The following is a 144179-nucleotide window of genomic DNA, read 5'->3' as shown; positions in this document are numbered from 1 at the left end:
CTGTTCAGTCTTTGGCTGAAAGGTGAACCTCAGGAGTGACCTCATTACTGAGTTGAAAGAGTGTCTGGGGGCCATACTCTCAGGGTTTTTTCCAGTCTCTGTCAGGCTAGCAAATCTGGCCTTTCTATTTGTGTAGAATTTTGTTCTACATTTTTCTCCAGCTCTGTCTGGAACCCTCTATTGTGATCCCTGTCAGAGCAGTCAGTGGTGGTAGCCAGGCACCATCTAGTTGTACTGGACTCAGTCTGGTGGAGGCCGTGGTAGATGTGGTCCATTTGTCCTTTGGACTAATCTTCCCTTGTGTCTTTAGTTTTCTTCATTCTTCCTTCCTCCTGAAGGGGTGAGACCAGTGGAGTATCCTAGATGGCTGCTCACAGGCTTTTAAGACCCCAGGTGCTACTTACCAAAGTAGAATGTAGAACATTTTCTTTATAAATATGTTACGCCCACTGAGCTAGATGTTCCCTGAGACCATGGTCCCCACAGTCCTCAGCCCAACAATTCGGTACCTCAGAGAGTTTGGATGTGTCAGTGGTGCTACCATGACCTTGCCTTGTACAGGTTGTGCTGGCTTGCCCGGTATCATATACTGTCTTACCCTTCACCAAAGTTACCACTTATCTTTTGTCTATTAAGTTTTTTTCCATCCCCACCCCTCCCCTCCCTCGTAACCATCAAAGATTGCTTCTTTTTGTATGTAAACCTTTTCATGAATTTTTACAGCTGTGGTCTCATATATTTGTCCTTTTGTGACTGACTTATTTCACTCAGCATAGTACCCTCCAGATTCATCCACGTTATGAGATGCTTCACAGATTCATAGTTGTTCTTCATTGTTGTGTAATACTCCATTGTGTGCATGTACCACAGTTTGTTTATCCATTCATCAGTTGATGGGCATGTAGATTGTTTCCACCTTTTTGCTATTGTGAACAAAGCTGCAATGAACATGGGTTCTGATACTGTGTTCTTCTTCATATTTTTTGGCTTCTCGGATTATTTGCTCAGTAAACAGATTGAATAAGTATGGTGAAAGGATACAACCCTGATGCACACCTTTCCTGATTTTAAACCATGCGGTATTCCTTTGTTTTGTTTGAATGACTGCCTCTTGGTCTATATGCAAGTTCCTCATGAGCAAAATTAAGTGTTCTGGAATTTCCATTCTTCACATTGTTATCCATAACTTGTTATGATCCACACAGTCGAATGCCTTTGCATAGTTAATAAAACACAGGTAAAAATCTTTCTGGTATTTTGTGCTTTCAGCCAAGATCCATCTGACATCAGCAATGATATCCCTTGTTCCACATCCTCTTCTGAATCCAGCTTGAATTTATGGCAGTTCCCTGTCGATGTATTGCTACAATCATTTTTGAGTTATCTTCAGGAAAATTTTACTTGTGTATAATATTAAGGACATTGTTCGATAATTTGCACATTCTGTTGGATCACCTTTTTTGGAATGGGCACAAATACACATCTCTTCCAGTCAGCTGATCAGGTAGCTGTCTCCCAAATTTCTTGGCATGGATGAGTAAGCAGCTCCAGCACTGCATCCATTTGTTAAAACATCTCAATTGGTAGTCCATCAATTCCTGGAACCAGTGCCTCCAGTGTGCTTGGACTTCTTAGCCATTAAACAAACAAACAAAAAAACCCAAACCCATTGCCATCAAGTTGATTCTAACCCATAGCAACCCTAGAGAACACAGTAGAACTACCTCAAAGGGTTTCCAAGGAACGGTTGGTGGATTGGAACTGCTGACCTTTTGGTTGGCAGCTGTATCACTTAACCACTGTGCCACCAGGGCTCCAAAAATGTGGAATGCTTCCTGAATTTGCATGTCATCCTTGTGCAGAGGCCATGATAATGTTCTCTGTATCATTCCAATTTTAGTATACCTGTTGCCAAAGCGAGCACTCTTAGCCATTAAAAAAAAAAAAAAAATGCAAATCAAAATCACAATGAGTTATCACTTCACTTCTGCTAGGATGGCTAAGATAAAAGAAAAATAAAAACAAAGAATGGAAAACAACAAATGTTGGCCCAGTATTGAGTCAAGGCCACCAGAAACACTGGGGTACCTCATCAAGGCTTCTCCCTGCCTTCTGAGGACCATGGCAGTGAGGAGGGGCAGAGAAGAATGGGTTTCTTTGATTCCTCTGTGGGAGCTTTCCATTTCTTCCATCCTTCCTGCTGTCCTTCGTATCCTCTGTTTGTTTCCCTTTCCTCTTTCCTTTGGCTCCAAGGACCAAAGAGGTAGGAAGACTATGGTTCTTGACTGGGAGTGGAGGGAATGCAGAGACTCATTTCTGTTTGTCCATTCTCTCACCCCAAACCAGGAAGGCAAGCAGCCCCAGACTCCCCCTTGCCCAGGCCTCTCGGTAGTGACCTGGTTGCAGAAGGAAGAGCTTGGTCTCCCTGTCAAACCTGAGTGTGACAAGGACACTTCAAAGGGAAATATTATGGATTCAATTGTATCCCCCCAGAATATGTGCTAGGATCCCTGAGTGGTGCAAATCATTAAGCACTGGGCTACCAATGGAAAGGCTGGTGGTTCAAATCCACCCAGAGGTGCCTCAGAAGTGAGGCCTGGTTATCTACTCCCAAAAGGTCACAGCCTTGAAAATCTGATGGAGCAGTTCTACTCTGACACACATGGGGTCACTGTGAGTCGAAATCTACTTGATGGCAACTAACAACAACAACAACAAAATATGTGTTGGAATCCTAGCCCCTACATATATAAAAAAAAAAAAATTTTTTTTTTTTTTTATATATGTGGAGGTGATCCGGTTAGGGAACAGGATTTTCTCTGTTATGTTAATGAGGTCATACCAGCATAAGGTGTGTCCTAAACCTAATCCCTTCTGAGTTATAAAAAGAGCAGATTAGACACGGGCGTGTGCACAAACTGGGGAAGACAGACGTCATGTGAGAATCATCCACAAGCCAAGAACCAAGGAATGTCCAGGGTCACTGAAAAGAAGGAATAAACAGGCAGTGACCCTGATTTGGACTTTTAGCCCCTAGAACTGCTCTTTAAAGCCACCTGCTTGTGGTATATATAGTATAGCAGCTCGAGGTAACTAAGACAGGGACTACGGGGCCATGGATGGGTCTGAAATTATACATATTTGACTTTCATAAATTCATAGGCATGGATACCCCTGACTCTTTTGCAAAAGCAAAATTCAAACTTGTAAGCCATGCACACTCCTCCTTTCATCTGATACAAGCAAGACTTTCCTATTAAAAAGAAGACAGTTTCCTCTACAGTTATCCTTGTTAATGCCCATAAGTCATAAAGATAGAGTTTTGATAGAATCTGCTGATAACTTCTGAAATCTGAATTTAGTCCCCAAAACTATGTGCTCCTTCTACCAGATTTTTTCCATCATAATCAGTTAAGTGTTGTATTTGAGAACAAGGCTGTTAATTGTGCTTACAGTGGAACATACGAATAAATAAAATGCATTCACATTTTATTAATAAAATAATAAAAATGTGTTATCCCGTATGACACTGGTCTTATTATTCCTGCTTTAGGGGAGCTCGACATAAAAAACGTTTGTGCTTGGGAGGGCTTTTTCATGTCTTATTCTTAAAATTTTACTCTCCTTCAAAACCCAGCTCAGGTGTTACTTCTCTTCACTAGAGTGAGTCCCCACTTTTCTCTAAGAATAGAGTGCTCATATCACCCACCATACACCTCACTTTTTGCTTCTAGCTATCTGTGTGCTGTTTTACTTCACTTGCTGTACTGTAGACTCCTCAGGGGAGTGTTCATGTTTTATATAACTTTACATGCTCTGAAGCAACATAACAATGCTTAACATACTTCTTAAAAAAAGAATGAATGAATGTAACTGAATGATGGTATACATTTTGCTAGTTGTGTGACCTTGGGCAATTTCTTATCTTCTCTTTGTGCATGTTTCCTCATGTGTAAAATGGCGACACTAACAACCTCATACACAGAGGATTAAATGAGGTCATGTATGGAAAGTACTTAGCACAGAGCCTGGCACATTAAATTCTCAATAAATGTTAGCTATTTATTTTATACTTATTAACATGGGACATATTTTTCAGTAAAGTACACTGAGGTAGGGTGGTTTCTTTGCTGACCAAGGCAACAGTGGTAAATGAAGGATAGATATGATCAACAGTATCTTATAAAAGCAAAGTAACAGTAATAAAGCTAGAGTAATTTCAACTAGTAAAATGATGCTTCATGTTCTATGTACAATAATGGGCAGGTTTCCAGAAAGGCCCAATGTATTCTAAAGCATACATTCAGCCAATAAAAAATACAACTCAGCCTTATCATAAATTTGATCTACAGCCAAGATAATTGTGCCCACTCTCCAGTAAGCACATATTGTGCTGGTCTTCCTGTGATACAGAGAGCCTTTGGTGGGTACGTTGCATAGCCTGCTTTTATACAGACTCTCCAAGGAAGGTTAAATTAGTCCATTCATTTTCCTACAGTGAGCAGAGGCCTTTGCAACATTCTGTGACTTTCAGGTCAATGGCCAAAGTAGGTTTGGTCAGTATCTATTGAGGATGATGTTGAGACAACTCCTTTCACCTGACATTCTTTTTTTAACGTAAGAGCTGGATCCAGCATTTCCCCTTCATAGTCTCCAACTTTTTCAACTTCACCAAATGTGGCTCAATGGCAGAATTGTCGCCTTCCATGCCACATTGTATGGGGCTTTGTGGACTAGGACAGGAAATTGGATTTTAGTGGCAATGGAAGCCACTAAAGGACTGTAAGCAGGATGGTGACATGATCCAATTCACAGGTTCTGTCCTTTGTTTTCAGTGCACCACCAGGTTCTGCCCTGTCTACTTGTGGTCAGGGAGGGTCTTCACTGTAAGCTCTCACATGGCTGTGTGAGGCCTGTTCTTCCTGGAGAGATTGGGGCAGGTTGTTCCTCCTGAGGTCTCACCACTCTTGAGGAGTGTTCCCAAGGCTCTGGGTGTGCTTGCAGGACAGACCAGTGCTCGGAGCACACCTTGAACCAGGCTGCTGGCCCCCTTCTCACTTGATCCTCCGCTGGGCCTCATGCCTCATTCCCCAGTCAACCTAGTGTTGCACAGTCTGCTGGTTTGCCACTTGATTTCAAAAGGGAGTGAGTAAATAATTGCACAGTCAGTACACAGATATGGTGAAAACGCAAAGCCAATGACTGAGTTTGGGAACCACAGCTCCAGCTGCTGCTCTGAGATAGACTGTGGGTGCAGAGCCATAGCCAAGAGGACCCTGTCTGTGTTTTCATGCCGTATGTGTGGCTGCAGAGGTACAGAGGCCAACCCTGAGGGAGAATTTGGAAAGTGACAATGGAAATGATTTCTGGCTCCGAGGCAAAGAAACAGGTCAAACACATGAACTCCCAGCCCTGCCTTGAAATGCTGTAGTTCTAGCTTGACAAACATTAAAGAGAGCAAATGAGCGTGCACAAGCAATTTTAATGTTCTTTTGCAAACATTTGGATTTAAGCCAGTTAGGCTTGGAATCCATTCAGTTTGTGTTTTTGCCAAGAGTTTTGCGGACGAAAAGTTAAAAATTAGCTATGTTCATGTATGATGTCTGTAGGGGAATGTGGGTAAATTCTGGATTGGAAAAGGGTTCTGTGAACAAGGGCCCTCAATGTCTAGCCCCAAATGCCAGTAAAGGCCAAGAGCATTTTAGAGATCAAAGGCATAGGCCTGTCTTACACTTGGTCAAATCCAGGGTGCATCTGGGCCAGTGCGTGGTGTCGATAGATTGACTCAGAAATATGTAATGGGGAAATTGAAGGCCCAGAGAAGAATAATTAAAATGTAAAAAGAGGGGCTGGGGGAACAGAGAGAGAAAATTCCATATGGATGTCTAGAAATATCAGGTCTCTTCAGCCTGGGAATATGAAGGCAGATAGGATTAAGACCTAAAAACAAAGTCAGCAGCAGAGGTTAACATTAGGTAAACATGGACTTTTTCCAGAATGGCCTCACGAGTTTTCCTCCCTGCACACGATTTCTCCCTCTTGACCTTCCAGGACATTTGGGCTGAATAATCATGAAATGAGTAGCCTAAGCAGGGTCAGGGGACATGAGAATATAAAAATGGGAATTTATCATGAAAAAATACCACAAACTAATAAAACATTCACACATTCATTCAACAATGGATTATCTAATGTAACATCTAATATGATAACAAAGGTACAAACAGCAAAAGACAAAACAAATGGGACCTCATAACAATTAAAAATTTTTGGTCATCAAAAGGCTTTACCAAAAAAAGTGAAAAGACAAGCTACCGACTGGGAAAGAATCATCAGAAAACTACTTATCTGGTAAGACTCTAATAAACAAGAGATATATATATATATAAAGTTTTTACAGCTTAAAAACAAAAAGACAAAAAATCATAAAATGGGCAAAGGACTTGAATAGACATTTCACCAAAGAGGACATTCAAATTGCCACCTAACACATGAAAAGGTGCTCAGCTTCATTAGCCATCAGAGAGATGCAAATAAAACCACAGTGAGATACCATTTCACTCCTATTAGGATGGCCAAGATTAAAAAAAAAGAAAATAATGAACATTGGTGAGAATATGGGGAAACTAGAACACTTTTCTGTTGCTGGTGGTACAGCTGTTGTGGAAAACAGTGTGGCGTTCCTCAAAAAGATAAAAATAGAACTACCATGTGACCCAGCAATTCCGCTCCTAGATACATAGACAAAAGACTTGAAAGCAGAGACTCAAACAGATACTTGTACACTAATGTTCACTGTAGCACCATTTCCAATACCTAAAAGGCGGAAACAACTTAAATGCCCATCGACAGGTGAATGGATAAACAAAATGTGGTGCATACGTACAATGGAATACTACTCAGCTAGTAAGAGAAATGAAGTCTTGATACATGCTACAATACGGATGGAGTCTGAAGACATGATGCTGAGTTAAGTAAGTCAATCACAAAAGGACAAATATTGTATGACCTCACTTATATAAAAAGACAAGAAAAGGCAAAGGTATAGAGACCAAAGTTTATTAGTGGTTACCAGGGGTGGGAGGGCAGAGGAAGTAGGGGGGCTATTGCTTATGGAGCACTGAGTTTCACTTTATGGTGATGGAAAAATTGCATTGATTTAGGGAAGGGTTGCACAGCCAATTAATGTAATTGCTGTCAATAAGTTGTACACCTGTAAAAAGTTGAATTGGCAAAAGTTGTATAACATGTTTACCAAACAAACAAACAAAAAAGTAGGTGCTGAGGCTGCTTATGTACAACCAAACACCTCCAAACCAGCCTTGGATTGGGGGTTTAGGGTCATGGTTTCATGGGACATCTCAGTTAATTGGCTTAATAATGTGTTTAGTGCTTCTGTTTTACCTACTAGTTCATTGCATAGTTTTAAAAGCTTGCAAGCAGCCATCCAAGGTACAAAAACCAGTCTCTACTCACCTGGAGCAACAGAAGAAGGAGAGTCAGGAATAGGAGGAGGAGATGGAATGTGTGGCTAATTGCATTCATAAACAATTGTCTCTTTGGCCTTAACACCAGGAGAACTGAATACTGCCTAGCTACCGTTACTGCAAATACATTCTTTCACCAACATAAATGGCGACTATACACATGGACCTCACAGGAATCAAATCGACTACATCTGTGAAAAGAGACAATGGAAAAGCTCAATATCATCAGTCAGAACAAGGCCTGGGGCTGACTGTGGAACAGACCATCAAGGTCAAGCTGAAACTGAAGAAAATCAGAGCAAGTCCATAAGAGCCAAAATATGACCTTGAGTATATCCCACCTGAATTTAGAGACCATCTGAATAACAGATTTGACGCATTGAACACTAGCGACCAAAGACCAGATGAGTTGTGGAATGACGTCAAGGACATCATACATGAAGAAAGCAAGAGGTCATTGAAAAGACAGGAAAGAAAGAAAAGACCAAGATGGATGTCAGAGGAGACTCTCAAGCTTGCTCACAAACGTCAAGCAGCTAAAGCAAAAGGGAAGAAATGATGAAGTAAAAGAACTGAACAGAAGATTTCAAAGGGTGTCTCAAGAAGACAAAGTAGAGTATTATAATGACATGTGCAAAGAGCCGGAGATGGAAAACCAAAAGGGAAGAACATGCTCAGTGTTTCTCAAGCTGAAAGAACTGAAGAAAAAATTCAAGCCTCGAGTTGCAATAGTGAAGGATTCTATGGGGAAAATCTTAAACGATACAGGAAGCATCAAAAGAAGATGGAAGGAATACACAGAGCTATTATGCAAAAAAAGAATTAGCTGATGTTCAACCATTTCAAGAGGTAGCATATGACCAGGAACTGATGGTACTAAAGCAAGAAACCCAAGCTGCTCTGAAGGCATTGGCGAAAAACAAAGCTCCAGGAACTGACGGAACATCAATTGAGATGTTTCAACAAATGGATGCAGCGCTGGAGGTGCTCACTCATCTATGCCAAGAAATATGGAAGACAGCTTCCTGGCCAACTGATTGGAAGAGATCCATATTTATGCCTATTCCCAAGAAAGGTGGTCCAACTGAATATGGAAATTATAGAACAATATCATTAATATCACACACAAGAAAATTTTGCTGAAGATCATTCAAAGATGGCTGCAGCAGTATATTGACAGAGAACTGCCAGAAATTCTGGCTGGTTTCAGAAAAGGACGTGGAACCAGGGATATCATTGCTGATGTCAGAGGGATCCTGGCTGAAAGCAGAGAATACCAGAAGGATGTTTACCTGTGTTTTATTGACTATGCAAAGGCATTCAACTATGGGTATCATAACAAATTATGGATAACATTGTGAAGAATGGGAATTCCAGAATACCTAATTGTGCTCATGAGGAACCTTTCCATAGATCAAGAGGCAGTTGTTGGGACAGAACAAGGGGATACTGATTGGTTTAAAGTCAGGAAAGGTGTGCATCAGGGTTGAACCCTTTCACCATACCTATTCAATCTGTTTGCTGAGCAAATAATCTGACAAGCTGGACTATATGAAGAATGGGGCGTCAGGACAGAGGAAGACTCATTAACAGCCTGCGTTATGCAGACGACACAACATTCCTTGCTGAAAGTGAAGAGCACCTGAAGCACTTACTGATGAAGATTAAAGACCACAGCCTTCAGTATGGATTGCACCTCAACATAAAGAAAACAAAAATTCTCACAAACTGGACCAGAAAAAGATTGAATTTGTCAAGGATTTCATTTTACTTGGACCCACAATCAACACCCATGGAAGCAGCAGTCAAGAAATCAAAAGACACATTGCATTGGATAAATCTGCTGCAAAGGACCTCTTTAAAATGTTGAAAAGCAAAGATGTCACCTTGGAGACTAAGGTGCACCTGACCCAAGCCATGGTATTTTCAATTGCATCATATGCATGTGAAAGCTGGACAATGAATAAGGAAGACTGAAGAAGAATTGACGCCTTTGAATTGTGGTGTTGGCGAAGAATATTGAATATACCATGGACTGCCGAAAAAACGAACAAATCTGTCTTGGAAGAAGTACAACCAGAATGCTCCTTGGAAGCAATGATGTCGAGACTGCATCTTACATACTTTGGACATAGTCTCAGGCGGGATCAGTCCCTGGAGAAGGACATCATGCTTGGCAAACTACAGGGTCAGTGGAAAAGAGGAAGACCCTCAACGAGGTGGATTGACACAGTGGCAGCAACAATGAGCTAAAGCATAACAGTGATTGTAAGGATGGCACAGGACAGGGCAATGTTTTGTTCTGTTGTGCATAGGGTCACTATGAGTCAGAACTGACTTGACAGCACCTAACAAAAACAATACCATTACTGAACATTTTGATCCAAGATTTTATAGAAGAATCCTGATCAAAAGGGGGAAAATATAGAACAGAATTTCAAATTTTCATGAAATACAGACTTTCTGGAGCCATGGAGGCTGAATGAACCTCTGAAGTTATTACCCTGAGATTATCTTTAAACATTAAACCAAAAATATCCCCTGAAATCCTCTTAAACCCAAATAATAGTTTAGCTTAACTAGTAAAGAATGTCTGCCTTGAGCATCGTGCTCTTTCAAGATCTAACTATATGGGATCAAGCTGACAACAGTAATTCGAAAGATTAGATAGGAACCTTACAGGGCAGTGAGTTAATATAAATGGGGAGGAACACTTGGAAAAGGAGGGTGAGAATGGTTGCACAACTTGAAGAATGTAATCAATGTCACTAAGTTGTACATGTAGAAATTGTTGAATTGGTGTATGTTCTTCTGTGTATATTCTCAACAACAACAAAAATAAAATAAGTTGTATTAAAAAAAAAACAACAACAACCCTGTGGGGCACAGTTCTACTCTGACACACATAGGGTCGCCACGAGTCCGAACTGACTGCATGGCAACCGGTTTTTTATTGGTTATTTTTCACTAAGTACTAGTTTATAGTTTGTCTGGGTAGACAAATGCCGTGCCTAAATAACTACAATGCTAAGTAACCTGAAATTTGTCGCAAGTCGGGGACAAACCAAATACTAGTGCATCCACAGCAGCAGGAAGGATGCCTCTGGCTGTGATAACCAGGACAGGCTTCCTGGAGGAGGTGAGCAGAGAGGGTGAGTTGGGGGAATAACCTGAGCTTTGGAACAGAGGTGGGGACGCACAAGGTACATCTGGCTGGAGCATAGAACAGTAAGTGCTCAGAGGGGACAGGTGAGGCGACCAGGTGGTGAGGCCCGGGCCAGTCTAGTGAGAGGGCACTTTTGCCTCATCAGTGTATTCACTTCCTGTGTCTGCCTTAACAAGTACCACAAAGTGGGTGGTTTAAGCAACAGAAATTCATTCTCTCACAGTTCTGGAAGCTAGATGTCTGAATTGAGGGTGTTGGCAGGGCCATTTTCTCCCTGAAGGCTCCAGGACAAAGACGCTTTCTTGCCTCTCTCAGCTTCGGGCAGCTCCAGGTGTTCCTCAGCTTGTGGCAGCATCACTCCATCGTCACATGACCATCTTCCCTCTGTGTCCTCGCTGGGTCTTCTCCTCTTCTACAGAACACCACTCAGCTGGATTAGGACCACCCTGCTCCAGCATGACCTCATGTTAACTGAGAACATCTTCAAAGACCCTATTTCCAAACAAGGTCATGTTCACAGGTACAGGTGTTAGGACTTCAATACATCTTTTTTAGGGGAGGCACAATTCAATCCATAAGAGTCAGGAAGAGGGAGCCACGCAAGAGTTTTTAGCAGGAGAATGGGCAAACGACTGTTTTTAAACAATAATTGGCAGCTGTGTGTAGATGGAGAGGAGTGGGCAACTATTGGGAGTCGGAATCAACTGGACAGCAACTGTTTTTTAATGACAGTAGATATGACTCTCAGGCAACAATGTGGAGAGATTTCTTTACAGCTTGAGGCTATCGTTCTGCATGTCATTGGGATATTCCATTTTGGTCATAATTGCCCCTTCCCCCCACACCAGATAGGGACTACCCGAGTTCCTGTTGTTAATATGGAGTTGGCATTGGTGGCATGGTATGGCAGTAGATCATGTGGTAGGTGAAATGGGGAAAGGGCCCCTGGCCTATCACGGTCCTACTGCTAACATCCTTGCCGGCCAGCCTGCAGCGGTCCAGGAAGCCAGCATCTGTCCATGAAGACAGCTCCCCTGGGAGGTGGAGTGAGGTTCTGATTGTCTTCACTTTCCAGATGAGGAAACTGAGTCACAGAAAGTTAAGGGGCTTGGTCAAGGTCTCACAGCTAGTGAGGCAGGAGCCAGGACAGAGGACCCTTGCTCTAACCAGTAGTCCACACCACCTGTGTAACTGGGTGGAAGGGAAAGGAAGGAAAAAACACATTAAACCCAGAAAGGTGGAGTTAGCAGGAGCAGAGGGCCGACCTGATGTGGAGACTAAGAGAACACAAAGTTGCCTGGGCTCCTCTAGTTTTATTATCTTTATTTTTTAATTATAAAATTAATAAATGCTTATCATCGAAAAGATGTCAAGTTCAAAAATGAAAGAAAAAAATACCAGCCGTGATTCTACCACCCAGAAGCAAAAGCTATTATACTTTGTCATACGTCTTCGCGATCTGCTTTGGTCTGCATTGTTTTGTGTGGCCAAGGGTAAGTTGTATATATGGGGTTATAGCCTAATTTTTGTAGCTTTAAGTTATATCAAGCTTTCCCCTATGTCATCAAAAATGGATTGCAGCATTACCTGTCATGAGTATATAATGTTCCAGGGCATAGTTCCTTAATCTCTGCATGTTCAGGCTGCCCCCAGTGGTGAGCCTTTATAAATTGTGCTGTGACAAACAGATGCATAAGTCTTTGCCTCCATTTGGATAATTTCTTTGGAATAAAACCTGTTGACAGAGAGTCGACTCTGACTCATGGACACCCTACGTGTGTCAGAGTAGAACCGAGTTCCATAGGGTTTTCAATGGCTGATTTTTCAGAAGTAGATGCCCAGGCCTTTCTTCTGAGGCACCTCTGGGTGAACTCGAACCGCCAACCTTTCAGTTAGCAGCCAAGCACAATAACCATTTGCACCACCCAGGGACTCCTTCTTTGGGATAGTGTCTTGGGAACTGAATCAGTAGGCATAAGCATTTTTTTTTTCAGTATTTTAGAATCTGCTTTTACTCAGAAAACTTTTCATTTTATGTAATATTTATGTAAATGTTTAAAATTAAAGAGTATGTGTTGATGTCATTGTTGGGTGCCGTTAAGTTCGTTCTGACTCACAGCAGCCCTTTGTAAAACAGAACAAAATACTGCTGGGTCCTGCGCTATCCTCACAGTCGTTGTTATGCTTGAGCCCGATGTTGCAGCCGCTGCAATTACAACCCATACCATTGAGGGTCTTCGTCTTTTTTCTGGTTGAGCTCTTACTTTACCAAGCATGATGTCCTTCTCTAGGAAATGATCCCTCCTGATAACATGTCCAAAGTATGTGAAATGAAGTCTCGCCATCCTTGCTTCTAATGACCATTCTGGCTGTACTTCTTCCAAGATAGATTTGTTTATTCTTCTGGCAGTTCACGGTATATTCAATATTCTCCTTCAACACTCAAAGGCATCAATTCTTCTTTGGTCTTCCTTATTCATTGTCCAGCTCTCACATGCATATGAAGGGATTGAAAACACCGTGGCTTGGGTTAAGCACACCTTAGTCCTTTAAGTGACATCTTTGCTTTTTAACACTCCAAACAGGTCTTTTGCAGCAGATTTGCCCAATGCAATGCATCGTTTAATTTCTTGACTCCTGCTTCCATGGGTGTTGATTGTGGATCCTAGTAAAAAGAAGTCCTTGACAACTTCAGTCTTTTTCCCATTTATCATGATATTGCTTATTGGTCCACCTGTGAGGATTTTTGTTTTCTTTATGTTGAGATGTAATCCACACCGAATGCTCTGGTCTTTGATCTTCATTAGTAAGTGCTTCAAGTCCTCTTCACTTTCAGCAAGGAAGGTTGTGTCATCTGCATAAGGCAGGTTGTTAATGAGTCTTCTTTCAATCCTGATGCCCTATTCTTCTTTATATGGTCCAGCTTCTCAGATTATCCACTCAGCATGCAGATTGAATAAATATGGTGAAAGGGCATACAACCCTGACACACACCTTTCCTGACTTTAAACCACACAGTATCCCCTTGTTTTGTTTGAGTCACTGCCTTTTTTTTTTTATTAACTTTTATTGAGCTTCAAGTGAACGTTTACAAATCAAGTCAAACTGTCACATATAAGTTTATATACACCTTACTCCGTACTCCCACTTGCTCTCCCCCTAATGAGTTAGCCCTTCCAGTCTCTCCTTTCGTGACATTTTAGGTATAAGCATTTTTAAGGCTACTGTTAGATCTATTGCCACACTTCTTTCCAAAAAGGTTGTTCCTGCTAAAAGCCAATATAAGTATTATTTTAAAAATCCTTGCTAATTTGAAAAGTGGAAACGATATCTCACTGTGCCAGCCTTTGCTTCTTGGTCTCATTTATTCCACAGAACACCCCTATGAAGTAGGCCTCCTTCCTTAACATGTTATTAATCTTGAGACCTGCATTTGTGGACCCCTCTTGGGATTTATACCTGAGGTGAGGGCCTTGCTCACCTCTCCCTAGTCCTGGCCCTGATTCCTCCACTTTGCAAATAAGGAAACCAAGGCTGAGAGATAAGTAATTTGATTAGGTTCACACAGCTAGTAAGCCTTAGGGATGGGGTTCAAATCCAGGTATGTGTGACTCCAAAATCATTCTTTTCACGAGGCTATCTTGGTTCTTCACTCCCAGGTTCTGAATGTGAATGACGAGGAGAGGGGAGAAACATGAACAGAACTGAGAGATCCCAGAGGAAGAGCAGCTGGTTCTTCTCAGTGTGTAAGTGTGTATGTGGTGGTGTGGTGTGAGTTCTGTTGATTTGGGGGCACTGGTAAGCCAGATGTACACACTGTAGGGTATGTAGCAGTCGGCTGAAAACTCAGGTTCAGCCCCCAGGAAAGAGTGTGACCGAATGTCTGAGAGGCAAGGCTTAGCATATAGGACAGGAAAGGAAGGCCAGGTCACACCTAACTGAAAGCTTCAGTGAGAGCCACGGCCAGGTGAGACCTGAACAGAATCGTGACCAGGCAGAGTTCCCTGGGATGGTGTTATGGCTGAACTGTCTCCCCGCAAAAGATAGGTTGAAGTTCTAAGCCCTGCACCTGTGAATGTGACCTCGTTTGAAAAAGGGTCTTTGAAGATGTCATCCGTTAATGAGCTCACACTAGAGCAGAGTGGTGTCTTATCAGGAGAGGACACAGATAGTCTACAATGGGGGCAACAGATGCCATGCGAAGATGCATCTATGAGCCAAGGAGCGGTCTTCCCCCGGAGTGGGCAGAGAGAGCATGGCCCCACTGACACCCTGAATTCGGACTCCTAACCTCCAGAACTATAAGACAAAACATTGCGTTCTTTAAACCTGTCCACTGTGTGGCAGTTTGTTATGGCGGCGCGAGGAGATTCAGACAGACGACGACATGTGGTTGGGTCACAACCCTGAGCCCACTGCCAGGTGTCTTAGAGGGTCCACCTCCATTGCTGCAGCCAGGCCACCACTTCCAGCAATGGCGGGCTGGACAGAGGAAACTCCCCCGAGCCCCAGAGTGGTGCCCTGAGCTTTGAAACTGACCAAAAGAGCAAGGCCCACGAAGCCAGCTCAGGCAAAGAACACAGCCCCACAGCCCCTGAGCTTTATGGCCAAGGAGAATCCCCGAGCCCCTGGCACGGGACGATTTAGCTGCTTTGGGCACAGGGGGCTCATCTGGCAGGAAGCAGAACGTAGCTCACCGGAGTAGAAGTAGGACCAGTAGGCTCCAGCTGCACAAACCAATTTCCTTCCTTCTCCCAGCTTGTATTTTCAGACCCCTTCCAAGGGCAACGGGCCTGGCAGTAGATCCAGTCTGCTCATTAGTCACTTCTTGATTCTCCTTTTTTTGTTGGTTGCCATCAAGTCGGCTCCAACTCATGGTGACGCACCATGTACACCAGAACAAATCACCCAGTCCTGCGCGGTCGCTGGTGTGCTCGACTCCAACTCATGGTGACCCACCACGTACACCAGAACAAATCACCCAGCCCTGCGTGGTTGCTGGTGTGCTCGACTCCAACTCATGGTGACCCACCATGTACACCAGAACAAATCACCCAGTCCTGCGCGGTCGCTGGTGTGCTCGACTCCAACTCATGGTGACCCACCACGTACACCAGAACAAATCACCCAGCCCTGCGTGGTCGCTGGTGTGCTCGACTCCAACTCATGGTGACCCACCATGTACACCAGGACAAATCACCCAGTCCTGTGCAGTCGCTGGTGTGCTCGACTCCAATTTTATTTTGTATTTTGTGTATTTTGAGTCCCTTCCAACCTAAGAGCTCATTTTCCAGCACTCTATCGGGCAATACTCTGTTGTGATAGTGTTTTTTTAAATAATATTTTATTGAGTTTTTGGTCAAAGTTTGTATAGGAAGTTAGGTTTCTATTTGACAATTTCCACACAAATTGTTCAGTGATGTTAATTACATTTATCACAATGCATCAGCAACTTTGTTTGTGTTCAGTTTGTTCCCTTTCCAGTGCTCTAGTTTCCCTGCCCCCTTACCTTCTCATCCTTGCTTTTGAGTAACTGTTGACCTTTTGGTCTTATACTGATGGTTTTTAAGTAGAGCACCAATTGCATGGGTAATATCTTTTATTTTGTGTGTCACTCTGTTATGTCCCTAAAAGGTGATCTCAGGGGATGGGCTCAGTTCTAGGTTTAAAGAGTGTCTCACAGCAATAGTCCCAGGGGGCTCTGTTGTTTACTCTTCCAGTTTGTCTGTTTTTGTTTTCTTTTTTTTTAATAAGAATTTGAGTTCTACTCCACATTTTTCTCCCATTCTGTCCTGGATCATCTATTGTGACCCTGGTCAGAGCGGTTAATGGCGGTAGCTGAGCACCATCTAGTTCTTCTGGTTTCAGGGTAGATGAGGTTGTGGCTTGTGTAGACTTGTTTCTTCTCTGAGCTTTTGGTTACCTTCTTATTGTTTCGCTCCTGGTGAGTAGAGATCTGTAGTTGTGTCTCAGATGGCTGCTCACAAGCTTTTGGGATACCAGAAGCTACTCACTTCACTAGGATGCAGATCATGATCTTTGTGAACTATATTGTACCAGTTGTCTGAGTTGTTCCATGAGACTATTGTCCTAAGCTTTTAAACCCAGAAAACCAATCTTGAAATGCCTTTGGTTATGTCTGTGGAGGATCCGTATTTTTGTTTCCAATGAATATATGTGCCTGCACCCACATATTTGTATTTACCTGTACCTATAAAAAAAAAAAAAATTTTTTTTTATAGCCACTTCTACCTGTTCTCACCTATGTACACACCTGTACCTACCAGTATACCAATAGTTCGGTACCTATCCATATGCACTTGGACATGTGTTTTAAGTTTGGTTGTGCTGTGCTCACTACATCCACATTTGGTAGGTGCCGCCTTTCCCATCACCAAAAAACAAACAAGTTTTTATGATCTAAAGCATAATTTCCCCTTCTCCCCTCCCTGTCAGGTAACCACCAACGAACATTAGTCTCTCGCTATGTATCTATTCTTGTCTTCTTATAAAAGAGGGACCGTACAGTATCTGTCCTTACATGCTGGACTTGCTTCATTTAGCATCACGCCCTCCACGTCCATCCACGCTGTGTTTTGTGGACTCGTCATTGTTCTCTGTGGTTGCGTAGTAGTCCATTGTGTATGTACCACAGTTTGCTTAACCATTCGATCATTGATGGGCACTTTGGTTGTTTCCATTTATTTGCTATTGTGAATAAAATGGCAATGAACATAGGTGTGCATATGTCTGTTCCCGTCATTATTTTTAGGTCCCTACTTTTTTAGGGTATATACCAGAGCCCTGGTGCCACAGTGGTTAAGAGCTATGGCTTCTAACCAAAAGGTAGACAGTTTGAATCCACCAGCTGCTCCTTGGAAATGCTACGGTTCTACAGGGTCGCTGTGAATTGGAATTGACTCGACGGCAAAGGGTTTGGTTTTTTTTTTCACCTAGGTGTGGGACTGCTGGATCACAGCGTAGTTCTAGTTCTAGTTTTTTGAGAAAGAGCCATACAATTTTCCATAGTGGCTGTACCATTTTATAGTCTCACCAGCAACCTCCCCACACCCTCATCAATATTTGTTACCCGTTTTTTTAATCAGTGCCATTTAACGGTGGTAATTTTTTAATATGGTATCTCACTGTAGTTTTGATTTGCATCTCTTTTTAATGGCTAATGATCACGAGCATCATTTCATGTGTTTGCTGGCTGCTTGGATGTCCTCTTTGGTGAAGATTCTGTTCATGTCTTTTGCCCATTTTGTGATTGGGTTGTCTTTTTGTTGTTGAGTTGTTGCAGTTTTCTATAGAACTTTAGAAATTAGATCCTTACTGGATAAGTTGCTTCCAAAGATTTTTTCCCAGTCTGTAGGTTGTCTATTTACTCTTTTAATAAAGTCTTTTGATGAGTATACATTTTTAATTTTTATGAGGCCCCATTTCTTTTGTCTTCTTCTGTTCATGCATTTGTTATTTTATTTTCTCCCTACGTTTTCTTCCAGGAATTTTATAGTTTTAGATTTAACATTTAGGTCTTTGATCCATTTTGAGTTAGTTTTTGTGTATGGTAGGAAGTATGGGTCCTGCTTCATTTTTTCTGCAGGTGGATATCCAGTTTTGCCAGCACCATTTGTTGAAGAGACTGTTTCTTCCCCATTGAATGGACTTTGACCCCTTGGTCAAAGGGGTGGGTTTAATTCTGAGTTCTCAATGCTATTCCACTGGTCTATGTGCCTATTGTTGAACCAATACCAGGGTGTTTTGATTACAGTGGCTGTATAGTATGTTCTGATATCAGGAAGTGAGGCCTCCTGCTTTGTCCTTTTTCTTCAATATTGCTTTGGCTATTTGGGGTTTCTTTCTTTTCCATATGAAGCTGGTCATTAGCTTTTCCATTTCAGTAAAGAATGTTGTGATTTGTATCAGGGTTGCATTGTATCTGTAGATTGCTTTAGGTAGAATTGACGTTTTCACTATCTTAAGTCTTCCAATCCATGAGCACAGATGTCTTTCCATTTTTGTAGGCCTCTTTTAGTCTCTTGTCATAGTGTTTTATAATTTTCATTGTGTAGGTTTTTCATGTCCCTGGTTAGGTTAATCCACAGGTATTTTATTGACTTGGGGGCTATCGTAAATAGTATTGTTTTCTTGATTTTTTTTTTAGTAGTCTTTGTTAGTGTAGAGGAACCCAACTGATTTTTGTGTGTTGATCTTGTACCCTACAATGTTACTGAATTTTTCTGTTAGTTTTAGCATCTTTCTTGTGGAATCTTTAGGGTCTTCTCCGTATAGGATCATGTCATCTGTGAATAGAGATAGTTTAACATCTTCCTTTCTCATTTGGATACCTTTTATTCTCTTTCTCGTCCGATTGCTTTCATTAGAGCTTCCTGTACAATGTTGAATAAGAGTGGGGATAATGGGTATCCTTGTCTCATTTCCATTCTCAAAGGGAAGGTTTTCAGCCTTTTTCAGTTGAGTATAATGTTGGCTGTTGGGTTTGTATATATGCCCCTAATTACGGTGAGAAATTTCCCTTGTATTCCTTTTTGCTGAGAGTTTTTATCAGGAAAAGGTGTTGAATTTTATCAAATGTCCTTTCTGCATCAATTGACATGATCATAAGGTTCTTTTTTTTTTTTCTTCTAATGTTGAACCACCCTTATAATCCTGGTATAAATCCCACTTGATCATGGTGTATAGTTTCTTTCATATGTTGCTGAAGTCTGTTGGCTAGGAATTTTGTTGAAAATTTCTACAGGTATGTTCGTAAGGGATATTGGTATGTAATTTTCTATTGTTATTTTGTGTTGTCTTTGCCTGGTTTGGGTATCAGGGTTATGCTGGCTTCATAGAAAGAGTTCAGTAGTGTTCCTTCCTTTTCTATGTTTTTGAAGAGATTGAGTAGGATTGGTGTCAGCTCCCTGAATGTTTGGTAGAATTCTCCAGTGTAGCCATCTGTTTCTGGGCTTGTTGTTGTAGTTGTTGGCAGTTTTTTTAAATGACAAATTCAATCTCTTCTTTTGCAATAGATCTATTTAAATTTTCTGTCTCTGTGTTAGTTTGGGTAGGTAGTGTGTAGGAATTTGTCCATTTCATCTAGGTTTCAAATTTGTTAGAGTACAGTTTTTTATAGTAATCAGTTATGATCTTTATCTCTTTTGGATTGATTGTAACGTCACCAATTTCATTTCTTAATTTGGTTATTTGCCTCTTCTGTTTTTTTCCTTTTGTCAGTCTAGCCAGTAGTTTGTCTATTTCATTGACCCTTTCAAAGACCAACTTCTGGTTTTGTTGATTCTTTCTATTGTTTTTCTATTTTATTTATTCCTGCCCCGATCTTTATTGTAGAAACCCTGGTGGCATAGTGGTTAAGTGTTACAGCTGCTAACCAAAAGGTCGGCAGTTTGAACCCACCAGGTGCTCGTTGGAAACTCTACGGGGCAGCTCTACTCTGTCCTATACGGCTGCTATGAGTGGGAATCGACTTGATGGCAACGGGTAATGGATCTTTATTATTTCCTTTTTTTCTGGTAGCTTTTGGCTTCCTTTGTTCTTCCTTTTCTATTTGCTCAAGCTGTCAGTTTAAGTTAATGATTTTGGATCTTCTTTTTAATTTTACTGTGCTTTAGGTGAAAGTTTACAGCACAAACTAAAACAATTCAAAAATTTATATACAAATTGTTTTGTGACATAGGTTGCAATCTCAGAAATGTGTCAACCTCTCCCCCTTTCCATTCCAGGTTCTCTATGTCCATTTGTCCAGTTTTCCTGTCTCTTCCTGCCTGCTCGTCTTTCCTTTTGGGCAGGTGTTGCTCATTTGGTCTCGTATATTTGATTGAACTAAGAGGCACATTCCTCACATGGGTTATTGTTTGTTTTATAGGCCTGTCTAAATTTTGGCTGAAAGGTAGAGTTTGAGAGGGGCTTCAGTTTCAGTTAGCAGAGTGTCTGGGGACCACAGTCTCTGGGGTTCCTCTAGTCTCTGTCAGACCAGTAAATCTAGTATTTTTTTGTGAATTTGAATTTCGTTCTATATTTTTCTCCCACTCTGTCTGAAACCCTTTATTGTGATCTCTGTCACAGTGGTCGGTGTCTTTCTTTTTTTTTTTTTTAATGTAGGCATTTATTGCTGTGAATTTCCCTGAGTACCGCTTTTGCTGTGTCCCAAAGATTTTGATATGTTGTTTTCCTTTTCATTTGATCGCAGGAATTTTTAATTTCACTTTTGATTTTTTCTGTGACCCAGTAGTTTTTAAGTAGTGTATTATGTAGTTTTCCATGTATTTATTTATTTTTCCTGTTATTGATTTCTAGTTTCATACCATTATGGTCAGAACAGATGCTTTGTATGATTTTAATCTTTTAAAATTTTTTGAGACTTGTTTTATGTCCTAGTGTGTGATCTCTTCTAGAAAATGATCCACGAGAGCTGGAGAAGAATATGTATTGTTCTGATGCTGGGTGGTGGGTTCTCTACATGTCTGTTGGGTCCAGCTGGCTTAGGATTTTATTTAAGTTCTTAATGTCCTTAGTGATCTTTTTTTCCCCTGACCGGCCATTCCCCCGTCTCTTTCCCTGTCCTGGGGCCTCCCTATTCCTTGAGACATGACAATACTGAAATTAGGCCAGTTAATAACCCTACAATGGCCTCTAAGTGTTCAAGTGAAAGGAAGAGTACCACGTCTCTCACTTTAAATCAAAAGCTAGAAATGATTAAACTTAGTAAGGAAAGCATGTCAACTGAGACAGGCCAAAAGCTAGGCCTCTTACACCAAACAGCAAAGTTGTGAATGCAAATGAAAGTTCTTGAAGGAAGTTAAAAGCGCTACTCCAGTAAACACACAAATGATAAGAAAGTGAAACAGCCTTATTGCTGATATAGAGAAAGTTTTAGCAGTCTGGATAAGTGATCAAGCCAGCCACAACATTCCCGTAAGCCAAAGCCTGATGCGGAGCAAGGCCCTAACTCTCTTCAACTTTCTGAAGGCTGAGAGAGGTGAGGAAGCTGCAGAAGAAAAGTCTGAAGGTAGCAGAGGTTGGTTTACAAGGTTTAAGGAAAAAAGCTGTCTCCGTGCAAGGCAAAGCAGCAAGTGCTGATGTAGAAGCAGCAGCAAGTCATTCCAGAAGATCCAGCTAAGAGGATTGATGAAGGCGGCTGTGCTAGACAACAGATTTCCGGCCCTGTATCGGAAGAAGATGCCATCTAGGACCTTTACAGCTGGAGAGGAGTCACTGCCTGGCTTTAAAGCTTCAACAGACGGGCTGATTCTCTTGTTAGGGGCTAATGCAACTGGTGACTTTAAGTTGAAGCCAATGCTCATTTGCCATTCCAAATATCCTAGGGCCTTTAAGAATGATGCTAAACCTACTCTGTCAGTGCTCTATAAATGTAACAAAGCCTGGATGGCAGCTCATCTGTTTATAACCCAGTTTACTGAATATTTTAAGCCCACTGTTGGGACCTACTGCTCAGAAAAAAAGATTCCTTTCAAAATATTACTGCTCCTTGACAATGCACCTGGCCATCCAAGAGCTCTGGTGGACATGTACAAGGGGATTAACGTTGTTTTCATGCCTGCTAACACACCATCCATGCTGCAGCCCACGGATCAAAGAGTAATTTTGGCTTTCAAATCTTATTATTTAAGAAATGCATTTTGTAAGGCTATAACTGCCATAGAAAGTGATTCCTCTGATGGATCTGGGCAAAGCAAACTGAAAATCTTCTGGACAGGATTCAACATTCTAGATGCCACTAAGAACGTTCATTACTCATGAGAGGAATTTGGAAGAAGTTGATTCCAAGCCTCATGGATGACTTTCAGGTGTTCAAGACTTCAGTGGAGGAAGTAATTGCAGATATGGTGGGAATAGCAAGAAAGCTAGAAGTGGAGCCTGAAGATGAGACTGAATTGATGCAATCTCATGATAAAACTTTAACAGGTGAAGAGTTGCGTCTTATGGATGAGCAAAGAAAGTGGTTTCTTGAGATGAAATCTACTCCTGGTGAAGATGCTGTGAACACTGTTGAAATGACAACAAAGGGTTTAGAATAATACATAAACTTAGTTAACAAAGCAGCAGCAGGGTTTGAGAAGACTGACTCCAATTTTGAAAGAAGTTCTACTGTGGGTAAAATGCTATCAAACAACATTGCATGCTATAAAGAAATCTTTTGTGAAAGGGAGAGTCAACTGATGTGGCAAACTTAATTGTTGTCTTTGTTGTTGTTGTTGTTAGGTGCTGTCGAGTCGGCTCCGACTCATAGTGACCCTGTGCACTTTAAGAAATTACCACAGCCACCCCAACCTTCAGCAACCACCACCCTGATAAGTCAGCAGCCATCAACATCAAGGCAAGACCCTCCACTAGCAAAAAAAATTATGACTTGCTGAAGGCTCAGATAATGGTTAGCATTTTTTAGCCAGAAAGTATTTTTTTTTAAATTATGTACATTGGTTTTTTTTTTCTGGGTACATTGTTTTTTTAGACATACTGTTATTGCACTCTTTATGTCGTTATTGTTGTTAGGTTCGTTGAGTTGGTTCTGACTCATAGCGATCCTATGCATAACAGAAGGAAACACTGCCTGGCCCTGTGCCATCCTCATGACAGTTGTTATGCTGGAGCCCATTGTTGCAGCCACTGTGTCAATGCATCTCATTGAGGGTCTTCCTCTTTTTCACTGACCCTCTACTTTACCAAGCATGATGTCTCCCAGGACTGATCATTCCTGATCACGTGTCCAAAGTATGTGAGATGTAGTCTTGCCATCCTTGCTTCTAAGGAGCATTCCGGCTGTACTTCTTCCAAGACAGATTTGTTCGTTCTTCTGGCAGTCTGTGGTATAGTCAATATTCTCTGCCAACACCATAATCCAAAGGCGTCAATTTTTCTTTGGTCTACCTTATTCATTGTCCAGCTTTTGCATGCATATGAGGCGACTGAAAACACCATGGCTTGGGTCAGGTGTACCTTAGTCTTCAAGGTGACATCTTTGCTTTTTAACACTTTAAAGCGGCCTTTTGCAGCAGATTTGCGCAATGCAATGCATCTTTTGATTTCTTGACTGCTGCTTCCATGGGCGTTGACCGTGGATCCAAGTAAAAGAAAATCCTTGACAACTTCAATCTTTTCTCCGTGGATCCAAGTAAAAGAAAATCCTTGACAACTTCAATCTTTTCTCTGTTTATCGTGATGTCACTTAGTAGTCCAGTTGTGAGGATTTTTGTTTTCTTTATGTTGAGGTATAATCCATACTGAAGGCTGTGGTCTTTGATATTCATCAGTAAGTGCTTCAAGTCCTATTCACTATCAGCAAGCAAGGTTGTGTCATCTGCATATGGCAGGTTGTTAATGAGTCTTCCTCCAATCCCAATGCCCCATTCTTCTTAATGTAGTCAAGCTTCGTGGATTATTCGCTCAGCATACAGGCTGAATAAGTATGGTGAAAGAATACAACCCTGACACACACCTTTCCTGACTTTAAACCATGCAGTGTTCCCTTGTTCTGTTCAAATAACTGCCTCTTGATCTATGTACAAGTTCCTCATGAGCACAATTAAGTGTTCTGGAATTCCCATTCTTCCCAATGTTATCCATAATTTGTTATGACTGACACAGTCAAATGCCTTTGCATAGTCAATAAAACACAAGTAAACATCTTTCTGTTATTCTCTGCTTTCAGCCAGGATCCATTGATATCAGCAATGATATCCCTTGTTCCACATCCTCTTCTGAATCTAGCTTGAATTTCTGGGAGTTCCTTGACAATGTACTGCTGCAACTGCCTTTGAATGATCTTCGGCAAAATTTTACTTGTGTATGGTATTAATGATATTGTTTGATAATTTCCAAGTTTGGTTGGATCACCATTTTTTTGGAATGGGCATAAATATGGATCTCTTCCCATTGATTGGCCAGGTAGCTGTCTTCCAAATTTCTTGGCATAGACAAGTGAGTACTTCCAGCACTGCATGCATTTGTTGAAGCATCTCAATTGCTATTTTGTCAATTCCTGGAGCCTTGTTTTTCACAATGCTTTCAGGGCAACTTGGACTTCTTCCTTCAGTACCATCGGTTCTTGATCATATGCTACCTCCTGAAATGACTGAATGTCAACCAATACTTTTTGCTACACTGACTGTGTATTCCCCCCATCTTCTTTTGATTCTCCCTGCATTGTTCAGTATTTTGCCCATAGAATCCTTCACTATTGCAGCTTGAAGCTTGAATTTTTTCCTCAGTTCTTTCAGCTTGAGAAATGCAGAGCGTGGTCTTCCCTTTTGGTTTTCTATCCCCAGGTCTTTGCACATGTCATTATAATACTTCATCTTCTCAAGCTACCCTTTGAAACCTTCTGTTCAGCTCTTTTACTTCATCATTTCTTCCATTTGCTTTAGCTAATCAACCCTCAGGAGCAAGTTTCAGAGTCTCTTCTGGCATTCTTTTTGGTCTTTTCTTTCCTTCCTTTTTAATGACCTCTAGCTTTCTTCATACATGATCTCCTTGATGTCATTCTAGAATTCATCTGGTCTTTGGTCATTAGTGTTTAATGTGTCAAATATATCCTTGAGATGTTCTCCAAATTCAGGTGGGATACACTCAAGGTCGTACTTTGGCTCTCGTGGACTTGTTTTAATTTTCTTCAGCTTCAATTTGAACTTGAATAGTCGGTCTCTGGCCTTGGTCTGAGTGATGATCTTGAGCTTCTCCATCATCTCTTTCTGCAGATATAGTTGATTTAATTCCTGTGTATTTTATCCTGCGAGGTCCAGGTGTATAGTCACCGTTTATGCTGTTGAAAAGGTATTTGCAATGAAGAAGTCTTTGGTCTTGCAAAATTCAATCACGCGACCTCCGGCATCATTTCTATCACAAAGGCCATATTTTCTAACTACCAATCCTTCTTTGTTTCCAACTTTTGCATTCCAATAACCAGTAATTATCAATACATCTGATTGCATGTTCCATCAATTTCAGACTGCAGAAGGTGGTAAAAATCTGCAATTTCTCCATCTTTGCCCTTAATAGCTTGTGAGTATATTTGTATAATGTTCCTATTAACTGGTTTTCCTTGTGGGCATATGGATATTATCCTTTTACTGACATCGTTGTACTTCAGAATAGATCTCAAAATGTTCTTTTTGATGTTGATGGCAATGCCATTCCTTTTCAATTCGTCATTTCTCACATAGTAGGCCACATGATTGTCCGGTTCAAAATGGCCAATACTAGTCCATTTCAGCTCACTTATGCCTACAATATTGTTTATGTGTTTCATTTCATTTTTACGATTTCCAGTTTTCCTAGATTCATACTTTATACATTCCATGTTCCTATTATTAATGGATGTTTGCAACCATTTCTTCTCATTTTGAGTTATCACCAAATGAAGATCCCAAAAGCTTGATTCCATCTATGTCATTAAGGTCAACTGTATTTGAGGAGGTAGCCCTTCCCCAGTCCTATTTTGATTGCCTTCCAACCTGAGGGGTTCATCTTCTGGCACTATATCAGACAGTGTTCCACTGCTACCCATAAGGTTTTCACTCACTCATTCTTTTCAGAAGTAAACCTCCAGGTACTTCTTCCTAGTATGTCTTAGTCTGGAAGGTCAGCTGAAACCTGTCCACCATGGGTGGAACCTACTGGTATACGAAATACTGGTGGCATAGCTTCCAGCATCACAGCAACACACAAGCCCCAAAAGTAGGATAAACTGACAGACACATGGGGGCACACTTAATAGACTACAGTATAATGTAGACATAATTTTTATTATGCAATGGGAAACCAAAAAATCATGTGACTTGATTTACTGTGGTATTTGCTTTATTGCAGTGGTCTAGAACTGAATCTGCAATATCTCCAAGATATGCCTGTAATTGAAAGTGGTGTGTTGAAGCCCCTATTATTATGGAGTTGTCTATCTGTGCTGTCATATCAGTTAGTATTTGTTTCATGTGTTTTGGTGCATTGCTGTTAACTGCAGATATATTTATAGTTGTTATGACTTCTTGCTGGATTGACCCTTTTATTATTATGTAATGTCCTTCTTTATCTCTTGTAATAGATTTTTATTTAAAGTCTATTTTATTTAATATCAGTATGGCCACTCCTGCTCTTTTTTGCTTACTGGTTTCATGGAATATTTTTCTCCATCCTTTTGTTTTCAGTCTGTTTGTGTCCTTATGTCTAAGGCATATTTCTTGTAGACAGCAAAAGGATGGATCATGTTTTTTAAAATCTCTTCTGTCACTCTCTGGCTTTTGCATGGGCCATTTAGACTATTTAAATTTAAGGTTATTACTGAAAACAGTGTCTACCTCACTCATTTTGCTATTTGTTTTTTGAGTATTTTGTATCTTCTTTGTATTCTAATTTTTTATTTTTGTTTGTATTTGGTTGCTTTCTTGTGATGAGACTTTTTGCTTTCTTCTTTTCTTTTGAATGCTTTTTCTTGGTGATTTCTTAGTGGTTACCACATGTATTACATTACACTACTTACTACTGCAACAATGTTTAACATATGAACAACAGTTAACACGCAACGTTAACATAATAAATCTATTCCTGGTATTCTCCTCCCTCCCCCATTTCTGTTGGTGTGCCTTCATTAACGTCAATATACAACCTATAGTCATTAAGTTTACTTTGTGCTTATTTCTTATTTCTTATAAACTTGATGTCTTGTTCACAGGATTTAATTACTGAGTTTATTTCCTGAAAATACCATATACTTGGTCCATTTGATTGCGTGTGTTGTTGCATTTTTTGGAGATCTCTCTCTCATCATTTTTTTTTTCATGTATAGATAACGAGTATTTATTTAATGCTCTTGTCTTTCCATTTTGAGTACTTCCTTGAGCAATACTTGCAAAGCTGGTCTGGTAGTAGCAAATTCCCAGAGCTTTCTGTTTGTTTGGGAATGTCTTGATTTCCCCTTCATTTTTGAATGACAACTTTGCTGGGTAAAAAATTCTTGGTTGGCAATTGTTTTCATTCAGTACTTTATATATGTCACTCCATTGTCTTCTGGCCTCTAGAATTTCTGGGAAGAAATCCACACTGATTCTTATGAAAGACCCTTGGTATGTTAAATTGTATTTTTCTCTTGCTGCTTTCAGAATTCTCTCCTTGTCTTTAATTAACAAGAATTTTATTAGGATATGGTGTGGAGTTGATCTTTTCATATCTCTTCTGATTGGTGTTTGTATTGCTTCCTGTATTTGCAGGCTTGGTTCTCTGTCCAGGTCTGGGAAATTTTCTCTGAATTTCTCTTGGAAAATTGTTTCTGTGCCTTTATTGTTGCTGTGGTGCTCTGGGATTCCAATAATTATAATGTTAGATTTCTTAATTGAATCTCATATTTCTTTTGGGGGTTGTTAGATATTCTTTGTTCTATTGTTTCTCTTGAGACTTGATACATTCATTTATTTTGTCTTCTAGTTCACTTATTCTGTCTTCTTTCTGTTTGACTCTATCATTGAGTGTTTCTCTTGCTTTTTCTAATTCAGTTGCTTTATTCTTCAGTTCCAGTAGTTGTCTTTTTTTTTTTTTTTACTTTCAATTTCCTTGTTGAGTCTTTCATTTTGTTCCTCCATTTGTTTCCTGATTTCTGCTAGTTTGTTTTCTGTGAGCTTTTTGTTTTCTTTAAACATATTTAGCACCATAGTAAAATTATTATAGTCTGAAAATTATCAATTCTTTGTGTTAGTCTGGTCTCCATAGGAGAAATTTCCTCTTCTTCATGTTTTGCTTTTGATTGGCTCTTCTTTTGTGATTTTGCCATGTTTTACTATTTTTTTGTTGTTGTTGAACTTGGGCCATTTAGTTGTTGTTGTTCTTATTTTTTACTTGAAATTTTGTACTCTGTTTTTTGTGGGAAATTCTTCTGATTGGAGCCCTGGTGGTGCCCAGCTGCCAACTGAAAGGCCAGGACCTGCACCCACTAGTTGCTCTGTGGGATACAGATGTGTCAGCCCAACTCCACAAAGACTCAGCTCTGGGAACCCCATGGGGCAGCTCCACTCTCCCCCACAGAGTCTCTGAAGGGGAGAATGGGCTTTGTGAGGCTGAGCAAGGCTGCCCTCACGCTTTCTGTTAGTTCACTGCTCTTTTCTAAGCCCCTGTTATGTGACCTTGCTGAAGCAGTCTTATGTAACTCTCTTGTTTGGAGCCACCTTAGTCCTTGACCACTATAAAACCTCTACCGCCCTACCACTGGTTGCAGAGAACTGTTTTGGTGTCATGGCTGCCCGGTACCACCTGCCTTGACATGTAAGTCTCCCTAATAAAGACTCCTTTGCCGCCACACTGGAGTTGACTGCCTCTTTCTTTGGTCTCTCAGCACCCTCCAATTTTGGAGACAAATTTCAAGTTACTGATCCATGCCTGGACAGTCTCTATGAGTCAGAACTGACCCAGCAGGAGTGGGCTTGGTATCTTCTCCTGAGAACCACTAGAGGGCATTCTTATCCATAGGCTTTTTTTTCATTGCTGATTCAGGGGTCCTAGATGCTTGATCTCTGGAACTTAATACGCATGCACTGGAAGGGGGGGTTTAGCTGGCCACAGACTTTGCCCTAAGTGGTGGGGCTTGACTTTCCTGTGGCAAAGGTTGGGGGCTCTCTATGTCTTTACCTCACCGGTGCCCCTGCCCAGGCTCTCCCATGGTGAGTCAGCCATTTCCCTCTGTGTCACCTCTCGGTCTGAAGTACTCCCCTAGCCCTGCTGCCCTTGCAGTTCCTCCTGGTCCTAGTGCCTGTCGATCTTGGGCCTCACATGATTCAACAGAACTCTTTCTCACTACCACAGCCTTCCTTCACCCCCTCCCAATTCTGCAGCCCACGAACTCCCATGGCTAATTTGCACCACCTTAAAAGAAATGGGGCTACAGCTTTCTCAGATTAGCTCTCTTGCTGTGTTCCCTGTCTGGGGTGTTGCCCAGCCCTATCCCAAAATGGCTGTGATGAGTGAGGGCTACAGATGTTAGTGGGTAGATTCTCCAAGCTTCTGTGCCATCCTTGCTCCTCCTCTCCCCTGCTTCTGGACTCACCCTGACTCTCCAACAGCACAGCTGCCATCTGGAGTTCTGAGATCTCAGTCTGTGCTTGTTTTTATTCATTGTTCAGAGGGATAGATGCTAAGGGAGTAAAGAGGAGTGTCCACTTACTTCACCATCTTTCTCTGCCCCTCCACAGGGTTTTCATTAGTTAATTTTTGGAAGTAGATCACCAGGTCTTTTTTCCTAGTCTTTTTTATCTCTTACTCTCAAAGCTCCACTGAAACCTGTCCACCATGGGTGACCCTGCTGGTATTTAAAATACTGGTGGCATAGCTTCTGGTATCACAGCAACACAAGCCACTACAGTGTAACAAACTGACAGACAGGTGGTGATCTTTCTTCTTATCTCATTAGAAACAGATACATTTTATGTGAGGAGATAGTGGATAGTTCTGGCCTTAGTTGAACAGGGGGCAAAGTTAGTTGCTAAGAGTAGTGTGGCCCAAGGTGGCTTAGGGGGGGTTTTGGGAAGTTGGAACAGGTTTGGATAGTTGAAGCCTGTAAGAGTTGAAAAACGCTGGCAAAGTGGCTAGATGGAATGAATGGCAGGGACTCAGGTGAAAGCAGAGCAATCGTACAGGCCCACAGAAGGCTGAAAGGGACAAGGTGCCAGGATGAGGGCAGCAGTGTGCATTTATCCTTGGGGTCTAGCTGGGGAGGGCAGCTATGGGAATCAGGGGGAGGGAAGTGGACTGTGAGGAGCAGAGGGAGTCAGTGGGCAGGAAGATGGCGGACAGAAGGCAGAGCAGGTTTCATAGGCTTGAGGGAGTGGTAGGGGAGGTGGAAAGGGAGAAAAGGTTAGGTAAGGGGAGTTCAGAATTTGAGATTTGGGAGAATGAGCAGCTTTGAGTGGTAACAAGCACCAAGGCTGACTTTCTGGTGGGGGCTTGAAATAGAGGACAGGTAAGAGTTGTGGCTGAAGGTGTGATGGACTGGTTTGGCCATAATTGAATCCATGAGTTGCTGTTGTGTCCTGTGCTCGCTGGGGAAGGTGGAATTCTGTCCAGAGAGATGGTTGAGGCCATTGTAGAACAACTGTCTGTAAAGAGACCTTTGAAGCAAAAGCTTGTTTGCCTTCCCCTTCACCAGTGAGGCCACCAAGGGAAGACTGGGATCTGCTGGACAGAGAGCATGGCCATTATTTTAGCCTGGGGGAAGGAAAAGAGCATCGACATTTATTAAATTCCTGCCATGATCCTGGGTGGCACAAAGGGTTAAGCACTCAGCCACTAACCATAAAGGCTGGACGTTTGAATCCACCCAGACGTGCCTCAGAAGAAAGACCTGGTGATTAACTTCCAAATGGTTAGAGCTCCTGAAAAACCTATGGGTCTCAGTTCTACTCTGACACACGTGGGGTCACCACGAGTCAGAAGTAACTCAGTGGCGACTGATGTGGTTTTTTGGTTTAATGGAGCAGGCAGTATAGAGACTTTCACACAAATTACATCATTTAGTTCCTATAATGACCCTCCAAGGTAGGTATTTGTCTCAGTTATCTAGGGCTGCTTTTAACAGAAATACCACAAGTGGGTGGATTTGACAAACAGAAATTTATTTTCTCACAGTTAGGAGGCTAGAAGTCCAAATTCAGGTCATTGGCTCTAGAGGAAAGCTTTCTCTCTCTGTCAGCTCTGGGGGAAGGTCCTTGTCTCTCTTCAGCTTCTGTTACTCAGCTTCTTGGTGATCGTTAGGTGATGTGGCATTTATCTTCCCATTTGTGCTTCCTTTTGTGTCTAATGTCTTGTTATATCTCAGACGTGATTGGCTTAAAACATACCCTACACCGTAATTGCCTCATTAACCTAACAAATGTGATGGTTAAGGTTAGGTGTCAACTTGGGTAGGCCATGATTCTGTGCTTTGGCAGCTGTTATGTAATCATCCTCCATTTTGTGATCTGATGTAGGCAGCCAATCAACTGAAAGGGGAGTTTCCTTGGGGATGTGGCCTGCACCCAATAGATACGGATGTTCTGGCAAAGCTCGAGATCTCTCAATCCTGCATCCAACTCATTGTCCTATGACGTCTGGTTCTTGGGACGTGAGCCAGCAACCTGTTGCCTGACCTGCAGATTTGGGCATTTGCCAGCTCCCGCAGCCCTGTGAGCCAGGAGCCTGCCTACTGACCTGCTGATTTTGAGTTCGTTGGCCCCTGCAACCATGTGAGTCAGAAGAAACCCCCAGCCTGATGCCTGACCCACAGACTTGGGACTTACCAGCCTCCACAACTGCTGAGCCATTTCCTTGGAATAAATCTCTCTAGATATGTATTTACATACATACGCTTCACTGGTTTTGCTCCTCTAGAGAACCTAGCCTAAGACAACAAAGAAAGTTCTATTCCCAAATGGGATTACATCCACAGGTATAGAGGTTAGGATTTACAACATATTTTTTGAGGACACAGTTCAATCCATAACAGTATTCTTATCCCTATTTTACAGATTTTGAAACTGAAGCTCAGAGAAGTTACATAATTTGCCCAAGGTCCACATAGTAAGTGGAGGAGTTGGAAGCCAGGTCTATTTGATACCAAACTCTGAGACTCTGTATCTATACTGTAAAAAAAAACTGTAGCAGAGGATAATTCTATTACCTCTTTCTAGAAGGATTACAAAATCTACAGGTAAATAGGAAATAGTAATGATGATACTAGGATGTTAGCTCTATGATGGCAGAGATGACATCTACGTCATTTAATCCTATTTCCTCGGCACCGGACCCATTGTGTGAGACTTATAGTTGGGACTCTGTAAATATTCGTCTGTCAGTTTGTCATGCTGTGGTGGCCTGTGTTTTGTTGTGATGCTGGAAGCTATGCCACTGGCATTTCAAATACTAGCAGGGTCACCCATGGTGGACAGGTTTTCAGCAGAGCTTCCAGACTAAGACAGACTAGGAAGAAAGGCCTGGTGGTGTACTTCTGGAAAGAACTGGTCGGTGAAAACCTCAGGAACAGCAGCAGAACGCTGTCTGATACAGCGCTGGAAGATGAGCCCCAGGCTGGAAGGCACACAAAAGACGACTGGGGAAGAGCTGCCTCCGCAAAGAAGAGAATCTTAATGACTTGGACGGAGTCAAGCTCTCGGGACCTGCGTTCGCTGATGTGGCACAACTTAAAATGAGATGAAACAGCTACAAACATCTGTTAATAATTAGGATGTGGAATGTATGAATACAGGAAAACTGGAAGTTGTCAAAAATGAAATGGAACAGATAAGGATCAATATCCTAGGCATGAGTGAGCTGAAATTGACCAGTACTGGCCATTTTGAATTAGAAAATCATTAGGTCTACTATGCTTGGGAATGGCAAATTGAAGAGGAATGGCTTCACATTCACCATCAAAAAGAACACTTCAAGATCTATCCGAAAGTACAACACTGTCAGCGATAGGATCATATCCACACAGCTACAAGGAAGACCAGTTAATATGACTATCTGGCAAATTTACACACCAACCACTGTTGCTAAAGATGAAGCTACTGAAGATTTTTACCAACACTGCAGTCTGAAATTGATCAAACATGGAATCAAGATGCATTAATAGTTACTGGTGATAGGAATGCAGAAGTCGGAAACAAAAAAGAAGGATTGGTAGTTGGAAAATATGGACTTGGTGATAGAAATGATGCCAGAAATCACATACTAGAATTTTGCAAGACCAACACTTCTTCATTGCAAATACCTTTTTTCAACAACATAACCAGGGACTATACACATGGACATCTCTGGATGGAACACATAGGAATCAAATCAATTATATCTGTGGAAAGATGTGATGGAAAAGCTCAATATCATCAGTCAGAACAAGGCTGGGGCAGACTGTGGAACAGACCACCAATTGCTCATACGCAAGTTCAAGTTGAAGCTGAAGAAAATCAAAACAAGTCCATGAGAGCCAAAATACGACCTTGAGTATATCCCACCTGAATTTGGAGACCATCTCAAGAATAGATTTGATGCATTGAACACTAAGACCAGATGAGTTGTGGGATGACGTAAAGGAATCATACATGAAGAAAGCAAAAGGTCTTTAAAAACACAAGAAAGAAAGAAAAGGCCAAAATGGATGTTAGAAGAGGCTCTGAAACTTGCTCTTGAACATGGAGTAGCTAACGTGAATAGAAGAAATGATGAAGCAAAAGAGCTGAACAGAAGATTTCAAAGGGCAGCTTGAGAAGACAAAGTAAAGTATTATAATGAAATGTGCAAAGACCTGGAGTTAGAAAACCAAAAAGGAAGAACGCATTTGGCAGGAAGAAAAAATTAAAGCTTTGAGTTGCAATACTGAAGGATTCTATAGGTAAAATACTGAATGACACAGGAAAAATAAAAAGCAGATGGAAGGAATACACAGAGTAACTGTACCAAAAAGAACTGGTCAACGCCCAGGCATTTTGGGAGGTAGGATATGATCAAGAACTGATGGTACTGAAGGAAGGAGTCCAAGTTGCATTGAAGGCACTGGTGAAAAATGAGGCTCCAGGGATTAACGGAAAACCAGCTGAGAAGTTTCAACAAACAGATGCAATGCTGGAAGCACTAACTCGTCTATGCCAAGAAATTTGGAAGATGGCTACCTGACCAAATGACTGGAAGAGACCCATATTTATGCCTATCCCAAAGAAAGATGATTCAATAGAATGTGGGAACTATTAAACAATATAATTAATATCACATGCAAGTAAAATTTCGCTGAAGATAATTCAAAAAGCGGTTACAGCAGTACCTCGACAGGGAACTGCTGGAAATTCAACCCAGATTCAGAAGAGGATGTGGAATGACGGATATTACTGTTCATGTCAGATAGATCTTGGCTGAAAACTGCTCATGTCAGATAGATCTTGGAACACCAGAAAGATGTTTACCTGTATTTTACTGATTATGCAAAGGCACTTGACTGTGCTGATCATAACAAATTATGGATAACATTCTGTAGAATGGGAATTCCAGAACATTTAATTGTGCTCATGTGGAACCTATACACAGATCAAGAGGCAGTTTGTTAAATAAGGGGATTTACAATCAGGAAAGGTGTGCGTCAGGGTTGTATCCTTTCACTAATTCAATCTGTATACTTATTCAATCTGTATGCTGAGCAAATAATCTGAGAAGCTGGACTGTATGCAGAAGAATGTGGCATCAGGATTGGAGGAAGACTCATTAATAACCTGCCGTATGCAGATGACACAACCTTGCTTGCTGATAGTGAAGAGGACTTGAAGTACTTACTGAAGAAGGTCAAAGACCACAGCCTTCTGGATTATACTTCAACATAAAACAAAAAAGCTCACAACTGGGCCAGTAAGCAATATTATGATAAACAGAGAAAATATTGAAGTTGCCGAAGATTTCATTTTACTTGGATCCACAATCAACGCCCATTGAAGCAGCAGTAAAGAAGTCAAATGACACATTGCATCGGGCAAATGTGCTGCAAAAGACCTCTTTAAAGTATTAAACATAAAGATGTCACTTTGAGGACTCAGGTGCACCTGACCCAGGTCATGGTATTTTCAATTTCCTCATATGCATGGGAAAGCTGGACAATGAATAAGGAAGACCAGAGAAGAATCGAAGCCTTTGAATTATGGTGTTGGTGAAGAATATTGAGTATGCCACGGACTGCCAGAAGAACAAATAAACCTGCCTTGGAAGAAGTACAACCACAATGCTCCTTAAAAGCAAGGTTGGCAAGACTTTGTTTCATGTACTTTGGACGTGTTATCAAGAGGGATCAGTCCCTGGAGAAGGACATCACACTTGGTAAAGTGGAGGGTAAGTGAAAAAGAGGAAGACCCTCAATGAGATGGATTGACACAGTGGCTGCAACAATGGGCTCAAACATTTGTGAGGACGGCGCAGCAAAGGGCACGTTTCATTCTATTGTACGTAGGGTCCCTGTGAGTCGGAACCAACCTGACAGCACCTAACATCGACAAATGCTTGTTGAATGTGGCTGTGAGATTAATTACTTTATGTGTGGTCCTTTCTAGCTGAGGGCTTGTAACTCCCACCCAGGTGACTGCGTGATACAGTAATTGTGGTCTACCAAGGGGATTGGTCAGTTTTGCCTTAAAAGAGAGCCAATTCTAGAGCAGGGAGGAGCCCACCATCACCAAGGAAGGAGAGACCAGCAAGAGACCCAGCAGCAAAGACCCGTCAGAAGGAGATGGCTTGATGGGCTTCTTGGGCCATGGTGAGAGGAAGCTGAATGCCTCTGGGCAGAGACTGAGGACCAAGCAGAGGCATGCCTTTGAGCACAGCTTGGAAGAGGCTGCCTTGACGGAAGAGCTGTATCCTGAGCGTTCTTGAGCCTGAATTGTAACTGTTACTTCGCTAATAAACCTCATAATTGTGAGTATGGTCTGTGAGTTGTGTGGCCACTGCAATGATTTATTGAACCCAGCAGACAGTGCTATGGGAGGGACAGCTGGTGTCAGAATTAGTAAAGATGGCGGAGAGAGGGGACTTGGTTGGCCTCCACCTCATGGGAGTCAGCCTTGTGCTGTTGATCTTGGTTCTCCTTCCCCCCTGCTGGGTGGAGGCAGTCAGACACCTCCCGCATGCTGTTTTCACTGTTGAATGAATGATGAGGAGCAAACCCACTCAGAACAATGAAGTAAGAGGTGCCAAGACCCAAATTCTTATCAATTCTCGGGAATCTCAGTGGAGGGCAAGGAGACAGAATTCATCACTTGTCTGGACAGGCTTCAATATGTCTAAAGGCTCTTTTAACTGGGGGAGGTTAGATGAGTTGGCTTTACAGCTCCAAAGCGTGGATGAGGATGTGAAGGGGCTAGTGGCTACTCCTGCCAGAGATGAATGCTCCATCCACACAGGCTAGAATGCTGGGCAGGAGCCTCAAGATTCCCAGGAGGATGTCAGCCTCACCACCTGCTCCCTGGTTTCCAAACTCTACAGATGTGGGCTCCAGAGCTGCAGAGAAAGCCAGCCCTTTAGGCTTCCTGCCGAAGGTGCAACTTCCCCTCTTGCCTACAGTGCACCTGGAGCAGTGAGGTCCAGGGAGGCTCTTCTAACCACTCTGCTGTGGCGCTTCTGTGCCCTCCTCCAGGTGTTCCAGACTCAAACCTCCAATCCAGGAGCTACAAAGTGGGACCAAGTTAGTAACCCTACAGAGAAAATCCCTTGTGAAAATCCCCTTGTGAGAAAGTGGCTTTAAAAATCTGTACTAAGTATTCACGATAGCCAAAAGGTGGAAACAACTCAAGTGTCCATCACTGATAAATGGATAAACAAGATGTGGTACGTACATACGATGGGGTATCACTCAGCCATAAAGAGAAATGAAGTACTGATACATGCTACAACGTGGCTGAACCCTGAAAATGTTCTGCTGAGTGAAGTAAATCAATCACAGAAGGACAAATATTGTATGAGCCCACTGATATGAAGTATTTAGAACAGGCAAACGAGACCAAAGTTTATTAGCAGTTACCAGAGGTGGGAGGGAGCAGGAAAAGGGGACATTGAGCTTCTGTGAAGCCAGATGGAAACACTGGGAAATGAATAATGGTGATGGCTGCACAATGTGATGGATGTAATTAATACAACTGAACTCTACCTGTGAAAATGCTGACATGGTACAGGTTTTGTCATATATATTTGTACCATAATAAAAAAAGAAACCATTGAGAAAAGCTTGGGTTTCTTCTGAGGAACTGCATTGAAACAATTTAAATTACAATGAAATACAGCCAGAATGCTCCTTAGAAGCGAGAATGGCGACTTTGTCTCACATACTTTGGACGTGTTATCAGGAAGGAGGGACCAGTCCCTGGAGAAGGACATCATGGTTGGTAAGTAGAGGGTCAACGAGATGAACAGACACAATGGACTCAAACATAGCGATGACTGTGAGGATGGCACAGGACCAGGCGGTGTTTCGTTCTGTTGTGCGCAGGGTCGCCGCTGAGTCAGAACCATCTTGACAGCACCTAGTAACAACAAGGGCAACGTCACTAGGTCCTTTAATCATATATGAGAACCACGAAGCTACATGTGGTTCCCTTTTTCCTTTGGCTTCCAGGAAATCCAACCGCAGCGGTTACATTTTTCTTTATGGTTGGCATATTTGTAGACTTTTTTTTTTTTTTTTCCCTTTGTTTTCTGTTTCTATTTACAGTGTAATTTAAGTTGCCTCAATACTTTGTAGAAATAAAAAACCGGGGAAGTAAACTAAGATAAATGGCAAATGGAGGTGAAAAGTGAGTCCCTCTGTTCGTTCAGGCGTCTTCAAAGAAAAGGGCAGTCACTGCCCCTCCTGTGGGAGCACAGCGGCCACCAGGTGGCACCAACGGCTTTCCCACAGCCATCTTCAGCGCTGTGATTTGGCCTGAAAGTGTTTCTGTTCAGCCACATTCAGAGTGGCTCCAATCCAAATGGCCTGGGCTTAGCTGTTTTTTTTTTTTTTTAGCTGTAGGGATGGGACAAGGCTGACCTCAGGCTGTTGGGGAGGCTTCTTTCAGATGTTCAATTTATAGGGTCTGTGTTTCAAAAGGGATGGGGCAACTCCAACCAGACCAGGGCGGTCAGGGGCTGTGCCTCGCCCACTTGAAGCAGCTCCATTTGCTATGCCACCCTGGGCAGCCAGAGGAGGGACCCTCACCACAAATGGAGAGTTGAGGCAGGGCGTTAGAGGGTCATGGGGAAGGAGCCTTTTCACTAATCTTCACTAGATGTTCTAGTGACTTCTTTGTGAAAGGAATAAATTGCCCCTACGAGTGGGCACATCACTAGACAACAGTTATCACTTTCAAAATACAAATTGCATATTAAAAAGACCCAAGTGCAGACATTAGCATTCATGTTTGCCTCAGTTATTTATTTAGAGAAATTATATCTTTTAAAGCCATTTTGTAACCAGACCTCTATGCCCAAGATTTAAAAAAGCCTTCAGTAGAAGTTGGAAGAAAGTAATTTATGTATAATCTATAAACACAGGTTCTTGACCCTTTAGGAATCCATTTGTTACAGTAATTAAGTGTGACAAAAGATGTTTCCCTTGCGAATCCGTTTTGTTCATGCTGACGTCTCATGTTATTTTCTCAAGCCTCCGCAGTGCTAGATCAATTGTATTTCCAGGGAATTAAAGATAAGCGGAACCCTACAAATCATGGGGGGGCACTGATGCCAAGCCCAGGGACATGGAGGGATGGAGCCTTGGTCAGAGAAGGCAGCTATTCATCAGTTCCTGGTGCTCTCCTGGAGCAAAACCCAGAATCACTGACCGGAGCTGGTCATAGACACCGTCCTGAGGGTACCCACAGAGAGAAGCTCTGCATAGTTGGATTTATTTGAGTCTACTGGGTTTACTGTGACTCAAGTGCTCTTATCTAATGAATTGGAAAATTCACTCATCGACAGAAAGCCCAGTAGGGGGATGGAAGATTTGCATTTCTCCTGAATTACTTAGGGCTGAAGATACCAGCCACGAGCACAAGGGCCGTCCCAACAAAAGCAAACCTCTAGTCTCACCTCAGAATGTGAGAAGCCCAACAGGCTCTGTTGTGACCCCACCTTCCATCCTGGGGGGCTCCAGCACCAATACCAGATCTGTACAACCAGACAGTAACCCCCCTACCATCATAAAAGCCTATGAGGGGACTCCTCCCCACACCAGGGGTCCCTTTGATGCCCATTTTAACCAATTAGGGTCATCCAGGATGAATTCTCTAGGGGTTGTCAAGTCAGGGACACTCCTAAAAATTTGATCTTTAGAGCTGATACTAGGTGGTGCTCAGGGTGGGCCAAGGGGGAATGGTGAGAGTTACTTAGGGTCTTCTTTGGAAAAGAGACATGTAAGTGACAGGATATAAACTGGGCTAGGGCACTGATTAACATGGCTCTGGGACAGTGCTGGGGGGCAGTGCCAGGCCAAGGAAGACAAGGCTGGGGTCCATTAAGTGACCAAAACATAGGGCTAGATCTCCAACATCGCAGGGCCTATGCCAGGAGAGAAATAACTTCTGAGACAGCCTCAATGTTTTTAATTAAAAATTTATTGAGCACCTGCAGCATCAGCATCTACCACAAGAATAACACTCCAGATGAGTCAGGATTCACCAGTGACAGAGTGGGTGTCACTCCTCCCAGCTGAGGAAAACGCTAGTGAAATAGGAATCCATGGGTGGCGCAAACAGTCACGTGCCTGGCTACTAACTGAAAGCTTGGAGGTTCATGTCCACCCAGAGGCACCCTGGAAGAAAGGCCTGGCGATCTACTTCTAAAAGATCACAGCCTTGAAAGCTCTATGAAGCACAGTTCTACTCTGGCCAGAAATGGAGGTCAGAGCCTTGTCAAATGTGCTCCTCTGACTCTTTCTTCATAGTGATTGCCGTTTCCCAGCCATACCTTGGGAGGCCTGAACTTGGGCTGTCGTGGGCCTCCCTTCACTTCCCCCTTGTATTATGCATTTCCTGCTTTTGAGTGGTGTCTTTGCACATCTTTTGGGGTCACTTCAGTTTGGGAGACTGAACTATGAGGCGGTGGGTCACTGAGAAAAGGTGAGACCTGGGCGCAGGAGGGTGGCATGCAGGCATCTAAAGCATCCTAGGGGTGCATGTGAGTACGCTAGACAGGGTGCTGATAAAGGATGAAGACCAGCAGAGCCGTCATGTGGCAGCTGGTCTGCTCGTTTTTGCTTCTCTGACTTGTGCTACTGATGAGCTTGCTCCCATTCACGGAAGACTGCGGTGAATTATTTTTCTTCTCCTCTCTAGTGTTAGCAGGTTGGTTTTCATCATCAGCTACTGGTTGGGAGTCACATTTTCAGGCAGGAGGTGGACTGCTAGGACTTTCTAGGAATCAGCTTTGCAGAAAGAAGCCCCTTATTGTTCTATGCCCTGTGGTTCTATGGTCATCGGCTTGACCTGAGTAGCCCATTTTCTTGGCATTATACCCCCCAGCAGCAGCAGGGTGCAGACTTAGATTTTTTGTTGTTGATCTCTGAATAAACCTTAGACAGCAGTCTGGAGGCATCCCTGGGTGGTGCAAATAGTTAGGCTCTTGGCTGCTAACTGAAAGGTTGAAGGTTCGAATCCACCAAGGTGCCTTGGAATAAAGGCCTGATGATCTACTTCCAAAAAATCAGCCATTAAAAACTCTATGTAGCACAGTTCTACTATGACACACATGAGTTGGAATCCACTTGATGGCAACTGGTTTTGTTTGTTTTAGCAGTCTAGAGCAGGGCTGGTATGCTACATCCTTTGGGCCAAATCTGGCCCACCATCTGTCTATGTAAATAAAGTTTTATTGGAACACAGACACTCTCATTCATTTTTATATTGTTTAAGGCTTTTTTTCACATTACAATGTCAGAGTGGCGTACTTGCAACAGAATCTATAGCTGACAAAGCCTACTAAAATATTTACTATTTAGCCCTTCTTAGAAAAAAAAAAAAAACTCACTCCTGCTTTATTGCTATGAGATCATACTTTTATTTACTAAAACTGGAGCAGAATATCAAAATTAGGAGTCCTGGAGAATCCAGGGTATGGGGTAGGATGTAAGGCTCTCACTCCACAGCCGTTGAATTGACTCACAGTGACCCTATAGGACAGAGTGGAACTTCGCCATAGAGTTTCCAAGGTTGTGATCTTTACGGAAGCAGCCTGCCACATCTTTCTCCTAAGGAGTGGCTGGTGGGTTTGAACTGCCAACTTTCTGGTTGGCAGCTGAGCAGTTTAACCACTGTGCCACCAGGGCTCCTCAGGCTCTCGTTACAGGGATAGCAAAGACTTGGGGCTTCAGCTTGTCTGGTGACTGGTAACAGCTGCCTGGACAGCTGTATGGAAAGGACTCTGAGGCTGCGCCTGGGCTGGTGTGGGTACTTGCAGAAAGGTGAAAACTCGGCCAGGAGTAATTATGTAAGGAGCACCAGGCTGGGAAACCAGCAACAGCATCCAGGGAATGCTCAGCACTGCCCCTGTTGGCAGCACGTGGTATTGCCGAGGTTGGAAGTGTAAACACAATCCTACCTAGGTGACAGGGGGAGGTGAGATTTAAATACCATTCACGCCAGGTCAGAAGCAGGTGACAGGCAGAAAAGCCACATCTGGCTGAAGCTCTGGCTTTCATTAAGGCTCCTGTACTTGTGGAGGATTAGCAGTGTAACAGGGTTTGTTCAGGAGAGCAAGACCCTCATGTACAATTTCCCATTTGGGGGAGAGGGAGCATTTGTTACTTTAATCAAAATGCCAGGTGAAATGTTATGTGTTACTTAAAAATAAAAAACATAAGGTGACATGCATGTTTACCAGAGAGAGCTGTATGAGATGTGGCTCCTGAGCTCTATAGATACGTACGGCCCTTAGACTACCATTTTTAAAAATCAAGACTCTTAAGACTCCCTACCTATTACGTCCAATATGCTATCATTCTGTAACTCCAGTGAGCGATTCTTCCCCAGTGGCCCAAATACACGCAGGTGGTGAAGTTGTCTTCTGCAGACCCTCACCCATTACAGCAAATGTGCTTTGAACAAAGTGTATGCAAATCTATATTGACATCAAATCATATTTTCTCAATGCATCCAGAGTTTGTTACTTATGTTAATTCCTTGAAAAGCATATTAGCCACCCTCAGTTTAGCTGTTGTGTAAATCCAGATTCTCAGCTGTTGGAGGATTTCAAAGTGCCGTATTACCTGGTTCGTTTATCTGGTAACCAAAGACTTGGAGGTTCTAGTGCACCCAGAGGCACCGCAGAAGAAAGGCCTGGAGATCTACTTCTGAAAAAATCAGCCATTAAAAACCCTGTGGAGCACAGTTCTTCTCTCACACACAGGGGGTCTTCAGGAGTGGAACTGACTCCACAGCGACTGGTTAACACAAGGTTACTACCGTCTTTCAAGCCGGCTCTTTTTTTACCATAAGCAGTCCTGCAATGTTCTTAGGGCCACTGCTTCCTGATTATGTGAACATACATGGAGGGCCAATAAGATGGACACTACGTTATTATACACGAATCTCTCATACAAGTAACTCAGTATCTTTCCCACATTCAACATTTTGGCTTTAATTGTTTTTCTTCACAGCATGAAAAACTGCTAAATCAGCTCCAGCTGGCTAGACTTTTTCATTTCAAATAATTACATGATGGATTTAAATTGTATAAGCGCACTAAACCATATCTCAAGTGGGGTATTCAAAAAATATATTTTACGACTTAAGGTTGTTGAGATTTATTTGCATAAAAATGCCACTATCTTTCCACCCAGTCCCTAGAAATATACCACCACTCACCTCAGGTTGGGCAGTATAGCAAATGTGCTACCGAGCCTTAAGAAACAGGTAATTAAATTCTAAACAGCCGTGTGGAAGCAGAGCCCAGAGACTGAGGGGCGGAGGACCTGAGTCTGTGTCGAGAGTTTGTGTGCAAACCGGGGCGTTCAGATGTAGAATTCCTCCATTTCGCCAACACCGGGGCTAGCCAATGCTGGATGTGACGGGATGTCTCTGCCAGTCGGCTGGACTTTGGAAATGGCATGAGGGGGCTCCTGGGATGACTCTGTGAGTGAGGAGGCACCGGAAGCTGAGGAAGCTGCAACGGATGTCACTGAGGAGCTAGAAGACCCTTTGGTGAATAAAGGAGGGGAAGGCCCGGAGGCCTCAGGGGCCACCATGCTCATGGCAGGCAGTGGCCCTTCTCTGGAATCCTTGTGCCTGGGCCAGCGGCTGCTGCATGTTTCTGAGGGGAGGCATGTCTCCACGGTGCTGCAAAACCTACTGGGTGCAGAGTATGCAGACACCACAGACAGGTCTGAGGAGGACAGCCTCAGGCCTGTGTCCACATCCGTCTCCTGGGCCCCCTCTAAGTCGTCGATGGAGAGGAGCTGGCTGTGCCTCCACTCTGCTGCCCTGTGCCCTGGGGTACCTGTGCTTGAGGGCCACTGTGGTTCAGACAAGGAGGCTGGGGAGGGACCTCCTGAGGGCAAACAAAACAAGGACTTGCTTCTCTGGAAAGACCAGGGAGGGCTGGGAGCGCTGCTGGTTGGTCTGGCAAACTCCTGCTGGTCCCCGTTAGGCAGACCCACCTGGCCGAGCCCTGGGCATGGACCGTCAGGCAGGGGCTGCTGGCTGCTGCTGGGGGCACGGCTCGGTGCAGTGCTGTTTGCAGAGGGAACGGAAGGAGGTATCTTCTCTGAGGATTGGTGGGCTCTGCTGGGTTTGCATAGTTTCCTGTGCACCCTCTGTGCCTGTTAGGGAAGGAGGGCATATCGTGTTAGTGCGGGACTGGGGTCAACTGGCTAGGGGTTTTATTGTCACTGAGAAACCGTTTCAATTCTCCTGGAATCCAGATTTTCTGGGTCCATGCAGTTGGGCTGACCCACACATGCCATTTGCCCTTAGGTGTCCTTTTGAACCTTGAGCCTTTAAGGAACTGGTTTTCCTGGGGTCACCTTCAAGTCAAACTATAGCCCAGTAATAAGCAGTTTAGTTTGCCTGAGGCATTGGGCTCTTTGGGAGAATTATCTATGTGCAGCCAGTTTCCAAGAGCAGGAACCCCTGGTCTGGCTAGACGCTGCCCTGCCCATTGCTGTGAGCGGATTCTGACTCATAGTTTTAGGATACATGGCACGTCCTTAACGACTGTTTTTACAAGTGACTCACTCTGAAACCCTGCACTTGCTCTGAGAAGCCAACATGAAAGGAATTTACAATGACCCTCAGGAGACTACGCTGCCCGGAATGGACGCTGTCTGTATAACCTGCTTTCACTGGCCTCTCTTACCTCGGGTTGACGCTGCCCTATTCGATTTGTATCTACTCTCAATCAACATATTCTGTCACACCAGTTTCTGGTGTTTCTCTGCACATTTAGGTTTTTAACATTACTTATCATGAAACACATGCACAGGCAATTTCAGATCTCATCAACATGGGACTTGATTCCAGTCCAAGTGTGAATGCCAGGGCCCAACGCCAGGGGCTGCCATGGTTCAGGAGAGTCAATCTTTAACGCATGGGGAGCCGGCAGGAGATTAGTATTTATTTATGTGCCATTAGGAACTGGAGTCCCTAGGTGGTGCAAATAGTTAACTTGCTCAGCTGCTAACCAAATGAGTGGAGGTTCCAGTCCACCCAGAGGTGCCTTGGAAGAAAGGCCTGGCAATCTACTTCTGAAAAATCAGCTACTGGAAACCCTGTGGAGCACAGTTTTCCTCTGGCACACACGGGGTTGCCATGTGTCAGAGTCTGCGAGACAGCAATTAGTTTTATTAAGAACTACTGATTTCTTTCTTTTTTTCCTTTTAGAAACTCCATACAGGAAAGGGAGCCACTAACTCTGACTGACCCTTTAACATCTCATCCCAGTCCTCCTCTTCGGATGCCAGCCCTCCTTCTCCCCTCACTGCAACCCATCAGGAACCTGGGGTCCTCTCTGCTGAGGCACGTCTGCACGTGGGTCTGCTTCTCTTAGATCCTCCCCCTGGTCTGGCTCAGTGCCTGAGTTTAGGGCAACCTTACTATGCAAAGTTCTAATAAGTAAAGGGTTCAGTGACAGTGGGGGTGGCCTCATTAGTCTAGAATTGTGTGATTCATGAATCCCTGGAATAAGAAAAGGGTTCTGAGTGTGGTTCTCTGTAAGGGATATTTCCTGGAGCCCAGCAAACACCCCACTTCCCTGTTAAACAGGAGCCTGGTTTGCCCACAGCCCCTTAGGAAATTTGGTTCAACACAGTATACATTTATTGTATATCTACCGTGGGTCAAGGGAGCCCTGGTGGCAGAAAGAGTCGGGTGCTCAGCTAGTAACTGAAAGGTTGGCAGTTGGAACCCACCCAGTGGCTCCATGGGAGAAAGACCTGGTGATCTGCTTCTGTAAAGTTTACAGCCAAGAAAACCCTATGGGGCAGCTCTGTTCTGTCACATGAGGTCACCATGAATCGGGGGCAACTTGATGGCACCTAACACCACCACCACCACTGCGGATAAAGGAGGGGAAACTAAAATGGGAAAAGCTTACGTTTCACTGAGGGGAGAAATAACTCAGACAAGAGAGAACGTGGGGAAAGGCATGATAAAGGGCCAGAAGGGCGAGACCATGCCAGGCTGGCGGGGCAGAAAAGTCTTCATGGAGGTGGCCCCACAGGGGTCTTGGAGCGGCTGTGTTCCTGAAGGATGGGGTCAATTGGAGGGGGTGGACTGGGGAGAAGACCAGTACAAGCAGAGGCCTGGTGAGGCAGGTGATCGAGGGGCCTGCTTGGGGCAGTTTGGTTAGAGTCCCAGGTGCAGGGAAAGGAGTGATGAGGGGTCAAACTGGGAATGGAGGCTAGGACTATATTGCTCAAAGAGACTTCAACCACCTGGGCAAGAAATCCACACCCTTACCCTTCGGCTAGCATTCAGTCTTGGTTATGTTTCTTCTATATGATCACTTCTTTCATTGATTTCCAAGGTCTTTGTTTGCCTAATTCCAGAAATCTCCAAATCCTATTGAAGGATTGACTGCTCAACTTATTTTTTTCATCCAACATTGTTGTTCTTCTCAGCTGTCGTCAAGTCTGCTCTAACTCATGGTGACTGTCATGGATTGAATTGTGTTCCCCCCAAATATCTCTCAACTTGGCTAGGTCATGACTCCCTTGTATGGTTGTATCACCGTCTACCATTTTATCTTCCGATGTGATTTCCCCACGGGTTGTAAATCCCATCACTATGATGTAATAAGATGGATTAGTGGCAGTTACACTGACGAGGTCTACAGGATTAGATAGTGTCATAAGCCAATCTCTTTTGAGAGAGAAAAGAGAGATGTGAGCAGAGAGACATGGAACCTCATACCACCAAGAAAGCAGTGCCGGGAGCAGAGCGCATCCTTTGGACCTGAGGTTCCTGCGCTGAGATGCTCCCAGACCAAGGAAAACTGATGACAAGTACCTTCCTCCAGAGCTGACACAGAGAGAAAGCCTTCCTCTGGAGCTAATGCCCTGAATTCAGACTTTCAGCCTACTGGACTGTGAGAGAATAAACTTCCTTTGTTAAAGCCACCCACTTGTGGTATTTGTTATAGTAGCACTAGATGACTAAGACAGTGGCCTAATGTACAACAGTACAAAACGCTGTCCAGTTCTGTGCCATCCTCACAGTCGTTGGTGAGTTTCAGTCCATTGCTGTGGTTATTAAGTCAATCCATCTCATTGAGGGTTTCCCTCATTTTCACTGACCCTCTACTTTACCACACATGATGTCCTTTTCTAGCAATTGTTCTTTCCTGATAACACATCCAAAATAAGGGAGCTGAAGTCTTGCCAACCTTGCTTCTAAGGAGCATTCTAATTGCATTTCTTCTAAGGCTGATTTGTTCGTTTTTCCGGCAGTGCACAGTATATTCAGTATTCTTCAACACCACAATGTAAATGCATCAACTTTCTTTTGTCTTCCTTTTCATTGTTCAACATTAACTGAGGGTATTTTTACATAGCTTCTCAGCTGGTGTGGCTCAGCTTTGAATGGGTTATTGAAGGTGTGCCGAGATACTATCTTCACAAATAGCCTCCAAGAGCATATAAATATTATCATTACAACTCCTTATGTGCTCTTTGACAAGAAAAAGTTCTGAAGGATAGACAGAGTTAATTTTGAATAAGGCATGGTCTTTGCCCTCAAGGAGTTAGCAATGTAACATTCAAGTGAGATAAAGCGAGCCACGATGGGCATCTGTAAAGGGATGCTGGGAGCACAGAGGAGGAGTGGTCAGCTTTATGCTGGGGCAAGGCAGTGTGGGCGAACGGTCAGAAGGGCTTGCCTTGGGAAGTCATGCTTCAACAAAGAGCTGGAGGGCAGGGAGACAGGAAGGGCAGAATGGAACAGAGCAGCCTAAGCAGACACTGAGAGGCAGAAGCCAAAGCAAGACGTGGGCCTGGAAAGGTGACAGCAGTCTCGTCACTGAGGCTGGAATCATGTGCAGGTACGAGGCACCTGAAGATTTTTAAGCAAGCTGGTGGTAGGGTCGGATTTGTGGCATGTGTAAAGAAGAATGGATTGGTAGGGACAGACTGGAGGCGGGGAGGCCATTTGGAAGATACCACAGTGTCCTTTACTTTTTAAATTTTGGGACAAATGAGCCACATTTCCAGTTGCTGCATGAGTTTCTTCTCAATCAGCAACTCAGATATTCAGGATTTTCTATGAATTCTCAGTCCTACATTTCTTATTCTCTGCTTAGTCCTCAGTCTCCGCATTCAGGGTTCTGTTCTTTTCCCTTTTTTCCTTCCTCCCTCCCTCCCCCTTCCTTCCTTCACTTTTTTTCCTTTGTTCCCATGACTTGATCACATTCCCTCTCTTCAGGCTCTGGACAGCATATTGAAATTCCCAGGTCATCCTGCTAAGGGTGGCTTAAGGAGCAAAAGGTGAGGAGCAGCAAGTAAGGAGATTTCCGATACTGTGAATTATGGATCCTTAAAGATTGTGACGCACATGCTTCAGCACAGGTAGTAACTGGGCACAGCGATTCCTCTGAAGATCACACCCCACAAGGCCGTTCCCACCACGAAGCTTCAGCCCGCAGCAGCTCCAGAGTTTATGGGAACAGAGCACCTAGATGAAGATGCGAAAGGAAAGTCTTGGGCAGAGCCGATTCTTCCCGGGGCAGGATTCACACACCAGGGTTCGCTGCCGTGTGCTCGCACTGCACCTGCCCTCTGGACTGTGTACTGTAAGGCTCTGGCTAATGATCCATCTCCTCTGCAAGGATCTGGGCACCAGGAGGGAGATCCTGCTCAGCACACGCTCTGCCCAATGCCTGCCCCAAGCGTAAGAATGAATGAAGAGTCACAGCTCTGGGGTGGGGTAAGGAGAGGACTCAGACGGCCCGGGTGTGCCTGAGAGGTGTCACAGCTGGATGGCTCTTGGGTTGCCCAATTTTCTCAATTACTTGAGTTTGGGTAAATAAGAGAAAATAAGTAATGAAGCTCTCTAAAGATGGACCCTCAGGTATGGGGACAACATTTACTAATTAAAATGTTTATCTTATTCAGATGCCCTAATGCCATTTTCTTACTTGGTAAGTATGCACCGCCCTGTAACCTCCACCTTCGAGGGCTTATTCAAGGAACACGCTCTCCTCTCAGTGAGAATTTCTGCAGTCTCGAGCCTGCATTAAAAAAAGCAGCCTCTATGGGTATCAATTCATGAGAAGCAAATGGTCACAGTTCCTGTGCAAGGAACTGCTGGGAGACAGCTAACTCTTTCCACTGACAGGGGACCGGGATGCACTTAAAACCAGGCATGACGGGCAGAAAGGACTAATATCTGTGGTTCTGGAGGATTACCACTGTGCTTGTTTAACAGAAACCTACTGTAGTCTGGTTTATTTTTACCACCCCAGGAGCCCAGAGAAACCGCTATTCTGCTGCATTGAAGAAAAGGTGGCATCGGCCTCTTTCACAGGAGGGGTGCCCGCGCGCACAGCAGAGAGGCCTGCCGGGTGGCTGACTCCACCACTCCACACAGCAGCATTACCAATACAGGAGTCCTGGGGTAGGCAAAGGGATCCAGACGGGAGCCCAAAGAGGGCACCGCAGTGCTACGAGTTAGGCTGCAGGGCTGACACATGTGAGACTCCCCAGGAGCAAATCCGGGGAGGATTCTCTCACTCTGCCCACAGGCAGAGAGGTTGGCCTTTATAAGTGGGGTCTTGTCTGATCTAAACACAACTTGTGTATGCCAAAGGGTGGAGCTTCTTTATGTGCTGGTAAATGACAGATTCTGGAGTTATAAAACTCTTAATAAAGATTTTATGTGGGAGTAAACCAAGTTGCTGCAACAGGGATGCCTGGCACTCAAGAGGAGATTCCCAGGCCTTCAGTTTGTCAAAACCAGCCGTCTCTTTTCATAAGATCCTCTGGGGAAGTTAGTTGGGACGAAAGGGGACAGGTTCTGGAAAGTTGTCATTTAAACAAAGGCAGGAACTTCTGAAGTGGGGGCAAATTTGTGATTGGGCCAAATGTCCATTTTTTGTTTGTGCCAGGTGCAAGGTTCTTGGCTTTACTATGATGAAGTCTCAGAAGAACGTGGGTTTGCAAAGTTCCAGTTAAGCTAGGTTTATAATTTTCGGTGGAGGGGTCTGAGCTGGTTCGGTCATTTCTGGTGGACAGCGCCCTCCCCTGGCGGTGGCTCTGTTTCTGGCCCCTCTTGCTGCTCATCTACTTGACGGGAGTGGTAGAGGCTGAAAACAAACTGTAGATACTTCCAAGGACTCTTCCCCAGTGGGCCTTTCTGGAGGGAAGCAGTAACTTGTGCCCTCCTCACTTCAGGCCTCCCTCTGCCTTTGGCTCTTGGGAGCTGCCCCCTGAGCTGCTCTGGGTGACAGCAACAATTAACTGTGGAGTCAGCTTTCTTTCCTTCTCTTTGAAGCAATGCAGGCTAGCAGACTCGTTTGAATTACAGTATTTCATTCTTTGATATTTAAGGAGCTTTCTCTAGGGAAGAGAATAGCTTTCCATTAATTACCTTGATTAAGGCAACCAGGCCGGGAGATCTGGTCATGTCCCCAAAATCACTGAAAAGCTGGAACACTGTAATGGGCACATGAGATCTTCACGTAACTTCACGCATAAACAATTTGTAGCCGGGGAAGTAAAGAGGGCTGCAGTGGACCTCTGAGCCCAAGCACATTACCCGTGGATTCTGGCCTCAATGTCCAGGATCTAAGTGTCAATCACGGCGGCACTGGCGGTTCAGGGGTAGAATTCTCACCTTCCATGCGAGAGGCCCAGGTTAAGCTCCTGGCCAGTGCACCTCATGTGCAGCCACCACCTGTCCGTCAGCGGGGGTTTGCGTGTTGCTATGACACTGAGCAGGCTTCAGTGGAGCGTCCAGCCTAATACAGACAAGGAAGAAAGGCCTGGCAATCTATTTCTGAAAATCAGCCAATGAAATGCCAATGGATCATAGCAATCTGATCCCCAACTTGGGAAGGCACAGGACCAGGCAGCGTTTCGTTTCATTGTGCATGAGGTCACCACGGGTCCGGGACTAACTTGGTGGCAGCTAACAACAGATGTCAGTGCCAGCTAATTCCCTGACACATGGATTAAATCCTTTCTTCTTAAAATCCCCAGTAAAAGTGATTCTGCCCCTCATCAAGTGCCCTGGGCAGTATCTCTCCATCTTCATTCAGAGGTGGGGAGTCCTCTCTCGCACCTCCTCTTTCCAAGTCAAGCAATTTTCCCCTCCTTTGTCCTTGGCAGAAACGTGACCAGTGCGGCTCTCTCTTCTGTGTAATGAGCCTGTGGTGGATCTTTTAGCCCAGGGCCTAATATAAACTAGGGGCCGTCTCGTGGAAACTGACCGATGGATTCACATGAGAAATCAGATTTTTGCTCCAAAAAAAAAACACCTTACTTCGCTTCTCCTTTTACTTTCTCTTAGGTGGCTTTCATATACCTGCTCAGGGTACTGGCTACAGGCAAGGCCTGTGCTGTCTTTATCCAGTGGTCAGTGGAAAGACTGGAGGACAATTTAGATGAAAAGGTCAACCAAACCCAAACCCATTGCCATCGAGCTGATTCTGACTAGTAGTGACCCTGTAGGACAGAGGAGAACAGCTCCATAGGGTTTCCAAGGCTGTAGTCTTTACGGAAGCAGACTCTCACATCTTTCTCCCACAGAGCGGGTAGTGGGTTTGAACCACTGACCTTTCAGTTAGCAGCCAACTTATGCACTATGCCACCAGGGCCCCTTAGAATACGGCAAGGCTCACTCTAAAAGCAGGCAAAGCCTGTGAACATTTTGTAAGATCAGTGACGTTTTTAGGTAGAAAGTCTGAAAACTATTTGTCAAAGCGATTCTGCCCACCACCCCCTGCTGTTGAGGTGATTCTGACTCATAGCGACCCTTAGGATGGTGAATTAAGTCAATCTTTGCCAGACTGTCATCTGTCCACCTTCCTGTCCCCTTCGCCATTATGTGATGCAGTATTTCCTGGAGAACAAGGTTCAAACAACATCCCAATTCCACTTCTCACAGAATGGCAGGCAGTATAATTCAGGGTACGAGGAAAGTAATTTTTCTCCAGAATCAGTAAGATGGCAGTGATGTGACAATCCTCCATCTGTGCCCCTCAACCCAGACCGGCCTCCTGCCCACAGCTGCACAGCCCCCCGGCTGTACCCACACTCCTCTCTGAGGGATCTCTCTAACCTCCAAACCTGACCACGTCCTGTTGGCGGAACAGACTCCTCAGCAAGCTCCGAGGTCCCACCTACCCTCGGCCTCGTGTTTTACCGGAATCCTCACCTGTGTGCTCCAGCCATTCAGAACTACCATTTTCCCCAAACACACCAGATTGGCTCACATCTCTGAGACTCTGCACATGGCTCCCAAAGCCTGTCTGCTCAGAGATCACCTACCCATCTTCCAGAGGGTGATGGTGGTGCTAATGGCTAAAGTGCTTGGCTGCTAACCGAAAGGCTGGAAGTTCAAATGCACCCAGATACACTTCCAAAAACTCATCCACTGAAAACCCTGTGGAGCACAGTTCTACTCTGACGCATACAGATCACATGAGTTGGAATCAACTTGATGACAACTGGTACATGCATCATAAATCATAAATACCAACAGCTATATTACTTGGTTTTGATAGGAAAGCAGTCACAAGGACTCCAGTATCATGGGAGGAAGCAGTAGCAATAGCTAATGATAAACAGCAGTTTTTCAAGTCAAGAAATATTCAAGGGGTGTTTAATATCACTTGGTTTAATATCACTAGCAACTCTTGGGAAAATGTGGCAAGTATCACAGAAAAGATTAAATGGAAAGCGACTGTGATCACCAAGAACTGCTAGGTAACAACCAGGCTATTCAGCTGATACATATTACAAAGCCATCCATTTAAGGAGGAATGCTGGGTTTTAACAGAGAAAATCAAGGTCACAGATTTGAGGCCTGGGAGATGACGTCTACAGATCTAATGACAGAATCTCTAAGATGTAAAGAGACGCCTGGAGAATGGGCCAGTTCACACCAGACCCAAGGCCTTCTCGTTGCACCCGTGCGGCATCCTTTCCTGAATATTCATAGTCCATGCTATCTGGGAATTACCTCCCCACTGGCTGTAAAACCCAGGAGTAGAAGCAGACTGAGCTGATTTTTATGTTAACAAAGAATCATCCAAATTTCATCAAGTATCACTGATTTAAAGAAATTTCAAAGGGGAAACAGCCTTTGACATAGTTCAAAGACAGACCTTAGAGGTGAAGTAGCTCACTGAAATGATTAAGAACAATTGAAGCAGGAATCCCATTCGTTCTTCATTTATTTGAGCAAGAATCTAGAAAAAAGGGAATTTTTGGTCTGAATTATCAAGAAAACTGCTCCAATACTTCGTTTCAGTATTCCAGTGTATTGTGGGTATAATGGAACCTTGGTGGCACAGTGCTTAAGAGCTTGGCTGCTAACCAGGCTGCTAACCAAAAGGTTGGCAGTTCAAATCCACCAGTAACTCCTTGGAAACCCCATGGGGCAGTTCTACTCTGTCCTGTAGGGTCGCTATGAGTTGGAATTGACTCCACGGCGAATTTTTTTTTTTTACAGAGTAAGTATAATGCTAGCCTGTGGCACTAAACTTTAGACAATTACTATATTCCAGGCTGTCTTAGTTAACTAGTGCAGCTATAACAGAAATACCACAAGTGGATGGCTTTGACAAGGAGAAATTTATTCTCTCACAGTCCATTAGGTTACAAGTCCAAGTTCAGGGCCTCGGCTCCAGGGGAAAGCTTTCTCTCTCTGTTGACCTTCTCATCAATGTTCCCCCGGACAAGGAGCTTCTTTACGCAGGGACCCTGGCTCTGAACAAACCACTCTGCTCCTGGCTCTGCTTTCTTGGTGGTATGAGGTCTCCAATTCTCTGCTTGCTTCCCTTTCCTTTTATCCCTTGAGAGATAAAAGGTGGTGCAGGCCACACCCCAGGGAAACTCCTTTACCTTGGATCAGGGAGGAGACCTGAGTGAGGGTGGGGGTAAAATCCCACCCTAATCCTCTCAACATAAAATTACACTTACAAAATGGAGGACAACCATACAATACTGGAATCATGGCCTAACCAAGTTGATACACACATTTTGGGGGGACATAATTCAATCCATGACACAGGCCAAAGGATCATTCATATGTATATGGGAGACCGATTAGAGTATTAGAGATTTATTTTGACCCAAGGTTGGTTTCTCAACCACACAATTAACACTTGGGGCCAGGGAACTCTGTTAGTGGATGTCCTGTGCATTGCAGAAAGTTTAGCCGCATCCCTGGCATCTACCCACTAGACACCAGTTGCAGCCTCTCCCCGGTGTGACAGCCAGGATGTCTCTGGACACTGCCAAATGTCTGGGGCAGGGAGGAGTGCAAAATCGTCCCCAGTTGAGAACCACTGGTAACCTTTCATATTATGGCAACTTAATGTTCTTGCATAAACTTGAGGACCAAAATTCTGTGGGAATGCCACTGCTTAAATTTAATTTTTATAAAGAAATACATGTGCTTAGTTTTTAAACAAAGTAGTTCAACAAAGTTTATAGTGTAAAAAAAAAAAAAGGTTCTACCCTCACCTGAGTCGCATTCCCTTTCCCTCATCCCTGAGTCTTATTTCTTAAGGAGTGCATTGGAGAAACAGAACTTTCTTCTATGATGTGAACGTTCTATGTCTGTGCTGTCCAATGCATGGTGCAAACGGTCTGCACTCAACTACTCAGCTAAAGTTGGTGGTTCGAACCCTCCCAGTAGCACCATGGAAGAAAGGCCTGGCAATCTGCTTCAGTAAGGATTACAGCCAAAGAAGCCCTATGGAGCAGTTCTACTCTGTAATCCACGGGGTGGCCATGAGTCAGAAGGGACTCAATGGCAATGGGTTTGGTTATTTGGTTTAGCCTCTCTGCTCTCCAATCTCCCACCTGGGCTGGGTGATGTAAACTTTGCAGCCTGTGTTCTCAAAGTCAGTCAGGGAGCGGGCTAGGTTGGCTGGCAGAATCACGGTTGAAATGTAGAATTTTCTTTCCGGGTTTAGTACGGGCCTCCTACCTCAACTGTGCTTGGTGTCTTCAAGTCTAGGCTGGCCGGCTCAGCTTTCCAGAGAACAGCCTCAGTCTTCTGAAGGAATGAGGAAGAGGTAGCTGATCTTGGAGTCTAATTGCTTTTTATACAACTTTTAAACCAATTTTCCTATTTCACCACCCTCCTCACCTAGGCACAAGCACTGTGAACTCACCCTGCCTGTCTCCCTGTCAGCTTGGCCATCTCCCTCTGGCCCCCTCCTCAGAGCCTGGGCATCATGTCATGGCTGTTCAGTGGTTCAGAACTATAAAGGCAAGAGATGGCCACTGTCCCCTAACAGTGAGGGGAGGAGGCTGTATGGTTCATGTTCTCCCAGTCTTGTAGGAAGAGTCCTGATACCGTAGTGGTTAACAGCTCGGTTGCTAACCAAAAGGTTGGCAGTTCGAGCCCATCAGCTATTCCTTGGAAACCCTATGGGGCAGTTCTACTCTGTCCTACAGGGTCACTATGAGTTGGAATCAATTCAACAGCAATGGGTTTGGGTTTTTTTTGAATCTTGTAGGAAGCAAAAGTAGTGTGTTGTCCCAAAGATAACCCATTGACCCTGCATCCTCCAGCCTCTTATGTGAGGTTTGGGGTACGGGGGTGGGGGTGGGGTCGGGCCACCCAGCAAGCCTTGAAGAGGGAAAAGGCTGATCTCACAGTTGGAGGGTCTCTGAACTTAAAAGTGTGGGATACTCATCACCTATTTTTGGTTTTAGGTTTGAACTCCAATCACTAATTCAGGGAAAAATGGGCATCCCTCACCACCGTTGGACATCAGGAAAGTGAGTTATCAAAACTCAAAGACAGGGCTAGAGCAAGGCTGAGCTAGCTGATCGTATCTGAAGACTTTCTCAGAAACTGCCACTGGATTTGCAAAGTTGGCATCACAGCCCCCAACTACTGCGGTTGTCCATTCCCCTCCCCCTCCCTCAGCCTCAACCACCCACACCATCACTAGGACCAGTGAATATGTGTATTTTCCAGAAAAGATACTGGCAAAGAGTCCTAAAGGCAGAGATTATCATGAAAATATGTCAGAGGAAGAGAAAGGAGAGTGGAATTTATTACACTATAGTTGTTTGGAATCCTCACTGCACACAAAAATCACCCGGGAAGCTTTCAAAAAAACGCCCTACCCCAGGACAAACTGAAATTTTGAAGTTGCCCATCTCCTTCTTGCCCCTTCCTCTGAGCCATGGAAACACTGGGCAACTGAATTTTGAAGTCATGAAAACATACAGTCCATACCAAAAAAGAAACAAAACAGTTGCTATGGAGCTGAGTCTGACACATGGTGACTCCATGTGCGTCACAGTAGAACTGTACTCCAGAGGGTTTTCAACGGCTGATTTTTCGGAAGTAGGTGACCAGGACTTTCTTCTAAGAACCTGTGGGTGGACTCAAACCACCAATCTTTTGGTTAGCAGTGAACGTGTTAACCGTTTGCACTGCCCAAGGACTCCATCATTCAGAATATCACTTCCGGTAGCCATAAAAATGGGTACATGCCCCAGACACAAGAAAAATAAAGTTAGGCTTAGAGAAAATCTGAATGTTGGCTTAAGGCACTGGGGTGAAGACACATTTGAACATCCCTGGGTCCTAGGTGTCAATTACAAAAGCCCCCCCCGGTGATTCTGAGATGCAGCAGGGGTGGGGCCACTGCCGTAGGCCAAGGTTCTGATTTTCTCTAAGCCTAACACTACCGTTCTTGTGTCTGGGGCATGTATCTATTTTTATGGCCACTGGAAGTGACATTGTGAATGACTACGAACTATATATTTTTATGACTATATACTCTTCAAAGTTTTAAGAAACCCGTTTCTTACTCTCTGTGAAGTAAACTCTTGCAGCAACCTTCCAGCTCCAAAACCCTGTGATTCTAAAAACTGAGAAAACTGAGGCCCAGAAAATTGTGTCGTCTTAGTAATCTAGTGCTGCTGAACAGACACACCACAGTGAATGGCTTTAAAAAAGAGAAAATTTATTTCTTCACAGTAAAGTAGGCTAAAAGTCCAAATTCAAGGCATCAGCTCCAGGGGAAGGCTTTCTCCCTCTCTCTGCCTTCTCATCAATCTTCCCCTGGACTAGAAGCTTCTCTACACAGCGACCCCCTGGTCCAAAGGACATGCTCTGCTCCCAGCACTCCTTCTTTCTTGATGGTATAAGAGCCCCAACTTTCTGCGTATTTCTCTTTCCTTTTCATCTCTTGAGAGAGAAAAGGTGGTGCAGGCCACGCCCCAGGGAAACTGCCTTTACACTGGATCAGGGAGGTGACCTGAGTAAGGGTGGTGTTATAGTCCCACCCTAATCCTTTTAACCACAGGCCGAGATTATGATTTATAACACATAGGAAAATCACAAAGTGGAGGACAACCACACACGGCCTAACCAAGCTGACACACATTCTGGAGGGACACAATTCAATCCATTACATGTGCCTTGTATGGCTTGCACTCAGAGAGCTCTAGGGCCGGGGACGGGGGAAGCGGGCAGACCTAGCATACAGGACTATTGTTTTTGTGTGTCTTACCCCGCACTATGCAGTCAGGATTAACAGTCACTTGTTTCCCTTTTGATAAAACTGTTTTGACTAAAGTATAGTGGACCTATCCTCTTAATTAACCTTTTCCTGGAAAATTGATATGGACAGTGGGAATCCCAGAGACCAAGTTTCCATGGTCATGTTTCCCTCTGGATGATTTCACTTTGTTCTTATTTGCAAATCTTTTTAGTCACAAAAGTTGCTTTTCAGCATTGGGTCCTCATCTGTTCTAACATTCCTATGGCTTACAGAAGTTTGCTCCTATTGTACTATCTGTTAACTCACTTAAAACTGACAGAGAACTGTTGAATATACAGTAACACCTTTGAAAGCCGGTACCCCTGTAAGGCAGAAACCTGTCAGAGAAGGAAAACTCAAATATTCTTCACTAAAACAAGTGATAGAGAAGTGGTAAGACTATGTACCCTAACAAAGGTGGAAAACCTGCGAGCCCCTGAAAACAAGGTGGTCCTGTGGAGTTCAGGCCCTCAGGCTTCACCATTTACAACGCGTGTCCCAGAAACACAGGCTGCCTAGTCACAAGAGGTCAACTGGCCCACAGAACACAGGCCCAGATGAACAAGAGCCCCACCCAGCCGTCATCAGAGCACACAGTGCAGACTCTAACATGTAACGACAACGAAACAAAAAACCACATGCCATTAAGTAGGCTCCGACGCACAGCGACCCCACGTGTGCAGAGCAGAACTGCACTTCACAGTCTTAGAAGCAGATCACACCAGGTCTGTCTTCCGAGGTGCCTCTGGGTGGGTTCCAACTGCTGTCCCTTCTGTTAGTAGTCAAGTGTTCAGCTGTTTGTACCACTCAGAGTACTGGTAGGTCTAATCTCCTCTGTAAGTTTGCCTAACTGGGGAAAAACACGGATTGTTGAGATCAGTCTTATAATAACAATGCCTCTACTCAGCAATCAGGATTCAGGACAGCACCTCAAAGTTTCCTGGGTCAATAAGAAGCATACCAGGAAGGTGTCAGGGAGAGTTCACCATCACTGGTGCACACAGCAGTGTTCGTTAGGTTCTTAGGTGCTCTCGGGCCAGAATTCTGTGTGGGCTTTCTCTGGGGGCGAAAAGCCAGTAAGAACATAAGAACAGGCTTACTATTCAAGACACATTTGCAGAAATAGAAGGACGTGAAGATGGGACAACACAATAGATACTCAACTGTATCAATTATCTAAGTTTGTTCACTTACGACAAGATGGGGTGCAGTATCTTTGCATGTTGTGAATGGAGACGGAATGGTTTTGGGTCTGCATTTTCAGATACTGAAATAACCTGGCATGTGGTCAGTTGGTCATTTGCCTGAAGAAGTACCAGCCACCTAAACCTGCCTGTGGACATGAGGGCAGGAGGGCGAGTCTGGGCCTGGGGTCACTGCTTCGGGTTGGGCCCACCCTGGAGCTGCAGAGAACCTACAAGGAAGGGGTGGGCCAGATCCCTATTCCCCTGGGATCTGGGACAGCTGAGCGTGAACAGGACACTGAGAGTGAGAGTGAGAGTGGGACACCCAGACCCGCCACACCCACCAACCCTAAACTCGCCCAGCTCAGTAGCAGGGTCGCTTCCATTAGTTACTCAGGTGGGGTCTCTGTAATCAGTGAGAATTTTGGAGTATTAATGTAGGTTTTCTAATTTCCTTGAAGGCAGCTTTTGTACACCAAAAAAAAAAAAAGAAAAATTCAAAAGCTACTTAAAATTCAATTAAAGCTACCAACTTCAAGCCCGATTTTTCCTGAAACTCTGATTTGAGTTCAACTCATAAATCTTATTAGTCTATTAATAAACTTAGCAAATGTTAAAGGCGCTTTTGCAGTTTAATTTTCTTAAACAATTTAAACTATATTTATAAATTCCATGCATGATTTTCTTTTTAATCAGTTGTTTTTAATCAGTTGTCTGATTACTAAGCAAAATGCTTTAAGTATTTAGATAACTGTAAATCTAATCGGTTAAACACATAAACACGGTGAATACTAAATTCTCTTAAATGTTTCAATGTTACAAATTTACGAAAGCTTCCCTGTCTCTCAATTAAAAGCTGCAAATCTAAATCAGCTGGAACCGTGAGCGTGCCCTTTCACTCCAACAGGCCAAATTCTCTAAAACAGAACACATTCTTCAAACACCAAACATGAACAAGTCACTGCTGAACCTAACACAAAATTATTAATATTGTGGGTTTTGTTTACTTGATTTCTATATCCGGATCTAAATTTTTCTGTGGTTAAAACATAAGCATCCACTGTTTTAGTTGCCATCAAGTTGATTCTGACTCAGGGCTGCCCCATGTGTGCAGGGTAGAACTGCTCCATAGGGTTTTCAGGGCTGTGACCCGAGTAGCCTCTGGGTGGGTTAGAACTGCCAACCTTTTGGTTAGTAGTCCAGAGCTTAACCATCTGCACCACCCAGGGGCTCCTAAGCACCCACTAAGGCAAGGATTATGTTGCTCTAAACAATTTGGGGCTGCCTTCCTAGCTGACTAGGTTGTGTGAAGGCAGTGATTTGGGCCAGAAGGTGAGATGTGTAGTTGCAGGTAAATTTCTCACAACAAGGAGGCACAAGTAGGGTCCTCGTTCATGGCTCATTTCTCAGACTTAAGTCCAATCATTACCTAATTCTTCTCTACTGACAGACTTCTTCAATCCCCAACCAGATTCCATCACTGCTAAATTGGCTCTGCATTTCTTTGTTTCCCTTAAGACACTTAAATTTTACCCAACTGGATTTTTCATCTCTCTCAAGGCTTAGCTGCCTCTGCAGTCCCTCTGATAACCAGGCGTTCTTGGGTTTATGGGAGAGAGGGGTAGGTTGAGCCTAGAAGGCCCAGCTACTAGAAATGTCCCACGCAAATCTGAAATTAAAGGGCTAAACAAAAACAGCTGGGCTACTGAAGTGAGGCTCAGAGAAGAAAGGCTCTAAAGCTGCTTGCAACTCAGCTATCCATATCATCAGACTTAAGAGGATCTCTGAAGGCAATTTCCTTAACTGGCTTTTGGGGCCTCCAACATGGCATCCTACTGGGGCTATTCATGGCCTCACAGGCCTCCAAAGAGTCTGCCTCCTGCCTCCTGGCAAGGTCCCAGCTGCATGTGTTCATGCCACATGATTCTGCTCCTGCCACCTAAGTGATTGGACCAGGGGTAGACACCTATTATGGACTGAATTGCGTCCCTCAAAGACGTGTGCCAACTTGGCTAAGCCATGATTCCCAGTATTGTGTGACTGTCCACCATTTTGTCATCTGATGTGATTTTCCCGTGTGTAGTAAATTCTATTTCTATGATGCTAATGAGGTGGGACTAGAGGCAGTTATGTTAATGAGGTAGGACTCAATCTACAAGACTGGGTTGTGTCTTAAGTCAATCTCTTTTGAGATATAAAAGAGAGAAGCAAGTGGAGAGACGGGAATCTCATGCCACCAAGAAACAAGTGCCAGGAGAATAGCACGTCCTTTGGACCCAGGGTCCCTGTGCTGAGAAGCTCCTAGACCAGGGGAAGACTGATGACAAGCACTTTCCCCCAAAGCCAACAGAGAGAGAGAACCTTCCCCTAGACCTGGTGCCCTAAATTTGGACTTTAGCCTCCTAGACTGTGAGAGAATAAATTTCTCTTTGGTAAAGCCATCCGCTTATGGTATTTCTGTTATAGCAGCATTAATAACTAAGACTACACCTGACCTGAGGAAACCAGTTAACAGACTGGATGAGCCAACGTGATCTCCCTCCTGAACAAGGACACACAGCTGAAAGCAGTCACGCCCATGGCACCTCACAAGTCCGGAGCTGTGTCTAACAGAACAATGATTAGTTCTGATTTAAGCCCATTTCCTCTGGTGAAAAGGAGATTAAAGACCTTTTTTTTTTTTTTCTATTACATTAGGAGAAGGTTATAAAATTGTTTCTTTATAAGGTTGGCAGTTCAAATCTACCAGGTGCGCCTTGGAAACTCTATGGGGCAGTTCTACTCTGTCCTATAGGGTTGCTATGAGTTGGAATCGACTGGACAGCAACGAGTTTGTTTGTTTTGGTTTAGAAAGGTAATACCTTCCAAAAAACTCCAAAGCCACTGCTGTCCAGTCAATTCTGACTCATAGTGACCCTAGAGGACAGAGTAGAACTGTCCCATAGGGTTTCTGAGGCTGTAAATCACAGAAGCAGATTGCCACATCTTTCTCCCGCGGAGTGGCCTTTGTGTTTCAAACGGCTGACCTTTCGGGTAGCAGCTAAGCACTTAACCACTGTGCCACAAGGGCTTGTTGGTAATACCTTAGTTGTCTACAGTATGGAACTGGCTAATGCTGAGTATTAAAGAAGGACTTCTCATCTCTTATACTTCAGATCACTGCTTAAACAAACAAACCCAAACCCGTTGCTGCTGAGTTGATTTCAACTCATGGAGACCCCATGTGCTACAGAGTAGAACTGCCCCATGGGGTTTTCTTGCCTGTAATTTCTACAGAAACAGATCGCCAGGCCTTTCTTTTGAAGTGCTACTAGGTGAGCTCAAATTGCCAACCTTTGGGTTAGTAGTCGCGTGGAAGCTAGATCACTGCTTAAATGATTAAAGATCAGGCTTTCTTTTAGCAGTTAAATTACATTTCAACTTACTTGTCTTTAGAAAACCCTGGTGGTACAGTGGTTAAGTGCTACAGCTGTTAACCAAAGGTCAAAAGTTCGAATCCACGAAGCGCTCGTTGGAAACTCTATGGGGCAGTTCTACTCTGTCCTATAGGGTCACTATGAGTTAGAATCGACTCAACAGCAGCTGGTTTGGTCGGGTTTTGGCACTTGTCTTTAAATCAGAAAAATGGGACACTTAAAAAGCAAATCTTATTTATATGAAAGCTATGTGACAAAAAAGACTGAAACCTAGTTTCTCAGAAATTTGTAGGAAATGAACAGGCAGTCAATAGGCTCATGATTTAGGTGTGATTTCAGCTTTGCAGTTCTAGGTATTTGCTTCTCTATTTCAGGAAGACAGTCTTCTCTTTTGAGTTCTAAGAGAGAAAAATCTATTTACAATTTCTTACAACAAACATTTTCAGGTAAGTAATACAGTAGGATCCAATTAAAATGAGATACATTTTGGAATTTTCAAAATCCTGTACATATTTTTGTTATGTATTTTATGCAAAAGCAGAAGGGTGCATTTGAAAAAAAATATGGCTGTTTCTTCCAAAGGAGATTTATCTACATGTTTCCAGAAGTTTTTGATCTGTATTTCAAATGATCTTAGAATGTGTAAGGATTATTATCACTTGACTAAAGAACTAAAAATCCTTAGGCTCTGAAGATTTCATAAGCTGTTTAGATAAATAGAATCAGTGTTCTCATATAAAAGCTTTGCAAAGCAGCTGACTCCCCTTCCCCCAGAGCACTTCCTAACATCCTATAGATTTTACAATTATATCTATTGTTGACTGTTTGTCTCCCCCTTCTAGAACATACATTTCATAAGGGCTGGAGTTCTGTGTGCTGTTCACTGAGGTATCCTGAGCATCACAGGGCCTAGCAGGGAGCACGAACTCTAAATTGGCTGATGAACTGGTTAATTTTACACATGATATAAATTCCACGACCTAAAGATTACAGGTCTGTGTAAGGATTCATCTCTTTAGCAGATGTGGTTGCAGGACTTTTCCTATTCCCAAATGTCAGTATGAGGCATTGGCGCATGGTGGAAGCCAGAGGACCCTATATGAGCAGAATCCAAGGAACATGGCCATACAGGAGGCAGCTGTAGTCTTCCCAAGTCATTGGCCTAACTTTTAGTGTGACAATACTCAAGTTTTCTGCCCATGCCAATGCTGATCCTAATTACAGACATTTTTACAATGACTATGATTGGATGCAATGCTGGAAGTATTTACCTCTCTATGTCAAGAAATTTGGAAGACAGCTACCTGACCAACTGCCTGGAAGAGATCCACATTTGTGTCCATCCCAAAGAAAGACGATCAAATAGAATGCAGAAGCTATCAAACAGTATCATTGATATCACATGCTAGCAAAATTATGCTGAAGATAATGCAAAAACAGCTGTAGCCACACATCAATGAGAAACTGCCAGAAATTCGAGCCAGATCCAGAAGAGAATGTAGGATATCATTACTGTTGTCAGATGGATCTTGGCCGAAAGCAGAGAGCATCCAAAAGAGGTTTACCTGTGTTTTATCAACTACGTGAAGGCAATGGACTGTGTGGATCACAACAAACTATGGATAACGTTACAAAAGAATGGTTTTATGGATTGAATTGTGTGGCCCCCCCGCCCCCCTGCAAAATACATTTTGTAAATCTTAGCCCTCTATGCCTGTGATTATAATCCCATTTGGCAATGGGTTGTCTTTGTTCTGTTAATGGACAGGATTAGTGTAGCGTGTATCTTGAGTCAATCTCTTTTGACATATAAAAGAGATTCACCAAGTGAGCAAGAGAAGCAGAGAGGGGGAAGACACATGCTAAGCCAGCCACATGAAGATTGCCCAGGAGCAAAATTTCAGGAAAGACAGGGACCTTCCTCCAGAGCCGACAGAAAGAGAAAGTCTTCCCCTAGAGCTGACAACCTGAATTCTGACTTCTAGCCTCCTAAACTGTGAGAAAATAAATTTCTGTTTGTTAAAGCCATCCACTTGTGGTATTTCTGCTATAGCAACACTAGATGACTAAAACAAATTGGAATTCGAGAACACTTAATTGTACTCATTTGGGACCTGTACATGGATCAAGGAGCAGTCTTTGGAACAGAACAAGGGGATACTGCACAGTTCAATTCAAAACTGGAAAAGGCGTGCAGCAGGGTTGTACCCTTTCACCTTGCTTATGCTAAACAAATAATTGAAGAAGCTGGACTATATGAAGAAGAGCATGGCATTAGGATTGGAGGAAGACTCATTAACAAGCTTCGATATGCAGATGACACACCTTGCTTGCCAAAATTAAGACGACTTAAACCACTTACTAATGAAGGTCAGAGACTAACAGCCTTCAACTGCAGCAATAAACATCATCATGATAAATGAAGAAACTGAAGTTCTCAATGATTTCATTCTACTTGGATCTACAATCAACATCCATGGAAACAGCTGTCAAAAAATCAAATGACATATTGCATTGGGAAAATGTGCTGCAAAAGACCTCTTTAAAGTTTGAAAAAGCATAGATGTCACCTTGATCACTAAAGGTGTGCCTGACCCAAATCATGGTATTTTCAGTCTCCTCATATGCATGCAAAAGCTGGACTATGAAAAAGGAAGACTGAAGGAGAACTGATGCGTTCGAATTGTGGTATTGGTGAAGAACACTGAATATACTACGGATTTCCAGAAGAACAAACAAATCAGTCTTAGGAGAAATACAGGCAGAATGCTCCTTAGAAGTGAGAACGGTGAGATTTTGGCTCACTTACTTGGAACATGTCATCAGGAAAGACCATTCGCTAGAAAAGGACATGACATTTTATAAAGCAGAGGGTCAGCGAAAACGAGGGAACCCTCCATGAGACGGCTTGACGCGACAGCCACAACAATGGACTCAGACATACCAACGATCATGGAGAGGGCACAGGACCAGGCAGAGCTCATTCTGCTGTATGCGAGCTGGCCACTGAGTCAGAGCCTAACAACAACATAAACTACGGTACTGTAGCTGGTAAATCAATCTATGCGGCTTATAACGGGCCTTCACCCCCACTTACAAATCAAGACTGCAAAAGCAAAAGGCTGACTTGGCCAAGTGAGACCCCCACTGTGACTCATGCCAAGACGTGGCTTCATTACTTGTTAATCCTGGGAACTTCAGCCAGGGGACAGAAGGGATGCTGTCGTGTTTGGAAGGTCAGCGATGTCTTCAGGGATGCAGTGATGTCCAGGGGACAGGGAGATGGGCAAGGAGGCTAGGGACTCATTCAGGTCCTTTTTTCCGGAGCAAGACTGTCCAACCCAGCTGTTTCCTTCAAGCCCTGGTGGTGAGCACAGAGAACGTTCTTTTTGCCTGATCTCGTCTTTCATTGAACCAGGTAACCCTTGTCTCCTTGGAGCAGGGTTGGCATTCTGGCATGTGGGCCAGTGCCAGCTTTCAGCAGCAGATGGGCAGAGTGGCCTGCTGGCTGGCCCTGGAGGTTGTCCAGGCTCTGCGTCCTGCTGCTCCTGCTGACCGGAGGCCTCCTCCCACCTGTTCCGTTCAGAGCTGCCCGTTTGGCCCTTCCCATGCGCGATCCACACAGCAGAGTGAGAGCGTTCACAGCCAGAGATCTGTCAGTGGGAAGGTGACAGCTCTCACCCAAGGGCTTGTCTGACTTCAGCAGGGGCTGCTGTGGGACCAGGAACCCTGTCCCCTCCCAGAGGTATGGGTGAGTGGGTCTAAACTTTGGAGGCTAGTTGGCACAATGTGGCGCTATTTTTTTTTAAGTAGGTATTTCCTGAGAGAGCCTGCTGTGTGCCAGTCCCTGAGACGGCCGCCCTGGGGCACATTACTGGATCCTCACCAGGCCCTGCATGTGGGTACTGTCATGCCCTCTTCAGACAGCTGGAGGAAGGTGACTGCTTTGAGGTCACAGAAATCCAGAGCAGAAGAACCTAGACTTTTTGGATGGCAGAGTTATAGGTGAGCATAGAGACACAGGGATTCCCTACACATGAAGTTATGGGGGACATAGGGGCTCCTTCTCCCCACATGGGGCCAAGAATCAGGCAGAAGTGCACCTTAACATCAAAGCAGTATCTGAGCTGGCGCTTAGGTGGGTGCAAGGCTGGTGGTGGAAAGAGGGAACTAACCGGCAACTCCACACACTCTTCCTCCATTCTGTTTTTTTTTTTTTAAATAAAATTTCATATACAACCTTGCATGACAAAAAACGCCTGGAAGGAATTATACCAAAATACTCCATTACAGTGGTAGTAACAGAATGACTTAAAATCTTCTCTAATTTCTAAAAATTTCAGGGGTAATTTTTATTTCTTTCTAAGTAAAAATTATAATGAAAATGAAAACATAAATGGGAGGCTAATTGGAAGCTAACAAAGAATATTAATTTGGGCAGGAAGCTTGTGGGAATTAAAGTAGGTGTTTTGGTTTGGTGCTTTTTTAAGGTTAGGCGACCTGCGAAGCCACCAGGCCAGCAGGCAGCTAGGCTTTGGCTCTTCTGGGGGGCTCTAGGCCGCCACTCCTCACTGCCAGACTGGGCTGCCTTCCAGAATACATTCTCTAAAGTCTTCCTGTCCCCCGCCCGAGGAGGGGCCCTCTGGAGCACGCCACAACATCCCACAGCTCCTTCTGCCGCGGCTGGTGTGTGTCATGCTATGCGGAGTGATCTAGAACCTGCTGAGACCTAGGAGGACAGGACTTTCTGCTGCATCTTTAGAAAAACAGTTGTCAAGGAGCTGACTCCCACTTATGGGGACCCCATGTGTGTCAGAGCAGAACTGCACTCCACAGCATTTTCAGTGGTTGATTTTTTTGGGAGCAGATTGTCAGGACTTTCTTCTGAGGTGCCCCTAGGTGGACTCAAACCTCCGATGTAGCTGAGTGCACGAACCACTGGCACCACCTAGGTGCTCCCATTCCTCTTTACCCCCTCCATTACTGTGCTGGCTGAGGGTAGATGTTGAGTGTGCACTGAGGTTAGTGGCTCTTGGAAGTGCTGAACTGTTCAATTTTTGATACAATTCACTTGGCAGACCTGCAGCCCTGCCTTCCGGGGGTGGGTCCTACCTGCTGGGGAGCCCAGCCACATACAGACACAGCAGCACTGCCTTCCAGATCTACTGCAAACCTGACCCTTTGGAAGCAGAGCCTTGGAGAGATCAAATTAAATTAACTACGTGAGACAGGCTGGCAAAGAGAGAAAGCTGCTCTAAGACTGAGACAGAAGACGTTGCTTAAAACCCCTCACTTTCCCTCCTCTGCCTTAGAGACCTAACTTCGAGTCCTGACAAGCCCTACAGTCACAGTTCACTTCCTTTTCCCTGGAAGAAAATGACTCTTCCTCCCAGGCCTATAGCGGCTGTGATGTCACTGTGGGAATGTCAGCCCAAACTATGCTCTGGGAAATGACTTTCTGGGGGCGATTTTCAACCACCTGGGCAATACACACAGATAAAATAACCCAGGGCCCTTCTTCAGAGTCTGGCCTTGCAGCCAGCAATCCCAGGGTGGGTGTAGCCAAGCTAGCGTGCCAGCCCACTGCTGGTGCCATGCCCCGCAGGCCAGTGGCCCCTCTTGCCCCTTCCCCCATGCCCAATGGCCTTCCGTTCATAGGGTGTCTCTGCTTCCATGTGTGCATACCCTGCCCCTCAGGTCACTGCACCCTTGCCATGAGAGCACCAGAGACCAAGCGGAGGAAGAGGCAAACAACCGAGTATAGACACAGTGAGTAGGGTTCTAGAAGAGCACTCGGCCACGTCACTGGGGACCTGCTGTGTACGGGACATGAGGTGTGGGCCGGCAGCGCAACAGGAATGATTTTAGGAAGCTTTGCTCACAAACCTCTCACCACTCACACTCTTGACATTCAGCACTGATTGACTAGAATCGTAATATACAGCTGAGCCTCATTTTTTGCGAATTCTATACCTGCTAATTTGCCTAACATTTACTTGTAAACTCAACACTCATGGGCTTTCATGGTCATTCAAGACACACGTAGAAGAGCTGAAGTGTGGAGTCACCTGACACACGCGTTCCCAGCTGTGGCTGAACAAGACAACACTCCGCCTTCTTGTTTCAGCTCTCATACTGTAAACAAACATCTTTTTCTGGGTCTGTTTAGTGCCACATTTTTCTCATTTTTGTGTTTTTTGTTGGTGATTTGCTGTTTAAAATGGCCCCCAACCACAGTGCTGAAGTGCTGCCCAGTGTCACTAAGCGCAAGAAGGCTGTGATGTGCCTTATGGAGGAAACACACATGTTAGATAAGCTCCCCTCAGGCCTGAGGCATAGTGCTGTTGGCCACGAGCTCAATGCAATGATTCAACATTATATATTAAATAAGGTGTCTTCTAACAGAAACACACATAAAACAAGGTTACGCATTGATCAACTGACAAAAATGTTGTGACCAGAGGCTCACAGGAACCTAACTCTGTATTTCCCCTAGGAGAAGAGATTCAGTATTTGTGGAAACCTTACAGAATGTAGCTGCTAAGACAGGGAGCAAAGGCCCTGAGATCAGAGGGTGCCTGTCTGAGAAATAGCGAAGAGACTGCTGTGGTTAGAGGAGAAGCAAGTAAAAGAGAAACAGACTACACTACCAGGGAGGTAACAGAAGGTTGAGTGTGGAACCTAGAGACTTAGTAAGACAAGGAACAGAGGGGCCCCCAAATCTGCAAATAAAGTAACAAGAAATGCGCCAGGGCACAGAAACAAAGCCATTCCCCAGAAAGATGGGGCAGGGTATCTAAAAATAGCCTGCAAACTTCTTTAAAGTTGCCTTACAGAAGCAGCTGGAGAAGACCAGGCCCAGGTGCACGCACAGAACATCCACTTGTGGCCGCTGTGTGACCTTCCACCAGGGGCAGTGAGGGGCTACAGCCCCAGCCGGCAGACTGCGCAGGCGCAACACCCCATAATAAGTCCTGCTATGAATCCCAGAGGCCTCCAAGACAGGAGCCGTCTTGGAAAGCTACTGCGTGTGCACCTAGTTAACATATCCCCGCCTGTGTCTATGAATAAACACGAATCTTTTTCTGCCCGAGAACTTTTAAAAACTTGGGCCTGTCTTGTTCTGTGAGATGAGAGTATGCGTTGCTCTAGGCCCTCCTTGTCTCCGCTTGCAAGCCCCTTCAACAAAGCTTTGCTCGTGTGGAAACCTATGCGCCTTACTTGCTCATTCTTGACCAGTGAGAGGCAAGAACCTTATTCCGGTAACACTACCACGAATAACAAGGATTGATTGTACTTTAAAAAGTGAATGCAATTTAACAACAACAACAAAAAACATTGCCATTGAGTTGATTCCGACTCACAGCGACCCTGTAGGACAGAGTTGAATGGCCCCGTAGGGTTCCAAGGCTAGGCTGTAAATCTTCACAGAAGCAGACTGCTGTATCTTTCTCCTATGGAGCAGCTGGTGGGTTTGAACCACCAACCTTTTGCTTAGCAGCCGACTGCTTCACCACCGTGCCACCAGGGCTCTTGAACATGTCCCAGTCAGTGTTACGCAAACGTGAAGGGATACCGGGACAATCCTGCCTCAGAATGCCCTGTGCCTGGTGAAGGCATATGGAGGAGGGGTATGGACACAGGTGTACAGACTGACGGCAGCAGCGGCAACTCTGGGAACTGGTTAGAGATGCACAACCTCAGGCTCTAGATCAGAATCTCCGGGGCGTGGGGCAGGAGTCTGTGTTTTTACAAGCTCTCCGGCTGACTTTTGTGCATGCTAAAGTTTGAGAAGCATGGATCCTTGCTGGGTCACTTGAAAAAGAATGGGGAACAGTACAGCCAGTGAGGGTTCAAGAGTCAGAAAGGCCTCAGTCCACTCCCCGTTCAACGTCCGCTACTGTTAACAATAGGGGGTAGCAGGCTGTCTAACTTGAATCGCAATGTGGCCGTATGCAAGATGGCGATGAGAGTGGTTCCCAGCTGAGCGACCAGAAGTATACTTGGCCCAAAGCGTGGTACATTCTAAGCATGTGACTGATACTAGTTACCACTGTCATTATTAGTATTATTTCGTGGTGTAGGGTAATGCTATTCAGCTACATGCATCCCCTCCCTAATGGAGTCAGCTTTCCTCTTCCCCAAAGCATGCTGGGAATGAATTCGGGATGGACTTGGGCTAAGGTACGAGGCCGGGAGGGGCATGACTGTGCCAGCAACCAAGGCCGAGGAATGCCTCAGCAACAAGGAGGAAAACATCTGGGCCTGGACGTGAAGTCCCTGGGAACACTGACTGCCCAAGGACGTGGGAAAAAACAATGAGCCTTGGTCCCAGCTGGAATGGCATATAAGCTTGGGTCCCTTGCTAGGTGGTTTCTGAAAATACTCCAGCAGGCTGCCACTGGAGAGCAGCTGCTTGCCCATGTCAGTAAGTTTCCCTGAATCAACTCATGAATCTGTAAAGGGTTACATGTCAGTTCTTTGGATTATCTGCCAGGACACACAGTGAGGGTTTTTCCTTGCTTGGGCTGTCCCCGGACACGTGGGTAACTTCTTGCCAACATTAGCTCACGCCCAGGGGAGAGGCTGACCAAATGGAGTCTGCTCCATCTCCAGCAATGTGCAGAGGAGCCACACCCACGCCTGAGCCTACTTGCCCCCCAGTGTTAACAATAGTGGAACCACTGCAGTGTGATCTTCTGACCTTCTCAGAGATGCTCTCAGAGATTCTGCCCCTTACTGTCCCCTAGGAGATGGTGGGTTGGGTCTGAGAGGGTTCCTGTCAGTATACCACTGCTCTCTCTGTGGAGGGGAAGGCGGCCCATGGAGCCTCCGCCCAGACATGAAGGGCAGGGAGGGGGTGGGATGCCTTACCACCCTTACTTTGCCCACTGCCCTGCTTTCAGCTGCTGGGCTGCCCACTCACAGCCAGCCAGCCAGACACTCTGGCCCAAGGGGTCCTCCTGACACACACCCCTGTCACGGCCTCCCCACCCGCCGCCGTCTCACTGCTGTGGGCCCTCATCATTCTACACAAACCCCATAGCCACCTCCTGACCGTCTCCTTACTCCTCTACCAAGGGTTCCCACTGCGTACATCTTTGCTTCTTTCGTTCATTCCCCAAACACTTATCGAGTGTTTCATATGTGCCAGACACTGCTGAAGTAGAGAAAATACATTTTCTGTAGTGTTTTAGTATTAAAATAAGAGAGAATATATTTTCTAGTTTAGCTGTATAAGCTGTGATTAAAATCTTTAGTCTTTGAGAATGTCAATTATTTGCTCTGGAATCTGTCTCACGATTGTTCCATTGTAGAAAAACAAATTCCACTGTAGAAAAACAAGGTAATCAAGATTTTTTGTTGTTGATTAAACCATGTTTCTCTCCGAGGTGACAAAAACAATGAGCGATACCATCAACACCCAAGATAACTGAGCAAAACCCGGACCCACCTTGTGACTGAAACAAAGATGTTGTAAAGAGGCCTGCAAGATGTCAACAATAAGTCACTTTGTCATTACGTTCCCCTTAAAGAAGAATCAACATTCTTGGAAATTTCTAAACCCTGACCCTATCCCTATAAAACCCTCTTGTAGCCCTCTTGGGCCAGACAGAATCTGGGGGGAAATTTTGCCCCCTCTGTCTCTTGAACACAGTGTTCAATAAAGCCGTCTTGCTGCTTGCCTCGTCCTGTCTCACTGTTGGCTTGAGGCAGGCGGCTCGAATCCGCAATTTGTGGTAACACTGTTACAAGCATTAGGGTGACAACAGTGGGTAAAAAAACCAAGTCTTGCCCTCAGGGTGCTTACATTCTGGTAGGGGAGAAAGACGAGGCCATGACTCAGTAAATACATATTGTCACAAGGTGGTAAGTGCTATGGAGAAACATGAGGCAGGCTAAGGAGGACGGGGCTGTGTGTGAGGTGTGTGCTGGAGTAAGAGCACCTGAGGGGAGATTTTTCAGAGGGTGGCCAGGGTAGGCCGCACTAATGAGGGGACACTGAGCAGAGGCCTGAGGGCAGAGGGAGCAACCACGTGGCTCTGGAGGAAGTGCTGTGCAGAGGGAACAGAGAGGGCCAGGTGTTCTGAAGGAACAGCAATGAGGTCAGTGTGGCTGGAGTGGAGGGAAGGAGGGAGTGCGAGGTGAGGCAGCCACTGTGAGGACTGGCTTTTACTCACACAGCCACTGGCAGGTTCTGAGCAGCAGGGTCCCATGGTCTGACATATGGTTTATCCAGGGGAGAATGGACCGATGGGAGAAGAGGGCAGAAATAAGGAGACAGGTCAGGAGGAAATGCTGGTAAGAGACGCCAGTGGCTCGCTGCTTGGTGGGAGCAGTAGCGGGTGTGAGAAATAGTCAGATTCTGCGTGTATTCTGGAACAGAACAAACAGGGTAAGCAACTGAAGACTGGATTTGCTCTTTCCTGAGTTTGCTGCTCCCCAGAGGCCTCCCTGCCCTCAGGACTGTGGCTGAGAACCTGACCACTGTCCTGGGTTCTGCAGCCCAGCCCAGGCCTCTGTGCCTTCTGGACTGCCCTGGCTCCCTGGACCAACACCCGCCCTCAGCTCAGTTCAGGCATCGGGTCTTCTAGCAGTCTCCCATGGCTATCTTCCCTGTCCCCTGGTCAGCATTAACCATCTTGTGTGTGATAACAGCCACTATTCATTGGGTGCCTACCACAAGACACTTCAAAGCATTCTTTCTAAATGTCCGAGTAACTCTGCAAGGGAAGAATTAACGTCCTACATTTTCAGGCTGAGAAATGGAAGTTCAGTAACATAATTTAATGTGCCCAAGGTCACTCAACTAGTAACAAGAGTCAGGATTCAACTCAAATACACCTGGCTCCAAAGCCCATCCCACATACTGCCCTGTGTAAGTTTTAAAATCACAACACCTGGAACGCTTGGCTGGATTTTTTGGCTTGCCTGTCTGCTACCTCAATGGGCTGTGAGCTATTCAAAGGCCTGGCACAGAGGGGTTCCCAGCAAATGTTTGCCAAAGGCTTTCCCCTTGACAAAGGGTCAAAACCCAGACATAAGAGGTCAACAAGGGGCCATGGACCCCTTTGAGATTTGACCTTTTAAATGATAGCTCTTGCTGTAATTCCCCAAACTCAAATTCATTCATTCCTTTGGCAATCTAGTAATAGAAACAGACAAACCGGTACCCGTTGCTGTCGAGTTGATTCAGACTCATAGCGACCCTATAGGACAGAGTAGAACTGGCCCATAGGGTTTCCAAAGAGCACCTGGTAGATTCGAACTGCTGGCCTTTTGGTTAGCAGCCGTAGCTCTTAACCACTACGCCACCAGGGTTTCCAGAAACAGACACTATACAAGTAAACAGATAAATACACATGATCATTTTAGATAGTGTTAAGTGTGTAAAAAGAAAAACAAGATGAAGTGTGCTGGGGATAGGGAAAAGAGCTGCTCAGAAAATCTCTTTGAAACATGAATGATGAGAAGGAATCTGCAATGTGAAGATTTTGGAGGAGATCATTCCAGGCAGAGAACAGCCAGTGCACAGGTCCTAACGCAGGAATGAGCTTGATGCATCTGAGGAACAGAAAGCAGGCCAATGTGGAAGAGCAAGTGGGGAGAGCAGTAGGGGACAAGGCCAGAGAGGTAAGCACGGACAGCTGTTGCAAGGCCTTAGGGAAGGTGTGCATCAGGGTTGTATTCTTTCGCCATACATATTCAATCTGTATGCTGAACGAACAATCCAAGAAGCCAAACTATATGATGAAGAACACAGTATCAGAATTGGAGGAAGACTCATTAACAACCTGCACTATGCAGATGACACAACCTTGCTTGCTGAAAGTGAAGAAGACTTGAAGCACTTACTGATGAAGATCAAAGACTACAGCCTTCAGTATGGATTGTACCTCAACATAAAGAAAACAAAAATCCTCACAACTGGGCCAATAAGCAACATCATGATAAATGGAGAAAAGATTAAGGTTGTCAAGGATTTCATTTTACTTGGATCCACAATCAACACCCATGGAAGCAGCAGCAAAGAAATCAAAAGATGCGTTGCACTGGGCAGATCAGCTGTAAAAAACCGCTTTAAAGTGTTGAAAAGCAAAGATGTCTCCTTGAGGACTAAGGTGCGCCTGACCCAAGCCACAGTGTTTTCAACTGTCTCATATGCAAAGAAAAAAAAAATTTTTTTTTCATATGCATGTGAAAGCTGGACAATGAATAAGGAAGACCGAAGAGGAATTGACACCTTTGAATTGTGGTGTTGGTGAAGAATATTGAATATACCATGGACTGCCAAAAGAACAAACAAATCTGTCTTGGAAGAAGTAAAACCAGAATGCTCCTTAGAAGCAAGGATGGCGAGACTTCATCTCACGTATTTTGGACATGTTGTCAGGGGGGATCAGTCTCTGGAGAAAGGACATCATGCTTGGTAAAGCAGAGGGTCAGTGAAAAAGAGGAAGACCCTGGATGACATGGATTGACACAGTAGCTGCAGCAATGGGCTCAAGCATAGCAACAATTGTGAAGATGGCGCAGGATACAGCAGTGTTTCGTTCTGTTTTGCATAGGGCTGCTATGAGCTGGAACCGATTCGATGGCACCTAATGACAACAGCAGGCTGTGGTGAAGGTCTGGATGGGACTGAGAGGGCAATGGGAAGCCTTGGAGGGTCCTAATCTTGAAAGACATGATCTGATGCACCTCTTATAACAATGAGCATAAACACACACACACAACTGCTTGGGGTCCAAGGTCCACAGGTTAGGAGTTGAGCTCTGGGGTATATAGGGTAAAGTGTGACAAAACAGCCCCCCTTTGCTACTTGCTGTATTCTCTTCATTGGCATCACCTTCTTACCTCCCAGCGCCATTCTGGATCATAACCGGAAAATCATGTGCAACACCTCATAAACGAAGAGCAAGTCTTTCTCTACTTTTTTAAAAAGCAAGTCCCTGAAGCCCACATCAGCCCTCATCGCATCCCCTGGTGCCAACGTTCCCCCTGTTTCAGGATTCATTGTCCAGTCAATTTCCTCACCATTATGAAAGAGACAAGTAAACTAGCTTATGTGGATGTGACTTTAAAAGCTCTCCAGTGAAGACAGTTCCTAAGTGGCACAAATAGTCAACACGCTTGGCTGCTAACCAGAAGGTTGGAAGTTCGAGTCCACCCAGAGGTGCCTTGGAAGAAAGGTCTGATGATCTACTTCCAGAAAATCAGCCACCGAAAACCCTACAGAGCACAGTTCTATTCTGACACACACAGGGTTGCCATGAGTTAGAATCAACTCGATAGCAACTGGTTTTTTAGTGAAGACAATCGCAGGACTCTGTCTAGCAACGCATTTCAATTTGTGACAATTTTTTTTTGTATCAGGATTTCTTGCCTTTTAAGCCTACCTTAAAATCTTCCATTTAAGCTCATTTCTTCTTCTGCCTTATGAGCAAAGAAAGAACAGCTGGTGACCATCTTCTATGGAAAAATCTTCCACAAACTTAGACTCCATTATTAAATTACCTTTCTACCTTAAAGATGTGGAGCAACTTGCTTCGACACTTCCCACGCTAAAATTGCAGCCATACTGCACGTGGAATTGGGTCTTCAATGACACTTCTGTCCCTGTCACTGAGGGACCCATACTGCTTCCTCAGGAGAACTCTGGCCCTCCCCACAGCAAGCCCACGGCAGCTTTCCAGAGAAGGTGTGTGGCCTTCCATTCAGGCCTGTGTCCCTGTCAGGATCCTCAGGGTTCTTTAAAAAGATGGCAGAGTCCGTGACCTTCCAAGTTTTTCTTTTTACACACTTAACTCCCTTGGCAGAGTTGTGGGACATATGGCTCTGTGCTGTACCAGCTACTTGGAGCTGTTGTGCTCCAGAAACCCGGCTGCGAATAAAAAAGTCAAACTCACTGCCACTCACTATCTACCAAAAGCTTGGCTGAGAGAAACAAATCATGAGGGATTATGTGAAGGCTCTGGGAGCTGCAGGCCAGGACCACCTTGTTTGGCCTGTCTTCCCTCTCTGCGGTAGTTTTCTGAATTATACGTGGCTGGACACCACGGGCCTGCACTGCTGTGCAATAAGAAACACCTGTGAACCATCGCTGTAGTTACTCTAGAGGCCAGGTGAGGATGGGCTGTTGACATCTCTGTGGACTTGAGAAGGTGGGTACATCCTCCCAGGAGAGACTCCTAGAAGACCCGATGCCTGAACTGAGCTGAGGGCGGGTGTTGGTCCAGGGAGCCAGGGCAGTCCAGAAGAACTGAACTTTTAATTTCATTTAATTTTAATTAATTTAAATGTAATTATATCCAGTTGCTTTTGAGTCAATTCCAGCTCATGGTGACCCCATATGTGTCAGAATACTCTGCACTCCATAGGGTTTTCAATGGATAAGTTTTTAGAAGTAGATTGCCAGGCCTTTCTTCCCACATGTAGCTAGTAACTACCAATTGAACAGCAAAGCATCAGAAAACCTACAGGAAATGGCGTGTATTTTGGATACTGACATCACTGTTGATTTACCTTACTTTTTTTTTTTCTTATTAACTTTTATTGAGCTTCAAGTGAACGTTTACAAATCAAGTCAGACTGTCACATATAAGTTTATATACACCTTACTCCGTACTCCTTACCTTACTTTTCTATCAATATTTTCCCTCTATTTCAAATCCCTCCTGTATTTAATCGCTTTGTGTGGTATATATCTTTGTCAGCCATCTTAAACCTCCTTTGCTCTTTAATGTAAGGTCTACCTATAAATAACGCGATAATAAGAAATATAGCCTAGCTATATTCCCAACTTTGTTTGAATAGACATCTTCATTTTCCCTTTCCTGTGAGAGTAATTAATGTCCATTTAAGGGAAGGGAGTCTGGGTACAGACGATAGGCCTTCTCTTCAGGAAACGTACCTGTTTCTTGATCCGGGTACTGCTTATACACTTTTTAACTTGTTAAAATTCATTGAACTTCGTACTTATGACTGCTACGATTTTCAGTATGGATAGTATTTATATTATTCTTCAATAAAATACAAAAAATATATATATAAAGAGTACCTACAGTGTTCAAGGTACAATGTTAGTTTGGCTCTAGGGGATGAAGATAAATTCATAAAATGCAGTCCCTGACTCCAGAAAGCTGTAGTTTAGTACCAAGCAGTAATTCAAATTTCTAAGATGCATTTTCCTAAGGGGTCTCAGACACCTCCTGATGCCAGCAATCTCCCTCCTTCCCCTGCCTTGCTCCCCAAAGAAGGCCATGCCAAGAAAGGAGAGATTATTTCCATTTTATCAGATCTCCATAAAACACATCTCCAAATGCTTATGGGGGCTGAGTTGCTCCCAGAAAAATCTCAGCTTATCTCCTCCAGAGGAATTAAAAGGGAAGGAGGAGGCCCCTGAAATATGGAGTGTTAGGTCAATGGGACAGGACTAGGAAATAAAATACAGATTGTATTTTAAGAAAGCTATCCAACCAAAATTTTCTTCAATGTATAACTTCACTCATCTAAACAATATGATAAATAATAATAATAAAAGCATAGCTATATTCCCAACTTACTTTGAACAGACATTTTTATTTTCCCTTTCATGTACTACAGAGGAATTGACATATTCATTTAAGGGAAGGGAGTCCGAGGCACAGAGGGACGGGCCTTCTCTTCAGGAAACGTTCTGTTTCTGGATCAGGATGTCTTAGTCATCTATCTAGTGGTGCTATAACAGAAATACCACAAGTGGATGGCTTTAACAAAGAGAAGTTTATTCTCTCAAAGTCCAGTAGGTTATAAGTTCAAGTTCAGGGAGCCGGCTCTAGGTAAGGCTTTCTCTCTGTCAGCTCTGGAGGAAGGTCCAGTCTTCCCTTGGTCTGGGAGCATCTCAGGGCAGGAACCTCAGGTCCAAAGGATGTGCTCTGCTCCTGGTATTGCTTTCTTGGTGGTATGAGGTCCCCACTCTCTGCTTGCTTCCCTTTCTTTTTATCTCTCATAAGATAAAAGGTGGTACAGGCTATACCCCAGGGAAACTCCCTTTACACTGGATCACAGATGTGGCTTGAGCAAAGGTGTTACATTCCATCCTAATTCTCTTTAACCACAGGCAGAGAATATGATTTATAACATATAGGAAAATCACAAAATGGAGGACAACCACCTATGGCCTAACCAAGCTGACACATATTTTTAGGGGACACAATTCAATCCATTACACAGGGTGTTGCTTACACACATGTAAAAATTCTGTAAGTGGCACCTTAAAATTTATAGTTGAAAATGGAAACATATTCTGCTAAGGAGAATGCTGATAAAATAATAAAAAGGCAGTCTTTTCAACTGCACCCCTCTCCCACAATGACCTAAATATCTTAATTTTGCCAAAGACTGAAACATGAACTATTTACTTTAAAAAGTAACCTAAAAAGATGGGCAGGAAGGTAGACCCAACATGGCACCCTAGACAGATGCATCATGCCATCCCTCTGCAGCGAAGACCCGAAACACTAAGTAAAACAGATACAAATGTCAAGCCTGGAGCCCCAGGCATCAAATGAAGGAAAAAAGAACTAGATCAAAATCCAAATAGAAGAAGAAACTGAAGAAAAACAGAGAATGAGGAGAGAAACTGAGTGGAGGTCCCCTGCCAACTAACATGGCACAGTGTCACTCTCTTGGAGCACAGCTGACAATGACCCCGGACAGGCAGTACAAGACGGAAACTTCACAGTGCTCCCAACAGGAGACAGAGCGTCCAGTAACCAGAAAAACACACTTTCCCACCCCTTACTCTTCTTCCCCATATATCACCCCCTTCCTGACAGGCCATACCATGCCACTTGGCTAGAGAGCTACAGGCCTGGTGTCACCCCAGGTCTACCCTGCCCTCACCTGCCAGCTCTTGCTGCCTTTTTTTTCCCCGCTTTCTTCCATTTCTTTCTCCCTCCCACCACGGCCAGTATGCCACCCTCACCCTTTCTGCATGGGCCATGCTGTGCTGCTCAGCTAGAGAGCTACTAGCCAACCATCACCTGGGTCTGCCCTGCCTCCACCAGTTAGCTCCTGCCGTGCCATTTTTTCCCCCTTTCTTCCTTTTCTTTCTCCCTCACACCTAGCCCTATAGGCCACCTCTACCCTCTCCCGCAGGGCCATGCTGCACTGCCGTGGATAGAGAGCTTCTGGCCCACTGTAACCCCAGGTTCCCCCTGTCTCCACCTGCTAGCTCCTGCTGTGCATTTTTTTTCCCTTTCCTCCTTTTCTTTCTCCCTCCCACCTAGCCCCATACACCACATCTACCCGTTCCTGCCAGGCTGCTCCATGCTGCCATGGCCAGAGAGCCACCGGCCCACCTCCAGCTGGGTCCCCCCCATCCCCACCTGCTGGCTCCCATCATGTCATTTTTTTCCCCTTTTCTTCCTTGCTCCCACCTATCCCCATAAGCCACCTCTACCTCTCTCCACTGGGCTTTGCCAAACCACCATGAGTAGAGAGCTATCAGCCCACTGCTGTCCCAGGTCCCACTTGCCCCCACCTGCCAGCTCCCACCACACCATTTTTCCTTCTTTTTCTTTCTCCCTCTCAACCAGCTCCATATGCCACCTTTACCCCCTCCCGCTGGACCTCGCCAAACCACTGTGCGTAGACAGCTATCAGCCTGACGCCATCCCAGGTCCTACTCTCCCCTACCTGCCCCACCCACCAGCTCCTGCCACCCCATTTTTTTCCTTTCTTCCTTTTCTTTCTCCCTCCCACCTAGCTCAATACACTACCTTGACCCTTTCCCGCTGGGCCATGCCCCACTGCTGTGGCTAGACAGCCACCAGTCCACTACTTTCTTCCTCCCATATGGCTCTTCCTGCTGTCCCCCAGGCCCACTCACCCCCATCTGCCAGCTACCTTTTTTCTTTCTTTCTCTCTCTTTTAGTTTCTTTCTTCTCCTCACCTAGCCCCGTACAGCACCCCCTTCCAGCTAGCCCGGCCGATGTGCCATGGCAGCTAGTGCATCCTCAGCTCAGGCCTGGCACCGCATCTGGCCCACACTGCCCCTTCCCTCCCGCCACTCGGCCAGTTGGTGGACAGTGGGAAGAGAGCCCATACCATGCCCTGTATGACATCCTTGCCTAACTTGTGAGGGGCGGTGAATACTCCCACACTGCTGGACCAACATCAGGAGGCAGACAGCAACTGCCCAGTATACCCTCAGCCACCTGACCAAACCAGTGTGCAGCAAAGCAGGCTCACCCTGCCTGCTGCTTCCCGCCCACCTGGACAAGGTGGTGAGAGCTACTGTGCCCACAAGCAAGCAAGCAAGCAGCAAAGCACGCCTTGCCCACCCAACGTGACACACCAAAACAAAAAAGGGACGAAACAAACTAATGTACAATCAATAAATAACATAATACCTTAATGTCTCAGACACAGCAGGCAATATCAAAACATATAAAAAAGCAGGACAAGATGGCTCTAGCAAATGACTGAAATAAAGAAACAACCTTCTGGCAGAAGAAAAAGCAGTGGAACCTGACACGGAACTCAAAAGACTGATATTTAGGGCTCTCTGAGATATTAGGAAAGAGATCAAGGAAAACACAGACAAAACAATGGAAAAAACAGACCAAATTATGGAAAACACAGATAAAACCAATGAAAACAACCAAAATCAAGGAAAAAAGCAGTAGAAGATTTCGGGAAAATAATACAAGAATGGAATGTTAAAATAAACTATTAGAAACCATACAAAAACAGCAACTAGAAATCCAAAAGATAAAAAAATAGCGGGAATAGACAACTCAAAATAAGATTTTAGAAGCAAATTTGAAGCAATGGAAGACAGAATCAGTGAGACAAGACAAAGCCATGTACACCACTTTGAGGAAAAATCAGAGAAAAGAATGAAGAAAACCTAAGAACTGTGTGGGACACAATCAAGAGCAAAATTTGTGATGAGAATTCCGCAATGAGAGAAGAAAATGGAAAACACAGAAAAGATTGCTGAAGATTTGCTGGCAGAAAACTTCCCAAGTATCATGAAAGATGAAAAGCTGACTGTCATGGATTGAACTATGACTCCCAAAAATATCTGTCAATGTGGCTAGGTCATAATTCCCTTGTATGACTGTCTACCATTTTATCTTCTGATGTGATTTCCCTAAATGTTGTAAATCCTATCACTATGATGTAATAAAACAGATTAGCGGCAATTATACTGATGAGGCCTACAAGATTAGGTGGTGTCTTAAGCCAATCTCTTTTGAGATATAAAAGACAGAAGGGGGCAGAGAGACACGGGGACCTCATACCACCAAGAAGGCAGTGTTGGGAGCAGAGCCTGTCCTTTGGATCTGAGGTTCCTGCACTGAGATGCTCCCAGATCAAGGGAAGACTGATGACAAGGACCTTCCTCCAGAGCTGACAGAGAGAGAAAGCCTTCCCCCTGGAGCCAGCGCCCTGAATTCAGACTTCAAGCCTACTGGACTGTGAGAATAAACTTCTCTTTATTAAAGCCATCCACTTGAGGTATTTCTGTTATAGCAGCACCAGATGACTAAGACACTGACCATCCAAGAAGCTCAATGAACCCCATATAGGATAGAGTCTAAAAGAAAGTCACCAAGACATATCATAATCACACTTGCCAAAAACAAAGACAAAGAATCCTGAGAGAAGCTTGGAAAAAATGAAAAGTCACTTACAAATGGGAAACAATAAGACTAAACTCTGATTACTCAGCAGAAACTATGTAGGCAAGAAGGCAATGGGATAACATACATAAAACCTCGAAAGAAAAGAACTGCCAACCAAGAATAATATACCCTGCAAACCTCTCTCTCAAATATAATGGTGAAATTAGGACATTTCCAGATAAACAGAAATTATGGGAATTTGTAAAAACCAAACCAAAATTACAAGAAATATTAAAGGAATCCTTCAGTTAGGGAACCAACAACCTCAGACAACAGCCATAGTCCAGGACACAAGACAGCATCAGCCAGATACCAAGCTAGGTGAAGAACTCTCAATAATAAAGCAAAGCTAAAAGACTTAAAACAAGGAAACAGAGACATCAATCTGTAAATGACTACAACATCAAAACAATAAAAGGAGGAATAAATGGTGTAGGTATAGAATTTCCAAATGGAGAGGAAGTCAAGGTGATATAAAGTAATAAAAGACTGGTTCAAACCTAGGAAGATGAGGGTAACCACAAAAAAGTTAACAAACCTACTCAATAGAATTAAAAAAAAAAAGTCTCAGGAAACACAAAATCTATAATAACGAGAGAAAACGGAACCCACAAACAAAATGAACTCAGCACAAGAAAGTAACAAGGAACAAAGGAAGTCACACACACACACACACACAAAGCAGAAAAATATGAGAGAAATAAACTCATACCTATTGGTAATCAAAAGATGCATTGCCTTGGGCAAATCGGCTGCAAAAGACCTCTTTAAAGGGTTGAAAAGCAAAGATGTCACCTTGAGGACTAAGGTGCACCTGATCCAAGCCATGGTGTTTCCAATCACCTTATATTCATGTGAAAGTTGGACAATGAAGACCGCAGAACTGACACCTTTGAATTGTTGTGTTGGCAAAGAATATTGAATATACCATGGACTGCCAAAAGAATGAACAGATCTGTCTTGGAAGAAGTATGACCAGAATGCTCCTTAGAAACAAGGATGGCTGGACTACATCTCACATACTTTGGACATATTATCAGGAGGGATCAGTCCCTGGAGAAGAACAACATGCCTGGAAAAGTAGAGGGTGACCGAAAAAGAGGAAAGCCCTCAACAAGATGGATATGGTGGCTGCCAACAATGGGCTCAAGCATGACAACAATTGTGAGGATCATGCAGGACTGGGCAGTGTTTCATTCCGTTGTGCATAGGGTCACTATGAGTCAGAATTGACTCGACGACACCTAACAACAACACCACTGATAATCACACAGAATGTAAATGGCTTAAATGCACCTGTAAAGAGACAGAGAGTGGCAGAATGGATAAAAAAGCACAGCCCATCAATATGCTATCTACAAGAGACACACCTTACACATAAAAGACATATATTAAAAATCAAAGGATGGAAAAAATATATCAAGCAAACAGCTACCAAAAAAAGAGTAGGAGTGGCAATACTAATCTCAGATAAAATAGACTTTAAAACAAAATCAACAATAAAAGACAAGGAAGGACATTATATAATGATTAAAGAGACAATCCAGTAAGAGGACATAACCTTAATAAATATCTAACCACCCAATGACAGGGCTTCAAAATACATAAAATAAACCCTAAAAGCACCGAAAAGAGAAATCGACAGTTCCACAAAAATAGGAGATTTCAATACACCACTCTTGGTAAAGGACAGAACATCTAGAAATAAACTCAACAAAGATACAAAAGATCTAAAGGCACAATCAACCAACTTGACCTCATAGACATACACAGAACACTCCACCTAACAGCAGCAAGGTATACATTCTTTTCCTATGCACATGGAACATTCTCCAGAAAAGACCACATTTTAGGCCACAAAGCCACCTTCAAAAAAATCCAAAACATCGATATAATACAAAGAATTCTCTCTGATTACAATGTCATAAAAATAGAAATAAGTAACAGAAGAGAAAGGGGAAAATATCGAATACACGGAAACTGAGTAACACCTTGCTCAAAAACAACTAGGTAATAGCAGAAATCAAAGAGGGAATCAAAAATTCCCAGAATCAAATGAGAACGAAAACACACCATTCCAAAACCTTTGGGACACAGCAAAGGAAGTGCTCAGAGGTCAACTTAAAGCAAAAAATGCATACATCAAAAAAGAACAGGCCAAAGTCAAAATGTTAGCCCTACAACTTGAACAAACAGAAAGAAAACAGCAGAAGAGGCCCATGACTACCAGAAAAAAGGAAATAATAAAGACTAGAGCAGAAATAAATGAAATAGAGAACAGAAAAAACAGAATCAACAAGACCAAAAGTTGGTTCTTTGAAAATATTAAGAAAATCGAGAAATCATTGGCCAAACTGACAAAAAGAAAACAGGAGAGGAAGCAAATAACCCACATAAGAAATGAAATAGGGGACATTACAACAGACCCAGCTGCAGTAAAAAGGATCATAACAGACTATGAAAAATTGTACTCCAACAAATTTGCACACCTAGGGGAAATGGACAAATTTCTAGAAACACGCTACTTACCTAAAGTAACACAAACTGAGACATAATATCTGAACAGACCTATAACAAGAGAGTAGACTGAAGAGGTAATAAAAAACTTCCAACAAAAAGAAGCTCTTGCCCAAATGGCTTCACTAGAGAATTCTACTGAACATTCAGAGAGGTGCTCACGCCAGTACTACCCAGACTATTTCAGAGCATAGAACAGGAACGAATATTCCCAAATACATTCTATGAAGCCAGCATAACCCTGATACCAAAGCCAGGTAAAGTCACCATAAAAGAAGAAAATTACATGAATATAGATGCAAAAATTCTCAACAGAATTTTAGCCAGTAGAATTCAGCATTACATAAAAAAAAATACTACACCATAACCAAGTGGGATTCATGCTAGGTATGCAAGAATGGTTCAACATTAGAAGATCAATCAATCAATGTAATCAAGCACATAAATAGAACAAAAGAATCACATGATCATCTCAGTCAATGCAAAAAAAGGCATTTGATAAAGTCCAACACCCATTCTCGATAAAAATTCTCAATAAAATAGGGATAGAAGAGAAATTTCCTCAACATAATAAGAGCATCTATACAAAACCATCAGCCAACATCATTCTCAATGGAGAGATGTTGAAAGCACTCCCCCGAGAAGCCAAACAAGACAAGGATGCCCTTTACCACACTCCTGTTTAACATTGTGCTAGAAGTCCTAGCTAGAGCAATAAAGGAAAGTAAAAGAAACAAAGGGCATCTGAATTGGAAAGGATGAAGTAAAACTATACCGATTCACAGATGATATGATCTATACATAGACCAACCTGTCCCCAAATATTCCACAAGAAAACTACTGGAACTAAGAGAAAGATTCAGCAGAGTAGCAGGATACAAAATCAGTATACAAAAATCAGTTGGATTCCTATACACCAATAATGAGAACTTTGAAAAGGAAATCAGGAGAATACCATTTCCAACAGCTCCTGAAAGATAAAGTACTTAGGAATAAATCTAACCAGGGTTGTAGAAGATCTATACAAAGAAAACTACAAAACTCTACTGCAATAAAGCAAAAGAGACCTACATAAATAGAAAAACATAACATGCTCATGGATAGGAAGCCTCGGCATTGTGAAAATATCGATCCTACCCAAGGCAATCTACAGATACAATGCAATCTCCATCCAAGTGCCAACAGCATTCTTTAATGGGATGGAAAAACTAATCACTAACTTTACATGGAAAGGAAAGGGACCTCGGATAAGCAAAGCATTATTGAAGAAAAGAACAAAACAGGAGGCCTCACCCTACTTGATCTCAAAACCTACGATACAGGCACAGTAGTCAAAACAGCCTGATACGGCTACAACAAAAGGCACACAGACTAATGGGACAGAATTGAGAACCCAGACATAAATCCATCCACCATAAAAAAAAAATTTTTTTTAGCTGATCTTTGACAACGGACCAAAGTCCATTAGATGCAGAAGGCAGTCTTTTTAACAAATGGAGCTAGCAAAACTGAAAGTCCATCTGTAAAAAAATAAAACAGGACTCAAACTTCACACCATATATAAAAACTAACTCAAAATGGAACAGAGACCTAAAGATAAAACCTAAAACTATAAAGATCATGGAAGAAAAAATAGGGACAATGCTAGGGGCCCTAACACATGGCATAAATACAATATAAACCGTAACTAACAATGCACGAACACCAGAAGATAAACTAGATAACTGGGAGTTCCTAAAAATTAAACACTTATGCTCTTCAAAAGACTTCACCAAAAGAGTAAAAAGAGAACCTACAGACTTGGAACAAATTTTTGGCTACAAAATATCTGACGAGGGTCTAATCTCTAAAATCTATAAAATATTTCAACACTTCAACAACAAAAAGACAAATAACCTAATGAAAAAATGGCTAAAGGATATGAACAGACACTTCACCAAAGATGACATTCAGGTGGCTAATAGACATATGAGGTAATGTTTGTGATCATTAGCCATTAGAGAAATGCCAGTCAAAACTACGATGAGATACCACCTCACTCCGTCATCACTGGCACTAAAAAACAAAGCAAACAAACAAAAATAACAAATGTTGGAGAGGCTGCAGGGAGATTGGAACTCTTACACACTTGTGGCGGGAGTGTAAAATGAAACAACCACTATGCAAAACAATATGGCGCCTCCTTAAAAAGCTGGAAATGGGGATACCATATGATCCAGCAATACCACTCCTAGAAATATATCCTAGAGAAATAAGCCATACACAAATAGATACATGCACACTCATGTTCATTGCAGCATTATTCACAATAGCAAAAAGACGGAAACAACCTAAGTGCTCATCAACACATAAATGGATAAACAAATTATGGTACATACACACAATGAAATACTATAACAATAAAGAACAACGATGAATCCACAAAACATCTCACAACATGGATGAATCTGTAGGGCATTATGCTGAGGGAAATAAGGCTTATTGGTCTTACAGAGAGTAGAAGAACCCGAGACTATGGCCCCCGGACACCCTAACTCAGAAGTGAAGCCACTCCCAAAGTCTATCTTTCAGCCAAAGATGAGACAGGCCTCTAAAACAAACAGTGACACACGTGAGGAACGTGCTTCTTAGCTCAATCAAGTATATGAAACCAAAGGGGAACACCTGCCCAAAAGCAGAGAGGAGAAGGCAGGAAGGGACAGAAAACCTGGATGAACGGACACTGAAACCACGGGCGGAAAGGGAAAGGGGAAGACTGGTGACTACTGCGGGGATTGCAACCAATGTCACAAAATAATTTGTGTATAAATTTCTGAATGAAGGAAAAACACACACACACAAAAGAAAAAAAATACATGTGTATCTCATGCTAGAGCAGAGGTTGCTCTCTGCTGTGAGGCAGTAACAGTAATCTGTTCAAAGGGTCATTTTCAAGAATTATAAGGTGGCTATTAGTCGTTTCTAACCACATTAATTTAGCTCCTGGACACACTGCTACTTTGAACAAAGACTGCATTCCTGAGTCCCAAGATAATTTTTTTTCTTTTTTTACTCCCTTCACACTTCGATGGAAACCCTGGTAGCACAGTGGTTAAGAGTCTGCCTGCTAACCAGAAGGTCAGCAGTTCAAATCCACCAGGCGCTCCTCAGAAGCCCTATGGGGGCTGTTCTACTCTGTCCTACTATGAGTAGGAATCGACTCGACGGCAATGGGTGTCACACTTTGATGCTCCACCTTCAAAAGCCTGTACCTGTAAAATTTTAACTACTTAAGTGTTTACATATCCAAATGTGTGGCTCTTTTTGAACTATTCTTGCAGTGGTTCCTTTGAGCAGAGACCAGGCTGAGCTTTCATACTTTGTTCTTTCGCTTCTGCTATCACACAGATCCAGAGAAAAAAGTACTCTAGCTACTCCACCACTTCAGAAACAACCACATTTTAGCCTTTTTCATATGACTAAAATCTTTTCCATGTCTGTTAACTTTTACTTGGTGCAACTGTGTTACACTCCACATAAAGAATTAGCAGTCTTCAAACACAGGAGAAACTTTTCTCACACTTCCAAAGGATTACAGAGCCAATGCTAGTGTTCACTGTACTGGGCAATATTATTTAGCTTCTTGTCGGCCTTAAAAAACAAAAAACTAAACCCGTTGCCCTCAAGCCCATTCCGAGTCATAGCGACCTCTATAGGAGAGTAAAACTGCCTCATAGAGTTTCCAAAGAGTGCCTGGTGGATTCAAACTGCCAATCTTTTGGTTAGCAGCTAAAGCACTCACCCACTCTGCCACCACACTTTCCTCTTATTTGCATAGTCCAAAGGAAAATCTGAAGACCGTCTAGTTCCTGTAGGTAGTAGGGAGTCCCTGGGGGTGCAAACGGTTAACGTGCTTGACTGCTAACTGAAAGGTTAGAGGTTGGAGTCCATCTGGAGATGCCTTGGAAGAAAGCCCGGTGACATATTTCTGAAAATCAGCCACTGAAAACCTCAGGAAGCACAGTTCTTTTCTGAACACATGAAGGTCACCCTGAGTTGGAGCTGACTGGATAAGCAGTAAACACCTCAAGGTGACCTTTCTGACCTGAGTAATGTGCCTTGGTGTATGTCTGCCATCTGCCACACTTTCACTGCATTTCATGATATGCAGGTTCTAGTCTCGGTGTTTAATGCCGAAACGAACAAAAACTGTGAAACTGTACCTGTGATTCAGGTGACCACATCCAGCACCTCTAAAGACAATGTCCCCCAATTCACTATCAACTTTCTCCTTTCAGGTAGCCAAATGTGAAAACTGAGGACGCAGGTGCTTTTCGGGGGAAAAAAAAGTCCTATGCTTCTGGATTCTACTCCGTCCTATAGGGTCGCTATGAGTCGGAATCGACTCGACAGCACTGGGTTTTTTTCGGTATACTTCTGGAACTGATTTACTTGTTAAATCAAGAAAGCCTAGGCTGGGAAAATATTGATCAGTAGCATCAGGGGTTATTACTGTTGTTAGCTGACACTGAGTTGGACCCCGACTCATAGTGACCCCACATACAATGGAACAAAACACTTCCCAGTCCCGCGCCATTACCATGATTGGTTGCGGACTGGACCATTGTGATCCATAGGATTTTCACTGGCTGACTTTTAGAAGTAGTTCTCCAGGCCTTTCTTCCTAGTCTGTCTTAGTCTGGAAGCTCCACTGAAGCTTGCTCAGCATCACAGCAACACACACAAACCTCCCCTGACAGGCGGTTGGTGGCTGCACGTGAGGTGCATTGGCTGGGAACCCAAATGGGGCCTGCCCCAGAGAAGGTAAGAGTGCTACCACCGAATCATCACTGCTTCCTAAGCCAGGCATAGGATGTCTTCAACTTATTTGCTGAATTTTGAAATCCAGAGTATAATTAGTTATCTCTGGAAGGATGGGAGGAGAAAAGGATAATTGAGCCCAGACATCAACCATGGAAAGGGCAGTCTGCTGAGCATCCCTTTTCCTAAGATGTACTGCGCTCACCCCTTCCCACCCTAATGAAACTAGAAGCCCCACAGGCGTCACTTACCCCTTACAAGGTTTATGAGGAAATTATTTTTAATGTGGTTCCAGAGTTTTAACAACCTACTGCCAGCAGCCGCTGAAATGGGGGGGGGGGGTCAAAGGGAGAAAGAGAACAGGAACCTTCTCTACTGAATGTCAATAGATGGGTTTTCCTGACCTTCCTGTGAGGAAGTTAAGGACACAATGTTAACAACGCGCTAAGTGTCAGGAAGCACTTGAGTAAATCTTTAGTAAAATCCTCCAGCCTGCAAGCTCAGCTGAAATCCCCAGAAGCCAGGGCAGTGGCTCCCCCTAGGCAAGTGGCCCTGACAGGCGGTGAGAAGCAGGGGAGCCCCACCTGCTTCTTGTTTAGACAGAAGGGGGCCGGCTTGCCTAGGAGTCAGACAGAGGGTCATTCATCTTCTCTTTCAAGGTTTCTGGCAGAGCCAACCGACCTGCTCCTCTGTCCTCAAAAACAGACAGGGCAACAGACAGACAGACAGAGCCCACAAAGTACCTGCAGAAGGATCTTGTTCCCGTCGTGGTCCTCCGTCTGCCACCGGCCCTCGCTGATGGGGCTACAGGGGTTCGGCAGGAGAGGCACCAGCTGCCCCAAGTCCTTCACGCGGAACTCCAGCACGGAGGAGTCGGTGGGGACTGGGGTCTGCTCGCGGGGCAGCCTTTTCAGGGAGAACTGGATGTCCACATCCAGATTAGAGAATATGGGGAAGATGCAGAAGTCCGTCTTCCTCTGGCTGGGGCTTCGCTGGAGAATCAGCTCATAGAACTTGAGGGTGTCGGCGTAGTTCTCGTGGCGACAGTAGACGGTGAAGCGCACGATCTCCTTGCCGTAGTGCACCGGCCGGATCGCCCACAGCGGGGTCCCGGGGGCCAGCGTGAAGAAGTCCTGGCTGCAGGGCAGGTAGGGCAGGAGCCTGCCGGGCACGCGCTCCGCGTGGTGGAAGTGCCAGGGCGGCCGCTGCAGCGTCCGGTGCAGCTGCAGGATCTGCTCCTGGCCGTACTCCTCCTGCAGAAACAGGACCACCGCCAGGGCCGGCTGCGCAGCCTCGGCCGCCTTCTTCCGCCTCCGCCACGCCCTCCTCTCCGAGACGCGGAACAGCTGGAGGTCTGGGTGGATCCAAGCCAAGACCTTGTCGATGGCCTCCTGCAGGTGCTGGGATTCCCCTGGGTCTGCAATTATGTGGATGCTAACCAGGAAAGGGTCCTGCGCCTCTTCCGCGGACAGATCACCTGGGAGCAGAGAAGATACCGTGACACGAAGGTGTCCAATAGTGGCACGGCCGCCTTGGCAGGAAGCATGCTGACTTCTCACTGAGCTGACTCCATAATGTTACGGTTTTCTGACCCCAGTTAAAAACTACTGCAGCTCCTCTCTAGCAGAAAACCCACTGCTGTCCAGTGGATTCAGACTCATAGCGACCTGATAGGCCAGAGTGCAACTGCCCCATCGTTTCCAAGGACTGCCTGGTGGATTCGAACTGCTGACCTTTTGGTTAGCAGCTGGAGCTCTTAACCACTAACCACCAGGGTTTCGGAAGGACTAAATAACTATGGCTACAAACAGTGCCCAAGCTGGACGGTGTTAAGAAAGTCTTGGTCCTGTATTTCATCATCTGAGTGTGCTTTATATGAGACAACAGAAAGTCAAGTCTCTCCTGATTTGGAAGTGAACACGTGCTGTTAGAGTAGGCGCTGTAGCCTCAAATCCACACCATTTACATTTCCTGAGCAAATGCAGTGCCTTAGAGTGGAGCTTCCAGACTAAAATGGACTAGGGAGAAAGGCCTGATGATCTACTTCTGAGAATCAGCCAGCGAAAACCCTGTGGATCTCATTATGCAACTGACCCCAGGGACGGGGCAGGACTGGCAGTGTTTGGTTCTGCTGTCATGGGGTCGCCCGGAGCCGGGCCTGTTCCACGGTGGGGAACTAGAGCACAACCCTGCAGGTGTTTCCTGGACCACCACGCTCCTCAGGCTGGTTCACCTCACTGGGTTATTTCATTCATTCATTTAACAAGTACTGATGGGATATTTCCTACCTGCCGAGGCTGTCAGGCAGCGGGCATACAGTGGGAATGAGGAGAACGCACTTGCCCTGGTGGAGCGTACAGGCTAGTGAGGCGTCCTAGCAGTAGTGCTGTTTCACTTGCAACACTTTCACATGGAATGAAACAGTGTGCTGGCCGCGTGGGCTCACACTTAGGTTAACTATACCCGATAAAAGGCTTGCTCTTTTAAAAGATGGGTCTATTTGCATCTACATAAGTTTCATGACTGATCTAAGGGCAATCAAGAAATCTTTATGTCAGTTGTGATTTTGGGGGCCAGATTCATCAATAATGGACCTGCCTTCACACACATGCCTAACAATACCCAGAGGGTGTTAGGAATAGGGTGATCACATGCTCAACTCCATTTGAGAAGTGTGGTGTGCTTTGAGGAACCATAACCTCCATCAGTCCACAGGCTGACAGGTAATTTTTTGTTGTAGGTATAACAAGACTTTCCAAGTGGGCTGACATATTCATGTCACTGTGCGCACCTGTGATAGCATGGCTTTAATTTTGTTGGCTCAGACCCTGTCTGCATTTTTATCCCAACTCTATTATACATCTTACTCGTGAAGTTAGCTCCGTCTACTGTTGCCTTCTATTTCTCGTTCATTCATTCATTCACACATTTCTTGAGCAATCAATATGTACCAGGCACTGGGGATACAAGGAACTGGTAGCACCATATTCTCTGGGAGCGTGCTTACACAGACTCTTGTGTGAACAGTGCGCAGTCTGTGCAGCCCCAGGCAGCAGCCCTGTAAAGAACCAGAAGCCACAGGCGAGAATGTCATGATTTAGTTAGGAAACAGAGACACAAAAATTAAAATTCAATCTGATATATGCCTGTACGAAATACAACAGACTCGCATCTCAGGCAGCATTTAGATTCTAAAGTCTCGGTTGAAAGTCCCTTGAATTTCCAATGAAGTGTGAGTGGTACTGACTTAGGACAAGGCCACACAGCCAGACAGCTGTTTCTCTGGCTGAACAGGAGATGAGAGAACTGGCTTGCTGTAACAGTCTTGTATCTTTAAATACTAGAGCCCCACTCAACAGGCCAAGACTTTTACTCTCTAAGAGGCTTTCAGGAGCTCAAGAGGCCTTTGGAACCAAGGATGACGAAGTAACAGCTGAGTTGTATCTCAGTTCTCCCCTGATTACTGAGTGGAATGGTGGCTGGAATTATTTCAACTGTCCTCCTTGCTCCTTCTTTGTCTCTGGCTGAGCATGTGTCCCTGAGCCCCAATTTGTGTAAGTTAAATATGAGCACATTGCTATTGTAATCTGCTCCCACACAATAAAGGAAAGAGCAGCTCTTTCTCTCTAGCACTTCCGAGAAGGTTTTCTGGAGGAGGCAGCATGTGAACTTGTCTTGAAAGGCAAACAGCTTCTCAATGATAACAACCTTAACTGTGTGTGTTGGGGGTGGGGGGCGCGAGTCACTACAGAGATAGAAGCTGTTTATGAAGTTGCAGAACCATGCCCACACAAGCACTTGTGCAAGGAAGAGGGTGGTGAGTCGTTTCTGAAACATGGCAAAGAAGCGGCTAGAAAAATGCATTAGAGCCAAGTCGTAGGGGGGCTTCAGCTCAATTCAGTAGGTGATAAGGGGCAAGGGGAGGTTTTAATAAAGGGATGATGGGATTAGCTGGGGAGAGGTTAGACTATAGGCAAAGTAAGGAGTTAGAAGACTACTGAAAAGTTCAGACAAGAGACAGCAAGGACTTGGGTTTTGGCAATGTAGTAGTTTGCATTATTGGCCCCTCATCCCAGCCTGTATCCTTGCTCTCTGCAATGTGACTCTGCAGTTTCTCCACTAAACTGGATTAGACCACGAATGAGACATATTGACTGAGCCCAGCAAACGCAATCAGTCACCCAGCTGAGCCTGGTCTGGACCAATGGACCCGAGACACACAGGAAATAATGACTGCTGTTGCAAACTACTGAGTTTGGGGGTGGTTGTTACGCAGCAGTGTATTTACAGATGCAAACAGAAGAGGCACTGATTCACAAAGAGGTACATGCAACAGGACCTGGGGACTACCTAGGGAGCACGAAAAGTAGACGGGGATGTATCTTGATCCTTCAGCAACTGGTGTCATGCTGATGCTTTACAGAGATAGGAAATAGGGGAAGAAGGGCAGGTTTGTGGAGGAAGATAAGGAATTATACTTTGGCCATGTTGGCTTGAAATGCCTGAGTGACTTCCCAGAGGAACATCCTGTTGGTAACTGGTCCTATGCATCGCTCAGGTGATGGGTTGAATTTAAAGACGGACCAATTACCTTTAGACCATATGCTTGATTTTATGCAGTTTTCTGATAGGTATGTGTACCCTTATTGATTTGAATCAGTGAAAATATATCACAATGGCTTAAAAAGTAACTTGAATGCATGGATTATTCTGTCCTTTTCTTTGGCTGCTCATTCTGTTTTCCTGGCTTCTTTCTGTTTCATTGAAGGCTAGCACCTCTACCAGCAGAAATGCCACTGAAACCAAAGTAGTGCAAATGGGAACTCATTACATTTTCCACCCATCAGTAACTCCAGCAAAGGTAGGAGAAGACGCCACAATGACTAAAGCGTGCCTTTCAGCTTCCCAAAGTGCCTTCGTCTCCCAGTTGTGGAGACCTGTTACTCTGCTAAACATTCACCAATGCTCAATATAAATGGAAAAGAGCAGGGGGCTTTGAACAATTTGGGGATGAATAAATTTACTTGAGAAAATTACAGATGATTTCTGCGTGCGGGAATAAAAGAGACATGAAGTAGAAAGAGTGTGTGAGAAAAGAAGTTGTCTAAGTAGTCAGGCCAGTCCCTTTAGGACTATGACTCCCCCTGAGTGTATGCATACTGCCATACACATGGGATGACACTGTTAGCTAACACATGTATGACATTCGCTGTGTGCCAGGCACTTTCTTGGTGTTTTACATGTATGAATCCACTCAATCCTCATGACAACCCTACAAGGAAAACACTATTATTATCCCCATTTTAAAACTAAAACCAAACCAGTTGCCATTGAGTTGACTTGGACTCACAGCGACCCCACGTGTCTCAGAATAGAACTGTGCTCCATAGGGTTTTCTTTCTTTCTTAATAATATTTTATTGTGTTTTCCATGAAGATTTACACAGCAGTTTAGGTTCTCATTCAACAATTTCTGCACAAATTGTTCACTCACATTGGTTACATTCTTCACAATGCATCAACATTCTCATTATTTCCATTTTGGTTGTTCTGTGTCCATTAATCTAGTTTCCCTGCCCCGTTATATTCTCATCTTTGTTTTAAAGTCATTGTTGACTCTGGTTTCATATAGGTAGTTTTTTAAAGGAGCACAGTACTTATGGGTGATATTCATTATTTTGTGAGCCAATATGTTATTTAGCTACAAGGTGACTTTAGGGGTGAGTTTCAGTTCAAGGTTTGAGAGTATCTCAGGGCAAGAGTTTCAGAGAGTCCTCCAGTCTCAGCCAGTCCAGTAGGTCTGGTTTGATTCTTTTTAGGAATTTGAGGTTCTATTCCACATTTTCTCCCATTCTATCAGGGTCCAACTATTATGGCCCTGGTTAGAACCATGGTAGTGATAGCTGGGCACCATCTAGTTCTTCTGGTCTCAGGGTAGATGAGGCTACGATTTGTGTAGACCATTTGTCTTGTAGACTAGTTTCTTCTTTGAGTCTTTGTTTTCCTTCTTTCTCTTTTGCTTTGGATGAGTAGAGACCAATAGTTGTATCTTAGATGGCTGATCACAACCTTTTAAGACTTCAGATACTACTCACCAAACTAGGATGTAGAACATAACTTTATGAACTATATTATGCCAATTGACAGAGATGTTTCACAAGATTATAGTCCTAATCCTTCAACCCAGAAAGCCAATCCTGAGGTGTTTGAGTATGTCTACGAAGCATTTGTAACTGTGAGCCCTATGTGCTTTATTATATATATGAATACATGCGCATACAGTCACATAGATGCATATACATATGCATATACTTCTGGTGGTGCAGTGGGTAAGAGCTATAGCTGCTAACCAAAAGGTCAGCAGTTTGAATCCACCAGGCGCTCCTTGGAAACCCTATGGGCAGTTCTACTCTGTCCTATGGTCACTATGAGTCAGAATCAACTCGATGGCAATGGGTTTTGTTTTTTATACATACATACCTATATACATATAATTGGAGCTCTGGTGGCACAGTGGTTAAGAACTCCGCTGCTTAGCAAGTGGCCATCTAAGACGCATGAATGAGTCTCAACCCACCTGGATCAAAGGAGACTGAAGAACACCAAGCACACAGCATAATTACAAGCCCAAGAGACAGAAAGGGCCACATGAACCAGAGACTACATCATCCTGAGACCAGAAGAACTAGATGGTGCCCGGCCACAACCGAAGACTGCCCTGACAAGGGAACACAACAGAGAACCTCTGAGGGAGCAGGAGAGCAGTGGGATGCAGACCCCAAATTCTCATAAAAAGACCAGACTAAATGGTCTAACGGAGACTAGGAAGACCCCAGTGGCCATGGCCCCCAGACCTTCTGTTGGCCCAGGACAGGAACCATTCCTGAAGCCAACTCTTCAGACATGGATTAGACTGGACAATGGGTTGGAGAGGGATGCTGGTGAGGGGTGAGCTTCTTGGATCAGGTGGACGCTTGAGACTATGTTGGCATCTCCTGCCTGGAGGGGAGATGAGAGGGTAGAGGGGGTTGGAGGCTGGCGAGATGGACACGAAGGGAGAGACTGGAGGGAGGGAGTGGGCTGTCTCATTGGGGGGAGAGTAATCGGGAATATGTAGCAGGGTGTGTGTGGGTTTTTGTGTGGGAGACTGACTTGATTTGTAAACTTTCAATTAAAGCACAATAAAAATTATTAAAAAAAAAAAAGAATTCAGCTGCTAACGAAAAGGTTGGCAGTTCAAATTCACCAGCCACTCCTTGGAAACCCTATGGGGCAGTTCTACCCTGTACTATGGGGTTGCTGAGTTGGAATTGACGTGACAATGGGTTTTTGGTTTTATACACATATATGCTTATGTACATACATACATACTAACATATTTTTTGGTTGTTTTTGCTCGTTTAAAAATTATATATATTATAGTAATTACCAATAGGTCCTGTTTTGTGTGTATATTTTAGTAAAATCATTTACCTTTGTCAAGCTGTGCACGCGTCACCCTCATTTTACCATCACCAAAAGTAACAAGTGTCTACTATCTAGAAAGTGAATGCCTCCCCACCTCCCATCCCTGGTAACCACTAATGAACATTGGTTTCTGTAAATTTATCTGTTCATGTCATTTCATAAAAGTGAGAATATGCAATATTTGTTTTTTTGTGATTGTTTTATTTCACGCAACGTAATATCTTCCAGGTTCATCCATGTTCCAAGATGTTTTGGGAACTCATTTTGCTTTATTGCTGAGTAGTATGCCATAGGGTTTTCAGTGGCTGTGGCTTCTTGGAAGCAGATCATCAGGCCTTTCTTCCGAGATGCCTCCGGGTAGACTTAAACTTCCAACCTTTCAGTTAGCAGCTGAACTCATTAACTGTCTGCACCATGGAAGGACTCCATCCCCATTTTGGAGAGCAGGAAACCAAGGCTCAGAGAGGTGCAGTAACTTGCTACAGTCACACAGAGAGTAAGGGCGGAGCACTAGCAGGCAGTGGGCTCCAGCATCTGCGGCGTGTGCCCAATCCCTCCACCCTCCTGCAGCGAGGATGCTTGCCCTCCGCTGTCCTCTCTGCTTCAGCACAGCGAGCAGCCGCCATTCGCATCCATTTCTGGCCACACTGCTACCACCTCAGCCTTCTCCCCGGCTCTCCCGCCTCATGCCCACTGGCTGTCTTCCCGGCCACGAACCAACACCTTCCTGTCATGGACACTCACTGACGTCTCTTTCTTCAGGCCCTCAGTCTCTGAGGAAGAATAAAACAGAAACCTCCTCCTGCTGGCACACATCCAGGTCTTCCCATCTGAGCACAGCCCTCACGGGTACCCTGAGCAGGCCAGCTCCGCAGATGGGTGCAAGAGTGGGAAGAAACGCAGCACTGCGGCACAGAGAAAGCCTGCAAGCAGAAGGAAAGGCTGGTGTAAAGGGGTCTGAGTGAGGTACTTTCCGAGTCTGCCACACAGCTGTCAAGGAGCTCGGCCCTGTCTACTTCTGTTAGCCACACAAAGCCTTCCCAGTGAGCAGGAACAAAGGCGACCCTGGAGCTTTCATGGATGAGTGACTGTTTACAGCTCAGCAAAAGGGCAAGACACAGCCCAGCCTGGGAGCAGAGGGGAGGGGCCAAAAGACACTCCACCAGCAGCACCCTTGCGTGGGCCACTCAGGGAGGGAGCCGTGAGCTGCAGCAAGGAGGAAGGACGACAAAGACGGCTCCCCCTCTGCGCGCCGCTTGCCCTGGATGAACTAGGGTGTATGACAGTTAAAATCCTGCCCCAGGAGTGTTAAGGAGAACGTGGGGGCATTACTGGCCATCGCTGGCATATGCTTGCTCCACGTGACCCTAAAACAAACGGCTGAAGAGCCACAGAATGCAACCCCGGGCCATCACCAGGGGCTAGGGTTACACACACACACCAGAGGAAATCTGTGTGCAGCCAGAGGAAACCAAGCATTTGAAGGGCGGGGGCGGGGCGGGGAGGAGAGAAATGTGAATAATTAATTGCCATGAAAAGCCTCTACTCCACTGGTCCATGCATGTCTTTATCATATCTATTACGCATCTTCTTTAGGACCTCACAGACCACCTGTTCAGTTAGGGCAAAACACAGACCCAAACAGGCTGAGCAGCCAGACAGACTTCCTCAGGCTTGGTTAGATGATCTGAGTTGTCCACACAACAGTCATGAGGCTTTCAAATTAGTTTGTGCTTCCCAAAGGAGAAGGGAGATTCTGTCTCTGTGATGATGTACGATCAGATTTTCCTTTGGTAAGGTAAAAAATAAGTTTAAATAAAGCACTGTGCTTGTCCAGACCTAGGAGATGGAATGTATACTGTTAACCTGGGTATTTACTATATTTTTCCAGTATTTCACTTTCCTGGATATCCCTTTTCAAATTTAACAGAAATGAATTTAGATAGTAACCACTTATTAAGCTATTATTTGCCAATCACTGTCCTAAAGGCTTTACGTATACGATTTCATTTCATCTTAGAACATCACTATGATGACCAAAACCAAACCGTTGCTGTGAAGTCAATTCTGACCCCATGGTGACCTCACGTATGTCAGAGCAGAACTGGTCCATAGGGTTTTCTTGGCTGTAATCTTACAGAAGCAGATCACCTGGCCTTTCTTCCACGGCACGGCTGGGTAGATTCAAACCGCCAAACTTTCGGTTTGTAGCTGAGCACAAAGCATTTGCACCACCCAGCGACATTAACACTATGATACAGGTGCATTATCCCCATTTTGCAGGCGAAATGTTAACCAGCTTGCCAAAGGTCATCCAGCCAGAGAACAGTAGTCTGAACCTCCAAATCTGTGCTCCTCTCCAGCACGCTGCACCTCCCAAACCCACCATCCTTATTAGCATACTGGTTTCCTTCCTGAACCTCAGCTTGCTGTGGTTCTGATACTGGGGCTCAGTCCCTTCAGGCAACCTGGGGGCGAGGCCCCCCATGCATGGACAGGCCATTTCTCCTGGGGGGTTTTGGGCAGCCACCGCCCTGGGATGTGCATCCTAAGCTTGAGCACGGTAGAGGAGAGGGGAGGGGACAGAGGTCCTTCTGCCTGCTGACAGAGTTCCCGAGGCTGAGCTCCTGCTTGGCCATCTCAGTGCTGTCTGTGCCAGGACAGCTCACTGCCAGCCTCTGCGTCCTGGGGCTTCCGTCAGCTGTGCCTGCCCTGTCACCCGCTGTCCCGTGCCTGCCAGATTGGCCCTCCTGCCACAACTGGCAAAATGGCGTGTCCCCAAAGCGCCTACTTCATACTAGAACAGTGTATCCAGCTTAAGGTCCAGGCCCTTCACTCCAAAAGGGATCATGCCAGGCCAAGTCTCAGGATAGAACAAGCTCAGAGACCCCTTTCTAGAATTTTGAGCAATGATCCATGTCTCTGTCATTTCGTGTAGAATTTGTCACTTACAATTTGCAATTCAGTTGTAATCATTTACTTAATCAAGGAATGCTTACTGATCACCTACTATGTGCCCGCCACTGTAGAATACAGTGGTGAATAAACGAAGTCCCTGCATTCATGGGGCTTATAATCCAGGTACGGAGACAGGCAATAAACAAATAAAGAACTGTATGAGATGATGATGGGTAGCCACGTGCCGTGGACACTTCGCTAAACAAACACATGTTCAGCGTGGGCATAACAGAAGTTTCCAAGGCAGTAGCTGTTAGCCATTTACCATTAACTGTATAAGGTGTCACACACCATTCCAGCATCTTAAGTATTGCCAGTGCTGAGGTGCCCCATCAGCCCCAGGGAGGCGAACGGGGTCTGAACAAGGGCACCCCCAGCCACTGCAAGCTGCTTGGTTAGGGAATTTGGCCCTGGAGCTTGGCTTGGACCCTCACATGCAGGAGTCTGAATAAGCTCCTTATTTGCATCTCTGAAACCTGCTCTGTGGCAGTGAACCATTTAGGAGCTTGGATACTTGGTCTGGCAACCAGAACATGTGATCTAGTGGCAGAAAACCCAGGCGCAATGGATCAGGTATGCAACCAAGATACGCACAGGTCACAGGCGGACACTGTGAATAAAGATCAGGGCAGGAAGCAGACAGGACGGAAGCTCTAAGCAATGATGAACACAAAGTTCACTGCCTGTGAAGAGCCGCGGACAGTCCCCCTCACATCCCAGTTCCTGGAATGCCTAAAATAACTGCTCTCAGAAAGGAGCTTCCCAGTTCCTTTCTGGGAGCGTCTATTCATCCGGAATGTAAAAAAATGAATAGCCTGCCTTAATCTCTTCTTTCACAGCTTTTAAAGCCAATTTCTCCAACCTCTGAACTAAAGAAAAAATTGTACGCAATTCCCTTACCTCTGCTAAAGTTCAAGAGAAAGTAATCTCAGACTTTCTCAATTGTTAGTAATTTTATAATTTTGACAAAGCCTTTGGCCTATAACTTTGGGCTGTGAAAGTGGCAGGGCCAGTCCCAAAGCCAGTTCCAACTAAAGCAAAAATTAGGATGTGAGGATGGGAACGGTGGGACTCTGGTGACAGTGAGGTGACATGTACCCAATGCTATCCAAGAGATTCCAACTCATAGTGACCCCATAGGTGGCACAAACTGCGATCACCGCAATACAGAAAAGTTCTCCTCCCTCCACCTGAAATCACAGAATGTTCGTATTTGAAGAAAATGAACGCAGGCTGCAATGGTGAAGCCAAACCTGTACCTTCCTGTTGCAGAGGAGAGCAATAAGGAATCCTGCTGGTCCTCAGGGCCTCTCAGCCTTTGTAAGAGTTTGTTATAAGTGTGTTTGTTCTAACCGTGGCTGTTTTACTGCTCTCTCAAATTTGCATCATCATTGCAGAAATGATGCCACAGATCTGCATGTCTGAGATGTATTCCTGAGCTCATTCTAAAACCAGGACGCTATCAAGAAAGAAAGAATACAGAAAGTAAGGCAGAAACTTTAGATACTCTGCATTTTTTACCCTGCAGGACATTTTAGTCCACGGTGAATTTAGTCCTCCTCCTTGTTCTACAGATAGGACACGGGGGCCAAAGGTCAGGTGATCTGGCTAAATCAACCAGTGAGTCCATGGCCGATCTAGGAAGAGAGTGAACAGCCAGATCTGTCATTTTATGGATGAGGAAACCGGGGCCAGAGGTCAAATGACTTACCTCAGCTGCCCATTAGTCAATGGTAGACCTTGAAAGAGAATGAACAGCTCACATTTCTTAATCCAGGGCTCTTCCCTTCACACTTCCTACTGTCCCTAGTAATAAAATACAACAACAACAAAAAAAAAAAACCCCAACCCAAACCCGAACCAGTTGTCACTGAGTTGACTCTGGCTCACGGGGACCCCGTGTGTGTCCAAACCCGAACCAGTTGTCACTGAGTTGACTCTGGCTCACGGGGACCCCGTGTGTGTCCAAACCCGAACCAGTTGTCACTGAGTTGACTCTGGCTCACGGGGACCCCGTGTGTGTCAGAGTTAAACTGTGCTCCACAGGGTTTTCAACAGCTGATTTTTTGGAAGTAGATCACCAGGCCTTTCTTCCAAGGCACCTCTGGATGGACTCAAGCCACCAATTTTTGGGCTAGCTGCTGAGCGTGTTAACCATCTGCACCACCCAGAGGCTCCTTTAAAGTACCAGTGCCTGCTAAAGGCCCCAGGGACTGCAAAGCAGGAGGAGCTCACAACCTAACGGAGAAAGCAAGGTGTTCACACAGAGAAAGGGATATGATAAATTCTAAATAACACAGAAGACAAAACCCAGAGACAATAACTAAAGTTCCTCTTTCCCACAATTTTCTCATTCCACCCACCGTGTCTGCGGTGTTTACTGCTTTAGGGAGGGTGGGGTTGATAAACCTGTCAATCAAGCTTCTGAATTTCTTCTTTTTTTTTTAACTCATAGCAGAAGAAATAGCCTTGAAAGCCCAGGTTTTCTATTGCAAGAGTTCTTGGTGACGGAAAAGGCTTTTTAAGCCAAGAAAGGCTGAATGGCTAGAGCAGAGGGTCTGCAGCATGAACAGTGGCACGCAGGAGAATGTGCCTGATGCAAGAGTGGCTTCTCCCACGCAGATGGGAAGCTTGGGCTCCTGGAGGGAGGAAGACGACTGGGAGGGAGTCAAGCTTGCATGCCAGAAGACTTCTGTCCGAGCAAGGACCACGTACCAGCCTCTGCTGGGCCAAGGCTGCAGGGGTGGGAGATGCCAGCTCAGTGCTCCAGTCTGTAGGGGCTGGAGGTGACTGCTCAAGACTGCGGCTAAGCTCTATTACAGGAAAATCTAGCAGTACTACTCTTATATCTGAGTTTGTAACTGTGAAATCCATACTCACTGTAACAGAAGGATCTTATAAGAGTTCTCAGTGAACAGTACAAAGTATTATAATTCAACTGATGATGACCCCTTGAGCATGCCATCTCACAGAAAGACCTCCAGGTTGAGTACAGGTTATCCGTGACCCCCACGCCCCCGACATTTTAGTTTCATTACGCTCAGGACTGAAGCAACAACACTTTACACATGGAATCACAGAGGAAGCCCCATACTAGACAAAGGAAAGACTTCTCATAACTGTTCTTGTTACAAAGAAAGGTGTCTTAGTTATCTAGCTCTACTGTGTCCTGTAGGGTCACTATGAGTTGGAATCAACTCGACAGCCATGGCTTAAGGTAAAGCTATAACAGAAATACCACGAGTGGATAGCTTTAACAAACAAATTTATTCTCTCACAGTTTAGGAGGCTAGAAGTCCAAAATCAGGGTGCTGGCTCTAAGGGAAGACTTTCTCTCTCTGTCCACTGTGGGGGAAGGCCCTCAACAATATTTCCCTGCATCTAGGAGGTTCTCAGCTCAGGGACCCCAAGTCCCAAAGGATGCACTCTGCTCCCAGCTCTTCTTTCTTGGTGGTAGTGGGTTCCCCCTTTCTCTGCTCACTTCTCTCTCCTTTTATCTCTTCTAAGATAAAAAGAGATGCAGGCCACACTCCAGGGAAATTTCCCTTACATTGGATCAGGGCAGTGACCTGAGTAAGGGTGTTGCATCCCACCCTAATCCTGCCTCATTAACATAATGGAGAGTTCACTCCCAAACAGGACCATAACCACAGGTACAGAGATTAGGATTCACACACAACACATCACAAAATGTAGGATAATCAGACCACAAAATGGAGGACAACTGCTGGGAATCACGGCCCCGCCAAGTTGACACATATTTTGGGGGACACAATTCAGTCCATGACAAAGGGTAGGTCAGTCTTCCTAGCATAGGTTGAACAGTTCAGCTTCACTACCGTTTTGTGCCAATAATAATGTAAAGAGATGTCAGGTGAAATAAATATAAAAGGGGGACAGAGAGCAGATGGAACACTCCTCTTCCACAGCCAGTGTGTTAAACAGAATAGATGCTCAATAAATGCAGAGGAAGGGAACAAACTTGAAGGGAAAGAATAAAGATGACAGGGTCCTCTTAGCACTCCCAGTCAATTCTGAATATTATAGCTTCTAAAAGCTGTGACCTGGCTTTTTGCACAACGTTCCCCAAACATATTTGACTTACTATTCTATCAGAGGTTAAAGGCAGCAGTGTTGATGATGCATAAAGACAGAGACAGTCTACTGAGTGGGAAACACTTCCATACAGACTGCAGAGGACTGATAGCTTTGCTGGGGCAGTTACTACTGCCTGAGCTCGGAGCAGGACTGTAAGCAATACCCTAGTTTTAATGAGAGAAACGGAAGATTTCAATTTGCAAGCCTCTAAAACCAGAGATTTTCCCTGTTTATAATCAACTCTCCAGAGCAATTTTGCTCATTGTTATTGTAAAAATAAATAAGTATATATACACGTGTGTGTGTATGTATGTATGTATATGTATACATGCACACATATCCTTTTTTTATACATAAAATCACAATTTTTATGAGAACCTGGCACTCTCATCTATGCTGATGGGAGACTGAAGCAGAGCCTTTGGAGAACAATTTGGCAACGGGGATCAGAAACCTTAAAAGGTACAAATATTTTTTACTCCCACAATTCCACTTGCAGGAATTTATGCTAAGGAAATAATGAAGGATGTGTGCAAAGATTTAGAACAAGGATGTTCCTGGCAATGCTGTTATAGCAGTGAAAACCTGAATACAATCTATAGGTCCAACAACAGGGCGCTGGTGAATACAGTGCGGCGCGGAAATGCAATGGACGCTGCGTGGGTAGTCAACGCACTATAGAAGTGAGTTCACTGGACGTAGAAAGCTGGACACAATATATTTTGTGAGAAAATCAGAATATGCTTATAAAATATACCCTGAATGCCCTGGTGAAAAAAAAACATCAATTTTTTGTAATAATACCAATTTTTGTAATAATATACATTCATAGGAATACAGATGCTCAAAAAAAAAAAATTCTACAAACATATCCACCAAATTACAAATAATGGTTGTCTCCACATGGTAGGACTCTGGGTTTTCTTCTTTTTGCTGACCTTTCTGTATTTTCTGACCTTTCTACAGTGACTCTATATTATTTGGGTAATAAAAATTATTTTAAAATACAGAAAAGCACCAGACATGTCAGGGGCATGCGTGGTGATGGCTTCTCACTAGCCCCCCGCCATGGAATGCCAAGAACCCCGGTCAGACCCCATGTCCCTGAAGTGTCAACAGGTTCTCACAAGGAGGCGACCTGGTGCTCCGCGTCTGTCCTACATCCTGGAGGTAAATGGACACCCTCTCTGTGGCTGAATCCGTACTATTAACACCCATCTTGGGAGCCAGAAAGACTACACCATTTTCTGGGAAACAGACGCCAGTGCAGCAAACTATCAAAGGGTTCTTCTCCAGGGTATATTGTCCTCGCCCTTGGGTTTCCTCATGCATACCTTTGGTTACTGCTTTTTCTTATCAACTGTCAAAGAGCAATACTGTCCAGCTTTCCAGTTTCCCACTCAGAGATTCTGGATCCAGACTCACGCCATCACGTAACAGTGTAAATGCACTCACACTTTCGGCTTCAGCAGTTTCCTTGTCTCTGTCCAAGGCTTCCTGTGCTACTTCTACCAGCCCATGGGGAAGGCTTCCACCTGCTCCACAAACAAACACCCACCTCCAGCTTGCCTCATATGGGATGTAGCTCCTATTTTAAAATAAACTACTCCCGGTAGAGAAATACTACTATTTTTCTTTTAAATTATCAATGAAATAATTTAAATATCAAGCGAAATATTTTCATGTCTAGACATTAAGCAGATTCTAGATCCTATAGATGATACCATTAAAATTTTAGAATCTGAAAGTATTAAGTTTGGATGAACTACATCTATCAGGTGGGACTTAAGTGCAGTCTCGCTTACTGGGGAGATGGGCTAGTGCTGTTCGAGCTTTCACTGCAAACAACTCACCTGGCTCAGGAGGTCTGGGGTGGGGCCAGGACTTTGCATTTCTAACAAGCTCCCAGGTGATGCTGGTCCCTGGACCACACTTTGAGTAGCAAGTTTTCCAGCCAATGATGTTATGTGCTCGGCCAGACCAAGACAGCCTCTCTCTCTGGGCAGCTACACAACATGGAGCGAGTGGGACACCATGATCCATATCAGCCGATGGTTGGTGGCTTGGAGGCCATGGCTAACCTTGCACCTGAGTGAATGCAAGACCCAGACCTACCACAAGTGGCACGCCCAGGCCTGTGGCACTTTTTATTAGTGTCACCATATAAGCTACATGCTAAATCGCGCCACCCCAGCATAAAAGAGCAAGAACTCATTAGAAAGGGTGTCTCAAAACTTTCCTCAAAAAGTTAAATATTGACTGACCATATGATCCATTTTCACTCATATATATGTATTATATGTATAATGTGCAGTTGTAAACCCAGCAGTTCACATAAAACAAATAAAAGATACAGATGAATGGATAAACAAACTGTGGAACAGACATGCAGTGGAATACTAGTTCAGCCATAAAGAAAACGAAGTTCCGACTCATGTTAAGATATGAATGAACCCTGAAAATATGCTGAGTGAAATAAGTCAGACACAAAAGGACAGATGTTATATGATCCCACTTATGGGAACTATCTAGAAAAGGCAGATGCACAGAGACTGAGGCAGACTAATTGTTACCAGGGGCCAGCGGGAGGGGAGAAAAGGGTTGGCGCTTCAGAAGCACAGAGTCTCTGGTTGTGGGGATGAAAAACTTTGGAAACGGACAGTGGTGATGATACACAACATGGTGAATGTAATGACAATGAATTGTACACATAAAAATGGTTGAAATGGAAACTATCTTGTTATATATATTTTACCATATATGAAAAAAGAGTAAACCTGGAAAAAAATCTATAAAGGCATACATCAAGTTATGAAGAGCAGTCGTTTCTGGGTGGTGGAATTCTGAGTTTTCTTCTTTTTGCTTACCTGTGCCAAGCCAGGCTCACCACCCATTAAAAAAAAAAAAAAAAACCCACTGTGGTTGAGTCAATTCTGACTCGTAGAGACCCTACAGGACAGAGTAGAATTGCCCCATAGGGTTTCCAAGGAGCAGCTGGTGGATTCAAACTGCTGACCTTTTGGTCAGCAGGCAAGCTTTTAACTGCTGTGCCACCAGGGCTCTACAGGGAACTTTAAATCTCAATGCTGGGGGTTGTAAGAAAAGCCACCAGCGGCAGGGCCCCCCTCTCCACTGTTAGCGAAGCTGGAGTGAGGTCAGTGCATTCTAGAGACAGGAAGAGAAGCCTTAGGGTGCACGCCCACAGAGCTATAGGGCGGTAGCTGTAGATGACCCAGATGTCTGTCCCAGGGAACATGACAGCTCTATGTGAGTAAAAGTTTTAATCCTACAGTCTACTTTAGAAAGCAGAACCATAAGGCAGGGTGGACTAGACAAGGAAACCAGACTGACCTTTCCTTTTCGTGAGGACTGCATTTTAGTGGCTTCTCCCTGGTCTCTGCAGCCATGGCCACACACTGAGGTGGTAAGTGCTCTCAGCAGGGTATCCTCAAATGCAAAGGCCCCCACGGAGACCCCAGCCCCAGCTACTGAGAGTCACTGCAGCCACGCAGCAGCAGCTCACCCTAAATTTCACATGCCAATGGTTTGGCACGTGAACATGAGTGTTGCGCCAAAACATGGCCTTGAACATCATAGTTCTTATTTGAGGTTCACTTGCTGGAAGTTGCACGTTGAAAGTGCTCCTAGCTCTGCAGAGTGGTAGAATAGAAATTCAAAACATTAAAATTTCCCTCCATTTGGAAACTGGTATACCATTTCCCCATTGCTTTTATTTGTTTTATGTGAACTGCTAGATTTACAACTGCACATCAAACAGCACAATTAGGATCACTAATAAACGCTTTGGAAACTAAGGAGCAGGATATGAAGGCAAGTAGTGACCTACCTAAACGGAGATCCTTCAGTTCTCTTGCCAAGTGTGTCCCTAAAGGCTGTTACCGTTCGCGGCTAACTTGGTCTCAACGGCTAATTAGAGAACGTCAGTGACTTCTGTTCTGACGCCTCTGCTGCAGCAGGAGTGTGAGGCTGGGGAAGGAGTAGTGGATTTGAGTCATTTTGGAAACCTACATACATGGCCAATTCCATGCTGATCGTGAAATGAAGCAAGTTCAAGGTTAAAATTGTTCTTCGTGAGATTTAATCAACTGATTTATGTTTTGCTTCTACCATATGGACTAAGACTCTGAAAGAATATTTGTTCTGAGAATCAAGAATGGGGAAAACATTGAACAGAGAAAAAAAAGAAAACTATGAAATTTACAAATGCCTCAAAGTTAAACTGGCTACTATCACCTCTTCCAAAATACTGATCTTCCTTTTTTTTTTGAGACATGGGATAAGAACTGGTTCTAAGATGAGTAAAGTCTGTCTGTAAGATACCATCTCCTCTAATAAAAACTGAAAGAAAATCATTATTTTGAATTTAGCTGCTGGAAACTGAGATACAGATCATTCCGTATGCAGATACTCCGCATCTGTGATGAGTTCTACAATACACAATCATATCTTTCAACTGTTGCTTTTAAAACCCACTGCCATTGAGTCGATTCCAACTCATAGCGACCCTATAGGACAGAGTAGGGCTGCCCCACAGGGTTTCCAAAGCTGTAATCTTTACGGAAGCAGACAGCCACGTCTTTCTCTCACAGTGCAACTGGTAGGTTTGAACTACTGACCCTTCAGTTAGCAGCCGAGCACTTAAACCACTGTGCCACCACGGCTCCCTAGACAAGCTACCCATTGCTGAAGGGTTGATTCTGACTCATAAAGACCCTATAGGACAGAGGAGAACTGCCTCATAAGGTTTCCAAGGAACGGCTGGTGGATTTGAACTGCTGACCTTTTGGTTAGCAGCTGAGCTCTTAACCGCTGTGCTAGCAGGGCTCCAGATGAGCTACAGTACCTAACAACAACAACAACAACAAAACGAAACCCACTGCCATGGAGTCGATTCCGACTCATAGCAACCCTATAGGACAGAGTAGAACTGCACCATAGAGTTTCCAGGGAGTGCCTGATGGATTCGAACTGCCAACCTCTTGGTTAGCAGATTCGAACTGCCGACCTCTTGGTTAGCCTCCGTTGCACTTAACCACTACGCCAGAAAGTACCTAGCAGTTAAACAAAATGTCTCAACTTGCTATCAGAAAACCACTGGCAATCCACCTGACCCTCTCCCACAAGATGAGTGTGTAAATGGACCCACGGCAGGAGCCAGGCCTGGTTGGGGCTGCCCTCAAGGACGGTGCACAGACGTGGGGACCCCAGGAAGCTGAGGGCTGAATTCCATCGGACCTACTGTCTGTGGGAGCTCTGTGTCTGCAGGGTGAACCCGAGCAGGAAGCAGGAACCAGGAACGCGACCTAAGTCACGCGAAGGACAGAGCAGGACGCTGGAAAAAGAAACTCATTGCTGTCAAGTCAGTTTTGACTTGTAGCGATCCCATGTATTACAGAGTAGAACTGCTCCATAGGGTTTTCTTGGCTGTAATCTTTATGGGAGCAGATTGCCAGGCCTTTCTTCCTCAGGACCACTGGGTGGGTTTGACCCATCAACTTTCAGGCTAATAGTGGTGCAGAAACCATTTGTGCCACCCAGGGACCTTGGAAAAATAAAACTAGGGTAAAATCGAGGAGGCCAGGAATCTGAGGCACAGGTGGGTTGAAGAACGGGTCCTGCCCAGCCGTCCTGTGCCTTTTCTGCACAGTTTGGTACCACCTGCTGGACTCAAATTGGCCCTTTCTCCTACCACGGACAGAGAATTCCTCAGGGGACCTCCTGGGGGCTGAGAAACTCCCTCTGTATCACCTGGACTGGCCATTTACCATTTGTGGTTTGAAAAGCACGAAGGGGCACAAAACCGCAAGGCATTCCTGCCATCCCTGGCAGTTCGTAAGGAGCTAGGTTAAGAGTTAATGGGTACACCAGACCTTCGAGAAGGAACAGTTTTAGGGCAGGAGTTAGGAGGGCAAACAGAGGAGACTCCTGGGGAAGAGACTCCAGTAGAGAGAACTAGTGAATTCATTGACCACTTCACACTGGCCTCGCTCTGGGGCTAGAGGCTCTCAAGGAAGGCTATACTGTCCTAAAAATATCATCTGGCACTGCCAGCATCTTCAAAGAGTGATTCTCCAAGTATGATTATAATTTTTATTGAATGAAAATATTCAGTGATACATGATGGGAATTTCATTTGCATTGTGTGACTCAGTTCATTTCTTTTCCTGGTATCATTACTGTGTTTCCTTTACTGTGTTTATAAATTTTTCCCTTTTTATTTAAATCATTCGAGAATGCAAACTGTATACAGTGGCTTGATGATATCCTAACCAGTGTTCTAGAAAAACAATCTAAAATTCTGAGATCATAAGTTCAACTCATCCTCCTCACCATGGAAGCATGATTTTTTGAGATCTTCTGAGCACCAAGGAGTTTAGCTTTTCAGAAAACAGAAAGGAAAAACCTATCCTCTCTGTCAATCTAGAAAAGACTGATGGAACATCTGAAACTTCAAAAAATCCACCCAAACGAAACAAAACCATCTATTAAAGAAGCCCTTACCCACACCCGACAGTTGGACAGAAAGAAGGCAAACGACACCGTTACTGGACGTGTGATTCTGTAACCCGCGAGGCCGAGGAACAGCAGGGTGCACAATGACTTGCATGGCCTCCTACCCACACCTTGTCCACGTCCTTGAGGGAGGGCTAAAAGGAGCTGCTGCCTCTCACCATGCTGTCTCCACAGCAGCAGACTCACAGGAAGCTCACAGTACAAAGATGTTTGGATTGACTCTAAACAGTCCAAGCTTCGGGATTAACACTGCAGACCACCAGAGAGGATGCCTGCCCTCTAGATTCTTAATTGGGGTCAAAGAGAAAGCAAACAGAAAAGGTACAAACTCCTCAATTACCCCCTTCCTTCCAGTCCTCCTTCTTTCCTTCTTCCCTGCCACCTTCTCTGCATCTCTGAGCAGTTTGTGAACCAGTCAAAACCCACCATCCCAGAGCTTCTGGAAGGGCCCTCAGCAGCCACCCAGCCCAGTCCCCTTGTTTCACGCAGAAGGAAACAGGCCCACAGAGGGTAACTGACTTGCCCAGGAGCACACAGCTAGTTCACGGTGGAACCAGGACTAGAACCTGGGACACCTGACGCCCGTGCCATTGCTCCTGCACTTTTCTCTTGGTGATGGCCTATCTTCTTCCCCCATCAGGGCAGGCGGCATGAGGAACCACTGGGGAAGCAGCCCCCTGCATTCTGAGGGAAAGACAATGACCAAATTGAGCGGCTGGTGCTCTCTGAAGGAAGCTGTCATGACAATTCCTAGTAATGGTAAAGTCAACTGTGGTCCCTCCACTCCCAGTTAAGAACCATATTCTTCCCACCACTTTGGTCCTTGGAGCCAAAGGAAAGAGGAAAGGGAAACAAACAGAGGGTATGAAGGACAGCAGGGAAGACGGAAGAAATGGAAAGCTCCCACAAAGGAATCAAAGAAACCCATTCTTCTCTGCCCCTCCTCACTGCCATGGTTCTCAGAAGGCAGGGAGAAGCCTTGATGAGGTACTCCGGAGTTTCTGGTGGCCTTGAATCAATACTGGGCTGTACAGCTAGCTCACCCCAAGGAAGTATTTACGCTCCTGTGAGCTCAGGAACAAACGGGTAGATGATGATGTGACTGTCCAGTAAGAGCTGCTCTCAAACATAAAAAAGTCCATTTCCCAATAGTAAGTGGTTGGAATCCCAGTCAGAGCCAGGGTTTACTCAGAAACAGGCCATTCAGTTGAGAGAAGCTGACAGTGAGATGTAGCGTGGCTCCCAGAACTGACAAACTGGGACTGGAAAAAAGCAGCTGTAGTCCAGCCCTCTGGACCTCTGGCCACACAGAGGTATCGGCACTGCGTGACTGTGTCAGGGAGGGTGACCCTATGACTGACTCATTCAGCATAAATAGTAAACGTACTAAGCTCCCTACTCAGTCCCCTGAGCATGACTGTCTAGTTTGTGGGGAAAAGTTATTTTCGAAATCTACTTGGAAAATGCTTTTTTTATTGCAGCTGTGCCAAGACTCTAGGCTTTTTTTTTTCCCCAGAAGGGGTCTACTGTTAGCTCTCACTGACTGTCTGAGGCCTTCCTGAGTATGGGCATGGATGGAATTTATGCTCCTGGTTGGGAGGAATGGTAGGCCAGGCAACACCTAGAGCAGAGACAGCCAGGTGCCCACCAGTATCCACTCTCCCCTTCTTCCTTATGAACAGAATCCTGATGGTACTGGTGGTGACAAATATACCCAAAATACATTTCCCAGACTCCCTTGCAAACAGGGATAAACATGTGACCAAGATCTAACCAATAGGGATAAGAGAAATTACTGGGTAGAGCCTCTGGTAAAACTCCTTAAAAAGGGGGGATGACTCGGCTGGCAGGCACCATTTGCCCTTCCCTTTTCTTTCTTTCCGTCTAGAACAAAAACGTGATGGAGGCAGCCATATTCTAACTCTGAGGCAACCCTGAGTCTGGAAACTAAAAGCTGAGAACAGTATACCAGAAAGACTAAAGGAGCCTTCACATCAGAGCTGTACTGCCTCCTCCAGACTTTTTTTTTTATAATGTTAGAGGAAAACAAACCCCTGCATGTTTAAGCCGTTGTTGCTCTCTGTATGCAGCCAAATACATTTCCAAGTGAAACACACACATACCCACTCAAGACGAAGCCCCACCACTGAGGTGTCATGTGAGGCAAGAACTACCAAGTAGCTAAAGTGAAAGCAAGACCAATAACAGGGTATTGATCCCAGGTGCACGAAAAGAAATCCCAGCTCAGAAAGTGCAATTAAAACAAGGGAGAGGAGGGGATCCCAAACCAAATTACCGGCCCCACTGCCTAGAGGGGTGCTCTGGTACCCAGAGGACTGATATGAGAGCTACAAATTACGTAAAGCCTTCAGGAAAGTATTTTATAAAAATCACTCTTAAAAAAATGTAGCCTCTGGGCAAAGGTGAGAAGAATGAGGACGCAGCATAGAGAGAGAGTTCAAAAGAGTTTTCTCTGATTTTAGGAATGGAAGAGCTTCAGGGAATGAGGGCAAATCACTGGAGCATAGTTCTCATTATTACTCATTACTACTGATGGTTCTTAATAACTAAGGGGCAATGTTCAGTCTCCAGCCGGCTAAGATTGTCAGAAATTGCTCACTGCAGATATACTGACAACGAAATATAATTTGACACTAAATTACAATTCCAGATCTACAGCTTTCTTTCTGCACAGTCCCTAATTGCAAAAGAAAACTAATCCCGAACATCAATAAACAGAATAATCCAATTAAGCTTCTCTCCATTTTTTTTCCATTTGGGAATATTTAGAAGTGAGAGTCTAGCAGGTAGTAAGGTAGGGCAAAACAGTTCAGGATTTACCGATTCCAAACATCAGGGCTTTTATGGTAAGAATCGCTTATTATTTTAAAGTAAGCGTTCCATCAGTCTGAATGGATGTGGTCATTTATATAGTGCTCTTAAGGACTGTAAATTATTTCCAGACATGAGACACAACTTCCTGCAAATAGATTTACTCTTAATTTAATATTAAATAGAGCACCTTTTGATGATTAGTGTCTTGAAAACATACTTTGAATTATTTTTACCACATATAATAATCATCTATAAACTAGGAATTATAAATAAGGAAACATGGATTGTTAAAAACGTCTATATTCCTTTTAGCTACATTTAATGAAGAAATGACAGCTAAACTCCCTAATTACAACCTACATTGGTACTGCTGTTAACATCCTTTGCAGGATTTTCCCAAAGGTGGAAGTGCCCCCATGTGGGGAAGGGAGTGATACGTGCCTGCAGTTGTGGAAATACGAAGAAGGAAATGTGCCAACTGATGAGCTGGGGCCATGCCATGGAGCCAGTGTTAGCAGAGAGCCTGCCCAAAATAACCATTTGACTTACCGGGACCGTGCATGTGTCAGAGTAGAACTATGTTCTACAGGGTTTTCAATGGCTGATTGGTCAAAACCAGACTGCCTCTAGGCGGACTTGACCCACTAACCTTTCAGTTAACAGCCAAGCCCATTAACCCTGTGCACCAGCCGGGGACTCCAGAGTACCTGCTGCTGCTGTTGTTAGCTGCCGAGAAGTCGAACTCTGACTCATGGCGACCCCCTGCACAACAGAACCAAACTGTTGTGATCCATAGGGTTTCTACTGGCTGGTTTTTGGAACTAGATTGCCAGGCCTTTCTTTTTATTTTGTCTTAGTCTGGAAGCTCTGCTGAAATCTGTTTGGCATCACAGTAGCACAAAAGCCCCCATGACAGATGGGTGGTGGTTGCACACGACGTACATTGGTCAGGAACTGAAACCAGGTCTCCAATTCAAAGATAAGAACTGAACTGCCACTGCTCGCTAGAATACCTGTAAAAAACACTCTGCCATCGAGTCAATTATGACTCATAGTGACTTATAGGAGAGAGTAGAACTGCCCCATAGGGTTTCTAGGGAGCGCCTGGTAGATTTGAACTGCCAGTCTTTCGGTTAGCAGCCAAACTCTTAATCACTATGCCACCAGGGTTTCCAAGAATAGCTGCAGGGAGCAGGTATTTGATAAATGAACAAATGATTTCAGATTCTTCAGAGAAGGTGTTTCAAGAAGTATGTGTGCTGATAAAGCCTGGGCTAGTTCCTTGAGGCTGAATATCCATAGGGAAAGTACTGGCATAGCTAGTACCGAAATCAAGGTACAACCAAATTCTCGAAAAGCCTCCGCTTGCAGAGTTGAACAGTCTTCTCTCATTCTGTGGCAAGGACTCCCTGGGTGATTCTGACTTACTCTTAAAGCATGTACCGAGGAAACGGCAGCAGAGGCCCTGGCCCTCCGGGAACTGTTAAGACAACGCTGAAGGAGATATAAGAGGTACTTACTGCTGGCGGAGGACATGCGGCTGTAGTCGGACCTGAAACACAAAACCTCAGTATTAGCAGGGTCATACATTGTTTTTCTTTCTCCAATAATTTATTCAAACTAGGATTTGAAACAATCCATAGCATTTAACTGGTAAGAAATGTCACACATTACTGTGGTGCTGAGGTTCGTCTTGTGCAAAGTGAAGTTGTATCTGAATACAAAAGCCAAACTTTACTGGCAGTACCTCAAAAAGTCAAACAGAGTTATCATCTGACCCAGTAATTCCATCACTGAGTGTATACTCCAAAGTATTAAAAACAAGTATTCAAAAAATACTTGTACACGGGTGTTGATAGTGGCATTATTCCTAACAGCCACAAAGCACCCAAATGCCCATCAACAGATGAATGGATAAACGAAATGTGGTGTCCCCACAGAATGGAATATTATTTAGCCACAAGCAGGGATGTGGTCCTGATGCATGATCCAATGTGGACGAACCTTGAAAACAATATGCTGAGTGAACGAAGCCATACACAAAAAGTCACATATTGTATGATTCCATTTATACAAAAAATTCAGACTGAATGCAGATTACTGATTGCCCAGGGCTGGAGACAGGGGGAAAGGGGAGCAACTACTTAATGGGTATGGGGTCTTCTTTGGGGGTAATGAAAATGTTTTGGATCTTGATAAGGATGATGGCTGCACATCATTATGAAGATAGCGCCACTTAACTGTACACTTTAAAATGGTTAATTTTAGGTTATGTGAATTTTTACCTTGTTATGGATTGAATTGTGCCCCCCCACCCCCATCCCAATATATGTTGTAAATGTTAACCTCTCTGCCTGTGGTTATAATCACAGTTGGGAATGGGTTGTCTTTATTATGTTAATAAGACAGGATTAGAGAAGGGTGTATCTTGAGTCAATCTCTCTTGAGATATAAGAGATTAAATGAAAGCTAGCAAGTAGAGATGGGGGAAGATTGATGCCAAGCCACATGGAGATCTCCAAGGAACCAAGAAACAAAAGCTGAAGAAATAAGGACATTCCTCCAGAGCTGACAGAGAGAGAAAGCCTTCCCCTAGAGTTGATACCCTGAGTTTGGACTTCTAGCCTCCTAAACTGTGAGAAAATAAATTTCTGTTTGTTATTGCCATTCACTCGTGGTATTTCTGTTATAGCAGGACTAGATGACTACGATAGAATTTGGTACCAAGAGTGGGGTGCTGCTCTAATAAAAAACAAAAACCCATTGCCATCGAGTCAATTCCAACTCATAGTGACCATAGTGACCATAGGATTTCCAAGGAGGAGCTGGATTCAAACTGCCTACCTTTTGGTTAGCAGCTGAACGCTAAACCATTGCACCACCAGGCCTCCGCTGCTGTAATAGATACCTAAAATGGAATTGGGTACAGGCTGGAAGAGTTTTAAGGTGCCTAATAGTAAATTTTTTATTATTTTTTTTTAATAGTAAAAGCCTAGATTGCTTTGAAGAAACTGTTGGTAGAATTATAGCTACCAAAGGCAATTCTGGTAAGGGCTCAGAAGGACATGAGAAGAGCTATAGAGAAAGTCTCTGTCATCTCAGAGAATACATATGGTGCTGGCAACAGAATGTTGCTAGAAATGTGGACATTAAATGTGCTGCTGATGAGGCTTTAATAGAAAATGATGAATATGTAATTGGACAATGGAGAAAGGGCGATGTTTATGCAGCGGCAAAAAACTTCTCTGCATTATGTTCAACTGTTTGGTGGAAGGTGGAACTTCTAAGTGATGAACTTGGATATCTGGCTGATGAGATTTCTAAGCAAGATCTTGAAGGAGCTGTATGGTTTTTCCTTGCTGCTTATGGTAAAATACAGAAGGAAAGAGATGGACTTAAAAATGAACTGTGCAAAATGAAAACAAAACTTAAAGAGGAAAATTCCATTATAAAAACGACAGACACTCATCCTAGAATGTTCACCAAGGATGTGGCTACACAATCTTTTGTTAAAGAGATTAAGCCTGTGACTGACGGATCCAACCAACTGCCACAGGAGAAAATCCATCAGCTTAAGACTGAAAGGAACAGAGAAAGAACAAAAGGAAAGAATGCTGTCCGCTTCTTGTAATTCTACAGGCAGGAAACAGGCAAAAGGATCTACACTTGTTATCCTCCAAGAAAAGGACAATCCCTAGAGCAGCTTGGAGATCAGCAGAACTGTTGAAAGGAGCACCAGAAGCAGGGTCTTCTGGGTTTCAAAGGGTGGGGCCACAGCCTCCCAGGTTTCAAAGAGTCAGATTTTCACCAACTCAGTTCTGGAGTGTGGGGCTGCCGTTAAAGTCTGTCGTGGGGATGCGGCCATCACTCAAAGTTGAGGGGGTTGGGATACCATGTCCAAAGGGCAGAAGAATAGGGCCAAGGTCAAGGGCGTGGGGTCACCACTCAGATGGAATAGAATTGGGTCGTGTAAAGCCAAGGGAGCAGAGTTGCTACCCCAGTGACCCTGGAAGGTGGAACTGAAGCCCAGAGTTGAGGGGCTTCCACCCAAAATCCAGAGGGCACGGCCAACACCCAGACTCTGGAGGGCAGGGCTGTTGTCCAGAGGGTCTCAGAGAAGAGAGGATTATTTTCAAGCCTTGAGAGTTAACGTAATTTGTTCTGCTGGGTTTTGGACTTGCCTGGTGCTTATCAGCCCTTCTTTCCCTCCAATTTCTTTCATTTGTAATGGAAATATATACCTTGTGCCTGTCCCACCATTGCAGTCTGAAAACTTGTGTTCTAGGTTTCACAGGTTTACAGACGAAGAAGAATTTTGCCCCAGGATGGAATATGTCTAATGTCTCACTCGTATTTGATTTAGATGATTCAGAAGGTGATATTTTGGACTTGGAGTTGGTTTAAGACATTTGGGATGATGTGATAGGGTGAATGCATTTTACATGTGGCAAAACACATGAATTTTGGGAGGCCTCAGGGTAGAATGTTATGGATTGAATTGCGTCTCCCAAAAATGTGTTGTAAATCCTAACCTCTGAGCCCTGGTGGTGCAGTGGTTAAGAATTTGGCTGCTAACCAAAAGGTTGGCAGTTGGAATCCACCAGCTGCTCCTTGAAACCCTATGAGGCAGTTCAACTCCATCCTATAGGGTTGCTATGAGTTGGAATCAATTCCATGGCAACTGGTACGGGTACAGCATGCCTGTGGTTATAATTCCATTTGAGAATGGATTGCCTTTGCTACGTTAATGAGGCAGGATTAGTGCAGAATGTATCTTGAGTCAATGTCTTCTGAGATATAAAAAAGATTAAATGCAAGCCAGCAAGCAGAGATGGGGGCAGAGGGATGCCAAGCTACATGCATATTGCCCAGGAGCAGAACCTCCGAAGAGACCCCCAGAGCTGACAGAGAGAGAAAGCCTACCCGCCCAGGTCCAGCACCCTGAATTCAGACTTCTGGCCTCCTAAACCATGAGAAAATAAATTTCCATTTGTTAAAGCCATTACTTGTGGTATTTGTTACAGCAGTACTGGATAACTAAGACACACCTCAATTAAAAAAAAACCATGCTTTTAAAAAAGCAAAACTTGAAAGCTCTCTTAGAAAACAGGATTTCTTCACACGGACTCCGTGACCCCTGGAGATGGGATTCCGGAGGTCCCTAACCATCTAGAACTACTGGCGAATTTTGGAACAGATGCTTAGTTTTCTGGGGAGAAGTTCCAAAGTTTTTAACAGATGTTGAAAGGGGTTCATGACTCCCTAAAAGGTTAAAAAAACAGTTGCCGTCAAGTCAGCTCCAACTCACGGTGATGCTGCCGTCAAGTCAGCTCCAACTCACGGTGATGCTGCCGTCAAGTCAGCTCCAACTCACGGTGATGCTGCCGTCAAGTCAGCTCCAACTCACGGTGATGCTGCCGTCAAGTCAGCTCCAACTCACGGTGATGCTGCCGTCAAGTCAGCCCCAACTCACGGTGATGCCCCGTGTGCCGGAGCAGAACTGGGCTCCACAGGGTTTTTAATGGATGGTTTTTGGAAGCAGATTGCCAGGACTTTCTTCTGAGGTGCCTCTGAGTGGACTCGAACCACCAACATTTTGTTCAGCAGCTGAGTGCGTTAACCACCCAGGGACTACCCACAAAGGGTTAAACCACTGCAAATGGACACTCTTCAAATGTTGACACCACAACCTGGGGACATATGTCTATGCTTACATGAGCAGTGAGAGCAGCCAGGGCGCCTCAGCCGTGAAGGCCTCTGCATTCAGGGAACGGCTGACAGTCAGGAAACACAAAGGTGCGTGCTGATTTGACACGTTTCAGTTCCATCTGAGAAGAACCCCACTGGTATTAGGGTGACAGGATGTGGGTTGTGACAGGAAAAGGGGAAAGGGAGGGCTAGGGACAGGGCAGAGTCCCTGGGTGGGGTAACCAGTTAAGCACTGGGTTCCAAAAGGTTGGTAGTTTGAACTTACCCAGAGGCACTTCGGAAGAAAAGCCTGGCAATCTGCTTCTGAAAGATCACAGCCTTGAAAACCCTATGGAGCAGTTCTACTCTGCACACATGGGGTCGCCATTGAGTCGGAATGGACTCCACAACAACTACTAACAACAAAGGGCAGGGCGAAATTACTCATTCTGTTCCTATGCGCAAAAGTCAACACCTGGCACTCGGCTCTTTGAGAATGGGGTCTGGCCAACGATACGCCTTGATTACTCTACCAAGTTTCTGCCTTACTTGCGTGGCTGTTAAGACTTTCTTCTCTGACGATGTGCTCAGTATAGCAGCTGTCTTAGTTATCTAGTGCTGCTGTAACAGAAATACCTCAAGTGGATGGTTTTAACAAAGAGATAGTTATTCTCTCACAGTTTAGGAGGCTAGAAGTTCGAATTCAGGGTGCCAGCTCCAGGGGAAGGCTTTCTGTCTCTGTTGGTTCTGGGGGAAGGTCCTTGTCATCAATTTTCCCCTGGTCCAGGAGCTTCTCAGTACAGGGAAAAAGGACACACTATTCTCCTGGCTCTTGCTGCTTGGTGGTGTGAGGTCCCCCTCACTCTCTGCTCGCTTCTTTTATACCTTAAAAGAGATTGGTTTAAGATAAAACCTAATCTTGTAGACTGAGTCTTGTCTCATTAATATAACTGCTGCTAATCCCATCTTATTAACCTCATAGAGACAGGATTTACAACACATAGGAAAATCATATCAGATGACAAAATGGTAGACAATCACCCAATACTGGGAATCATGGCCTACCCAAGTTGACAGATATTTTGGGGGGGACACAATTCAATACATGACAGAAGCCATTGATTTTCTCCCCCCAGTGTCACAAAGTCATTCTCAGTAGGAAATTCATCTCCTAGGCACCCAGGGATTTATTCTGCCAAGGTGGTGGTTAAAAAAAAAAAAAGGTGGTGGTTAGGGGGCATAATTACGCAAATAAACTGGTCATTATGTTTAATTTTATAGATTTGCATTCCTTTTATTTAGTCTCATAGTGCCTTTCCCCAATCATCCAGTTTTCACTCAATTGTCTTTCTTGCCACACTAAAAAAAGGTACATAGATTTTTAAAAATCATAAAATTCTAACTAGTTAAAACGACTTACATCTCTCATATTGCAATGGACAAACATACTACAAAAAGATCTTTTTGAAGGGTTAAAAAACAAAGATGTCACTTTGAGGACTAAGGTGCGCCTGACCCAAGCCATGGTGTTTTAAAGTGCCTCATATGCATGCCAAAGCTGGACGACGAATAAGGAAGACTGAAGGAGAACTGACGCCTTTGAATTGTGGTGTCGATGAAGAACACCGCATACACCACGGACGGCCAGAAGAATGAACAAATCCGCCTTGGAAGAAGTACAGCCAGAATGCTCCTTAGAAGCAAGGATGGTGAGATTTCGTTTCACATACTTTGGACATGTTTTCAGGAGGGACCAGTCCCTGGAGAAGGACGTCATGCTTGGTAAAGCAGAGGGTCAGTGAAAGAGAGGAAGACCCTGAATGAGATGGGTTGACACAGTGGCCGCAACGATGGGCTCAGGCATAAAAACGGTTGTGAGGACCAGGCAGTGTTTTGTTCTGTTTTACGTAGGGTCGCTACAAGCCGGCACTGACTCAACAGCACCTAACAACAACATCTTTCACACAAAATGATGTGCAGATATACTGATCATGGAACAGAAAGGAAGAAAAACAGCATGTGGTTTTCCCTTTTCAAATGAAATACTGCAGTAGTCACAGACTCACTGAATTTTAAAACTGGCAAGAATAACAACTAACATTTGTGTATCCCTTTATATGTTACAAGATACATTCACATATATCTAATTCAGTTTCTATTTTACTGGTTAGGAAACTAAAGTGATACTACTTGGGAGGAAACCACTAGGCCAGGAAGGTAGGGGCATGAACGCAGTGTGCAGTGTGGGTGTCAGGTACAGGGATCAGAGAGCAGAAGGGAGATGAAAGAGAGAGCAGGGTTGTAACCCCAGCGTTGCTGCATTAAATTCTTTCTGGATCCAGCCAGGACATAAACTTTAGGGCAATTCTAAGAAAAGTAGCTACATAAACGCAGTGACTGCTCGACAGAGGTCCACTACAGCAGATGCAATGGCAAACTAAGTCCATTACAATGGGATCATTTTAAGATGGTCAGATTTTAAAGAAATTCTATGGCTATTCAAACGAAACATGTAATAATAATATATGATATGACAATTTTATTATTAAAAATTTGCCCACATTTGCAGCTAGGCTTTTCCGAATATCCCTGAAGCAGATGGAATTCACATATGCGTAGACTTTAAAGATCTGCATACAGATGGATACATATATAGAAAATAATTTACATTTGGAACGTACTTCAAGAATCTTAAAGTTCAGCGGTTGCATTACAGAACAGTGCTAGCCCCACTAACGCCCCTGCCACAGATCCCTCCCCATCAGTAGGGGCTGGGGCACTGCCCCCGTCCGTCTGTCCTGCCCACTGGTCATCTCCTGGCCACCGCTCCTGCACTGCCCCAACCCCTTCCTCGCACAGCAGTCTTTGCAAAACACAAACCTGGGCCTGTCATTCTCTGCTCTCCATTGCCTTCTGGGTGAAGTTCAAGGTCTCTAGTGTAAAACCAGGGCTATTCTTTCCGGTTGGAACCTTTGCTGAAAATCTGCATTTCTAACAAACTCCTGGCTGAGAATTTGCATTTCCACCCCCAGATATACTGAATCGGAATCTACATTTTAACAAGATTTCCAGGTGATTCTTACGTATAACTTCCTGGGAACCTGTTAGAAACGCAAATTCTCAGCAGGTATTTGAACCCGAATGAACTGGTCCCAAGCCCTGTGTAAAACCCAAACCCCTTTCTCCATCACAGACAGTTCTCTGCCCAGCTCTGCAGCACCATCCATCAACCACCTTTCACCCCCATCCATGTCAACACAGAAATCAGATAAAGAAAAATCTCCTAAAATCTCACCACTGGGGCACAAACGCTCACATTACTTTCTAGCCTTTGTTCATCCAAAAAAAAAAAAAATCCAAACCCGCTGCCATCAAGTCAATTCCAACTCGTGACGACCCCATGTGTTTACAGAACTTGTACATAGTTGCCATCATGACATACATAAAATTCAGAACTTCTCTTTTTCACTTAATACTGTTATAACATGCTGCCACATAGCCCCTTAATTATAACTTTATGTGATGTGATGTACTATAACTCATTCACCCCCTTTGTTGGCTATAGGACTCGTCCTGCCTGTTCACTTTCATAAAGCACACTGTGATGGGACAGCTACGAGTAAAGCTTTATATTTACCTTCTTTTCCTTAGAAAAATTATTGTGAGTGGGATTATGCACTGAGCCAAGGTATGAGCGTTTTTATAGCTCGTAAAATATATTACAAAATAACCCCAAAAGATTATTTACTAGTGATCTGGTCAGTGAAAAACAAACTGTGAAGCTGAAAACAATTTTGTGTATAAATAAATAGGTCCAAACCATCTCCAAGAAGAATCAGGTATCCAACAAGGTCCTCTGGAGAGGTATGCCCTCTCCAGCTTTTTTCGGGGGAAGGCGGGGCAGCAGTTCAGTAGCTGCCTTGAGTGGCCTGTTATCAGTCTCCACATCACAAGCATTACCCAGCTGGCTCTACGTGACACATTTATCCTATGTGAGACACTCATGAAAGGTGAATCCACGAACAATTTTAGGATGAAAAATTGATGGGCATATGATAAAGGTGAGCAGAATAATACACAGATTACGTAATTTCACATACGTGACAGATACTCCACCTATTTCTGTATATTACTTACTTAGTATTTGTGCCAATAATGAACAGAAAATTAGATGTGCTTCATATATGTATAATGAATACCTTCCTAAATTCTCTTTTCCAGAAAACTCACCATAAAAACTGATCTTGTCATTTTTGTAAAACTGATCCTGACGTTTCTATAATACATCAGCTCAGTGCAGCAGGGCTCAGCTGTTAACTCTCAGGGCACTGAATTAGAGGCCATGGGATTTAGAGTTAACTAGCTCCACCCTGAACACACACACACACCTGCCCTGAGTTGACTCTGGGGCTTTGAGTCTGGTTTGAACCCCTGCTGAGAATTTGTATTTCTACCCTGGATATACTGAATCGGAGTCTACATTTTAACAAGATCCCAGGTGATTCTTATGCATAATAAATTTTGAGAACCGCTGCTCTACTAGCGGTTCTCAGAATTGGTCCCTGCCCAGCAGTATTAGCATCCCTGGGAACCTGTCAGAAATGCAGATTTGCAGCACGGGTTCCAACCCGTTGGAAGCTCCGGCTGATTCTGACTGTAACTCACAGTGACCCCACATCTATCAGAGTAAACTGTGCTCTATAGGGTTTTCAATGGCACATCAGGCCTTTCTTCTGAGGTGCCTCTGGATGGACTCGAACCTCCAATCTTTTAGTTAGCAGCAGCATGTTAACCGTTTGCACCACCCAGGGACTCCACAAAGATAAGAGGGTACCCAATATGTCATCTTATCGTCTGTGCAAGATTTTCCTTTTTACTTTTCTTTACACATGTCCCATTTTTCAATTTATTTTACCTATTCTTTCCCATCCGTCTGTTTATAAACTCTAGATCCCTGAATTGCTTGTTATCGCTGAAGTCACAGTGACGCATGTGTTGGATGGAGGTCACCCAAAGAAACATAAAGGGCATGCCATGACCTCATGCTCCCAGGAGCTCATGAGGTTCAACTGACAGGGAAGAGGAGGTGGACGAATGCCAGACCAGACTACTGGATGCAAACCATCTATGTGGTATGGTCATATCTGAAAGAGTGGCTTAGTTGCCAAATCTTGGCGGCATCACTAAAGTAATAGCCATTACAAAGCATTTGGCTGACTTATTCTACTTCTTTTATGTGGGCTTACGACGACACTGCCTGTCCTTCTATTCAGGGATCCTGTTTCTTCAGATTGTTTACCACTGTCAGCAGCCTATTTGCCAGTTTCTTCTAACAAAAAGTATACAGAGGCACAAGGCTTGCTTTCAAGTGGATTTGGAAAGTGGAGTTTCCAAACGACATCAATCGCCACAGGAGAATATTAGCCTGCCTTTAGTCTTGACTTGTACTAGATGGGTCAGGCAGCCAAGGCAGCATTTCAAGCAAAGAAAATGTCTGAACAACAAAAAAAGAGCTAGTTGCAGATCCAACGGCCCCGAGAGGCCACTTCGCTAACTGGGAAGTACGCTGGAGACCCAGGCTTCAGGCTCAGGCCACTAACTCGCCACGTCATCACAGCCTCTGTTTCTCCATCTGTACAACAACAAAAATTATAATACTGAAGCATGCCCTACTGTCTCTCAGATAATCTAATTTCTTGAGATATGAAAAGAATCAGAGCATTTGCTCTGACGAATATAAAAATAAACCAAACCAATTCCCACTGAATTGATTTTGACTCACGGTGACCCCGTGTGTGTCAGAGTAGAACGGTGCTCCATAGGGTTTTCATGGCAGTGGCCTTTTGGAGCAGATTGCCAGGCCTTTCTTTCAAGGCATCTCTAAGTGTGTTCAAACTGCCAACCTTTTGGTTGGTAGCCCAGCACTTAACCATTTGCACTACCCAGGGGCTCCTCTGATGAGTATAAAGAACAAGAATCATGGTGGTGATGGTCATGTGACAATTCTTTTTTTAATCTGATTAATTTTTGTGGCACAGCACATGGTCTTGAGTTTACCATGAGATACACATTTTTTTATTGTATAAAATTCAAAGTTTATCATTTGGGGGGTTCTTCATAACAACACCAATAGTATGTTGAGAAATAATAATATACTGAGGGCTTACTTACGCCAAGTGCTGTTCTAGGGGCTTTAGGTTGTCACAACAACCCTATAAGGTAGGTACTATTATCATCATCTACCATTTTACAGAGGACGAAACTGAGGGCAGAGAAAGGTTAAGTAACTGGCACAAGGTGCCATAATTGCTAAGTGGAGGAGCTGAATTTGAACCCTGCCAGGCTGGCTCCATAGGTTATAACTTTCAAAGTGATCAGTAGTACATTTGGCCCGTTGGTAGTGTGACTCACGAAAGTTTTCAGGAACTGTCTCTTTGATCATGCTGCAGAAGTGATCAATAGTCAGGTCAAGCAACACCCTAAAATCCCTTGCTCCTATGTTTTGGTCATACCATCTTCTCCCACCCCTCCAATCCTTGAGATCCCAACCCCCACCTTCTCTCTGCCTGACCTAAGAATTTGAGCATTGCCACAGGAAAATAAATAGCAAGGTAGACGGGTACCTCCATAAATATGTAATCACTAATCTCAGCTAGGTTCTCACTCAACATTGCCCCCCAAAACTATGTTAAATCTCCACTCTCCTCAGACCTTGGAGAGCTTACACCAAATCGACCCCATGTTCCCTTCTCTCCCTCTGGTCCCTCCTCCTACCCAAAGCCCCATGGTCCATCGACCTCCACCTTCTCAGAGAGCTTCCATTATAGGTTATCATTTTTCCTTCCTGTATCTTCATCCTTCCCCTTTTTACAGAATCCTTTCTATCAGCATTTATTGCCCTATTAGTGCCTATTTTTTAAAATCTTTCTCTCACCCTACTTTCCCCTCCAGCAACACCTTCCTTCTCCCCTTCCTCTGCAGACAAAGATCTCTATTTCCTTTCCCTCATCGTCCCCCTCGGAAGCCACCACTCCACCTTCACTTCATTATCTCCATTCAGTAAAAAGACACTTCACGTTCCTCATTTTAATGAGTTTCTCAGGAGCACAGTTAGCTCTCTTTCCTTTCTCAAAAACTTCCTTCTCTTGGCTTAGATGGCACCACATTCTTCCCTTTTTTATTCCATGCCTAATCTTTCTCAGGCCCCTTGATCAACTCATCCTCTTTTACCCAACAAAATTTCAATGCTGTTGTCTCTCAAAGTTGGTCTTAAATAGTACCTACTTCACAGAGTTGTTGAAGGATTAAATAAGTTCATAAAATATGTAAAGCTCTTAGACCAGTCCCTGGCACACAAGGAAGTGCTAGGTCATTGTTTGCTATTACCTTCCTATGGGGTAAGCCCCTCCTAGGACCTCACTGCCATTTTTCGATTGATAGTTCCCAAATGCAATGTCATCATGCAGACCTCTTCTCTGCTGACTCATCATCTCTGCGTGCGTGTCTCTCAACACCTCCAAGGCAGCATGTTGAAAAGGAAACTCACCATGCCCAACTTGGTCTTCCTCCAAGCTTCTTTACCCTTAGCACTCTGCGCCAAGTTAAGGCTGACTTGGAGTCAACCTTGCCGCCTTGTTTCATTCCCCATGCCCAGTCCTGAACGCTCATCCACCTCCTAAACGTCTCCCACAGCCATCACCTCTCCTCTCACCCTCTCTGCTGACACATCCTTGTCCACTGACCATCCTCTCTGGTCTCAACTTCTGCAAAGCTCTTCCCTGATCTCCCTACTTGGCTTTCTCCACACCACGCAATGCACACATATAATACAATAGTCTCAGGAAACGGTTTACACTTCCCACTGCACTTAGAACAAAGGTGAAAGGCTTTTTACTCAGGAGGCTACTGGCCAAAAGGTCTACTTTTGGTTCCTCCCACCAGCCTGCTCCTTCCTGCCTCAGGCACTGCAGGGGCTTTCCTTGACAGAACTCTCTAACACCCATCCACCTTCACCAAACGTCCCTCGTCTGGCAGGAGGCAGGACGGCTCTCCCGACCCCAGCCCCTCCCACTGGCCAGATCTCTGCAATGCCCCCAAGTAGCACTTATCACAACTCTAATAAAATGATTAATTGCATAAATCATTGTCTGACATCTGTCTTCCCACTCAACATCAAGCTCCTTCAGGGAAGGTACGGCACCTGACTCTTACACTGGTCTATCCCCAGTACCTAGAACAGTGCCCGTATACCCCGTTTAAAAAAAAAAAAAAAAAGGTCCACTTCCGTCGAGTCGATTCTGACTCACAGCAACTCTACGGGATAGAGCAGAACTGCCCCATAGGGTTTCCAAGGAGGGGCTGGTGCATTCCAACTGCCAGCCTTTTGTTCAGCAGCCAAACGCTTAACCACTGCGCCACCAGGGCTCTGCCCTGTATACAGAAGGAGCTTAATGTTTGCTGAATTAAAGAATAAAAAGGACTCTTGAATATTTGTTATTGCTATAGATAGGGGTACCATCTTTGTAAAACCTTTCACATATAAACCCCACAGCTGTCAAGTCGATTCCAACTCATAGCGACCCTATAAGACAGAGTAGAACTGCTCCATAGGGTTTCCAAGGCTGTCATCTTTACAGAAGCTGAATGCCGCTCTTTCTCCCATGGAGCAGCTGGTGGGTTTGAACTGTGAATCTTTGGATTAGCAGCTGAGTGTTTCACATATAATCTTCCTAATTTTAAATCAACTGCTGCCAAATTTTATTTTTTTGCACAGATATTTTTGGAAATGATAATTTAAGGGAAAAAAATCAGTGCTTCCAATTATTTTCACCCCTCATTCAAGTAAGATGTACTGAGCACCTGCTGCGCTCCAGACACAGTGCCAGGTGAGGGCTACGAGGAGGAATGAGTTCAGTCTCTGGGCTCACGGCACTACGCCTGTGGTGAGGATTCTAGGTGTGGTGACAGGTGTGTACTAAGTGCAGACAGCACGACAGATGAGGCAATCAGTGTTACCAGGGCAGGGGGTAGGAGGGGAGGTGGCTCTGTCAGGAAGACTCAAGATAATGCACCCTAACCTTTTTGAGGAGTCCCTGGGTCATGCTAATGGTCAATGCCTTGGCTGTTAACCAAGCCTTGGCCATCTACTTTCTGTAAAGTCAGCCACTGAAAACCCTACGGAGCACAGATCTACTCTGACACACAGGGGTCATCACGGGTTCAAGTCCACTTGACAATAACTGGTTTGAATTTTTTTTTTCTAACTTTTTGAAGGGGTCACAGACTGCTTTGAGAATCTGACAAAAAAAATAAGTTATCTTCTCCTAAAATTCACAAAGCACATCACTTTGTCTCCAACTTGAAGCAATTGTTCGTGGACCCCAAATTAAGGATCTCTGCCTTAGAGAATGTATCACCTGAGCTGAGTCTTAAAAGAGGAGTCGAGTTTCACTTGTGGACAGGCATGCCAGGTGGAGAAGGGCATGTCAGGTAAAGTGCGCAGCTTGACAAGTGCAAGAGAACGAAAAAGATCAATCTGATGCGGCAAGGTGCAGACAGCAAAGAGGCACCTGCTGAAAAACAATGCCAGAGAGAGAAGGCGGGACCCTGGAATGTCTGGGCTTGTAGGCCACACTAAGTAAGCTCTTTGCACTTTATAGATGGCAGAGCCACTAAAAGTTTCCAAGGAGGAGAGACATGATCAGATTTTCATTTTTAAAAATATCACGGTAGCAGGCATGCACTGAGTGTTTCTATACACTTTATATACAATCTCGACAGGTATGAAAGCTGGATAGGCTCAGTGGGGGAGGGGGAGAAAATAGGGAAACTGAATAGTTCTTTTGATAACTAAACTCAGGGGGTATATTTTTATATGGTAAATAGGAGAGGAATGAATATATTGAAACTGTTTTACTTAAACACATGCCATTTTACCTTTATCTTTAGTTTAAGGATGCTACTGAGGCAATAAGGAGCCTGGGTGATGCAAGCGGTTTGGGGTTGGTTGCTAACCTAAAGGTTGGTGGTTCGGACCCACCAAGTGGGTGAAAGAAAGGTCTGGCAATCCGCTCCCATAAAGATTACAGCCAAGGAAATCCTATGGAGCAGCAGCAGCTAACAAGAACAACTGAGGCAATAAAAATTCTTAAAGCCATTCTGTCCTGTTTAACTATACGTGTTAGAGACACAGAGACCTAGAGAGGAGAAGCTCTGGTGTCCCAGTAGCCCTGGCAGCTATCATGCTGACCATCAGGATCCCAAGGTGATGTCACCCCCTGGGTCATGGTGTCCTCTCTGCTTCTTCCAGACAAAGCCCTTGGGGGAAAAAAATCTGTTTCAGGTGAGCTCTGCAAATTGAAAATAAAAGGACTAGTCAGTGCTTTATTTAATTAAACCAGATAAAAATGAGCTGGTTACTTTGTTTCTTCTATGCATCAACCAGCCAACTAGAGGCAAGAAGAAAAGACAAACAGCCAAGGCTCTTGAGTTAAAGTTGATAAAAGCCACACACATAAGGTGTGGGAAAAAGCGGGGGAGTTCAGGACTGGAATCTGGTTGCTGCACAGGAATGAACCCTGAGCGATGACAAGCGTGGGTAACAGGGAGAGCCCAGTGCAGGGTAAATGCTTTAGGGCACCAAGTCCTACATCTGGGCTAGGAGTGGCAGAGGGGGCTTCTGCTAAGGGGGGCTGGGCAGGCAGGAGGGGCTGCTGGGAGCCTTTGCAGGGTCAGGTCAGAAGCCTGGGTCCATTCTGGGCCTGGGCTCTGTTCCTGCTTTACAGTGTTGCCAAACCCTGAGATTAGTTTTAAACCTTCCCACCTTCCAGGAATTAAGTTTTTGTAGTCTGGGACTGCCCTGTCCTCCCCCAGGTTATTCCAGATAGGAAAAGACACCCTTTCCTCCTGGGTCAGTACCCACATCCTGCACAGGAAAATCCTTTAGAGATAGGGACTGGGTGGAAGGCTTTACAATGACATTCGCCTTGTAAAAGACACTCGGCCTTTTGTCTCAGGAAAAGTGTGGCTGGGAAAGGGCTAATGGGCCTCCCAAGATGTGAGCTGATATTTGTGTCCTTTGAAAAGAATAGGACATTTCTTCAAATAATCAGGGTTAGATCACAGTACCATCCTCGTCCCGCCAGCACCATGGGCAGGCGGTTCCGGCCAGGATGGGCGCGCTTAAGGGCGAGGAAGTTGGGCGCGGGATGGAGAAGTCCGGGAGGTCTCGACAAGCCTACAATAAAGCCCCGCAATGAAACCATAAACTGAAGCACGCCATCATCCTAGACTTCTGAAAGACTTTAACGTGCCGGGTGTTCCACCCTCGCTTTTCCCCCGTCCCCATCCCCAAGCCCCATCCCGGACTCCAGGGCGCCCGGAGCTATAAGGAGGAAGTCCTCCGGGAAGGTCGAAACAAGTGCAACAGCCCTCCGTCTAGGGGGACGGCGAGGAGACGCTGCATTTGCCTGGCACTCCACATCAGCGGATTTACTGACCCGGGGGCAAGAAGGGAGCCGGGGGGGTGGTGGTGGCAGGGGTCCATCGCACGGGGGTCCTTCCACTCTCCTCGTCCTCTCGCGGGGCCCGCCGCACCGGACAGCCCCAGTCCGGCAGGCAACGGCCGGAACCAGCCCCTCCGCTTCCCCGGATCCCGGCAGGGCGGGGAAGCCCTCGCGGCCCCGTCCCGCCCCTGCGGCGCCGACTCGGCCACTGGCTGCAGCAGGGTCCCGGGCCGGGGCAGAGCCGCCGCGCAACTGGGAGAACGCTCACCCTCCGGTCTCGGCGCCCGAATCCACGCAGTCATCCTCCTCGCCGCCACCGCCGCCCGCCTTGGGGTCCATGGCGCGCGTCCGGCCGCGCTCTGCTAGCGGGCGCCGCGCGGCCCGGGGCTCGTCCCTCCCGGCCGCCCAGCCTCGCCCGGCCGGGCCCTGGGAGCCGCGCGGCCGGGCTCGGGGATCAACTCCGGCGTCCGCCGAGCCCCTCGCCGCGCCCTCTCCTGGCCGCGCCCGCCCCTCCGCTTGAGGGCCGGGTGTGCGCGGGGGTGCGCGTGTCCGCGGGGGCGTGTGTGCGCGCCCGGGTGTGAAGGGAGTGAGTGGGCGAGTGTGTGGGAGTACGCCTGTGCCTAGGTACGTGGTGTGAGTGTGGGTGTGGCGTGTATGTGTGGGTGCACGCGCCTGTTTGTGCCGTCTGTGGTCTGTGACCGCGTGGGGTGTGTGCGTGAGCGTGTGTGTGCGCGTGTGTGAGCGCGCTCGTGTGCTGGGTGTGCTCACGAGATCTCGAGGGCCGTCCTCCTCCCTGGGCCGCAGAGTCCGGAATCCGGAGCCCCAGCGGTTGCCCGAGGTTCCCAGGATTGGCGGGGCTAGCCGCCCGGAGAGATACTGACTGCTGGGTGAAAGCAAGGAGAGGTTTGTTCCCCTACTGCTGTCAGTTGGAACCCCTGGGTGTTTTCTCATAGTACCCTCAGAAGCGCCAGCGCTGAGTTCATTATCACCTTTCTCAGTGCAGGTTGGTGCAGCTTGCCAGTTCGCGACGGGTGCAGTGCGTTCTTTTGCTATTTAAAAATAAAGCACACTGGATGTACTTGAATTTAGAGGTTGTTGCAGTTAAGGGGATAATAAAACCGGTTGCCATCTAGTGGGTTCCGACTCATGGCCACCCTATTTGTGTCAGAGCAGAACTATGGTCTCTAAGATTTCCAGTGGCTGATTTTTGGAAGTAAATCACCAGGCCTTTCTTCCAAGGCACCTGTGGGTGGACTTGAACCTCCAACCTTTCAGTTAATAGCACTCTTTAACAGGGACAAGAGGATAATAATTTGTAAGTCCCTCCCTCCGCTCCTCAGGATGAGTCGATGATCGCCACTGGAAGGACTGGAGAGTCCACTCTCCCCTTATTAGTAGGATGAGACAGGATCAAACTTGGGGGAAGGGGAGGAGAATCTGAATGGCTTGGGTTTAATTTGACAGCCCTGTCCAAGCCATTGGAAAGAACTCATGTCTACTTTCTTCTTTGCAAGTTATTTAACCTCTTTGACGCTTAACATCCTCATCTATAAGATGGGACTATTGATACCTACCTTATAGAACTGTTGTGAAAATTAATTTAAGATCATGGATATAAAATGCCTAGCATAGGTCCTGACACTTGCCAAGCACTATCATTACATTTAAAGCTTGAGTTACATTCCCAATCTCAACTTGCAAAGCAGTGAAAAGGAATACATCTCCTTTCCTTCTTCCCTTCTCTCCCTCCCTCCTTACCCCCTACCTAAATATCACTCCTTTCTGATTCTTATTTTATCAAATTACACATATGAAAAATGCGATTAACAAAAGAACAGAAATTCAATCTTATCATTAAGAGAAACAAACACATATGCCAACTCCAAATCTTAACTGAATTGTTATTACTGAACATAAAATTCCTTGCACCCAAAACAGAAATAGATAAATTATTGTAGTGCAATGAATCACTTTTATAATGAATCACTTTTATATGGCCTTTCTAGCCATGGTCTTGTAACTCCCACAAAATGATTGGCTGGGACTACAAATTAAGTGACTTACCATCTACCGAGGGGATTGGTGAGTTTGTGGTCCTGTTGGGAGCGCCATGTCTTGCCTTGAAATTGAGAAAGTCTGCTTATATAAAGGTCAAGCTCACAGAGATTCAGGAGTCCTCACTACCATCAAGAAGAGTCTGGAGCAGAGCACATCCTTTGGACCATGGACCTGGGGTCCCTGCGCTGGCCCCTTCTAGACCCAGAAGAAAGAGCAGTAACACTGAAAACAGTACAAGATGGCAAGGAGCAGTGGCAGTAGACTTGACGGCCCACTGAGTGAGAGCTCAGTGCCTTCGGGCAGGTGTTTTGCCTAAGGAGTTAGAAGGTGTAACACTGGCCTATTCAGGGCAAGAGAGGCCTGAGTATGCAGGGGTTCCCTCAGAGGACCCTGTGTCGGGGCGTTCCTGTAGCTGGGTGGAGCCAGTTGCCTCAGCTCAAGCCCTTTGCACTCTCTGTTACTTTTCCCTGGAATACTACTTTCTTTCCTTCTGTTTATTGTTTTGAACATTTTATTGTGCTTTAGGTAAAAGTTTACATAGCAAATTAGTTTTCCAGTCAATAATTCATGCACAGATTGTTCCGTGACGTTGGTTGCATCAGCACTCTCCCCGTTTCCTCCCTGGGTTCCCTGTTTCCATTTCTCTGGTTTTCCTGTCCCGCCTTGCTTTCTCACTTTTGGTTTTGGGCAAATGTTGCCCTTTTGGTCTCATATAGTTGATTGTTCTAAGAAGCACACTCTTCACAGATGTTATTGTTTATTTCATAGGCCCATCCATTATTTGGCTGAAAGGCGGCCTCTGGGAGTATCTTCAGTTTCGAGTTAGAAGGCTGTCTTAGGGCAATAGTCTTGGGGGTTCTTCCAGTCTGCATCAGACCACTAAGTCTGGTTTTTTTTTTTTTTCACTCTGACCAATTATTATTATTATTTTAAATGTTATGGTTTAGGTGAAAGTTTACAGTGCAAATTAGTTTCTCATTCAAAAATTTATACTCAGATTGTTCTGTGACATTGGTTATAATTCCCACAATGTATCAGCACTCTCTCGCTTTCTACCCTGGTTTCCCCATGTCCATTCGTCCAGTTTTCCTGTCCCTTCCTGCCTCCTTGTCTTTGCTTTTGGGCAGATGATGTCCGTTTGGTCTTGTATACTTGACTGAACTAAGAAGCATATTCCTCAAGTCTGTTTTCGTTTGTTTTATGGGCCTGTCTAATCTTTGGCTGAAAGGTGGACTTTGGGAGTGGCTTCAGTTCTGAGTTAGCAGGCTGTCCAGGGGCAATAGCCTCAGGGGTTCCTCCAGTCTCTGTCAGACCAGTAATTCTGGTCTTTTTTCGTGAATTTGAATTTTGCTCTACATTTTTTTGTTTGTTTGTTTACCTATTCTAACCAGGGCTTTCTATTGTGGTCTCAGTCAGAGTGGTCAGTAGTGGTAGCTGGGTACTATTTAGTCCTTCTGGTCTCAGGTCCTGAAATACTTTGTTTCAGATTTCCTGAAACACTCCTTCCACATTTCCTTCAGGACTCTATTCAAATCGCCCCTCATCAGAGAGGCTTGCGGACTGATCCTACATCACAGTATCCACTTACCCTGTCCTACTCTTTCTTGTAACTCTACCAGCATTTGACCTGATAGATTTTGTTACTAATTATCTGCTCTTCCCACTCCACCCTTACCCCCAGAATGTCAGTTCCTTGAGAGCATGGGCTCAGTCTGTTTTGTTTGCTGCTGTATCCCCAATACCTGGGACAGTCTCTGGTGCAACAGCCCCAATGTGGAGGTGGGGATAGTGCTCCAGGTAGAGAGACCAGCAGGTGTGAGGCAGGACAGGCCATGGAGCATTCAATTAGAGAGGGAGTGAAGGACAGCTGGGTGACTGGAGCTGCACAAAATGGCAAAGATGATGGCGAGGACTGGAAGACATTTCTACATAAATGTGATGTTTCCACATTATAGATTATTATAGCATATTTGGAAAGTAGAAGAGCTAATACCATAACAATGAAACCAGATTAAAATAAGTGATCTAAGTAGCAAAATAGGTATGTATAATGAACATTGGGATCTTGTTCACCAGCCTTCTGTGGTGGCTTACATGTTGCTATGGTGCTGGAATCTATGCCACCAGTATTTCAAATACCAGCAGGGTTGCCCATGGTGGACTGGTTTCAGTGGAGCTTTCAGACTAAGACTGAAGAAAGGCCTGGAGATCTACTTCTGAAAATCAGCCAATGAAAACCCTGTGGATTGCAACAAAATATTGTCTGATGTAGTGCTGGAAGATGAGTCCCCTAGGTTGGAAAAAAAAAAAAAAAGGCACTCAAAAATATACACTGGCCACAACAATGGACTTAAGTATACCAACAATTGTGAAGATGGCACAGGACTGGGCAATGTTTTGTTCTGTTGTCACCATGAGTCAGAGCCGTCTTGTGACTACTAACAGCAACAACCATCTTATCATCCTTACAGTCATGAAGGAACCTAGCTTTGTCTGTTTTGTGTAGGGGCAATTCGTGTGTCACCCCATCTGATCTTTGACAGAGCTCAGTGAAGTGGGTTTATTTTTCCATTTTACAGCTGAAGAAACTAAACCCCAGTGAATTCATGTGACTTGTCGCAGGCACCCAATCAGTGAGTAGAGAGCCAGGTGGCCCATTTTTTGTGGAGGGAGCCCATGCCACCTACCAGGAGGGCTAGTGGGCAGGCCAGTAGCATACTCAGGAAGATGGCACCAAGATAAAGGCCAAGGAAAAAAGGATGAAATTAGCATGACCTTTATGGGCCCTGGGAAATGAGATGCTACTTAAATTATTTCAGCCTTTCTCAAATATCCAGAGAAAGGTCAGACCAGACCAAAAACCTGGGGCATATCTCACAAAGATGCATTGATTCAGAGTACCTGTCACAGGGGACTTGGGCTATGCTTCATTGTTGACATAGCTGTCTGACAGCGAAGCTGTGATGCATTTGTTATCAGGAAGAGGAACGGTAATCACCGCCCGTCAGAGCTCTGTGATGGACAGACATTCCAGTGACTCTTGTGCTTCCAGTCCAGTTCCCAAATCTTACTTTTTTTCTTTTGGTATCGGAACTGTCAGCAGGTAACCAGCATGAGAACCTCTTAGTGATTACCATGGGTACCTTGCCCCTAACCTTACTTGACTTCTAGGCTCTATTTTCCAGCTATTTAATGTGGGTCACTTTATCACGGGGATGGAGTGCCCTGCCTCTTGCACTGTAAGATGGGGGCAGAGCAGTACCACCTGTCAGCTTAGGATGCCCTCCCTATTGTCCTAATGATGTCCCCTTCTGAGAGGGAGGACAGTGTTAGAGAAATGCTGAGCTAAAGTGGGAGGTCTAGTAAGTCAGAAGACACGAAACCTGACTTAGACCATCGTGCTCTAGTTGTTTAAACTCTAACTATAGGAAAAAGATAGACCATCAGCTTTCTTCTAAGCCCTTACTACACGTCAGGTGGAGTCCTGGGTGGCACAAACGGCTAAGCATTTGACTGTTAACCGAAAGGCTGGTGGTTTGAATCCACCCAGAAGAGCCTCCTCCTTCTGAAAGATCACAGCCGTTGGAAACTCTGTGGAACATAGTTTTATTCTGACATATATGGGATGGTCATGAATTGGAACTGACTCAATGGCAACTGGGTTTTTTTTTTTTTTTTTGGATATATCAGCCCTTGTGATAGAGGCTTGACATACATGATCTCTTTAATCCTCATACAAACCTTGTGAGGGTTCAATCATCCTTAAAAAGGGGTTATTGATATGAGGCTCACAGAAGACTTGAAGCCCTCCAGAATTAGGAACATAAGGTGTTACTGATTCTTTTTTTAAATCACTTTTTCTCAGAAAAGTTTGAACAACACTCTCCTGTTCTTGTTTACCTGTAACACTAGTTTCAGTCTCTTTTGATATTACTGCATGTATTAGTTCAATAGAAAACAAGGCCATTTATTCACTTATTTATTAAGCACTCCCTTTTTTTTTTGTACCAGGCAGTGGCTGGGATGAACATATTGGCAAATGGATCAGAGGTAGTGCCTGGCTTAATAGAGCTTTTCAGAAAGGGGCACTCTATCATATTCTATTCCATGGCCAAAGGGCAGGGCTGGCCTTCCCACTAAGCCTAGCCTTCCTTAGAAGGCTCCTGGAAGCCCCAGCAGGAACCTGACAGGTGTAGGGTGCCTGTTTTTGTCATCCAGTGCTGCTATAACAGAAATACCACAAAGTGGGTGGCTTTAACGAAGAGAAATTTGTTCCCTCACAGCCTAACAGCCTGCAGGTCTAATTTCAGGGTGTCATCTCCAGGGGAAGGCTTTTTCTCTCTGTTAGCTGTGGGGGAAGGCCCTTGTCATCAATATTCCCCTGGTCTAGGAATGTCTCAGTGCAGGGACCCCGGTCAAAAGGATCCAAACCACTCCTAGTGCTTCTTTCTTGGCGGTATAAGGTCCCTCTCTGCTCAATTCTCTCTTTTATATCTCACTGACTCAAGATGCAACCTAATCCTGTAGGTTGAGTCCTGCCTCATTGACATAATTGCCTCTAATCCTTAACATCATAGAGGTTAGAATTTATAATATGTAGGATAATCCCATCAGATCACAAAATGATGGACAACCACACAATGCTGGGAATCATGGCCTAGCTAAGTTGACACACATTTTGGGGGGACACAATTCTATCCATGACAGTGCCATTGGCTGTTAGAACAGGACCAAAACACTCAGAATAATCTGATGGTGAGTAAAGAGCCTGGACTTTGCTGATGAAAGAGGTGGATCCGTAATCAAGAAGACCAAAAGTCTCTGGGAGAAGGCCAAAGTTTCTGAACAACAGGAGATAGTAGCTTTCAGATAAAAACTTTGAAAATGAGAGAATGAAAAAAGATAAAGATAAACATCTGGATATGGGATTGGCCTGGGCTTGAGTTTCAAGTTAGAGAGAAATTAAGCCACTTTCATTTTGTGAGTCGAAACCTTCTGTACCATTTGATGCAAGGCCAGCGTGATCTAATGCATTCCTTTAAATGAAATACTTAGAGTATCTAGTAGCAAATAGGACTGACTGGAAGGTTGGTTTTGGAAGTTTTGTTCATTAATATTTATCTATCTCTGTATCTGTTTATCAAAACACTTTTCCCAGAAACAAAAATTTCAGGTTAAAGAGAGACATGAAAAAAAAACTCTTCCTTCCAAGTCTCCAGAAGAGTTTGTCTGATGTGAAAAATAAATACTATGATCCTGACAAGAAAGTTTATAAACTATTGACAAATCTACTTCGACAAAGAGAGGGACTAGCCCTGCATGCAAACATAAGGGGACCAGATAGCAAAGGGATAAATGAAACTAAAGATGAACTGTTGAGTTGGAAAATAATCTCATTAAAATATAAATCACTTTGCTTTGATAAGGTAGAGTGGAGACAGTGGTCCCTGTGCCTTAGGACCTTCCTCAAAACTCCCAGCCTGCAGCTTACAGGGATGAGGTCCAGAGTCTAAGATGGAACATCCACAAGGTACCCACTGTTATCTGCCAATTGCCAGGCTGGTGGATGTAAAATGAGACACGAATATGAAAGACCTGTGGGAAAGTGCTGTGGAAATTTAAGAATGCAAATGAAACCCTAGCCTTGGGACACTGACCACTTGGCCCTTGTGATGGTAGAAGTGCTTCTGGGGATTGCAGCAGTTGCCCATTTATTGTTATGTATCTAATGGTCCAAACTTTGAAAGTTTGTCAAAGTCCTCTTCCTATTCTCACACTTTCCTTCTGTGACCTCATCTTCCACAGCTCTGACTGCCTTTGAAGAAGCCTCATGTAGGAGGCAGGATAGTATAATGGGTGAGACTGTGTTTTGAAGCCAGCCAGACTGCCCAAGTTCAAATCTTCCTGCTTTTACTTACTTGCTTTGTGATCTGGGGCATGTTACTTAAACTCTATGAAGCTTAGTTTCCTTGTTTGTAACATGGACACAATAAGGTCCTTGTAAGAACTGAGAAGTTATTATATAGAGCGTGCTGAGATAGTGCCTGGCACGTGTGAAGTGTTAGGTATTATAACTTTGTTCTGCAGCCATCTTCTAAATCTAAGCATTTCTTCATGACCTCTTTGGGGTTCTATATCTGACCATCCAAATGCTATTTAGATCTCTCCACATGAAAGGCATTTGTTTATTCGTTTACTCCTCAAATTGTACTGACCTCCTCTTCAACCATTGGTGAGAGAGGGATTCTCACCTTAGGATAATGGGGATGGCCAAACACATGACATCTGACACTGAACAGAGGACACTGATGGCACCTTATTGGTCATATATACTCCCAGTCTGAGGGAGCAGGACACTGCAGGCCATGCAGGGCCACACGGGGGTTGTGCTCAGGAACAGAGTGAACCAGCAGGGGCTCTGGGAGGCAGGCTTTGTAGTAACAAGAGGGTGAGGTGGCTTCTGGTTCCTGCGGGAGACGTGATTGTCTTGCTTGAATAATTTCATGGACTGGCAGGGAACTGAGTTTGTTCCTAGATGGTGAGTAGATTCTGGCCCCGGACTCCGTGATAATGAGGGTTGTTTGGCAAGGGAACGTTATCCTTTGGAGCAGATGGGGAGGGGGATTTGTAGTTAGGCCATTTTGAGACCCTCCCAATTTTATCAAATGTCAAGGTAGCACTTAATACTGAACCTAATTTCAGGTCTTGCACCGTACCTGGGTGCCCTGCTGGATCTGGTGCAAATAAGATCAAGACTCTACCCTTGAACCCTGGTTATTAGTTGGATGGAGATCCAGGCAAGTAAACCCCAAACCTCAACACAATATAATTAATGTTACGATAGAGGTGTGTGCAATTCAGTTCAGAAGCAGGTACAAAATGCTGTTAGGGTGGAAGAGAGGAAACAATACACCCTGAGGAGGATGGAGAGAAGGGGAGAAAGAGGAGGAAGTGATGAGAAAAGGTTTCACAGAGTGGATAACACAAGTTGAATCTTAAATAGAGTTCACCAAATGGACAAGAAGGGGAAGGGCCAAAACCTTTCTTATTTAAGGTCCAGGGCTTCTGGCCATGCCCCTCTCCACCCCTTCTTGTTGCTGCTGGTGTGTGAATATTACAGACCTCCTGATTCCTCCCCTGGGTACATTGAGAATCCTGAAATTTGGTTTACAATCATCTTTCGACCCCAGGTCTTGCCTTTGTGTTGCAGTGTAACTGTTCCAATTATGCAATTTGAAACTTCAAGATACCAGCTTACGAACGCCAGCTCTAGTCCAACTTGAAAAACTCTGACAGCAAACATTTACTCACAGAATACAGGCCAAACACTTCAACCCGGCACCTATTTTTCCACCTTGGCTTTCTTTCCAGGCTCCTTTCTCTTTAAATGCTTTTTTCACTCTCCACCCTCCCGTTCCTCAGATGCCCTGTGCTCCTGGCCCATCAACTGCACTGTGCAGGGATAGCACGAGGCACTGGGGACACATAATAAAGAAAACACAGTCCTTGTCCTTAAGGAGCTGCTCACTGTATTGAAGAGTTAAAAAGTAGCTTAAAAAATTTCCCACTGCGTCAACTCCAACTCTTGGTGACCCCACGTGTGTCAAAGTAGAACTGTGCCTCATAGGATTTTCAGTGGCCCACCCTGTTGGCCCTAGTACCTGCCACAAAAAAACCATCCCAGCCCCTCCACTTCCACTGGACCTGCCCTGCTGCACCATAGCTGAGGGACTGGCCCTGCTCATTGGACAAGGAGGTGAAAATTATCATGAATACAGATGAGCAAACAGCAAAGAACACGCATCCCGCCTACCGAGACATAACCAAGTAAAACAAACAAACAAACAAAAAACTACAATCAAGAAACAAAGAAAATAACTATTGAATGTCCCAAAGACAGCAGACAATATCAAAACACAAAAAATCATGACAGGGTGGTTCCAGTAGACACACAAAATAAAACACCAGATTGACTTTCCAGTAGAAGAAAAGACACTAGAACTACCTGATAGGGAATTGAAATCTCTAATATTCAGAAATATCCAAAAGATGAAGCAAAAAGCAGACAAAAATGAGGAAAAAATAGACAAATTTATGGAAAAGGCAAACAAATTCATGGAAAATACAGACAAAAAAATGGAACCATTCAGGAAATAATACAGCAACAAAATGCCAAAATAAATTCACAACTAGAAATCATACAAAAGCAACAACTAGAAATCCAAAAGATAAACAACAAGATTTCGGAAATGGGCAGTGTCATAGAAGGGCTGAGGAGCAGGTTTGAAATGATGGAAGATAGGATCAGTGAAATTGAAGATAAATACTTGGATACAACTCTGTCTGAGGAAAAATCAGAAAAAAAGAATGAAGAAAAATGAGGAAACCCTGAGAATTACGTGGGATACAATCAAAAGCAAAAATGTGTGAGCAATCGGAGTTCCAGAACAGGGAGAGAAAATGCAAAACACAGAGAGGAACTTTGAAGAACTGATGACAGAAAAATTCCCTAATATCATGAATGATGAAAAGCTGACCATCCAAGAAGCTCAACAAACCCCACATAGGATAAACCCCAAAAGAAAAACACCAAGGCATATCATAATCACACTCGCTAAAACCAAAGACAAAGAAAAAATCCTGCTAGCAGCTCAAGAAAAACAAAAAGTCACATACAGAGGAGAAACAGTAAGACTAAGCTCTGATCATTTGGCAGAAACCATTTAGTCAAGAAGGCAATGGGATGACATATATAAAACCTTGAAAAAAAAATTGCCAACCGCGACTAATATATCCTGCAAAATTTTCATTCAAATATGATGGTGAAATCAGGACATTTCCAAATAAACAGAAATTAAGAGACTATGTAAAAGCCAAACCAAACCTACAAGAATTATGAAAGGTAGTCCTATGGCCTGAGAACAAACAACATCAGACCACAGCCTGATTCTAGGATGCAAGATTGTACCAGCCAGATACCAACATAGGAAATAAACTTTCAGGGACTATCCAAAACCAAAAGAATTGCAACAAGGAGCTGGAGAGTTTAATCTCTATATGAAAACAATGTCAGAACAATAAAAGAGGGAATAAAAGGTATAGGTATAGAACTTTCTAATGGAGAGGAAGGCAATGGGATACCAAGTAATAATAGACTGGTTCAAACCTAGGAAGATAAGGGTAGATTTCAAGGTAGCCACAAAGAAAGTGAACAAACCTACTCATCAAGATAAAGAAGAAAAACATAAAGTCTCAATAAAAACAAAATCTACAAAAACAAGACAAATGAAAAAGAAATCCACAAACAAAAGGAACTCAGCACAAGAGAGTAAGAAGAACAAAGAAGATGTTCCAAAAAAACAAACCCATTGCCATCGAGTCAATTCCAACCCATAGCGGTCCTATAGGACAGAGTACAACCACCCCATAGAGTCTCCAAGGAGCACCTGGTGTATTTGAACTGCTGAGCTTTAGGTTAACAGCTGTAGCACTTAACAACTATGCCACCAGAAAATGTTAGCACCACAAAAAAAAGCACTACAAAATGATAGCAATAAACTCACACCTATCAATAATTACACTGAATGTAAATGGCCTGAATGCACCCATAAAGAGATACAAAGTGACAGATTGGATAAAAAAAACAGGATCCATCAATATGCTGTCTACAAGAGACACACATTAGAAACAAAGATGTAAATTTATTAAAAATCAAAGGATGTAAAAAATATATCAAGCAAATAACTACCAAAAAGAGCAGGAGTGGGAATGCTAATCTCAGATAAAATAGACTTTAAAACAAAATGCACCATAAAAGACAAAGAAGGGCACTATATCATGATTAAAGGGAGATCCACCATGAAGACTTAACCACAATAAACATCTATGACAGGGCTTCAAAATACATAAAAGAAACTCTAACAGCACTGAAAAGAGAAATTGACAGTCCCACAATAACAGTAGCAGACTTCAACACACCACTCTCAGTAAAGGACAGAACATCTAGAAAGAAACTCAAAAAATATGCAGAAGAGCTAAAAAGTGCAATCAGCCCACTTGACCTCATAGACATATATAGAACACTCCACCCAACAGCTGCAAAGTAAACATTCGTTTCCAACACACATGAAATGTTCTCCAGAATAGACCACATCTTAGGCCACAGAGCAACCCTCAACAAAAATCCAAAACACTGAGATAATACAAAGTATCTTCTCTGACCACAAGGTCATCAAAGTAGAAATTAACAACAGGAAGAGTAAAGGGAAAAAAAAATCAATTACATGGAAACTGAATAACACTCTGCTGAAAAAACACGGGGTATATAAAAAAAAAAGAGATCTACATAAATGGAAAAACATACCACGCTCATGGATAGGCAGACTCAACATTGTGAAAACGGCAATTCTACCCAAAGTGATTGACAAATACAATGCAATACCAATTCAAATACCAACAACATTCTTTAGAGATGGAAAAATTTATCATTAACTTTATATGGAAAGGGAAGAAGCCATGTGTAAGCAAAGCACTATTGAAGAAGAATAAAGTAGGAGGACTTGCACTACCTGACCTCAGAACCTACCACACAGCTACGATAGTCAAAACGGCCTGGTACTGATGCAGTGACAGATACATTGACATATGGAACAGAATTGAGAACCCAGATGTAAATCCACCTACCTACGGTCACCTGATCTTTGACAAGGGCCCAAAGTCCATCAAATGGGGAAAAGATAATCTTTTTAACAAATGGTGCTGGCAAAACTGGATGTCCATCTGCAAAAAAATGATACAGGACCTGTACCTCACACCATATACAAAAACTAACTCAAAATGGATCAAAGGCCTAAATATAAAGCCAAAAGCCATGAAATTCATAGGAGAAAAAATAGGATCAAATCTAGAAGCCCTAATATATGGCATTAACAGGATACAAACTACAACCAACAACACACAAGCCCCAGAGGATACGCCTTATAACTGGGATCTTCTAAAAACTAAGCACTTACGTTCATCAAAAAAGTTCACCAAAAGAGTAAAAAGAGAACCTAAGGACTGGGAAAAATTTTTTGGCTATTATAAATCAGACAAAGTTCTAATCTCTAAAATCTACAAGAAAATCCAACATCTCTACAACAAAAAGACAAATAATCCAGTAAAAAAATGGGCAAAGGAAATGAACAGACACTTCACCAAAGAAGACATTCAAGTGACCAACAGACACATGAGAAAATGCTTATGATCTCTAGCCATGAGAAAAATGGAAATCAAAATCACAATGAGACACCATCTCACCCTGACATTACTGGCACAAATTAATAAAACAGGAAATAACAAATGTTGGAGAGGCTGTGGGGAGATCAGAACTCTTATGCAGTGCTGGTGGGAATGCAAAATGATACAACCATTTTGGAAAATGATATGGTGCTTCCGTAGAAAACTAGAAATAGAAATACCATATGATCTAGCAATCCCATTCCTAGGAATATATCCTAGAGAAGTAAGAATCATCACATGAATAGACACGTGCACACCCATGTTCACTGCGGCATTGTTCACAGTAGCAAAAACATGGAAACAACCTAAATGCTCATCAACAGATGAATGGATAAACAAACTGTGGTACATAAACACAATGGAGTATTACACAAAGATAAAGAACAACAATGAATCTGGGAGGCATCTCATAACTTCGATGAATCTGGAGGTATTATGCTGAGTGAAATAAGTCAGTCACAAAGGACAAATATTCTATGAGACCACTATTGTGAAAAATCATGAAAAGGTTTATGCAAACCAAAAACCCATTGCTGTCCAGTCAATTCTGACTCACAGCGACCCTGTAGGACAGAGTAGAACTGCCCCATAGGGTTTCCAAGGAGCACCTGGTGGATTCGAACTGCCAAACTTTTAGTTAACAGCTGTAGCTCTTAACTGCTACACCACCATGGTTTCCATGAAAAGGTTTACATACAAAAAAAAAAAAAAAACTTTGATGATTACAAGGGATGGAGAAACACTTAATAGACAATGGATGTAAGTGGAAACTTTGGTGAAGGGTTAAGAGAGTACA

General features: G+C 44.3%; 1 protein-coding gene and 1 non-coding gene across 2 annotated transcripts; both read right to left on the bottom strand.

Annotated features, from left to right (window-relative positions):
- Positions 1 to 1817: 1817 nt before the first annotated feature.
- Positions 1818 to 1920, bottom strand: LOC111751350 (U6 spliceosomal RNA). Its single transcript, XR_002786431.1, has one exon. It is a non-coding gene; the product is annotated as a U6 spliceosomal RNA (small nuclear RNA).
- Positions 1921 to 39524: 37604 nt separating this feature from the next.
- On the bottom strand, positions 39525 to 130504 carry FAM124A (family with sequence similarity 124 member A). The gene is made up of 4 exons (XM_064270177.1): positions 130314 to 130504; positions 114374 to 114405; positions 89706 to 90439; positions 39525 to 43954 (listed from the first exon to the last, which is right to left on the bottom strand). Exons 1-4 carry the CDS (start codon positions 130382 to 130384, stop codon positions 43148 to 43150), a joined length of 1644 nt encoding a protein of 547 aa, XP_064126247.1. The 5' UTR covers positions 130385 to 130504; the 3' UTR covers positions 39525 to 43147.
- Positions 130505 to 144179: the final 13675 nt, after the last annotated feature.

This window comes from Loxodonta africana, chromosome 17 (assembly GCF_030014295.1).
Source record: "Loxodonta africana isolate mLoxAfr1 chromosome 17, mLoxAfr1.hap2, whole genome shotgun sequence".
NCBI lineage: Eukaryota > Metazoa > Chordata > Mammalia > Proboscidea > Elephantidae > Loxodonta > Loxodonta africana.
The sequence above is the reverse complement of the archived record's forward strand: the minus strand, read 5'-3'. Positions and strand labels throughout refer to the sequence as shown.

Coding starts and splice junctions, on each gene's coding strand:
- FAM124A (XM_064270177.1), bottom strand. CDS start 130,384: ATGGACCCCAAGGCGGGCGGCGGTGGCGGCGAGGAGGATGACTGCGTG. Junction 90,440..114,373: donor CCGCATGTCCTCCGCCAGCA/GTAAGTACCTCT, acceptor CTCTGCTCCCAG/GTGATCTGTCCGCGGAAGAG. Junction 43,955..89,705: donor GGAACAAGATCCTTCTGCAG/GTACTTTGTGGG, acceptor CTTCCCTAACAG/GCACAGAGGGTGCACAGGAA.